General features: G+C 43.6%; 3 protein-coding genes across 11 annotated transcripts in view; 2 read left to right on the forward strand and 1 right to left on the reverse strand.

Moving 5' to 3' along the window:
- The first annotated feature begins 3258 nt into the window (after positions 1-3258).
- Positions 3259-79230, forward strand: APBB1IP (amyloid beta precursor protein binding family B member 1 interacting protein). Of its 2 annotated transcripts, none has more exons than XM_027560074.1 (15): positions 3259-3554; positions 3875-3991; positions 41817-41888; positions 43978-44065; positions 46185-46471; positions 48060-48137; positions 52407-52566; positions 54810-54931; positions 61216-61302; positions 62804-62947; positions 64949-65059; positions 69854-69952; positions 70708-70822; positions 76669-76772; positions 78414-78923. In XM_027560074.1, the coding sequence occupies exons 3-15, from the start codon at positions 41817-41819 to the stop codon at positions 78921-78923; spliced, it is 1977 nt and encodes a 658-aa protein (XP_027415875.1). In that variant the 5' UTR covers positions 3259-3554; positions 3875-3991. The 2 variants fall into 2 exon arrangements, with proteins under 2 accessions (XP_027415875.1, XP_027415874.1); XM_027560073.1 differs by having other exon boundaries at positions 3262-3554; positions 3779-3991; positions 78414-79230.
- A 1942-nt stretch (positions 79231-81172) lies between these two features.
- LOC113903626 (UPF0061 protein azo1574-like) lies at positions 81173-114222 on the reverse strand. 5 transcript variants are annotated; one of them, XM_027560075.1, is made up of 19 exons: positions 113587-114139; positions 109531-109649; positions 108764-108892; positions 107100-107164; positions 106956-107012; positions 106748-106846; positions 106065-106132; positions 105063-105150; positions 102372-102441; positions 99627-99699; positions 97806-97889; positions 96911-97040; positions 95863-95907; positions 95681-95762; positions 95483-95575; positions 92497-92576; positions 91420-91463; positions 87297-87376; positions 81173-81466 (listed from the first exon to the last, which is right to left on the reverse strand). In XM_027560075.1, the coding sequence occupies exons 1-19, from the start codon at positions 113891-113893 to the stop codon at positions 81344-81346; spliced, it is 1836 nt and encodes a 611-aa protein (XP_027415876.1). In that variant the 5' UTR covers positions 113894-114139; the 3' UTR covers positions 81173-81343. The 5 variants fall into 5 exon arrangements, 4 of the variants coding, with proteins under 4 accessions (XP_027415876.1, XP_027415880.1, XP_027415877.1 ...); XM_027560079.1 differs by lacking the exon at positions 113587-114139 and adding an exon at positions 111522-111814; XR_003514212.1 differs by lacking the exon at positions 81173-81466 and adding an exon at positions 92025-92307 and having other exon boundaries at positions 87344-87376; positions 113587-114222.
- The window catches only part of PDSS1 (decaprenyl diphosphate synthase subunit 1), a 46628-nt gene continuing 16643 nt past the window's right edge, over positions 114195-144179 (forward strand). For all 4 annotated transcript variants that reach the window (XM_027560096.1, XM_027560094.1, XM_027560095.1 and 1 more), the window contains exons 1-5: positions 114195-114391; positions 120719-120783; positions 121878-121998; positions 124861-124991; positions 141815-141956. In XM_027560096.1, coding sequence (XP_027415897.1) covers positions 114233-114391; positions 120719-120783; positions 121878-121998; positions 124861-124991; positions 141815-141956 — 618 coding nt within the window. In that variant the 5' untranslated portion in view covers positions 114195-114232. The remainder of the gene's footprint in view (positions 114392-120718; positions 120784-121877; positions 121999-124860; positions 124992-141814; positions 141957-144179) is intronic.

A 144179-nucleotide genomic window follows, 5' to 3' on the forward strand; every position in this document is an offset into this window, starting at 1 on the left:
CCCTCTATTGGGGCATTAACTCTGCCCTTGCAGACTTGCCACTGCAACTTTCTCAATAGTAGGCGGTCTATTCTCTCACACTCTATGTACCTTAAGCTCAGAGGGTGAGTTTGCTGTTCTCTGTGCTCCCCATTGCTACCTGCAGACATTCTAGTGGCTCAACTTTTTATTTAAAATAATACAAAAAGCAAACACATGTTTCTCTCGAGGCTCATGCCATTTGGGTAAACTATTCCGTTTACCTCTTCAGAACAGCCATCTCCCCGAATTCCAGTCACTCCTGCTCTCTCACAAGAACCCTGACACTTGACTCCCAATCTTCCTTTAAGATGACCTTAAATCTTGTTGTCATTCTGTTTGTCCAGAAGAGTCATGCATTACACCTGTTTCCCAATTTCTCATCCAGTTGGCGCTCTGGTCCCCTCAAAAGTGTCCCATCTCAACAGTTCTATGTGATCACCCTAACCCTGGGTGACTTAACATTTTGCTACTTTTTGGCATCTTACTTCCTTGACCATCTCAGACACCCAGGCCCTTGGTCACACCCTGGACATTGTCAACATCCATAATCTCACTGCCTCCAGAAGCAAACTTCAAACTGCCTCCCTTCTGACCACAATGACCCATCCTTCCAGCTGGCTTGTTTTGGCCACTCCTATTACAGCTAAATGTTCTCCAAACCTAGGTAACCAGCTCTGCAGGAGGGCCACATGAATGAGCAGACTGCTTCTGCCACCATCACCAATTTCAGACTCAGGCTGCCTGGAAATCCCATTATATTCTTCTAAGCAACTCACTCTTGGATTCTTAGCAATGCCCTTGTTAAACTTTCTCCAGCTCCCTAAATCTATGACCTGCTAACCTCCTATCAACCCCCTCCCCCAGCAGATGATCCTACTTCTTTTTTTACTTTACAAAGAAACTAAAGGCTTCAGATACTATTTTACACAATCTCATGGATGAGAAAACAATCCTGGACATGGTCCCCATGGTCCTAACCTGGCTTGTCCCTACTGATCTTTCTTCAGTAGCCCTGCCTCATACCAGTGCTCCCAGGATGCCAGTCTCACTGGTTTACACTTAATTCCTAATCCCTTCTGCCCCTCTCCCACCCCCAACCCAGCCCATCAGCAATACTGCAGGTTCTGGTTTCATACTGTATCTTGGATCCAAACTCTTCTCATTATCCCCACTGTTCAAATCCTGATCAAAGCTACCACCATCCTTCATCTGGATGGTCCCCACAGCCTCCTAAATGTCCTCTTACTGCTTTTCCTCTTGTCCCATCTGACTGAGCTTCCAATCACGGGCCAGCACGATGGCACACAGCAGAAATCGAATCACTTGCTAAAAACCTTCCAATATCTCCCCGCTACAATTAGAATAAAACCCAACGTCCTCAAGGCTGACTCCCAGCCCTGCTTGGTCTGGCACCTGCCTACCTCTCTGTCCCCAGCCTTTACCACTGCCCGACTCTTTTGCCATATTCCAGTTACCCTGCCTTTTTAACCCTCTCCGTTCCTTCCTCAAGATCTTTTCTTGCTTTCTTCACTATGAATGCTTTTCCAAGTCTCTGAATGGCTGCCCCTTTCCATTATTTTGCAGAGGTGTTCCTTAACCTCTTTTGCCATGAAAGTCACTCTGCTGCTTGGCTCTGCCTCTTCACCCAGTACTGAGACTGTTCAGAACCTCCCACTGGCTGCCCATCACTCAGAGCAAGACCCCTACTAGACCAGAACAGTCCCTTCCTTGCTGTTTTTCTAACATCTTGAGTGCCCTCCTAACCCAAGCTTTTGAATGTGCTTCTCCTTTTGCTTGGAATATTCTCATCCAAAAATCCACATGGACTGCTCTCTCATCCATTTCAGTTCAGTTCAGTTCAGTCGCTCAGTCATGTCCGACTCTTTGCATGAATCACAGCACGCCAGGCCTCCCTGTCCATCACCAACTCCCGGAGTTCACTCAAACTCATGTCCATCAAGTCGGTGATGCCATCCAGCCATCTCATCCTCTGTCATCCCCTTCTCCTCCTGCCTCCAACCCCTCCCAGCATCAGAATCTTTTCCAATGAGTCAACTCTTCGCATGAGGTGGCCAAAGTACTGGAGTTTCAGCTTTAGCATCATTCCTTCCAAAGAAATCCCAGGGCTGATCTCCTTCAGAATGGACTGGTTGGATCTCCTTGCAGTCCAAGGGACATTCAAGAGTCTTCTCCAATACCACAGTTCAAAAGCATCAGTTTTTTGGCGCTCAGCTTTCTTCACAGTCCAACTCTCACATCCATACATGACCACTGGAAAAACCATAGCCTTGACTAGACGGACCTTTGATGGCAAAGTAACGTCTCTGCTTTTGAATATGCTATCTAGGTTGGTCATAACTTTCCTTCCAAGGAGTAAGTGTCTTTTAATTTCATGGCTGCAATCACCATCTGCAGTGATTTTGGAGCCCCCCCCAAAACAGTCTGACACTGTTTCCACTGTTTCCCCATCTATTTCCCATGAAGTGATGGGACCAGATGCCATGATCTTAGTTTTCTAGGTCTGGCTAAAGTGTCACTTAGCTAGATCTTCCTTGATGACACTAATTAATACAGCACCTCCATCCCCACTCTATTCCTCCCCTTTTAATTGCTGTCAAAATGCTGACATTACTTGACATGTTAAATATTAATTTGTATATTGTCTGTTTTCTCCCAACTAGAATGTACCTTCCATGAGAGCAGGAATTACTCTCTACTGTTTTGCTTGTTCTTAGAAGGGTAGGTGGTAAACAGTTTTTCCTTAAGTATTTAATGGCTGAACTATCTGAAATTACCTAATGAATTTATGGGTCTAATTTATGCCATCAGGTCTCTACCACCTTCCTCACAGATCCAGCTGTAGAACGACAGAGGAGGTGACTTCAACCACATTTCCAAATTTGGGTTTAACTGCTGTGTTTTCAGATTTCACCCACTTTCCCTCTGGAGATTAAGTCACCGGGTTCTTTCCAGTTAGTCCTTTGAGATTGCAAATCCTGCGGCTAAGAGTGGCCTGGCGGGTGCGCATCACTGCATATCTGTAGCCCATTCTTAGTATGTGTTAAATTAGATCTTAGATCGCTGGGTCAAAGGGTCACTGCAGATGTAAGTTAAATCTCTGTGGCCGAATCCCCGTGCACAAGGTTTTGGCTATTTTGGATTTCCACAGCTATATGGGAGAGGCCACAGGCTCGCCCGCCAACTGAGTGTCATTATTAGTCTTTAGGGGGTTGCCAACCCGATAATCAAGACACTGCCCCTGCGGAGCGCACCCTTCCCCGCCCCAGCTCTACCACGGAGACCGCCCAACCGCGGGCGGCGCGCGGCCTGCAAGCAGGGCCTTGCACAACTGGCCCGAAAAGAGGAAGCCCCAAAAGGGCTGAAGTCGACACTTACGAACACCGCTGCAAAAGAAACCGGCTTCTGGGGCTTTGGTGGAACCGCCGTTTGGGCCCCAATCCCTTGGCCGGTAATAGAAACACCGAGGCGACAATCCAGAGGACGCCTCCGAGAGGGGAGGGCCCGCGACGCAGGTAGGGGAGGGTGAGAGGAAGGCGCACCTTTCCCCCGGCTTGCAACCCAAGTTGTGGTCTTCTTTGGGGAGGGTGGGGGGAGAGGAGGAGGAAGGGGGAGCTGGGCCGTGGGAGGTGGGGAGGGGGAGGGGTAAGATGCGCGGAGGCACAGAGCCTTCGAGTCGGAAAAAGCGGCCCCGGGGCTTCAGGCGTCTGCATCCGCGTCCGTGGGTGTTTCCCACCAGGCGCCCTCCTCGCACCTCCATGCGGAGCCGCGCGCCGAGCGCCCCACGTCTGCGCGCCGCGAGGGCCGGGCCGGGCTGACACCACTTCCTCCCCAGCCGCCGACCCGAGCCGGGGCGCAGCCCGCGCTCCGCGAAGCCTCCCGGCCGCCGCCCCGAAGCTGCCCCGCGCACGAGTCTCCGCCAAGTGCCCGCGCGCCCCGAGCAGCCGTCGAGGTAAGTGGCGCCGGCCCGCCTGCCCCGGGAGCCCTGGGAGCGGCACCCGGGCCGCCCCGGCCCCCGACTCCCCTCCCCGGGATGTCTCCCGACCAGGGTCGTGCCCGAGGCCGGGCCCGGTGAACGCGCGGCTCCGCTGGGCCCTGGAGGGCGGTGCCCTTCGCCGACCCCTGCCCTTGACCCAGCTCCGCGGGGTTTGGGGCTGGGGTTCGCCTTCCCCGAGTTGGGTTTCGTCAGATTTGACTGATTTCCTGCCCAGAAAATTGCTCCCAAGTCAGACGGGGAACCGGTGTACCCTCTCCTGTCCAGCGGGTCCGGGAGCCGCAGCCTGACCAGTGCTGAAGGGCTTCCAGGGGCATTTCAGGGGGCATTTCCAGGGGGCATTTCCGGGGGCATTTCCGGGCGCCGTGCATTGAGTGCAGGTCATGTGAGAATTTGAGAGTGACGGTCACAAGTCTGTCGCGTCCTAGTGTTTCTTTCCTTGAAAACTTTCAGACGGCTGTTTCTTCTTTTTAAAAATAACTTTGCATTCGAATTATTGTCCTTTTCGCTTTAAAATAGCAGAGAGGAACGAGCTGGACACCAGGCACAGGTGTTGTAATTTTGTTTGGAATGAATATCCAGAGCGTCCTTTTAGAAGCACGAAGCAAATTAACCAGGATGTCGTTATATCCAGGAGGATCTCGGGTAGGGGTCCCCCAGAATACCTCATCCAAGCGCACCCCTTATCTTCCTTCAGGGAAGGTGTATCTCATCGTTCAGACCGTTGTGGAACGCTAAATGTGTTTGTTCCTGGTGCTACTCACTGCAAAGCGGTTCAAAAATAACTTTAAATGCAATTGTTATAGAAAGAAATGGAGTATCAGCAGAAATAACAAACAGAAAAGGCTCAGGGGTTTATTACTGCTCAGGTATAACGTGGTTTAAACAAAGGCCAGAGTACTAACTACTACTGATTTTAAAGTCTAGGCCTCCGAATGGAGGTTTCCAGGCCTTTGCCTCTTTGAGTAAACCTCAGGGTCAATTTTCTCTCTGGCCCGAATACTGAAATACTGGGACAGCCCATGGGCAGCCTTACAGTAACGCTGGCTAGCAAAATTAACAGAGAATCTACTAGGAAATTTCTGTAATGTCTTCATGGTGGTGTTTCCTGTCTGCTCAACGTGTTGTGAAAGGTCTAAGAAATTTAATGTCATCTTCAGATTCTGAGCCACCAGGGAAACAGATGGTAAAGAGTCTGCATGCAAGGTGGGAGACCCAGGTTCGTTCCCTGGGTTGGGAAGATCCCCTGGAGAAGAAAATGGCAACCCACTCCAGTATCCTTGCCTGGAGAATCCCATGGACAGAGGAGCCTGGCAGGCTACAGTCCACGGGGTCGCAAAGAGTAGGACCCGACTGAGCAACTTCACTTTCTTTCCGATTCTTAGTCATTTTCACATTATTACTGATATTTATATCTTTCCCGGATATTTGGGAGACTTGGGTTCTTTTCCAGACCTGCCTTTAGCTAGAGAAAAAATGATGTTAATTAAGTTGCTTTGATCTCTCTAACCTTATCAGTAAAGATTACTGGCCTACCTGATATCTATCATTAAAATAGCAATTGAGGAGTTTCCAGAATTCTTTGAATCTGTCCTGTCTTGAATGCTGACAAAGAATGGCTGATCACTAACAAAAAAGAATGGAGAAAATGATGATAACAGATGTTAGAGTCAAATCTTTTGAGGTCTTTTGTTTCTGAGAAGTTCCTCAAGAAACAGTAGATTTCTGGTCAACATGTAAGAAGGCGCATTTCCATTCTATTGAAAAACTTCAATAGGAAATTGATGACCCCAAGGTTGGGTAGGTCTATATAATCGATTTCAAATTTTTTCAAGTGTTAATTCTCAGGAAATATAACTTTGTAATATGGATTACTTTATGACTCAGTTTCTTTAAATCCTAAGCACTGCTTACTAGGTTTTGTTCCTTGGTGGCTCAGATGGTAAAAAATCTGCCTGCAATGCAGGAGACCCATGTTCGATCCCTGTGATGGGAAGATCTTCTGGTGAAGGGAATGGCAACCCACTCCAGTATTCTTGCCTGGAAAATTTCATGGACCGAGGAGCCTGGCAGGCTATAGTCCGTGGGGTTGCAAAGAGTTGGACATGATCGAGCAACTAACACTTAACACTAAATTTTGTAGTGTCTATTAAATCTTTTGTATTTTTATATCCTGAGAATGTATACCAATCACCTACTATTTTTTGACTTTTTTCAATAACAAATTAAAAGTTCTAGATATCTTCATATTACTATTAGAATGAACTGCTCATAAAATGCATTGCTGGGACTTGATTAAGTGGTCCAATGATTAAGACTTTCCTTTCCAATGCAGGGCATACCAGTTCCATTCCTGGTCAGGTAGCTAAGATCCCACATGCCTTGAAGCCAAAAAACCAAAACATAAAACAGAAGCAGTATTGTAACAAATTCAATACTTTAAAAATGGTTCACATAAAAAGCATTTTAAAAATGCATCGCCGAAAATGCCTATATTTAATATACCACTTCCAGTTTCTTTAAACCATCCCACTTTCACAAACATGATTTTAATTTACTTCTAATCATCTTCAGTGTTAATTATTTTTATGCTCAGTACCTTTTAGTAGTGCAGAACCTTGTAATAAATTGTGTGCCTTAGTCTGTCACACCAAAACATTTACAATTGCACTGCATCCCCATCACCTAGCCAAATTCCTTGCACCATAGTTGGGACTCAAATAACATTTACTAAATGTCCAGTGATATTAGTACCTCTTCTGGGTGGTACCATCAATCCATCCGTCTAAGCCCTGAGACCCAGCTGGCCCCCTACCAACCCTGACGCTTGAGCAGGCAGACCTATAGCATCGCCCCAAGGCACCACACCTGCTCAGCTCCTGTTCTAAAGCTTGAATTCCTGACACCATTTCCAAACATTTTCTAAACATCATCTATGCACTTGAATCACCAAGAATCATATTATAAGAGCTAGTCTTTCTTCTCTGTCAACTCAGTTTCCTCTTTATCACCAACTGGTCATCATAAACAGTTATTATATTTATTTAGCTTATATTTTGTACCAGACCCTGTGTTAACTAATGTGGATGTGTTGTTTCAGTAAGCTTCACATGCTGGGTTTATGGGGCTTCCCCTGTGGCGCTGTTTCCCGCCTGCCAGTGCAGGAACCATAATGAGGCTTGGGTTCTATCTCTGGGTCAGGAAGATCTCTGGAGGAGGGCATGGCAACCCACTCCAGTAGTCTTGCCTGGAGAATTGCATGGACAGAGGAGCCTGGCGGGCTATGGTCCATAGGGTCACAAAGAGTTGGACACGACTGAAGCAACTTAGCGTACCTGCATGCACGCACGTGGGCTTATACCACTGTTAACCCTTTATCGTTGAGGAAATGAAAGTGCAGAGAGGTTAAGAAGCTTACCCAGGGAGTGAGAAGCAGAGCTGACCTTTGAACTGAGTCAGTATGACACCAGCACTGAGGCGCTATACCAAGGGCAAGGGCTTAAATGGTGAAAAAGAACAGGAGGCCTTTCCTCAGTGAAGTTCGAGTTTACTAGGGGAGACATAAATGGGCAATTACAGCCCCACACACGACCAAGGCCTTGTGCTGTGGGAGCACCCATCAGATTCCTACACCACACGGGGGTCAGGGAGGATGAAGTGAAGGTAGGCCCAGCAAAGAACATGCCTTTTTAGAGTGGGAAAACATGTCTTTCGAAAAAATAATCTTCTTTAGCAGCAACCATTTGATTTAATTTTTGGCTGTGTTGCACAGTATGTGGGGTCTTAGTTCCCAGACCAGGGATTGAACCCATACCCTCTGCATTGGAACCATGGAGTCTTAACCACTAGACCACCAGGGAAGTCCCCATGTGGTTTCATTTTTAGCTTTATTATATTTCCAATCCTCTTGATAATGGGCTGTGTTAATTAAATCAATGAATAGTGAGTAGCTTTTTTTTTTCCTACTTCTGCTGGGGATCCTTCTGATTTGATCTCATATCACAGACTCATCAGTGAAATGGCTGCAGGCTGGGAGTGGGGATAAATGCTAAATCACACAATAGTTATGTTTGCGCAAACTGGCCAGAAGATTTATGTCCATAGATCATATCAAACTGGAGGGAAAATACAGAGTGATAGAACAAGCAAACATTAGATTTATTTTCCCTTTTTCACTATGAAATATTCCATAAATACAGTAGATGATGTAAGATACATACGTGAGTGTGTGAAAGTCCCTTAGTTGTGTCCGACTCTCTGCAACCCCATGCACTATACAGTCTGTGGAATTCTCCAGGCCAGAATACTGGAGTGGGTAGCCTTCCCTTTCTCCAGGGGATCTTCCCAACCCAGGGATTGAACCCAGGTCTCCTGCATAGCAGGTGGATTCTTCACCAGCTGAGCCACAAGGCAAGCCCATACATATTATTACAGCAAATAATAATAAAACCAACATCAGGATACATATCATCTAGCTTAAGAAGTAAAATAATATTAGTACCTCTGACTTCCTCTCAATAGCATTACCCTTTTTTCTTGATGGACTTCCCTGGTGGCTCAGATGGTAAAGCGTCTGCCTACAATGTGGGAGACCTGGGTTCAATCCCTGGGTTGGGAAGATCTCCTGGAGAAGGAAATGGCAACCCACTTCAGTATTCTTGCCTGGTAGGCTACAGTCCATGGGGTTGCAGAGTTGGACACAACTGAGTGACTTCACTTCACTTTTTCTTGATAGAGGTCATCATTATTCTGACTGTGCTGATTATTTGAAAAGGATTTAGAAAGCAGGTAAATACATTTACAAAGATATCAAACTGGGAATTAGAGTATATTGGTACTTGGGAAACTGAAATTATTTTTTAATATTTATTTATTATTAGTTTATTCATTTGGTTGCACTGGGTCTCACTTGCCACATCCGGGATCTACTTCCCTGACCAGGTGTGTAACTTGGGCTCCCTGCATTTCGAGCACAGAATTTTAGCCACTGGACCTCCAGGGAAGTCCCCTGGGAAACTGAAATTAGAATCTTCACTGACTCAAAGCGTGGTCATAAATAGAGTGTCCTATAAAGTAAAGAGAACTTATTTTAATTTAAATAGCATGAAAACAAAGTGGATTACAAATGTTGAAGAGGAAGTACCATGGAAGTAGTAGAATCTTAGTTATTAATGAAGTAACCAAGATATCAGAGGATAACTGTAACTTTTAAGTATGGTAAAGCATACGTAAGTTAGGAACTGCTAATTTCCATATGACTTCAATTTCTACTTTAAATAGAATTCAGTCATCCAAAAAAATATTTGCCAAGCACTATTCCAGGTGAGTTGGACTGTGAAGAAGGCTGAGCACCGAAAAATTGATGCTTTTGAACTGTGGTGTTGGAGAAGACTCTTGAGAGTCCCTTGGACTGCAAGGAGATCCAACCAGTCCATTCTGAAGGAGATCAGCCCTGGGATTTCTTTGGAAGGAATGATGCTAAAGCTGAAACTCTAATACTTTGGCCACCTCATGCGAAGAGTTGACTCATTGGAAAAGACTCTGATGCTGGGAGGGATTGGGGGCAGGAGGAGAAGGGGATGACAGAGGATGAGATGGCTGGATGGCATCACTGACTCGATGGACGTGAGTCTGAGTGAACTCCGGGAGTTGGTGATGGATAGGGAGGCCTGGCGTGCTGCGATTCATGCAAAGAGTCGGACACGACTGAGTGACTGAACTGAACTGAACTGAACTGATTCCAGGTGAATGAAAGAGACAGAGATCTCTGCGTTTGGGGAGCTGTATTCCAGTTAGGAGACGCAGATAATCATCAGTAAGCATCAAAAATAAGTAAATAATATTGGTGAGTGAAGAGTCCCATTTAAAAAGATAAAGTTGAACGAAATAAAATTGCGGGGTTAAATAAGATGGTCAGGCTTGGCCTCATTGGGAAGACCTGAGCCAGGGTTTGAAGGAGCTGACTGTCTGAGGGAACAGTGTTCTGAGCAGAGGGAACAGCTAGTGCTGAGGCCATAAGGCACAGGTAAGCCTGGTGCCTTCGAGGGAAAAGGCACCTGTGTGGCCTGGAGGGAGAGGGTAATAGGAGGTGTGGTTGGAGACATAGGGGGAAGGTGAAGAGATGGCAGATCACGTAGGGTCTTGTAACCCATCATGAAAACATTGGCTTTTACATTGAGTTAAACTGAGGGGCCGTTACAGGATTCTGAGAAGAGGAATAATGTGATCTCACTTACATGTCAAAGGCTCACTGTGATTGCTTGACAAAAAGCTGGATAAAGTCAGAAATCTATTAAGAAGCTTTGGGAATCGGCATATATTTTAATGGCAGAGCCAACAGGATTTCCTGGCAAAGTGGATGTGGGATTTCAGAGAAAGAGGAACCAAAGATGTCTCCAAAGTTCTTGACCCAAACAATGAGAAGGATGGAAGTGGCATCAACCACGTGGGCAGTTTAGAGGGAAAGCTGTGACAAGTTGAGTTTTGGGGAGGGAGGCTTCAGAGGGAGGGGACATATGTATACATATAGTTGACTCATGTTGTGGTACAGCAGAAACTACAACATTGTAAAGGAATTACACTCCAATTAAAAATAAATTGAAAAATCTGGAAAAAGAAAGTTTTGGACATGGATATGAAATGTCAACTTGTTATCACTATGTGCTTATTACATAAAAGGCTACAGTCATTCAGCCTAAGTAACTTTTGGGGAAGGTACTATCATTAATTCTCATTGTACAGATTAGAAATGACAGTTTAGAGAGTGTTAAGAATTTTACCCAAGATTACATTTTAAGAACTGGGATGTAAAACTAGGTCTTTAGGATCCTAATGCTTTAAACTCTTCTTTTGAAACTTGCTGAAAGAATTGACCAGCAATCTTTATCATATAAATGAAATAAGAATATAGTCAGCTAATCAGTAACATTTCATGCCCTTGAAACTCAAGACAGTGAGAGTTCTTTTTAATAAAGGAGAGAGCGGGAAATGAATATTGAAAAGCCCCATACTTATACATGAATTCACAACCAGTGACATGGGCCTTGTAAAAGGTTTCTGTGCTTGTGAGGGTTTTGGGAATTTATTTATTTATTTGGCTGTGTTGGGTCTTAGTTGCGGCACATTGACTCTTCACTGGAGCATGCAGGCTTCTCTCTAGTTGTGGCTCGTGGGCTTAGTTGCCCTGTGCCCTGTGGGATCTTAGTTTTCGGACCAGGGATTGAACCCACGTCTCCTGCTCTGAAAGGTGGATTTTTAACCACTGGACCATCAGGGAAGTCACCTCTAAGATTATGAGTTTAACATCAGGATTCTGAGGAAGGGAAGATAACGGCCCTTTGCACAAAGGAGGTTTTTGTGCCCCAAGGTTAAGATACTTATATTTTCAAAATCTAAAACCAGATGGATTTTAAATGGATGCACGAGTTAGAGCAGGGCCAAGACTTCACTAGCAGCTGTTGAAGAGTGGTAGGTAACATTGCCCTGACATTGGAAGTGGCTTCTAGGAAGTAACTACTGAGGTCAAGATAGCTGACATTTCATTTGTTTTGGCTACAGTAGGTGTCAGGGCAGTATAATTGTGACATAGTAGCACTTAGTGGAATTCTGCTTACTTCATTGTCTGCATCACAGTTCATGTCGTAGACTTATTTTTTCCCCCACAAGCGAAAGTTTGTTTTTCAGTTAAGTGCATTATTAGAATTTCGTCTCAAAAAGAAAAGGATGAACAAATCAGTTATTGACAGAAAAAAATACCACAAAATCTTTTTCAGGCAGTTTACAGAATGATCTCAATTCAGTGAGCTAACTAAATGAATTTGTCTAAAGCTACTGTATTTATGGTATTAATGAACTCTTTCATCTCTGCTGCTAACATAAAATTCCCAGTTGATGGGTCAATGAACTGATGAAGTTTGGGATGTGGCATTAAAAAAATCATTTATTTTATTATTTTTTAAGGGGAATGACTCCCTTCTAGTTAAATTCCTAGATGATATGGCTTAGCAAGTCAAGACTGTTTCTTAGCAGATTAAGACTATTTGTTGACTGACATGGTACTTAAATTTCTGCCATTGTATGTGGCAAACAGAAATGAAGTGGCTTGGGCCCGGGACGTGGGTAAGTGCAGTGCGATGCTGTGAGCAAGCGGCTCCCAAGATTGCCATAGAAGAGAAAGGCTGAAACGTCCAGGGAGCTCACTGCCCTGACCATCAGAGCAGAAAAGTGCCCCTCATTCGAGATTCACAGAAGGGAGCTCTGTGCTTACATGCACACTCAAGTTGAATAACACTCTGCTGAACACGCTGACACTGGAACTTTTTCTCCAGTCTTATATCTGTTGAGGGCTGATCATGTGCCAGACAGAGTAGAAGGTGTAAAACAAAATAAGATATGGCACCAAAGCTCCAGAAGCTTCTGGCCTACTGGGAGACCCAGGCCTGCAAATAAACACATTCCAGTTTGTGATGAGCATAAGACGGTGATGGGAGTGACTGTAGGGAAGACATAGTATGGGGGGAACCAAAGGCATTTTGAAGGATAAAGATATTTCCAGGAGGCCCAGTGGAAGAAAGCTATCTCAGGCACTACATGCATGAAATTGTTCGGCAGAGCTGGAGCATACAGGGCAGGGGGAAGGGAAACGGGGAGATTTGGGTTTAAATCTTAGTGCGTAGTACTCAGATCACATTTATATGGTACAATCCCCACAGTCTACCACCTTTGAGTCAAAATGCTTAGCACTTGTAAAGACAGAAAACTCTGGTTCTCTGGAGCCCTGTCCAACACGAGTATAATGCAAGCGACATAGATTATTTTTATTCATTTATTTATTTTGCCACGCCATGCGGCATGAAGGATCTTAGTTCCCTGATCAGGGATTGAACCCATGCCCCCTGCAGTGAAAGTGCGGCATCCTAACCGTTGGACTGCCAGGAAAGTCCCCACATAAATAACTTTACATTTTCAAGAAGCCACACTAGAAACAGTCAAAGAGAAACACAGGGTGTTAATTTAGTAACCTATTTTATTTAGTATGTATGTATCCAAAATGACCATTTAATGAATTAATATTAATTATACTAAATTACAGTAAATGTAAGTCATATTGAAATTGTGGATGAATTCTTTTTCTTTCTTCATACGAAATCCAGCGTGTCTTACACTTAGAGCACATTTCAGTTTGGACGAGCCACAATTCAAGTGCTCAGTGGCCACCTGTGGCTAGTGGCTACTGAACTGGACGGTGCAGCTCTAGGTAATTGCACAAATACTGTATCCTAACTAAGTGTTGACGGTTCGGCTGTTGGGAGGATACTAGATGCCTTATGAAGAAAACTAAGGGCAAAAAGAAACAAAAAGCATTTTCTGTTACTGTGGGGTGTGTCCTTGGAACCAGATTTTAATGCATAGCTCAGCCTACACCCAAAATGCTTCATTAGCCCTCTAAGCAAAAAAAACAACAACAAATTGCCATGGCTTACTTTTTATTCTTTATCGTCCCCTCTGCCCACCCTCCCATCCTCACCCTTATTTTTTTGGATTCTTCTTAAAAGTAACAGGCACTGGAGAAAGAGTGGAAGTAAAACGTAGAGCAGGATACCCTAAACCCACATCCGGCAAATAAGATCGGTTGCCCTAGGCAACGGTGGTTGTCAACTCTTTTTTTTTTTTCTCTTTAGCTTTCATCTGCTAGCTCACAAGCATAACACACCCTCACAACAGCAGCTCTCTGTGATGGTCTTCAACTCCAAAAATACACCTCCCTTCCAGGGTGGAGAAGGCAATGGCAGCCCCACTCCAGTACCCTTGCCTGGAAAATCCCATGGACGGGGGAGCCTGGTGGGCTACCGTCCATGGGGTCGCAAAGAGTCGGACACGACTGAGCGACTTCACTTCCAGCGTGGAAGGTAGTGATAAGATTTGGATTGTGGAGTTGTAAAAGTGCCATGGGTACAGTTTGAAAAAGCTTTAGGGAGATTCCAGATGCAGTTCCTCTATAGTTCCGAATGGTTAAGAATCTCTGTCCTAGGGATTTCCCTGGTGGTCTAGTGAGGAATTAAGAACTCACATGCTGTGTGGCGTGGCCAAAAAAAAATAAAATAACAATCTCTGTCCTAGAAACACAACTTACAGATGTCCTTTCCAGTAGCTTGGTATTTTAAAACTGTGCCTAGTCTATGGGAAAATGGCAGTTCGGGTACACAAAAATGCAACAGGCAGAAGTAAGCAAGTCCTGCTTGGGACTTGGGAACCGGTACGTGGTGTGTGAGTAAGTGACGGACACTTGTTTCCACCTGTGGTTTTAGATCCCCTGGAGAAGGAAATGGCACCCCACTCCAGTATTCTTGCCTAGGGAAACCCCATGGACAGAGGAGCCTGGCGGGCTACAGTCCATAGGGTCGCAGAGTCGGACTCAACAGTACACAGTAGTTTTTAGCACATGGTGGTTTTAGAGGGAGATACAGTAACAAAAATGATGATGGTGGGGATAATAATAATGGCTTAGTATAGTATATCAGACACTATACCAAAGACTCAGGTTAAATCACTTAGCCAGGATCACCCAACAGCTGAATACATTTACTGAGTACGTGATGTGTGTCACAGGCTTGGATGAAAATACAAGATTTTCTGCCTAACCTCAGTGTGGTGTGAAAGACAGTCACGAACTCAGTTGCATTCAAACTGGACAAATAGATACTGTAATAGCACCATTAGCAAAATAGCTGCCAAATTCTACCTCTTAATGATCACCGTCAGTCTGTGTCTTCAGAAGGCTGTGTGGCATGATTGTGAACATGAGCTTTCAACTGAGACCTGGGCACAGTCCAGTCCTCCACTCACGTGAGCTTGTGCAAATTACTTTCTCCAGCCCTAAGTTGTATAACCTATAAAATTAGAATAATGTCACTACATCCTAAGATTGCTTTGAGAGTTAAATAAGATCCTATATGCGTCTGATCTATAGTAATTGTCCCATATTTATAACTCCTACTATTCTTTTTTAAAGGTGCTAATACATGAACTGTTATCCACTGGGTTCCAATAGTTGAACTGTTATCCAACCATAGCACTGTGTCAGCTACTGGGAGAGCTGAGTCAAAATGCTTAGGCACTTGTAAAAACAGAAGACTGTGGTTCTTTGGAGCCCTGTCCAATACAAATATAATACAAATAAAATGCTGCCCCTCTCAGCATAGCTGAAAAGATTTTTTGAAATCTTGGTTGTTGATTCATACTTTTATTGAAAGGCTAGAATAACATAAGAAGGTGGTATGACTTACTTGGCAGCTGAACAGCCTCTTTCTTGACTATGAGGCTGACAGGTTCTATAGATGGATGTGGTGACTGACAGAAGGCAGCTTTCCTGTTTGGTTTGGATAAAGATCATGTGTGTAAGTTTCAGCCCTCCTTGGGGGCTATTTGCTGAGGTCAGCAATATGCTGGCCTCCACTTATGCTGAAAGTGGAGCTCCTAAGAATTCTTCGTGCATTTCACTGAATGTGGGCATTTCTTTTCTCAACCCCTTCTAATGGATGGAAGGATGGATGAATAGTTGGCTGATTGAACTGGGATCTCATGTCTGTTACAGAGCCCCACACTGCTTTATTTGTTTTTGTTTTCCTGGCTCAAGTCCCACCTTAAGAACCTGTGAGCCAGTTCTCCCATAGTGTATAGGGCAAGGGTTCTTGCTGATTTTAGACCCAGGGCAGTTGTAGTTTCTCTTTGTTCCTTGTGACAGAGGAGTCAAATGGCCCATAGCATCGGTCCTTAATTACTCCAGTTTGTCCATGGACTTCCATCTTTGCTGACCCCGAGTTTGGGCCGTTTTCCTCGGCTCTGTGTTTGACAGCCCTCCTCCAGACCCACAATGGACCACTGCTTCCCTTGCTCTAGTGGTTCTCTATACAGTCCCTTCTCCTTAACATCTTCCAGAAATTCCTCAAGGTTTTTCATCTAGCAGCGGCATCCTTCCTTGCTTTCCAGACTGCTCTGGAGTCATTTCACTTGAATCGTAGGAAAGGATGTGTATTCACTGCCCACTGATCAGAAGTTATCAGTGCATTTATTTTTTTAAGAATGATTTTATTTATCTTTGGCTGTGCTGGTCTTCATTGCTATGTGGGCTTTTCCTCTAGCTGCAGAGAGCAGGGGCTCCTCTCTAGTTGCAGGGGGGTGGGGGCGGGTTTCTCACTGCAGTGGCTTCTCTTGTGGAGCATGGGCTCCAGGGCACACCGGCTTCAGTAGTTCTAGAGCTACTGGGCTCTAGAGCACAGCCTCTGTAGTTGTAGTGCGTGGACTTAGTTGTGGGATCTTCTCGGATTAGGGGTAGAAACTGTGTCTCCTGCATTGGCAGGTGGATTCTTCGCTACTGAGCCACCAGGGAAGCCCCTATCAGTGTATTTAAGTGATTTGAATTACGTAGATCATGAAACAGTTACCACAATAAGTTTGATGAATATCCATCATCTCATATAGATATAAAATCTAAGTAATATTTTTTTTCCTTGTGTTGAGAACTCTTAGGATTTACTCTCTTAACATCCTTCATATATAACATACAGCAGTGTTAACTATATGCATCATGATGTACTGCTGCTGCTGCTGCTGCTAAGTCACTTCAGTCGTGTCCGACTCTGTGTGACCCCATAGATGACAGCCCACCAGGCTCCCCCGTCCCTGGGATTCTCCAGGCAAGAACACTGGAGTGGGTTGCCATTTCCTTCTACAATGCATGAAAGTGAAAAGTGAAAGTGAAGTCGCTCAGTCGTGTCCGACTCTAGCGACCCCATGGACTGCAGCCTTCCAGGCTCCTCCGTCCATGGGATTTTCCAGGCAAGAGTACTGGAGTGGGGTGCCATTGCCTTCTCCGATCATGATATACACTACATCCCTAATGCTCATTTATCCTATAAGCAGAAGTTCATAACTTTTGATCACCTTCTTCCAATCCCCATGCCACCCCCAGTGACCACACATCTAATATCTTTTTCTATGAATTTCTTTGTTTTGAAGTATAGTTGACCTTCAACCACTGTGTTAGTTCCTGGTGCACAACGTAGTGATTTGATCTTTCTATTCATTACAAAATGACCACCACAATTTTTGCCGTTTTCTCATTATTATTTTTGGATAAATACTGATATTTTGGCTCTTTTTTAATGCACTGAATATTGACATAAATAGTCATTTACCGCGTGTTCCTTTGCATGACACTTTTCTGCTCACAGCCTCCATTTCTTCACTTGCAGACGGGACTAACATATTTTGCAGAGCAGGTGCAACAAGCCAGAATCTAGCGTAAGAGCATAGTACCATGCTGGAGTTGTAGAAGGTACTCTGGAGTGGTAGCTGCACTGATCATTTGCTCCACTATCAACAGCTGTGTAACAGACTACCCCAAACTCAGTGCTGCGTGACAGACAGTTTTATTGTGATCACGGATTGTGTGGGTCAGGACTCGCCACCACAGGGCTAGCTGGCCTCAGCTCTGAGTGATGTCTGTGACCTCAGCTGGGGATACTTGAACAGCTGGAGGTGGTGCAAACTGCTGGAGACTGGGCTTACCTGGAGGATTTTTCACTCACCAGCCTGGCCCCTGAGCTGGGCCAGGACTGGTAACCAGAGTGTCTCCTGTAGCCCCTCCAGGTGGCTCTGGCTTCTCACAGGGTGACAGCTGGGCTTGCACAGGGAGTGTATGGGGGGAGTTCTAAGTGACTTTGTGGATGGCCTCTCCTGGCCTGCCCTGCACACAGAGCGTCACTTCCCTGATACTGCATCCGTCATAGCAGTCAGAGACTGCTCAGAGTCAAGGGGAGGGGACAGAGACCCCACATCAAAGAACAGGATGCCTTGTTTAAAACCATCATTGTCATTGCCATCTTTACACTGTGAATCTGCTTCTTATGAGTAAGGAAAGGAAGTGCTTCCAAGTCCCATAGCAATTGAGAGAACATTTTCCTCAAGAGGTTACATGTTGCCTAGGAAAGGAACATTCAGTTCAGTTCAGTCGCTCAGTCGTGTCCGACTCTTCGAGACCCCATGAATCGCAGCACGCCAGGCCTCCCTGTCCATCACCAACTCCCGGAGTTCACTCAGACTCACGTCCATCGAGTCAGTGATGCCATCCAGCCATCTCATCCTCTGTCGTCCCCTTCTCCTCCTGCCCCCAATCCCTCCCAGCATCAGAGTCTTTTCCAATGAGTCAACTCTTCGCATGAGGTGGCCAAAGTACTGGAGTTTCAGCTTTAGCATCATTCCTTCCAAAGAAATCCCAGGGCTGATCTCCTTCAGAATGGACTGGTTGGATCTCCTTGCAGTCCAAGGGACTCTCAAGAGTCTTCTCCAACGCCACAGTTCAAAAGCATCAGTTCTTCTGCGCTCAGCCCTCTTTATAGTCTACCTCTCACATCCATACATGACCACAGGAAAAACCATAGCCTTGACTAGACGGACCTTTGTTGGCAAAGTAATGTCTCTGCTTTTGAATATGCTATCTAGGTAGTGATAAAAATAAGCTGGATTTTCCAGTATCTAACCAGGTTCTTTTTCGTTCCATACTGTTGTTTTTTTTAAATCTTTTTTTTTCAGCCATGCCACAAAGCTTAGTTCCCCAACCAGGGATCGCGCCTGGGCCCTTGGGCAGTGATAGTGCAGTCTAAACCACTGACCGCCAGGGAATTCCCTCATTCCGTACCTTTAAACAGTAAATAGACAGTTTCTTATGTGTTTTTAACACAGAAATAATACAGGGCATGGCACGTGGCAAGTGCCTTCTTTCCTTGCATTTGACGTAAAGCACAAGCCATTTTTGTCTTGGCTAAAACTTTTAATTCTCATAATCTTCATACACCCTGTACTTGCCTATAACATTTTTATTTGTTTTTAATTGGAGATAATTATAATATTGTGTTGGTTTCTGCCATACATCAACATGAATCAGCCATTGGTATATACATGTCTCCTCCCTCTTGAACCTCCCTCCCACCTCCCATACTTTTTTTACCATCTATTTGTAAACCAGTGGTTCTCAAACTTTAGCATGCAAACAAATCACGTGGGCAGCTTTTTAAAATACAGAGTGTTAGTCCTCACCCCCTGGAGAAGGCAATGGCACCCCACTCCAGTACTCTTGCCTGGAAAATCCCATGGACGGAGGACCCTGGAAGGCTGCAGTCCATGAGGTCGCTAAGAGTCAGACACGACTGAGCGACTTCGCTTTGACTTTTCACTTTCATGCATTGGAGAAGGAAATGGCAACCCACTCCAGTATTCTTGCCTGGAGAATCCCAGGGACGGGGGAGCCTGGTGGGCTGCCATCTATGGGGTCGCACAGAGTCGGACACGACTGAAGCGACTTAGCAGCAGCAGTCCTCACCCCCAGAGTTTCTGATTCAATAATTTTTGGAGTGGGGCTGAAGAATTTGCATTTCCAAGTATCTGGGTGATGCTGTGGCTATTGGTCTGAGACTCACACTTTGAGAACTACTGTTGCGAAAAAAGGGGCTTCCCTGATGGCTCAGCCATAAAGAATCCACCTGCAGTGAAGGAGACCTGGGTTCGGTCCCTGATTCAGGAAGATCCCCTGGAGGAGGAAATGGGAACAGACTCCAGTATTCTTGCCTGAAAAATCCCACGGACAGAGGAGCTTGGAGGGCTACAGTCTGCAGGGTCGCAAGGAGTCAGACACGACTGAGAGACTAAGAGGGCAGCAGGCAGGCTGCAAAGAAAGTGCAGATCCAAATCCAAAAAGATGAGCTTGGGCCTCACTAGATTTCCCAACTCTGTGAACCCACCATGTGCTTCCAGAGTCTGGCATTCTTCTCATAGGATATACGTACTGACTCAAAAGGGCAATGGTGATGTGATCACTCTTAGCACTTTCTGAGCATCTCACATGTATGAGGCATTCGGTGTTATTTAATCTTTACAAAAATTCAGTGAAATATCTTTGTTTAATAGGTTGAGAAACCAACACTGTTAAGGCCAAGTTTCTCAACATTTTACCACAATGAGGGCAGGGCTGAACCCCAGATCTTACCACAGTGAAGGTGGGGCTGAACCCCAGGTCTTCCAGAATCCAAAGTGCTGGCCCATGCTCTTAGCTGCTGTGCATCCCACCATCGTCTCAGGCTGCAGAGAACAACTTCTCTGCACAGTGAGTGATCTCTCTTCTCTGATCCCTTATTATTTTATATCTTTCATATTATTGTTTGTGTGTGCTCAGCCGCTCAGTTGTGTTTGACTATTTGTGGCTCTGTGGACTATAGCCCACCAGGCTCCTCTGTCCACGGGATTCTCTAGGCAAGAGACTGGAGTGGGTTGCCATCTTGTACTTCGGGGATCTTCCCTACCCAGGGATTGAACCTGCGTCTCCTGTGGCTCTTCCATTGCAGGCGAATTCTCTACTCCTGGGGGGAGCCCTTAAATTATTGTTACATGGTGTTAAATTATTTTCACATCTGCCATCCTGTCTAGACTGAACTTTATTCATCCATTCACCAGATATTCAAGGTATGGATTCTAGCATTACCATAAATTCTGGCAGAAAGCTTGCATCCCATTATTGCTTCTTGAGATAATGAATGAATTAGGAAGTAAAGAATCATGGTCTAAAACTATGACCTATCACTGTGTACTTCAATGAGTTCATGCGAAAATAAACAAGTGGTCTCTAGGTATATCTGTCTTTGTATCACCCATTTCTCTAGGTCATCCCAACCTAAGAGAATGAGTAAGAAATATGGTTATTATAACAGCACCTACTTAATGGCCCCATAAAGCAGACCTGTGTTCTTGGTTTCCTGTAGGAAAACAAAAGATAGTCTGTTTACTTTTCGTTTTTTACCTGTTTTGTATATCGTGGTGTGTATATGTTCATCCCAAACTTCCAATTTATCTCTCTCCTAGTCCCTGCCCTGCTATCCGCTTTGGTAACCAAAAGTTTATTTTTTATGTCTGTAAGTCTGTTTCTGTTTTGTGTCATTTTTTTCGACTCCACAGATAAGTGCTATTATATGATATTTGTCTTTGTCTGACTTAATTCACTTCATATGATCATCTCTAGGTCCATCCATATTGCAGCAAATGGCATTATTTCATTCTCTTTTGGCTGAGTAATACTCCATCATGTGTATGTGTGTATATAGATACCTACATAGATACATACATACATACCACATCTTTTTTATCCATTCATCTGTCAATAGACATTTAGGTTGCTTCCGTATCTTGGCTATTGTAAATAGTGCAGTTGGGGTTGTGCATGTACATTTTTAAATTAGAATGATCTCTGGATGTATACCCGGGAGTGGGATTGCAGCATCATACAGTAACTCTAGGTTTATTTTTTTAAGGAGCCTCCATACTGATATCTGAGGGCTTCCCAGGTGGGGCTAGTGGTAAAGAACCCAGCTGCCAGTGCAGGAGACGCAGAAGACGTGTGTTCAATCCCTGGGTTGGGAAGATCTCCTGGAGAGGGCATGGCAACCCTCTCCAGTATTCTTGCCTGGAGAATCCCCAAAGCCTGGTGGGCTACAGTCCATAGGGTTGCATAGAGGCAGACACTACTGAAGCGACTTAACATGCATGTACATACTGATAACCACAGAGGCTGCACCAACTCATATTCCCACCAATAGTGAAGGAGGGTTCCTTTTTCTCCATACCCTCTATAGTATTTATTATTTGTGGACTTTTTAATGATGGCCATCCTGACTATTTGGATTTGTAGTTTTGATTTTCATTTCCCTGGTGACTCAGATGGTAAAGAATCTGCTTGCAATGCAGGAGACCTGGGCTTGATCCCTGGGTTGGGAAGATCCCCTGGAGAAAGGAATGGCTACCCACTTCAGTATTCTTGCCTGGAGAATTCCATGGACAGAGGAACTTGGCAGGCTACAGTCTATGGGACTGCAAAGCATTGGACACGACTGAGCGACTAACGGTTTCTCTTTCACTTTTTGTCTTGTTGGTGATATTGAGCATCTTTTCACAAGCCTGTTGGCCATCTTTGTGTCTTCTTTGGAGAAATGTCTATTTAGGTCCTACTGTATAGCACAGGGAACTATATTCAATACTCTGTAATAACCTATATGGGAAAGAATCTGAAAAATAATTTGTATATGTATAACTGAACCAGTTTGCTGTACACTTAAGACTCACACAACATTGTAAATGAACAATACTCCAACTAAAAAAAAGAATCTTTAAAGAGGCTATTGTAAAAAGAAAAAAAAAAAGATATGTATATATTTTAAAACACTCTCCCTTTTCTTTCCATTCATGACTTTCCCACCCCTGCCAGTCACAACCAAGAATGCCTGTGGAGCCAGTTGGTTTTCTTGGTGGGGAAAGGATGGGCTGAGCATTAGGCTCCTGGTCAGGAGACTGTTGGCTGGAACAGTGTGACGTGCACTGCTCACTGTCACCCTTCTCTCCACAACCATGATCAGAATATCCGATCAGCCCGTATTCTTGAGCATTGGAGCATCCAATATGATTTGGTGGAGATCTTGAGGGGGCCTGCTTTTCTTTGAGGGGTGGCATTTAAGCTGAGTCTCAAGCACCAAAGCTACTGCATTCACCTAAAATCTCTCTCCTTAAACCCTAAGCTGCTAATAAGACTCTAAATAATGGATCTAAGGCAGTGATTCAAAGTGGCACTTACTTTAAGTAAAGTAATTAGTGATTCCATACTATTGCAGCTAACTAATTTTCTGATCTAGGATAAGTTGCTTAAACTTTGTAAAATAGGAAAAATAATACCAGCTTCTAAAGGATTATTATCGGCATGTCTTCAGCCTTCCAGGCCTTTCAGAGGCTAAAGAAGGCTTCAGTTCCAGTTGCTTATGTACTGGGGCTACAGTTACTGAGTGCACAGAGCTCAGCCAGGCCTGTTGTACAGACTGTACAGCTACGGCTAAGTCACTTCAGTCGTGTCCGACTCTGTGCGACCCCATAGACGGCAGCCCCCCAGGCTCCCCCATCCCCGTACATGCATTCATTTATAGACTCCCACCTGGACCCCACGAGGCAGCTAGTTATCACACCTTTCGAAGATGAGAAAACTAAAGTGCCGAGAAGTTTAAGTAACTTGCCCAAGGTTACCCAGCCAATAAGTCACAGTGCTGGGTTTTGTCTCGGAGTTCTAGACTCTGCTCTGTCCCTGGGGAAGGGTCTTGTCTGCCCCAGCTGGCTCGTGGTCCCCCAGCCTCGGCCGTGGGTGGGCCCACGTGTCTCAAGGCAAATGTGAGCAAAATAGGAGCGCCCCACCACCACACACACACTGCACCCCAACTACTTATGGAAGCTGATTTGGGAGAAAAATACTGTTAATAGATGTTTTTTGCTTTTTTTTTTTTTTAAAGGATGAATCATCGTGAATGTGTGGGAGTAAAAATTCAGCTCCTATCTTGAAAATAGTTCTAACTTCAGTTCTAACTTCAAAATAGAGTAAAAAACATTTTCAGTGCATCTTTGAGGAAAAAGAGAGAGAATTTACTAATTTTAAAATTTAGTAAAAATTTACTTATTTACTAAAATTTTAGTAAAATACATTAGAATTTACCAAAAGGTTTTAGTAAAATTTATAGAAAAAGAATTAGAACTGGGTTTCCGCTGAAAACTCTTAAATGCACCTCAGATTTTTCTGATATATTTTCCATGGCACGTGGTATATCGTGTTTTGGACACACGCGCTCACAGAAATGGCCACAAGTACTTGAAAATAGAGAGGAGGCCAGGGCATGCATGGTGGGGACACACACTGCTTGAGCTCATTAATGCAGAGTTTACCACCCTTGACTGTTATTTTTACCAACAGCCCCAGTCCTTTGGGGGTTTTGGTACCAGGTGCAGAATACTGACCAGGACCCAAAACCAGAGATTTTCTTACCCCACAGAAAGGCAACAAGAATTAATTGATATTTCCAGTTTTATCCTTAAGCCTTGCTGCAAATAATTTTTCAGCAAAGGAAAACATCTGGCTCGTAACATTATTTCTTGAAAAGAAGGACAAATAATCCATTTCCAGCAATACAGAAGTGGTTAAATGATGGCACAGCACATCTGTGGGGGACTTCTTGGGGGTCTGGTGGTTAGGACTTCATACTTCCATTGCAGGGGCCATGGGTTTGAGCCCTGGTTGGGGAACTAAGATCCCACATGCTGTGTGGTGTAGCCGAAAGAAAAAAATAAGTAGATAAAAATAAAATTTCAGTTTAAAAGAAAGATGTTTGGAGCCGTGAAATTGGAAGAACTGTGAGTGACAGGAACGCACGTTATAATTGCTACTGACTGAATGGACTCACCTTCTCAGATAGGTTGTCTTGTCTTCTCTCTCTTCCCCACTCCCTTCTGAAGGGGCTCCATTTGGTTTCCACCTGCAACGCTTCTCCAGAGATAACCAGTGACTTTTATGTGGTTAAAGCCAAAGGTCATTGTTCACTTCTCATCTTGAGAACATTCAGCATCCTTATCCTATTTCATTGATCAGTTCCTTAACAGTTTCTTTTTGGAGGTGGAAGACACTGCATCAAATGTTCAGGGACATTTTAGGACATAACAGCATACAGTTGCTTATAGAATTTCATATTGTTTCTTCTTGGTATTACAAATAAAATGTGAACCTTTACCTCTTCATATTGAGAATCTTAAGATTCTAAGACAGGCTGAGCGTGCCAGACACTTAGCCAAGCCTGTTCCTTTCAACCTTTAGAGTTCACAGTGCAATTTTTAGGCTCATCCAAAAAAGTCAGTCCATCCTAAAGGAAATCAGTCCTGAATATTCATTGGATGGACTGACAATACTTTGGCCACCTGATGTGAAGAACTAACTCATGTGTAAAGACCCTGATGCTGGGAAAGTTTGAAGGCAGGCGGAGAAGGGGACGACAGAGGATGAGATAGTTGGATGGCATCACCGACTTAACAGACATGAGTTTGAGTAAACTCTGGGAGTTGGTGATGGACAGGGAGGCCTGGCATGCTGCAGTCCATGGGGTCGCAAAGAGTCAGACACAACCGAGGGACTGAAATGAAAAAAGTCATGAATTTTAAAAATATTTATTTGCTTAAATACAAAGATTTATTTTTCTTTATTGTCTTAAATATTTTTGGAAGCGAAACAGCTTTTGGATTCCAATTACAAGTGTTTAGTAGGTAGGCCTTTGGTACCTAAATGATAATTCTTCATGATACATAAATCTGTGAAATCCATCTCTTTTGAGTTTGAAAATTACAGTCTGAGCACTCTAGTAATTCCTGCTGCCATGAATTGTATGTCCTGGTCTATGAATGTCAGTCTTCACCAGACCTTAACTTTACATTTCAGTGCTGCATCACTGAATTTTTTTTTAAGCTTTTTATATATTTTTAATTTTAATTTTATTTATTTATTTTTTGGTTGTGCAGCATGCAGGATCTTAGTTTCCCAACCAGAGATTGAACCCAGTGCAATGGAAACATGGATTCTTTTTTTTTTTTAATTTATTTTTTATTTGGAGGAAAATTGCTTTACAATGTTGTGTTGGTTTCTGCCCTACGACAGTGCAGATCAGCTTTCCTTCCCTCCCGCATCCCACCCTTCTAGGCCATCACAGCGCGCCAAGCTGAGCTCCCTATGTTGTATAGCAGCTTCTCACCAGCTGTCGATTTCACAGGTGGTGGGGTACGTATGTTGATGCTGCTTTCTCTGTCGCCCTTTTTCCTTCCCCCACTGTATCCACAAGTCTGTTTTCTGTATCTGCATCTGCATTCCTTCCCTGCAAATAGGTTCATTAATACTATTTTTCTAGATTCCATATATATGCATTAATATACGATGTTGGTTTTCCTCTTTCTGACTTAACTTCACTCTGTATAACAGGTTCTAGCTTCATCCACCTCACTAGAACAGACTCAAATTGCTACAGTCATCAAGACAGAATGATACTGACACAAAAACAGAAATAAAGACCGGTGGAACAAGATAGAAAGCCCAGAGATAAACCCACACACATATGGGCATCTTATCTTTGACAAAGGAGACAAGAATATACAGTGGAGAAAAAACAGCCTTTTCAATAAGTCGTGCTGGGAAAACTGGACAGCTACATGTGAAAGAATGAAACCAGAACACTTCCTAACACCATACACAAAAATAAACCCAAAATGGAAGTGTGGATTCTTAAGCACTGGACCACCAGGGGAATCCCTGATAGCTTTTTAAATCAAGTGTGTCTTCTACTACCAATGCAGATAACAAATAAAATGACGATAAGATAAAAAGACACCTTTTCTGTTCCACTCAGTTGACACGTGTGTGGTTAAGGAATACTATGTCATAGCTGATTCCTACTGGTGGTAGCCAGATTTCATATTCGACGATATGAATCATGGCTTCAGAAGTATTTGAATGTCAAAATATGTTTTTGAGTTGAGGAAATAAGTTGCCTTTAGTTTTTCTTTTGGTTTCAGTGATTTTTTTTTTATGGTGTATAGCAACCTGTGGGTCTATTTTGCTATAAGAAATGACTCACAAAGCTGGCCAACAGTCTTAGAGTGTTGTTGTGGCAGATTCAGCCCTGAGGAGCTGTTTCCTGCTTTCTAAGCAAAGCCTGGAACATGTGCTCTGCTGGGCACTATTCCATGCATCTCAGGGGACATTGGTCCTTTTTACTCCACTTATGGCCTAGGTCATGACTCTTCATTCTTAGGAATCTTTAGGAAATATCCCCGCTGCCCTCCTGCAAATTAAAAAGCCATCTGACACTAATATTCTCATGCTTGGATATTTAAGAATTTCAGCAATCGCTCAGGGAAATCCTCCTTGCACTAGAACACATTGGTCTTCACTGCCACAGCAAAAATGAGAAATTGAAGCCAAAGTGTTTTGACCTCTTTCCCTTCATCCTTTTCCGCTTTCAACTAGGAGTTGGAAGAAGGGAATATTACTGTTTTAAAATCATGCATCAAAATCTTGTGATTGCCAGATAATTTGTTTCCACCTGTTTGTTGCGCACAGTGTTAAGACCCAGGCGGCCCCTCCCTTTCTATCTATCCTAAGGGGTGGATGTCAGGACCATGGCCTGACAGGGACCCTAGCTTAGCATAGCTGAGCAGGGAGATGCTATGATAGCACCCACAGTCATGTCTATGAAGACAAAACCCCATTCTGGAGTCTTTAGAAGCTCTGATGTGAAAGAGCCTCCCTTTGAGCTGAGATGTTACTGCGTGAAATCCTATTTCAGTTTGGTTTCCTATACTGCGTGTGCCTTTTTCTCCTCTTACATTTTCCTGGTGCCTGTGACCATGTGTCATCTCTAGGCAGACGTGCTGCGAGTGTCCAGGTGTACTTTGCACCTACGTTTTTCTTTCACTACGACTCCCATGCTGTGACTTTTTGACTATGTGGCTTGTTTTCTGCATAAGGCAGGAGCAAGCAGCACGATGGAAGAGACAGGACTTGAGTTTGAGTCCTGTCCTGTGTGATCTTGGGCCTGTCACTCAAACAGCTCTTCATCTATGAAGATGGGAGTAGTAGGGTTATCCACCCCTGCAGGGTTTTATGATAATTAGATGAGATAACAAATCAGCTCTGCTCAGGATAGATATTTTTTTTCTTTTGTATTGTCTTTGCCAGCATCTCACATTTCATTCTCTCCCTGTTCCTCTTTCTTTCTTTTCTTTTTTTGCTTGGCTTTTTTTTTTTTTTAAAGGGGTACCATTTTATTTATTTATTTTGTTTGTTTTTTTATTGCTCTGGGTCTTTGTTGCTGCGCACAGGCTTTCTCTAGTTGCAGTGAGCTGGGGCCACTCGTCATTGCAGTGCATGGCTTCTCATTGCACTGGTTTCTCTTGTGCAGCACAGGCTCTAGGCACACGGGCTTCAGTAGCTGCAGTACTTGGGCTCAGTAGCTGTGGCACATGGGCTTTAGTTGCTCCGAACCTTCCCAGACCAGGAATCAAACCTGCATCCCCTGACTTGGCAGGCGGATTCTTCTCCTCTGTACCACCAGGGAAGTCCCTGCTTTGCTTTTTTAAATTCAGATCCACCGGACTTAGAAGATTTTGGTTCTTTCCCTCCTCCTCAGCTTTTTCTCTTGAAAAGTTTCAATACTTCAACAACAACAAAAAAGTAAGAATAAGTGCAACAGACAGCCGTATTCCCATCACCCAGATTCACTCATTGTTTACATTTTACAGTGTGTGCTTTATGTTTTTCACCATTTATCTCTTAAGAGCAAAGACCTTCTCAAACACAAACCACAGTTATCACACCCAGGAAATTTCATTGACTTAATAATTTTCTGATACAGTTCATATTCACATATCTGATACAGTTCATATTCACATTTTCCAAATTATCCCAATAACATCTTTTTTTTTCCCCCAAAGAGTCTAGACAAGTCATTTTGTTTGTTCTACAGAAAGTCCCTCAATGGAGATTTGTTGGATTGACCCCTCCAGACTAGACTCCAGTGAAATACTCTGGTGTGTTAGTGTAGAGGTGATGCCACGTCTGGGGGGCATTACCACAGGGGCAGTGATGTCAGGTTGTCCCATCAGTGGTGATCCTAAGTCTTTGATTATTTGGTTGAAAGTGTGTCCACCAGATTTTTCCATTTAAAGGTATCCCCTTTGAAAGCATTAAAGAATACTCTTGTGTCACTTACTATTTCCAAATTCTGTTGAACGTTTTGGGGTCTTATTCATGCATCTCACCTCTCACCTACCTGGAGCTTGACTTAGCAAAGCATCATCTTTTTTCTTTCCTTTCCTTCTCTTTTTTTCTCTCTTTTCTTGACTGTGCCTCAAGGCTTATGGGATCTTAGTTCCCCAGACCTGGTCCATTGGCAGTGAAAGTTCAGAGTCCTAACCGCTGGACCCCCAGGGAATTCCCTCCTGTTCACTCTTACCACCCACTACGGTGGCTGTAGAAACGTTTTCCTTCTCTTTTCTTTATTAAAATGTTTTTGGCCACACTGTGTGGCATTTGGGAGGTTAGTTCCTTGACCAGGGATTGAACCTCACTCCCTGCAGCGGACGCACAGAGTCTTAATAACTGGACCATCATGTAAGTCCCCATTTCCCTTTTCTTATCTGTCTCCCCCTCTCATCGTTTCGCCTCCACTGCTTCCGCTTGAAGCCATTCATCCATTCAGGGAAGACTTTTGTAGGTCTTCTGTGACCAAGACAGGCACTATGTTTGGCGTTAGGAACGCAGAAGTAATCCTTGCCCTCGTGAAACTTAAATGAATGTATTGCATTTTACTTTTTTTTTCATTCATTCATGTGACAAGTATTCACTCAGTGTCTATCGTGTTTCTGCATTGCTCAGCTTCCTGGGAACCCATCAAGAAACAAAAACAGTCAAATCCCTGCCCTCATGGAGCTTACATCCTAGTTGATAAGTGGAAAGAGAATGTAAACAGGGAGAAGTGGGCTTGTGGTAAAGAGTTGATTTTGAAAGAGGTCGGGGAACACTGAGGGAACATTTAAGCAACCACCTAAAGGCTGTGGGGAGTAAGCCATTTAGGTCAGCAGGAAACAGGTGTTCAGATAAAGAGAAAAACATGTGCAGATGCAGGCAGGGTCCTTAAAGCAGCTGGGGGGCTCCCAGGAGCAGAAGAAATAAAGAAGATAAAATCAGAGACTCGAGGGATGGGGCGGGGCCAAGTAGTAGTTGAATATGTGAAATAAGAGAGAAGTTTGGGCTGGAGATGCACACTGGTTTTCGGCAGCTTGTATGCAGAGTTTTAAGCCACAAGATGGTGTGAGATCAGCCCGGAGTGAGTGTAGAGAGGCCAGAGGGAAGACCAGGAGATCTGGGAAATGAGGGGCTGATGGGAGAGGCTGAAAGGAGAAGCCAGTGAGGTTCCTGAATCTTACACATTTTGAGGACATTCCCTTCAAAAAAAAAAAAAGAGTACAAAATGATGAATAAAATTTAAAATAGTAAATATTTAGAGTGAGAAAGGAATCACAACAAATGGCTAATTTTTTAAAGTACTTACCACAAATCTAAAAAAAAAAAAAATGATACAAATGAACTTACTTACAAAACAGAAATAGACTCACAGACATAGGAAACAAACCTATGGTGGAATCTAGAAAAATGGTACTGCTGCTGATGCTGCTGAGTTGCTTCAGTCGTGTCCGACTCTGTGCGACCCCATCGATGGCAGCCTATCAGGCTCCCCTGTCCCTGGGATTCTCCAGGCAAGAACACTGGAGTGGGTTGCCTTTCCTTCTCCAATGCAGGAAAGTGAAAGTGAAGCTGCTCAGTTGTGTCCAACTCTTCGCGACCCCATGGACTGCAGCCTACCTGGCTCCTCCATCCATGGGATTTTCCAGGCAAGAGTACTGGAGTGGGGTGCCATTGCCTTCTCCGAGAAAAATGGTACAGATGAACCTATTTGCAGGGCAGGAATACAGACACAGATGTAGGGAAGGGACATGTGGTCACAGGGCAGAAAGGGGAGGGTGGGAGGAATTGGGAAATCAGGGTTGACATTTATATGCTGCTATGTGTAAAACAGGGGCTTCCCAGGTGGCTTGGCGGTAAAGAATCCTGCCAAGCAGGAGATGCAGGAGACTCAGGTTCAATCCCTGGGTCGGGAAGATCATCTGAAGGAGGAAATGGCAACCCACTTCAGTATTCTTGCCTGGAGAATTCCATGGACAGTGAAGCCTGGCGGGTTAGAGTTAATGGGGTTGCAGAGTCAGACACGACTGAGTGACTGATCATGATGGGTAAAATAGATAGCTAGTGGGAGCCTGCTATAAAGCACAGGAAGCTCAGCTCTGTGCCCTGTAGTGACCTAGATGGGTGGGATGGCGCTGGGGCGGAGTAGGAGGGGCTGTATATATATGTATACATATGGCTGATTCATTTCATTTTAAAGCACTTATACTCCAACTGTAAAAAATTTTAATTAAATATATCAAAATTTAAAAAAATAAAGAAACCATGGTTACCAAAGGGGAAAGGGAAGGGGAGGATGAATCAGAAGTTTGGGATTAACAGATACACACTACTATATATAAAATAGACAAACAGCAAGGACCTACCATATAGCACAGGGAACAATATTAAATACCTTAACCTATAATGGAAAATAACCTGAAAAATAATACATATATATGTGCATTATATGTAATATGATGTATATATACTATACATATATATGTATAAGCTGAATCACTGCTGTACACCTGAAATATTACAGTAAATCAACTGTATTTCAGTTTTAAAATAACGTGTGTGTGTGTGTTAAGTCGTTCAGTCGTGTCCGACTCTTTTCGACCCTGTGGACTGTAGCCCACCAGGCTCCTTTGTTCATGGGATTCTCCAGGCAAGAATACTGGAGTGGGTTGCCATTTCCTTCTCCATTAAAAGAACATACATGCCACAAATATCATAGTATCCCCAAAGCACGTTTTTATTATTACTAACTGCCTGACGTATGTCTTCCTGCATTTTAGACTGCATATTCTCTGATCAGCTCTCCATATGGGGATGGATTTGAAATACAATCTTCTGTAGTGGAAATAGCTAATTTAGTCTTTCCTCCAGCTTGGTTACTCAACATTAATTGTGTTACTGGTAATTTAGAAAAAGTTTTGCTTCAGTCGCTTAACTCTCCATTGTCAGGCCTCATCTGTAACTTGCTCTGTGGTTTCTTCCACTGGAGGTGCTTCTTGCCCAGCAGCAAGATCTCAGAGAACTGAGTCACTTGCTTTTGCTAGATATAACGTGGTACCCATGGCTCCCAGTGGCTCAAGAAGCAGCTGGTCCAGTTTAACTGGGACCCGGACCACACAGCTCCTGCCCCCTCCCAGCTGCTAAGCTGGTCCTGCTGGTGAGGTCAGGTGGCCATGGAGCCTGGGTCAAGGTGACTGCAGGCAAGTAACAGAGCAGAACAGTGTTTGCTTCAGAGATTCTCCTTGGAATAGAGGATGGCATCCACAGTCTGTGAGATTTACCTTAGGTCCAGCTCTTGCTGGAGTCCAGGTGAAGTGGAAGTGATGCTGGCAGCCCACTAGCCCCACTCCAAGCCCTGAGACCACTACCACTCTCTCAGCAAGAAAGCAGTGTTCCATGCTGTGGCTTGGGGGCCAGAAGAGAAGTACAGTCTTAGAAAGAGCCTGTAAGTGAGGATCCCTGAAACTTAAAAAAAAAAGTTTACTTATTTGGCTGCGTCAGTCTCAGTTGCGGCACGTGGGACCTTCACTGTGGCACACAGGCCCAGCTATGGCTCATGGGCTTGGTTGCTCTGCAGCATGAGGGATCCTAGTTCCCAGACCAGGGATTGAATCCGAGTTGCCTCTATTGCAAGGTGGATTCTAAGCCACTGGACCACCAGAAGTCCCTGGAATCCCTGAAACTTAACTTTTACTAACTTCAAGTTCAGTTGGTCTCTGTTAGGAGGAAAAGCAGGAAGGAAAGCTTTCATGGAAGCCAAGTGAAAAAAGTATTTCCAAAACAAGGTGATCGGTGAATGGTGTTAAATGCTGCTTAAGAGGCTGAGAATTAACTATTGGACTTAGAAATGTGATGGTTGTTGGTGATCTTGACACAGTTTGGTGACAGGGTAGAAACAAAAGTTCATGGTAAAGAAGATGCCTGCAATGCGGGAGACCGGGGTTTGATCCCTGGGAAGATCCCCTGCAGAAGGGAGTGGCTACCCACTCCTGTATTCTTGCCTGGAGAAGTCCATGGACAGAGAAGCCTGGCAGGCCCCAGTCCATGGTGTTGCAAAGAGTCAGATATGACTGACTGAGCAACTAACACACTTCATTTCGTCAGTTTGAGATGCTAGAACAAAAATACCATAGACTGGGCAGCTTAAGCAACAGACATTTATGTCTCATCCATTCTGGAAGCTGAAAAGTCAGAGACCAAGGTGTGAGCAGATCCCGTGTCTGGTGAGGGTCTTCTTCCTGGTTTGCAATGGCCGTCTTCTTGCTGCGTCTTCACATGGCAGAGAGAGAGAGAGAAGCAAGCTCTCTTGTGTCTCTTCATTTATCTGGCTGCACCAGGTCTTAGCTGTGGCGTGTAAGATCTAGTTCCCTGACCAGGGATTGAACCCAGGCCCCTTGCATTGGGAGCAAAGAGTCTTAGCCACTGGACTACCAGGGAAGTCCCTCAAATCTCTTCTTATACAAGCAGTAATCTCAACATGAAGGCTCCACTCTCATGACCTAATTTCCTCCCAGAGGCTCTGTCTACAGATACCGTCACATTGGATATTAGGGTTGCAACAAATGAATTTGGGGGCAGGGACAGGGGGTACGTGGGACACAAACATTCAGCCATAGCGGGGTAAATTCAAGAGAAAACAGGGACAAGTAGGAAACAGTCAATACATATAACTATCTGTAGGCGTTGTGTTATGAAAATTAGTTCCCATTATTCTTACTTACAAATGAGTGAATAATACATTTTTCTATTTTTATCTCTTCAAGAAGCCCTAAATTATGTTGTCACTTTTGTTTGATGCCACAGTAGATTCTAAATACGAAAGCAGTTCCCCATACTTTATGTAAATGCTCAAATTAGAATAAAAAGGGAACTTAAGAAAATCTCAAGATCTCTTTTCAGCCCAAGTATATACAAGTGACACTAGTCTACTTCTTGTCTTCTAAAGATATAGAAAAGTCAGTAGATGCAAGTGAGAATTTGCATTCATATAAGCTGCCCTTCCCCCATGTCACATGTGGTTAACTTTTGATGCTGTTGAATATTTTTGGGTCTCTTTCTGCCGTCTCACTTTTCACCTCCCTGGAGCTTGACTTAGCAGAGTACATTATTACTCTGCCCACTCCACCCTGCATTCACTCAAAACTAAAACAATTTGGAAAGAAGTCCATTTAAAAATCATACTTTTGGTGCTTCCCTGGTGGTGCAGTGACTGAGACACCACACTCCCAACACAGGGGGCCTGCGTTCAATCCCTGGTCAGGAGCTGGAGCCCACGTGCCCCAACTAAGAGTTTGCATGCCACCAGTGAGACCCAGTGCAGCCAAATAAATACATACAAATATTTAAAAAACATATCTTTTAAAAAATACAGTAATCCATTTCATGTTATGTACATGTGTATGTCTACACTGTCAACAAATTCTAAGACTTTTTCAAATACCCCTTTGGTGTTTTTTTAATTATTAAATAAAATATGTCATTTCATGATCACTCTTCCATTTACAAATGTTTTTTCCATCAAACTTCTGCCATCACAATACTGCCTACCAAAGAATCCTGTTGTCTTGGCTGTTCCTTTTGCATGGTCATACATACACACACTTAACGACACCCCTATGAATTTCCTTTGTGATTGATTGTTGTATTGGTCTGCATTGTTCATATGACCATAGTGATTATCCTGTTAACTTCATAACAATTTGTTAGCCTAGTTCTCAAAATTTTCACTGACTTCCACCCACGAATGGATAAAGAAGATGTGGTACATATATATAATGGACTATTACTCAGACATAAAAAGGAATGGGATTGGATCATTTGTAGTGATGTGGATGAACCTAGAGTCTATCATACAGAGTAAAGTAAGTCAGAAAGAACAACAAATATTGTATGTTAAGGCAGATATGGAATCTAGAAAAATGGTACACGTGAACCTATTTGCAGGACAAGGATGGAAATGCAGATATAGAGAACTGAAATGTGGACACAGGGAAGGGGAAGGGAAAAGTGGGACGAACTGTGAGAGAAGCATTGATACACACACACACACACAGAGCCATGTGTGAAATAGCTAGCCAGTGGGACGCCGCTGTATACCACAGAGAGCTCAATTCGGTGCTCTATGATGACCTAGAGGGGTGGGAAGTGGGGGTTGGGAGGGAGACTCCAGAGGAAGGGGTATATGTATACATGTAGCTGACTCATGATGTTGTACAGCAGAAAAACAACATTTTAAAGCAATTATACTCCAATAAAAACATTTTTTTCACTGACCTCAAGTATACTGTGCAAAGCCAGTTAAGTTGACCCAAGACATTTCTTATGGTTCTTTGTTGAGTATTATTTGATCCTGTGTGTAATTTTAGAGATGTTTCTGCTTCCTGTTTTATGCTACACAGAAGTTTTACCTCCCTCCTCCCCCACACATTGCGAGAACCTTTAACCACGGGCTGCGTTGTTCCATGAACCACTTCCTCTTGAGGAGGGCTTTCATTGCATTTTGAAAAAAAACTACACAGCAGGAATTGGGTAAAATGCAATATTGTCTGTTATTTTCCAGTTGTACATACACTGGCTACCTCACGATCTCCACCAGCATTTGAGGACCTGGATTCTGCACTACATATTCCATACCAAGTGTGATTCCTATCACCAACAGATTTTTTAAAAATTATCTCCTCTTTTGTATCTGTAGTTGTCATATGTGGGCTGGGGCTTCCCTGGTGGCTCAGTGATAAATAATCCATGGACCAAATGGTTCGATCCCTGGGTTAGGAAGATCCCCTGGAGAAGACATGGCAACCCGCTCCAGTATTCTTGCCTGGGAAATCCCATGGACAGAGGATCCAGGCAGGCTACAGTCCATGGAGTCACAAAAGAGTCAGACAGACTGAATGGCTAAACAGCAACAATGTGTGGGCTGATTTTTTTTCCCTGGAAAAAATAAACACAGCCAGTTGGGGTTTTTTTAATTTAAAAATAATAAAAATATCAAAGCAAATTGATACTGAAAGAACCTCAGATTTTCCAACTTTCTTTCTCATGAATTCTGTTAATAGTTATAGTTTAATTCTGGCAATCTAGCTATAGACTCAGACACCACTTCACTTGCACAATAGTGCATGATACACGATAGTACGCGGTACACAATAGTGCTACAACCAGGGTGAATCTTGAGGACAAATATTTCTGTCCACTTACATGAGATGTCTAGAGTAGCCAGATGCATAAACAGAGAAAGTAGGGTGATGGATCCTAGGATTCGGGGCTGGGGGTGGGAGGGATGGGGAGTTACTATTTAATGGGTATGAAATTTCAGTTGAGGAAGATGAAAAGGTTCTGGAAATGAATGGTGGTCATGGTTGCACACCAATATGAATGTCACAGAAATCCTACGAATTACATGTTAATCTCTTCATTTTACAGATGAGGAAACTAACCCAGGGAGGTTTAAAAACCTTATCCAGGTTGTTGTTGTTGGCATCTGGATTTACTGATAGGGTTGCCAAGTGCAATGGACAGCAAGTCTCTCCACGAGGTATGCTGACATCCATGAAAGTTGGATTCCAAATGATCAGTAGGGTTATATGAAGGATGAGTGGACAGAGGAGGATGCTACTTGAAGGGAATAGTGTGTACCAAAACAGAATGTTTAAAATCCTGTTCAGACAGTGTCAAGAGTTGAACCCTGAAGAGTAGGTTGGGGCAAATTACGAAGGACTTAAAGATGTGGCGAGACTTGAACTCTCCCTGCTTCATCGTGATCAGCCACAGAACAGGAGATTGAAACATTCAGATCCCCACTTCAAATTTGAAATGATAGTGATGGGACTTGATGAGGAATTCTGGAGGCTTGATGAGCTGATGAGAGTCTCAACACTGAGGATGAAGGAAAGGAAAGCTCTCTGCAGGAACCACCGACGGGATTTTTTTTTTTTTTGACTGATGGGGGTGGAAAAATGGGAAGAGTCTGGGGACTGTGCCAGGGTTTCTAAATTAGACTAATAGATGGATAATGACCAATAGTCAAGCTAGGGCATATAGGAGGAGAACGCACCAGAGGGGGAAGAATGATGGAAAAGCTTGTGGAATATTGAATGGGCTGCTTTAGGTGAGTCACTCAGGTCCAAAATCATGGCTGGAATTGCTCATCCAAGTGGCAATGAAACCCGTGTCCAAATTGAGTTAAATAGACAAGGTTGACTTTGCCATAGATATAAACAGATGTCCTATTAAGCAATATATAGATATATATTTTCATAATATATGTTATATAAGTTGTATATAAGTATATTATATAACATGCAACATAAGTATATATTAGAATGCTGTCGGGATACACTTCTTCCTGCACTCTGGGGATCTGACTGACATCTGACACTAAGGCATCCGCCATAATGATATGGTATATGTATACACTGTGAAACAGTCATCACAAGTTGCATTAACACCTCCTTAGAGTCACCATGTTTTCTCTTACAGGCAGATTTTTTTAAATACGCATATTTAAAGCTTTTATAGGAAATGTATATATGTGGAGAAGAAAAACTATCTGTAGATAAAAACAGGCTCAGAAGTTTGAGCCTTAGGGAAAGACAGAGCATTAGGGAAAATCCCACCGTCATTCAGGGACTCTAAGGCAGAATTTCGGCCTGAATGTACAGCCTCAACCACCCCATCCCACTCCTATCCAACTCTCTGCGCCCTCCAAAAAAAAAACAAACCAGCAAAATCTATCTGATAAAGAATGATTCCAAATGTTTTTAATCAACAATGTGTTGTTCCTCCCCAATACACAAAAGGAGTTCAGAGATGACATACTCACACAAAAGGAGTTCAGAGATGACATACTCACAAAAAGATGTTAGTTCCACCCAGTCGCTATGTGCACGTTGCTTGTTTCAGAATCCATTGCTTCACTGAGGCTCCTCCACCCTTTCTCTTTGGGCTGTTAACCCATACAACACTTTGAGTGCTCAGGGCTGGGTGTTTCTTTTCTCTCTTTCTGTCTGTTTACTCTTGATTTTGACCTTCAGGAAATAATGCACATATAAATAGACACAGCCCTATTTTCTTGTCCGTGTGTGTGTGTGTGTGTGTGTGTGTGTGTGTGTGTGTGTATGGACACTGTATGTATCCATGGAACTCTGATTCTGTTCATTCCAAAAGCAAGGTTTTCTTGTAGGGAAGATAAATATGTAATCTGGTTTGAATTTACACATTAATACACATTTACGTTATTAATAGCTCTTAACTAAATGTTTCAGGATTTTCACCAAGAATAACAACGCTTTTATTTTATTTTATTTTTTTAAATGAGTTAACTTGTCCTAATTTTTATTTTTAATCAGAGGATAATCACTTTACAATATTGTGATGGTTTCTGCCATACATCAACCTGAATCAGCCATAGATACATATGAACCCTCCTTCCTGAACCACCCTCCCACCTCCCTCCCGATTCCAGCCCTCTAGTTTGTCACAAATCACCAGCTTTGGGTTCTCTGCATCATACAGCAAATTCAAAAAAAAAAAAAAAAAACCGTGTACTGCAGTGTTCATTGCAGTTATGTTCATAGCTTTAAAAAAATGTCTATGGATTTCTTTCATTCTTTTCATTCTATGTATTTCCTAGCATTTATAATAGTTAGGGCATGGAAGCAACCTAAATGTCCATCAACAGATGAATGGATAAAGAAGTTGTGTATTATTCAGCTCTAAAAAGGAATGCATTTAAGTCCATTTTAATTGACTTTTTTACTCTTGGAAAGAGTCTTAAAATTAGAGAAAAGTTCCTCATAGATAAATAAGATTTGACAAAGACTTTTCACCTTTTCTTTACCTATCAACCTATCATTGTTGTTTGAGTTTTGGAAAAAGTCTTACAATTAAGGAAAGTTCCAAGCACCAGACAGACATTTTCACAAAACTCCCCTATCTCCCATATATCCTCCTGAAGTACCATTTATCTTTCTGAAATGTTATTTGTTTTCCGATAAGTGCCCCTCTTCCCCAAGTCACCTGTTTTTCAGAAGATGCCTTTATCTCCTGCTGCTGCTGCTAAGTCACTTCAGTCGTGTCCGACTCTGTGCGACCCCAAAGACGGCAGCCCAACAGGCTCCTCCGTCCCTGGGATTCTCCAGGCAAGAACACTGGAGTGGGCTGCCAGTTCCTTCTCCAAACAACGCTTTTAAACTGTGATCCCTTCAGCAACCTGCTGCTGCTGCTGCTGCTAAGTTGCTTCAGTTGTGTCCAACTCTGTGCGACCCCATAGACGGCAGCCCACCAGGCTCCGCCTTCCCTGGGATTCTCCAGGCAAGAGTACTGGAGTGGGTTGCCATTTCCTTCTCCAAGTAGGGACATAAGTCAACTTCAGCAACCTACTTTGCTTAAAACAAGATTTACAGAATAATTTTGATGTTAACTCCTTTAAGTAATTCAGTATCAACAGACTCTAGGGAAAAGGAATGAGAGGGCAGGGGGAGGATTTTTCTACTTTGATGAACATCGGGGGAGTCAGCAGAGGTCACAAGTATGTGCTGCTGTTTCAAGTTATTTCCACATTAGGTGTATGATTCACTCTGGCATGTCCTCAACCTGTTTTGGTTTTTTAAATTTTTAATTTAATTTTTATTGTGTATTGGAGTATAGTTGATTTACAATGTTGTGTTAGTTTCAGGTGTACAAGAAAGTGATTCAGTTATACATATATTCATTCTTTTTCAGATTCTTTTCCCATATAGGTGATTACAGAATATGAGTAGAGTTTCTGTGCTCCACAGTAGGTTCTTGTTGGTTATCTATTCTATATATAGTGGTGTGTGTATGCCTCAACCCATTCTGTATCAGTGGTGTATACAGTCTGAAAATCTAAGGTGTTTGGGCTCAATGGATATTCTGACCCATCGATGCCACGTCTTAGCCACTGGGCCACCAGGGAAGTCCACAGGGTGGATGTCTGGCAGATATGCACTGATGGACTCCAGATGGTTTTTACAGCACTCATTCGTTCTGATTTCTCAGTGTCAGTGCCGTTCTAGCTGTTTACTGTTAATATCAACCTGGCTTACAGATCAGTTCCTAGAACAAGGTTAAGTGCTAGATATGTCTTCATCATTGTCATCATTACATCTCTGTACTTTCAAGAACTGGTTTTTTTAATCATTTAGGTCAGTTTTAAATAAGCAGAGTCAGTATGACAGAGGTCTTTTAGCTACATATAAAGAGACAGAGGGTTTAGTTAAATCCTGATTAATTAAAGCTATTAAATATGAAAAGGTATTATTGCTTAAGTATTAGTTTGAGGTTATAGTAAAGGGAGAACTATAAGTTTTCATGATAATTTAGTCATGGAAAGATAAACTCACCTTGACTTTGCCTATTTTAGCCAAATATTTTTTATTGACGTATAGTTGCTGTTGGTATTATGTAAGTTACAGGTATATAGTATAGTGATTCACGATTTTTAAAGGTTATACCTCATCTATAGCTATTATAAAACAGTGGCTATATTCTCGTGTCGTGCAATACATCCTTGCAGTTTACTTCATACCAGATTGTTTGCACCTCTTACCCTGCACCCCTATGTTGCCCCTCCCCTCCTCTCTCTCCCCACTGGTAACCACTAATTTGTTCTCAATACCTGTGAATCTGCTTCTTTTTTTGTTTTATCTACTAATTTATTGTCTTTTTTTAGATTCTACAGATAAGTGATATCATACAGTATTTGTCTTTCTCTGCCTGACTTATTTCACTTAGCATAATGCCCACCAAGTCATCTGTGTTGCTGCAAATGGCAAGATTTCACTCCTTGTTATGGCTGAGTAATATTCCACTGTGTACGTTTACCACATCTTCTTTATCCATTCATCTATTGATAGACACTTAGGTTGCTTCTGTATCTTGGCAATTCAAGTAATTTATTTTAAATACAAATACACACAAGTGTGTGTGCAGAGATAATATTATTATGGTTATGTGAGAAAAAAAACCTTTAATGTTACATATATGATATTTACGTAAAAAAGATCAGTCATGAGTTGGTCATTGTTAAAGCTGGACAATGGGTACATGAAGATAATTACATTATTTTCTCAACTTTTGTATGTATTTAAGTTTCATATAAAATAATGGATACAAACACATGCATACACACACATACATATTGTTTGGTTTAAGTAATCCATGCTGATCTCATCCATTCACCAGACTTCTTAGCTTGAACTGTAATGAGCACTAATTTTCTAGTGTTTTAGAGCATTTGTGACCCTTAGAAATTATCTGCAACAAAGTCCTTATCTTACAGATGAAGCAGTTGAGTCTTTATTGCCAAACAACACATTACTAATTAAGCCTTGTGACCGTGCCTCCTAATGTCCTAATCCAGCCTCACCAACAATGTCAGGACCAAAGCAATTAGTTATACCTCCCAGGGCGTCCCTCCTCACACTTTACGGAAGCACTTTTTCTCCCGTGGCCACTTCCTTCGCTTGGTTTAGGTAGAGAAAGGTTATAATGTAAAATACGTTTTATTTCCATCTCTTATCACTTGATCATGTGGCCGTTTTAGTTCTAACTGTGTGGCACCCTAATATTTCCAAATAAATGTGCTGAAAACTGCTGTTTCAGATAAAAACTTGTAAAGCAAGGAATTTTTTGGTAAATTTGCTCTCTCACACCTGACATCATTTTTGTGTTCGTTTTCAAGTGGAAATGAAGTTCTTTGTGGCTCTGGTGCCATCGCCCACGACCTGAGGCATTCTCTTTTTCCAATCAGGGTGTCCTACCTGGTTGTGAATTCCTGAATGTCACCCACTTGTCCAGTTGGCCCCAAGGAGACTAGTTCTGTCTGGGAAAACAGTCCCATTGATACTCTGAGACAGTCCCTGGAGTTCGGCTCAATCTTGGACCAAGCAAATTGCAGAGAGGTCAGGCATGGACGTGCAGGCTGAAGTGAACCTTCCTCTCCACAAGCTTTTCTTCTTGACTTACTTGCCCATTGATGGGCCTTTTGGAGGAAAAAAAGAGATGGGACAATTATCCCCAAGGACCAGGCTTTTATTAGACTGTTTATTTCTGGATTTCTTCCTTTTTCAGATGGGTGAGTCAAACGAAGATATAGACCAAATGTTCAGCAATTTGCTGGGAGAGATGGATCTCCTGACTCAGGTAAATTCTCCTTCTTAACTTTCAAATTAGGGGGAAAAAAAACACAGTGTTACTGAATTTGATTCTAATATGACAAGAGAGCTATCTTTCTAACGACTGGAAATTGACAATGTTACATAGTCCTGCTCTAACTGTAGTTGGGGAAAAAAATAAAGCTTTTTTCCTGATTATACCCTTCTGAGTTCAGTTAACTGAATACATGGATCACACACACATTCTGTTATGGCAGTTCTCATGCTCATGGTATCCCAATACTTAGGAATGCCAATGGAGGAATTTTCCCCAAGCAAACCCTCTGCAACCACCACCCTCACTGAACAATTTCCCTGGCAGTTACCTTTATGTAAAGGCTAATCAGCTCATGACTTTCTGCATAAAGCACTAAAATAAGAATCATCCAATATTCCTAAATAAGAAAGACAGGGATCCCAAAGTTTTCTACAAAATAAATGAAGACTAATCTATTTTTTATGTTTATTTTAGAAAAATAAATCAATACTAGTTAGCATCTACTTTATATTCTATATGAAATTCAAGGAAGTTCAGACTCTATGAAGGAAGAGACAAAAGATGAGACAACAGGCTTAGAGAAAAGGGGTGCTGACTAAAAACCAGAGGGATGGTAGCCACATTTCTGTAGATACGAGGACTTTTTTCCACCTGTGAAGGGGGAGGGTTTGTTGAACGTCTGCTTGTCTCTGTCCACTCACTTCTGCTCCATAGAGGAATGACTATCCTGTTTGGTCAGTTTGGGATTTTCATAGTTGAGTATTGTTGGTATAACCTCCAGAGTAAGATGGGGACCCCTCAGAGTGTCTTGGATCTGCCTTTACTGAGAGCCTTTCTGAGTTTTGATCTTCACTGTGCTCGAGTGAGCCCAGTCACAGGGTTTGCTTGGCTAAAAGTGATTAAAGGAGTTTCTTCCTAAAACTATTCCTTGCTCTTCTTTCCCTCTCTATTTTACTCAAAGCCTGTTACATCACACATTCATAGATACACATTTTGATAGAGAACTATTTCTAATTTCTTTAAGTAGCCTGATATATTCCTGAGAAAAAATGAGTTGGCTCCTCTAATTGCAATGTTATACTTCCTAATCATAGTGTTTAAAAAGCAACTAGTTAATGAGCATTTGTGTGTGTGTGTGCACTTCCTTTCTCTATTTTCTGTGCTCCGGTATCTGCCCCATAGTTTCTCTATCAACCTTCCCTTTTCTTGGCAATTTTTGCAAGCTTATTCTGGTTTTTAGAATGAATTCTGGGGTTGCAGTCACTCTTCCCTACATTTTATCCTTGATTCTAACTTTCTTTGGTTCATTTTTTTAAGCTTCTTGATTAATGGTCTTTTTTTTTCTACTTATAACTGATAGTATCTCATTAATTTATTCTCAAAAGTATAATGATTGCTTCTTTCAGAAATTTAAAACGTGAACAAGGATTTACTACATCAAATTAACATAAAAAATACACTTACTGTCATGAAAACATTCATGAGTAGGAACAGGTGAAATCACTTCTCAAACTACGGATGTAAAAATATTTTTAAATATTAGCTTTTAAATCATACAAGAAGTCACTTTTTCACTTAAAAAATAATGTTACTTACAAAATTAGTAACTTACTGTGTCTTCATTTCTTTTTAACGAGTTTTATTAAATAAGAGCAACAGCATTAACATTTTACTGTATAATAAAAGATTGCATCCTGAACAGTTCTTTTCTTCAAGTGACTAAATATTCCTTTCTTTGATGTCATAACTTAAGTCTTAATGAATTATATATATAGTGTATGTGTCACAAATGCACCATTACCAGAAGTTTTTTCTGTTGTTTATAAAAGCAAACAACTTCATTCTCATCAGTCTCAGTTGATCTGTTTTGTTTCAAAGTGTACTTTCTAGAATAATTTTTAACTTATCGTTTTCTGTAGGGAAAAAAATCACCTAAAATGTGCAAATAATACAGTTTTTAGAGAACATGTTTAGAGAGAACATGGGTAAACAGTAGACGATTCTTAACTTAATGAACAATTTGCCCTGCAAAAATGTGAGTATCCTGAATAACTTTGGGGCTGGGGCTCTGTTTTCACAGAGTTTAGGAGTCGACATTCTCCCTCCTCCAGATCCTAAACCGCCGAGAGCTGAATTTAACTACAGTGTGGGGTTTAAGGATTTAAATGGTAAGCACCATCATTTGTTTTCTTGAGTGATTTGAAATCATAGCAATGACTAAAATCTGTCAGAGTGTAATTCGCAGCACTAGAAAACTAGGAATACACTTCCTTAGTTCTACATATATTCTTTCTGAGATTTTAAAAATTGATTTCACTTAATTTTATGAAGAAGTTGTATGCAAAACAACACTGGCTTAGGAGGAAATAAACCCTTGTTACATAGTTAGGAGATCCAGCCTTCAGTCCAGGTGCTGTACATGGAGCCATTGTTGTTCAGTGACTAAGTCATGTCCAACTCAGCGACCCCATGGACTGCAGCATGCCAGGCTCCTCAGTTTCCACTATCACCTGGAGTTGGCTCAAATTCATGTCCATCGGGTTGGTGTCCATGAGATCTAACCATCTCATCCTTTTCCACCCGCCTTTCCTTTTGCCTTCAGTCTTTCCCAGCATCAGAGTCTTTTCCAGTGATTCAGCTCTTTGCATCAGGTGGCCAAGGTATCAGAGCTTCAGCAACAGTCCTTCCAGTGAATATTCAGGGTTAAACCATTAGCATTAATGTAATAATATGCTGCATGGTGTTCATGCTGATGATGTTGGGCAATAAATGATTTCCCCATGCTTTCTGATCCTTTGTTCCTGAGAAGGCTGTATTTCCCCCATTCCCATTTCCTCAATCTCGTTCACGTTGCACACAGCAGCTAGATTTGTCTTCCTCATCGTCGCTTCCACCCTGCTCACCCTGTGTTCATCACACTCACCATCCGGTGACTGCCTGATCAGCCAAGTGCGGTCCCAGCTCGATTCACGGCCATGGCTCCCTGGGTGCATGTGGTCTCATTAGTTTTCAGTATCCCATGTCTGATCACCACAGTAATCTCACACGTGGAAGAAATTCCAGCGAAACCATCCCCCCTCCCGCTCACTCTGAAAATCTGGGTCTGCTGTTTCCTTTAAGAGTTAACTCCCAGGACTTCCCTGTGGTGGAGTGGTTGAGACTCCTCCGTGCTCCCAATGCAGTAGGCCCAGGTTTGATCCCTGGTCAGGATCCCACAAACCATGTGGTGCAGTCAAAAAAACAAAACAATCCTTAACTACTAGTATTAATGTATAGAAAGTCTTGAAAACAACAAGAGAAAATTCTTTAAAAAAAGAGAGAATTAACTTCCAACTCACAATCTTATGAAGTCTTCACCAGTTAATCCCAATTTTTCAAAAACATTTTTTTCACTCCTTAATGCCCTTTGTGCTTTGTTTCCTGCTGTTTATCATTAGTTGCTCTTTTGAGATGTGAGAGTTCCTACAGTTGGATGGTGTGCCCACAGAAACTCTATCCTCACCCCAAATCTCAAGGCATATTAAATAAATCCCAGTTGGTGGAGACCGACTCTCTTCCAAGTATATTCATTAGTGTTGCTCTGTTTGCTGCTGTCCAAAGACCTGGGAGAATTTTCCATCCATTTCCAGCCTCCCCCCTCCCCTACTTTGTAAAACTCTAAGATCTTGCACCAGAATGCACAAGAATTTCCTCCATAGGCATCCAGTCAGCACTTAGATTTGACTTTATAGGTGGCCTGTGAGGATGCTCAATGTAGGGAAGGCATTTGCCTCCCTTTCTTTTTTTTTTTTTTTTTTGGAAGGAAAGGATATTTTTAGCTTTATTGAGGTTTAACTGATGAATAAAACTGTATGATACCTAAAGTGTACAACGTGAGGATTTGCTGTGCATATACATTGTGAAAAGATTTGCCCTATCAAGACAATTAACCTATCCATCACCTCACATATTTACTTCTTATTTTAGTGAGAATGTTTAAGTTCTACTCTTTCAGCAGATTTCAATTATACCACACAGTGTTAGCAACTAGAGTCATCGTGGTATACTTAGATCCTCAGACCTTATTTGCCTTATAAATGTTCATATTCTTTCACCAACCTCATCCTATTTCCCCAACCCCAGTCCCTGGCAACCTGTACTCAAATTTAATCTTTTTTAAAAAATTAATTTATTTTTTAATTGAAGGGTAATTGCTTTACAGAAAAACTGACTCTTTACAATGACTTTCATTTAGTTTTTCCAGGTACACATCATTATCTTGCTCATGAATGTGATTTTCCCTATCAGAGTCCTTAAATGCACTGGAAGACCAAGATTTAGATGCTCTCATGGCAGATCTGGTAGCAGACATAAGTGAAGCTGAGCAGAGGACAATCCAGGCCCAGAAAGAGTCCCCTCAGAAGCAGCCTCCTTCAGCATCCCTGTGTGTGCCAAGTTTCAGTGATACAGCCTCTCTTGGTTACGGAGCAAATGTTGCTGCACCGAGTCAATATGATGATGACTTACCACCTCCACCAGCTGATCCAATGTTAGACCTTCCTCTGCCACCACCCCCTCCAGGACCCATCTCTCAGGTAAGTCCATGGGATCAGGACTCTTGACCTCTGCCACCCATGATCTCTGACTTTCTTCAAAGTGACAGTTCCATTCATAAATGTGTATGCCCAGAGCTCTAAGATTCAAAAAACAAGGATCCCAGATGTGTTCACTGCAGTCAGACATAAAATGGCCATGAAGGACACGTTGGTGAGTATAAGGAACTTACTACGGCCATATTCAGGAAGTAGTACAGTTTGGCTAAAGTCTACATTTGTACGTGGCTTTTCCTGATGATACTCACCTCTGGGGGTCATACATGATTAACCTGGTATGAGCTGTGGAAATGATTTACACATTGCTGTGTCCCTGGTCCTTGCCCAGTACATAAAGAATAGAAGGCATTCCTTACATATTTCTAAATTGAACTAAATGGAATTTTGCTGAATTTGACAGCCTTGTTCATTGGCAAAGATATCACTTGTAAGGTCAAAGTTGGAAGGGGTGTTATGGGCAAGCAGGTGGTAAGTGATATTAATAGATTTCTGGGAAGTTCATATTGTCATTATTTGGGATGTCAGTTTATGTCCCTCATCAACGCAAAAAGGGTGCTTTAAGGATTTTGCCTAGGGTAAGCCACTTTTAAAATATTTCAGAGAAATAACCTAGCTCTATTTCCTGTGGCTCTCACATTTATTGTACTGTATGCTGATCAGTACTTATAAATACAACACTAGTAACCCTGAAAATCCCTACAATATCTTTTGGATGAATAAATATGAAATATAAACAAATATCAAATACTACTCATTGCTGTATTGTGTGATTCTTGTATAAAAATTATTTGAAAATTGGTGATCCATTTAGATCAGGGGCTTTTTTTTCCCTCCAGTTTATTGAGATATAATTGATGTATAATATTAGAGAAGTTTCAAAGGGCCTGGTTGAGTCCAAAAAACTTTTCAGAGAGAATTTTGTACATTTATATTATTTACAGCAAGATACAGTAACATAGGGCTTCCCCAGTGGCTCGGCAGTAAAGAATCTGCCTGCAAGTCAGGAGCCACAGGAGACATGGGTTCCATCCCTGGGTTAGGAAGATCCCCTGGAGGAGGGCATGGCAACCCACTCCATTATTCTTGCCTGGAGAATCCCACGGACAGTGGAGCCTGGTGGGCTGCGTCCATAGCATCGCAAAGAGTTGGACATGACTGAAGAGACTTAGCATGCACATATGCAATAACAAAAGACTTCCCTGGTGGCTCAGTGGTAAAGAATCCAGCTGCCAGTATAGGAGATGCAGGTTCGATCCCTGGGCTGGGAATATTCCCTGAAGGACATGGCAACCCACTCCAGTATTCTTGCCTGGGAAATCCCACAGACAGAGGAGCCTGGTGGGCTACAGTCCTTGGGATCACAAAGAGTCAGACACAACTTAGCAGCTGAGCACAAGCACGACTATACAAGTTTAAGTTACACAACATGATGAGTCTTAACCACTGGACAGCCAGGCAAGTACCAATACAGGCTTTTATCAACAGAAAGTGACTAAGACACTGGCGATGTTGGGAATACTTACTCGCTTGTATGATTAATGGACTGTGTTGACGTCATAACATTTTACAGGAAGAAGAAGAAGCTCAAGCCAAGGCTGATAAAATAAAACTGGCATTGGAAAAACTGAAGGAGGCCAAGGTCAAGAAGGTAAACTACGAATCACTTTTACACGGGGCAGTCAAATTAACAACTTCTTCATATGCTTAAGGGTAAAAAAGTTTTACATTCAAGTGGTACTTTCCAATGAGTTGTATTTTTTTTAGCTTAAGGACAAAGATAAATTATTCTTTCCATGACATCAATTGCTCATTTGTGATTGATAAATAGGGAACCTATGTTAGTGTCAATGTGGATGTTTCCAGGTTTCTACCCCCAGGGCTCCCTCCCCTGAGGATGCCCTCTGGGTTCTGCTCACTCTTGGGTAATAGCAGGTGGCATCCTCTTCTGGGCCCATCTCAATTTGGTTAGAGTTCAGCTTCCACTGGCATCACCTCATTCCCACAGTTGCTTTTGTGCATGTCATATACCCCCTGGGGCAGCCCCTAGACTGCCCTGGGTGTCTGAGTTCTCCCCTGAAGTTCCAAATGTTATTCTGGCTGGTGCTGTGCGTTCAAAGTTGCATAGGTTTTGAGTGACCTGCCCCAACCCTGTGGTCCCAATAAGCGTGTAATTTATTGTGCATTTTCTGTAGCTTTTTCCAGAGACGCATTTACTGTATTGTATCAGAAACACACATATTTAACCTCAGTAAAAGCATCTGCCTAATAATAAAGTGTTAATAATAGTTAATTTGGTAAATTAAGAGAAAGATAAAGTCTCACCTCGACCCCTGAGGCATATGCTATGACTGAGACTCATTAAGAGCTTTTTAATTACAGTTGGGTGAATTATTCTTTTCATAGAGGGTGTTCGATTTTATGTTCCTGCAGCCTCTCTCATGGTTCTTTGAATGAAGGAGTTCAACACATGCTGATTGACATTTAATAAATATTCCTTCATTACCCCGGGATCCAGACAGTCAAGGTTCATCTGTGAGAATGTTTCCAGATCAGCCTGGTTCCTTCCATTTCAAGCATGCATGCACCTTCTTACTATTTCCCTTCCTGTTCTCTATGTGTAATTACATTCTGTGGTCGGTTACTGAGCTGATGCCTCTGTGAATCCCTGGTTAAATCCAGCTTCCCTTCTGCTCAGCCCGGGCTCTCAGTGCTGCCAGAGCTTGCCACTCCAGTCTCTGTCTCACGAACCTAGAGAACTGCTTCCACCTTGTCCTCTCCCTGAAAACCTCCAATACCTCCCTCCTCTTCCTCGTGATGTTGCCACCCATTGCGGAGAAGTAGAAGCGACCCAAAGAAAGGTTCTACCAGCTCCTAACACAATGGCCTCCTGCCCGCCTGCACCTCCGGCCGCTGGTCCATAGTCTTGTCCCGTGGATGGCCTGTCGTGTTTCTAAAACCGGCTCCTTCGTGTGCTTAACCGGAGATGAAGAGGACAGGGACGAGCGAGCAGTATTTCCTGCTGGAGACCAGAAGCTAGAGAAAGTTGCCATAATTCAGTTGAGGTGAATTGTAGCGGCAGCGAAAAGCAGCACCTGCCTCTAGTCAACAAAGTGTACGTGAAACAGAAGCCGCTCTGATCGGGGGGAGAGAAAAGAAAATTAAGAAGCCAAGGTGTTTATTTTTTTCTCACTTGAGGTACTCGAGACTTATTTCTAAAAAGAAAAGGCTGTGTGGCACAGATAATTAAAAAAAAATAACTGAGTCATACTCATCTGTTAATAAAGTTAGTAAGGTATACTAACACATAATCTACAGCATGTTTTATAAAGGCTGGAAATCAAGTTGACCTGAAGTACTCTGTCCTCAAATATTCTGCTGGGTGTTGTCATCTTTTTGGATCAGGAATGATATACGTAGTTTGTGGTGCAACGTTTTTAGAACTGGAAAGAGTATCAGACTCACTCATTGACTGTATTTGTTTCTTTGTGGTTAAGAGTCTGCCTACCAATGCAGGAGAAGCCAGAGGTGTCGGTTTGATCCCTGGGTGAGAAAGATCCCCTGGAGGAGAGAATGGCAGCCCACTCCAGTATTCTTCCCTGGAAAATCCCATGGTCTTTACTACAATGGGTCAGAAAGGGGAAGTCTTTTCATTCTGGAATCAATTTGCCCTATATGATATGGTATTGATGTGAAATGGGGTCGCAAGGAGTCGGACATGACTGAGCGACTGAACTAAACTGATAGATGTGAGAAGTACTCAGCTTGCTACATCACGTAACCGTGCTTTAGGGTGTCATGTGCTGATACAGAACTACCCTTCAGCTTGGAAATGGGAAGAGGGCTGAAGAAGAGTCAACATGGTTTCTTTTCACTAAACGTCACCTGCCTTCTCTTGGTTTTTTCCCTAAGTTTCATGATTGTGGACATTTGTAACTACATGTGCGTTAAATTTAGTTTGCAGTTTCTGCCAAAAGAAAAAACCAAGCCCTTTCCATCACTGCATCATTGTCAAACTATGTGTGCGGTTTGGTTTTTTTCTCTCTTTAAAAACAAAAGATAACACCAAGCTATGTTTTGTTTTTTCAAGAATTCCTAAGCGAGAAAAAATGTGGTCAAAAGTTATTGATTTTCCCATCGGGAACATTGTCCTCTAAATCCTAACATTGGTAGGGTTTCTTAGGACCCGTAGCTACTTTATAGCAATAATCCTCAGCAGAGAGCAATGGGTATGCCTTCTATGGAAAATAAGCCATGGTCATTCTGATATTTGAGGAATTTCTGTTTTTCCAGGCACCCCTCCAAGCGTGATTTCTCAGGTCAGATGAATGTTTTGTGTGGGGTTTTTTGGCCATGTGGTGTGGCATATGGGATCTTACTTCCCCGACCAGGGATTGAACCCTGTATCCTGCAGTGGAAGGGTGGAGTCTTAAGCATTGAACTGTCAGGAAAATCCCCAGATGAATGTCTGTGACACTGTGGTATTTATTTGAGCCTGTTGTGTTTAATACATCAAAAGATGAACAGACAACAGAAACAAAGTGTCCAGCTAGAAGTTCCTGGGCTACAGGTTTCAAAGGGAAAAAAGTATTCTTTGGCCAAGCCTGGAATAAAAGCCTGATTCAAAAAGCCTCAGGAGGAGGAAACGCACTTAACTGCCCCAGTGTTTGCATTTGAGTCTCAGGAGTGCAAGTGGGGGAAGGGGAGATACTAGGTGTGCTTCTTCATGTGGTCTTTGCTGCTCCTCACCCAGATTCTTATCACCACCCACACCCTTGGTTGCTCTCAGTAACTCTGCACAGCAGTCCGCAGGCACTGTGTGCCTGTCACCATTCACTGCACAGTGTCTTCAGGATCCGACTGCGTGGGTCCAGCGAGGCAGTTTACCTGCTGCTCAGAATGTGGCCCAAACTTTAGGGGAGGAAGAAATGTTGCCAGTTGTATGACTTCTCTTTCCATCCCTTCGAAATACTTTTTATTTATTTATTTTTAAAATGTGTTTATTTGTTTGGCTGCACCGGATGTTGGTTGCCGCACACAGGATCTTCAGTCTTTGCTGAGGCATGGGGGCATCTTTAGCTGTGGCATGAGAACTCCTGTTGTGGCACATGGGATCTGGTTCCCCATCCAGGGATCAAACCTGTGCCCCCTGCATTGGAAGCGTGGAGACCCAGCCACTGGCCCAGCAGCAAAGTCCCAATACTTTTTAAATAAAGATGCACTTCCTATACGACTAACCAGGACCAACCTTAGACAAACAATAGGCAGAACTTGTCTCTATCCCACACTTCTCTTTTCAAGCTAGAACAGAAATTTAAGCAAGAGTGTCTGGGGGTTCTGGGTGACGATGTTGCTTCAGGAATGCTCTGCTGGTGGTGTGTGGAGTAGCTTCAAGCACTGCAGGCTGTAGGTTGGATGGGGATGGTCTGGAAAGGGAAGGACAATCCCAGGTGGCAGAGATAGACTCTGAATCAGGGAGGACCAGTGATTTTGGTGGGCTTCCCTGGTGGCTCAGACAGTAAAGAATCTGCCTGCAATGCAGGAGACCCAGGTTCAGTCCTTGGATCAGGAAGATTCCCTGGAGAAGGGCATGGCAACCCACCCCAGTATTTTTGCCTGAAGAATTCCATGGACAGAGGAGCCTGGTGGGCTACAGTCCACGGGGTCACAGAGCCCAGATCTCCTTCATCAGAATGGAGAGTCTCTGAGGACTGGGCAAGGACTTCGCTTATTGTGTATTATTTCTGGTTTTGTGAATTGGTTTCTCCAGCACCTGTCTGTATTCCTGGCACATGAATGAGTCTGTGGGATACCTTCTTACCTAAATATGCAGAAGCAATAGAAGTGGAAACCTGAACCTTTCTCAGTGGCCTTCTCCAGTTGCTGGAATTTACTAGCTGTCCTGTGGCTTTATCCTCAGCTTGTTGTCAAGATACTTATGAATGATAACAGCTCGAAGTCACTGATGGTGGATGAGCGGCAGTTAGCCCGAGATGTTCTCGACAACCTTTTTGAGAAAACCCACTGTGACTGTAACGTGGATTGGTGTCTTTATGAAATATATCCAGAGCTGCAAATCGGTAAGTCCCAGTCCTAACGGCAGGCTGTATTCCAGAAACCTGTGGTTTGCTTTATTATATTATGGGTTTTGATCTAATTATGAAGAAGAGTTTTGTTCAAGGCTGTGAAGACCACCCCACCCATCACTTTCCTTATTTTGGATTCAGTGCTTGTCTCTTGCTTGATGTGTGGTGAAGAGACTCAGATGGAAGCAGGTGGCCAGACCCGGGGGAGGGTGTGCATTATTGCAGCTACTTCTCTAGCAGATCCAAAAGGAAAGTGAGTGACAAGATGATGCTTCTTACTGTTTAGCCAGCTGAGCTGATGGGCCTGGGTGCTGATCAGCCAATGTCTCTTTAAAGTTTGCTTCTTTAAACTCTAAGGCAGTCATCCCCCACCTTTTTGATGCCAGGGGCCAGTTTCATGCAAGTCAGTTTTCCCATAGACCTGGTCGGGATAGTATTGGGATATTTCAAACGTGTTACATTTACTGAGTTCACTGAACAGGAGCAGTTAGGTCTCTGGCAGCAGTACGAGCAATGGGGAGCAGCTGTAAATGCAGATGAAGCCACTTCATGCACTCGCCCGCCGCTCACCTGCTGCTCAGGTGGGTTCCTAACAGGCCATGGACCAGTACCAGCCTGTGGCCCAGGAGCTGGTGACCCCTGCTCTTGGGTAACTCTGCCCCGAGGCCTCATGTCCCTGTCCACTTTTCTTCCTCCACGGCTCACTCACGTAGTATCTGATACTTTGTCTAGTGGAAGAGGCTCAGCCCCAAAGAGCAAAGGACAGTTGATAGAATTTGATGAACTAAAAAAGCAGTTCAAGAAAGATTCTGTTACTTCTCATTCTTAATCCACTCACAGAACAGTTGTCTCCCGGGAGAGTTGGGATATGGAAGAGCTGGGATACAGAATTGTTGGGATACAGGGTTGCCTGTTTTAGAAGCTTTGGAGATATGTCTTACTGGAGGAAATGATCTACAAGGAAATAATCCTCCAAGTTTTCTTCAGTTCTCAGAGTCAGATAGAGAAAAGACAGGAAGGAAGGTTTAGGGTTGGTTTCGATATTCGTATAATACATTGTGTTTTATATGTATTTTATATGTGTTTAGGGAGCAATGTTTTGTGGGGCCCCCAACCTCTAGGATCTAATTGATGATGATCTGAGGTGGAGCTAATGTATTAATAATAATAGAAATAAAGTGCACAATAAATGTAATACCCTTGAATCATCCTGAAACCATCCTCCATCTCCGATGGGTGGAAAAATTGTCTTCCATGAAACTGGTCCCTGATGCCAGAAAGGTTGAGGACCTTTGTATAAGTGCTTATTAGTTATCTCACCAGAGAAGGCAATGGCACCCCACTCCAGTACTCTTGCCTGGAAAATCCCATGGGCGGCGGAGCCTGGTAGACTGCAGTCCATGGGGTTGCGAAGAGTTGGACACGACTTCACTTTCACTTTTCACTTTCATGCATTGGAGAAGGAAATGGCAACCCACTCCAGTGTTCTTGCCTGGAGAATCCCAGGGACGGGGGAGCCTGATAGGCTGCCGTCTATGGGGTCGCACAGAGTCAGACACGACTGAAGTGACTTAGCAGCAGCAGCAGCAGCAGTTATCTCACAATTTGATTCAAAGTTATTTACCCAATTACTGCCTAATTGTCCTCCTTCCAGACAGGGTGGAGGGCTATTTAAAATAGTAAAAAACCCTAATACAAAAAAGGAGCAATGGCTGACCGCTACCACTATATTATAGGCTTATCTACCATGTTTTTTTATGGGAAATAAGTTGAAGACCTGAGACTGAAGAATAGACATAACAGAGATGTTACAGTATGACATCATGTAAGAATTGCTGCTGCTGCTAAGTCACTTCAGTCGTGTCCAACTCTGTGCGACCCCATAGACGGCAGCCCACCAGGCTCCCCCATCCCTGGGATTCTCCAGGCAAGAACACTGGAGTGGGTTGCCATTTCCTTCTCCAATGCATGAAAGTGAAAAGTGAAAGTGAAGTCGCTCAGTTGTGTCTGACTCTGTGTGACCCCATGGACTGCAGCCTACCAGGCTCCTCCATCCATGGGATTTTCCAGGCAAACGTACTGGAGTGGGGTGCCATTGCCTTCTCTAATGTAAGAATTAGGAATTTCTAAAACCAATGAGAAGTATGAAGCATTGTGTTAGCTCAGTACCAACTTATTTCTTTGTTGGAAACCCTGCTGTCTTGGGTCTGAAAAAATGCTTTCTCTTGTTACATCAGAAAGGTTTTTTGAAGACCATGAAAATGTTGTTGAAATCTTATCAGACTGGACAAGAGACACAGAAAATAAACTGTTATTTTTGGAGAAAGAGGAAAAGTATGCTGTATTTAAAAACCCCCAGGTAAGATAATTTGTATATTGTTAAACCATATAAAATATTCATTCTGTAATGTCAGCTGTGTCCTCACAAGATACCTCACAAAATTTCACATTATTCATTATCTCACAAAATATCACAAATGTATTCCTTTCAAAGAAATACAAACTCAACGCTTAGGGGTCAGGACAGGGGCCCCTTGTGCCACGTGGGCCTGCCTCTCTGGGGTGAAGTAGGTTGGGGCAGTACAACCTTACTGTCCTAATTAGAGCAACTTTGTTGATGAAGCAGCTGAGTCTGTCTCAGTTTCTCAGGCCAGTTGGCGTTGGGAAAGTGCCTCTTCCCAGTTAACTGTGGTCACAGGGTGGTCTGCTCCTCCTAAAAAAATGCCAGGTGTTCAAATGAACACATGAACCTCAGCTGTAACCCAAAGAGTTTTCTTTTCCCAGCTGTGCCTACATGTAGCCCCCACTGTGCGAAGACCAGTGGGGCCCAAAAAAAAATCAGAAGTGTGAGGCCTGGGGTCTGTGTCTGGAGAGGGTGACCCACCTTGGTATTAACATTAGCCGACCTTCTTGCCAGGAGCCCCGAAGAATGTCTTTTTCAGAGAACGTGTTGTGAAAACAAATTAAGGCCACCTGCTTGCTGTATTGCTGTTCATTTCTTTTTATAAACATCTTTTATGTTTCTGACTTCAAAATTAATATCAATTTATTGGAAAAAAACTGAAAAGTAGAAGAAAGGAAATTTAAGTATTCCCACAGTTCAGTGATCATCACTATTGATACTTCAGGCAATTTTCGTTCCATTGTTCTGTTTCTTAACCGAAATTTGGTAGTGGTGGTGGTTTATTTAGTTGCATAAGTAAGAAGCAGAGACAGAACCACAATGGCATGCTTCCCCCTGGGTGCAGAAGGGCACCAACCGCCATGGGGGAAAATGACCTCATGGTCTCTCCCCTCCTTTCCAGCCTTTCTCTCCTGCCAAGGTTCATCTCTGACCATCTGGGACCAGGCCCAGCTGGAAGGAGAGTCATACAGGCATCACATTTACAACTTACAGAAGGGGCTTTTATTTTATTTTTTATTGATTGATTTTACTTATTTGGCTACCCTGGGCCTTAGTTGCAGCACTAAGGATCTTAGTTGCAGCAAGATCTTTAGTTGTGGCATGCAGGCTTTCAGTTGCAGCATATGCACTATCCCTGACCAGGGATCAAACCCGGGCCTCCTGCTTTGGAAGGGTGGAATCTTAACTTCTCGAGCACCAGGGAAGTCCCTGGGAGGGGCTTCTCCTTTAAAACAAAGTCTTCTCTCGACTTCAGTGCCCAGAGCCCCTGCCCAGCCATCATGGGCGTGTGTATCAGTCAGGGTTGTGAACACAACCTGAGGGTCCCAGTGGCTTCTAGCAGCAGGTATCTCCTCTCTCCAGGGCCTGCAGGTCAGCAGGTCCTCTGTCCCTGGCTCTACAGTGTGAGTCAGATCACGAGAGTTCCACATGCCTCTTACTGTCCTTAGACCAGCAGCCACCTGTGAAACACTCTCCTCCTGGTGAAGGGCAAGCGTGCTGGAGAAGCCGTGGAAAAACACCCTGCCAACTCTCAGGCCCTCTGCTCCCATGGACCCACATCCTGTTCTCCCACCCACATTCTGCTGGCCCACGCAAGTCACGTGGCCAAAGCGAGCATAAGGTGGCCAGGATGTGCGCTCCAGCCATCCCGGGGGGTGGGCACTGCACAGTCGCCAGGTGACAGGCATCACTGAATTCTGACACAGGATGGAAGAGAGCTTGGGGTGATGGGCTGGGCTGCATCAGCTGCGCCCCAGTTCTAGCCAGGCTGGTTGTTCAGCAGTGCCCCAAAGATAACCCAGTATAATTTTTAAAATTTTGTTAAATTTTTTTAATTTTTTTAAATTTTGTTAATTTATAACATTGTGTTAGATTCAAGTGTACAGGAAAGTGATTTGGTCATACACACACACACACATATATATTCTTTTTCAGATAATTTTCCATTACAGGTAATACAAGATACTGCGTAGCATTACCGAGCTATACAGTAGGTCCTTGTTGTTCTCCTCTTTTATATATAGCAGTGTGTGTATGTTAATCCCAGGCTACGACTTTCTCTCTCCCCTTGCCCCCACTCTCCCCTTGGTAACCATAAACTGGTTTTCTGTGTCCGTGAATCTGTTAATATTTCTGTTTTGTAGATAAGTTCACTTGTATCATTATTTTAGATTCCACATATAAATAATACATGATATTTCTTTCTCGTCTGATTTATGTAATATGATCATCTCTGGGTCCATCCATGTTGCTGCAAATGGCATTATTTCATTCTTTTATGGCTTAGTGGTATTCCATTGTATGTATATACCACATCTTCTTTATCTGTTCATCTGTCCATGGACATTTAGTTTGCTTCAAAGAGCCCCAGTGTTTAACCACCTCTGGGCCTTTGTCCACGCTGTTCCTCCTGCCCTGAATGCTCTATTTCTTTCTTTTCCTCTATCTGAATATAAACATCTTTCAAGTTACAACTTACACCTCCTCTGTGAAGTCTTCCTTGATCATCTCAGCCCACAGTAATTTCCTCCTCTCTGCAAACCTACAGAACTTGGCTCATTTTTAATTTGTGCAGTCTTATACAGCTCCCCCATCTATAGATATATAGCCATCTACTTACATTTATCTTCTCAGTGTGATAAAATGATTCTTAAAACAGGGATATTTTACATGTGAAAAGTACAAATATTTACTCATGGATTGGTAAGTGTTTGCTTGATTTATTCATTATCCCAACAAGGTGATTTTAAACAATGGATTTGCCGTTTCTTTCCTATCCTGCTGCTCTCAAAGCCTGCATTTTCAGAAGCTGTGAGAAAGAGGGGCGGACTGCAGCTGAAAGTCTCATTTCCCATTTTAAAGTTCATTTTTCAGCTCAGATTGTCCCTAACAGATAATGGATTAACTATTAAGTTCTGCCACTTGCTACAGAGCCCCCCAAATTCTCACCCAAGAGCAGTCAGTCCTTGTAAGGATTGCCCTGCATGATCTCCAGCTTGGAATTTCATTAAAGCCAAAGCATAGTATAGTACTACCACCTGGAAGGGGAAAAGGTATTCAGAAGCTGAAAAAGTGAGAGGGGTCTCAGAAAAGATTATGGCTTCACAATACCCTAATAAAATGAGACCCTTCGTAGTTCATAATGGAAAAGGAAATGGTAATCCACTCCAGTATCCTTGCCTGGAAAATCTCATGGACAGAGGAGCCTGGTGGGCTGCAGCCCATGGGGTCGCAAAGAGTCGGGCACGACTGAGCTACTAACACTTACTATAGTTTAGAAAGGCTCTTTCCCTGTCTGTCCTGCAGAGGGCGAAACATGCTCTCCTTTTCTCAAATGATGACGACCCACACACGCTCTGCAGTCTTCCTCTTGTTCCTCTCCCTTCTTTCAATGCATACATGATCACATTTTTCCAGGGCCCTAAAGCAAGTGTCCTTGCTAGCACCACACTCTGTATTCATTGTCAGGGCTAAGTTATCACGTTTTTTTTAATTTTGGTGACATACACATAACACGGGGTTTACCATTTTAGTCACTTTTTGGTGTGCAGTTCAGTGGTGGTAAGTCCATCCACTCTGCCACACTGGATTCTTTCCTGTGGTGTTGAGAGCAGTTTAATACTGAGAAAGATCATGACAAATTCAAAGCTCTGGCACTAATTGTTCTTGGGCAGTCACTTATCTGTTTCCTTATCTGTGAAATAGCAGTCACACCTACATTGTGGGGTTGCTGTGAGGATGAAATGAAAAGTGTACCTGTAAAGTCTTAGTATAGAGTTGGGGCAGGTGGTATATGCTCCATATTACATTAATCACAGTCTGCAAGCCAAATACATAAAATTAGAATAATTTCCAAACCCTATAGAATAACCAGTACTTTGGCCACCTCATGCGAAGAGTTGACTCATTGGAAAAGACTCTGATGCTGGGAGGGATTGAGGGCAGGAGGAGAAGGGGACGGCAGAGGATGAGATGGCTGGATGGCATCACTGACTCGATGGACGTGAGTCTGAGTGAACTCCGGGAGTTGGTGATGGACAGGGAAGCCTGGTGTGCTGCGATTCATGGGGTCTCAAAGAATCGGACATGACTGAGCGACTGAACTGAACTGAACTGATAGAATAACCACGCTAATTCACAATATGCTATCTTTTGAAATAATACATAAAAGTTTGTCTTTAAAAATGCATTAAAAGATAATTCAAGGATATCAACCTTGAACATTGCCTGGAAGGACTGATGCTGAAGCTGAAGCTCCAATACTTTGGCCACCTGATGAGAAGAGCCTACTGATTGGAAAAGATCCTGATGCTGGGAAAGATTGAGGGCAGGAGGAGAAGGGGGCGACAGAGGAGTGAGATGGTTGGATGGCATCACCGACTCGATGGACATGAGTTTGAGCAAACTTGGGGAGATAGTGAAGGACAGGGAAGCCAATTCATGGGATCACAAACAGTCGAAAATGACTGAGTGACTGAACAACACAGAAAGATAATTCAGTAAGATTTATGGAAGGAGTTGTACCTGGCTTATTTCCTCTGGTAACAATTTGTCATCGTGGTACATTGTATTTCTAGGAGATCTCCTAATTCTGCAAAGTTTGCTTTGCAGTTTGCTTCCTCTTTATTTTCAAACTTCAATGTAAGTAGAAATCATCCAGGAAGTGTGCTGGAATGCAGATTCTCAGGTCCCCTGAGAGTCCACTTCAGTAGGTTGGGGGCCCTGGGAACATGAATTTAACAGAGCACTGGGGTGGTCTGGGGGTCACACTTGGGGAAGCACTCTCATCATGTAAATAAACATTTGTATCTAGACTCAGGAGGCTCCTTAACTTAGTTACTACCCTCCAGGGTTATATGCTGTAGTTTTAATACATTTTTTTTCAGGCATTATTTTATAAACTGTTTCCACCTGCTGTTGCTGCTGCTGCTAAGTCGCTTCAGTCGTGTCCGACTCTGTGCGACCCCATGGACTGCAGCCCACCAGGCTCCCCCGTCCCTGGGATTCTCCAGGCAAGAACATTGGAGTGGGTTGCCATTTCCTTCTCCAGTGCATGAAAGTGAAAAGTGAAAGGGAAGTTGCTCAGTTGTATCCAACTCTTCACGACCCCATGGACTGCAGCCCATCAGGCTCACCCCCCCATGGGCTTTTCCAGACAAGAGTACTGGAGTGGGGTGCCATTGCCTTCTCCCTTGTTTCCACCTAGAAGTCCTTAAATGCTTTAACTATGGTAATGGTTCCGCCTGACATAGTCCACAAGCAGATGTTCCAAAGGGATAATCATGGGAAAGGCGAGGACCCTGCCTCCTCCCTGAGTCAGGAGCTGCTGGAATTAGAGTAGGTTTGGTCTCTCTGCCCTTGAACTGCACTGACCTTCAGTTTCAGGGGTAACTGTGGTGGTAAGAGCCCACACATAAGATACATTTAGCTCTGGTGTTCATTCGCACTGCAGTACCCTAGCTGTTTAACCTGGCTGAGCTTCAGTGTCCGAACCTGTAAAGTGGAGGGGACTGTCACTTACCTCGCAGCTTTGTCATTAGGATTGGAGGTGGTGTTTGCGAAGCACCTGACTGAAGATATGCCATATAGTAGGTGCTCCCCCCAAATCGTGAGTGCTTCTAAATGGTGGTCTTCCTTGCATTTGCTAAGCTGGTTCTCTTTCCAGAGATGTCCTTTCTGCTTCTCTCTGTCTCTGCAAGTTGCCAAGTAGCAAAGTCTGTGTTTTGACTGACTCATGCAGTTTTTAAAAATTAAAATTGGTTGCCCACACTGATAAAAGTCCAGATTTCACACTTCTCTGGAGAAGCCAGAGTCTCTAGTCCTCAGGGACCCTACATGGTGACCAAGGACCTGGGATCTGGGATGCTCCACTATCCTCCAGTTCTGGGCTTTTCCAAGGGCCCTGGGGTCTCCAGGCTTCCAGCATTTGACATGGAATTCTAGACCATGGTTAAATTAAATGACAGTTGTATCCTTTGCTAGTGTTTTCTCTCTTGTGCTTGTTTCCTCATTGATTATACACCGTGCAGGGAAGGGTAGGTGTTACTTCTGGCCAGTGGGGCAGTGCTCAGCACTTGGTAAGCCCCTCAGTAAGCACTTGGTCGACAGAGACCATATACTGTGGTCCTCAGTTTACCTCCTCCACGTATGTGTCCCTCTCCAGCAAGACTGTGGGTTCTGTGCAGTGGCTACCATGGTGATGAACCCTTACTGATCCTATCTTTTACTATTTTATTTAGAATTTTTACCTGGATAACAAAGGAAAAAAAGAAAACAAGGAAACAAATGAGAAAATGAATGCGAAGAACAAGGAATCCTTGCTTGAGGTAAGATTAATTTTGCAGAGCAGTAGAAAAGAGAGGAATATTAGCTGTATCTTTTTAAACTATTTGCTTCTTAGAATAATGGACGATTGAGAGACACACTGACATTTTAACTTGGGGTTTTAAGATCAAATTATTACTAAATTATAGCTATTTAGATCATTAAACTGGTTCTTGGAGTTGGTTGTTCAAAAGTATTGTTTTAGACAATATAGTTTACTCTTCATGAAGTTGGATTGGTAAGTCTTGACTAAAAGACAATAATCCACATGAAACTCGTCTCTAACATTCCATAGATGTCATTGCTTACATGCTCTTAACAGAAGTCAGGCGTGGCTTCTTTGCAGTGAATTCTCCGGTGCCCCTCCAGCAGGCAGGTGTGGTGGAAAGTTGAGATGGCAGTTGGAGATCTGATCCAAGTTTGGTTCTGCCTGTTGAGATTCATGTGTTATTGGGCGAGTTCAAGAACGTTGGTTTCCTGTATCGTATTGCATTATTACAAAGATTTAGCAAGAGAGTGGAAGCACCATGTGTAAAGTATGGGGCACATGTCTGAGTATCACTCAAGGCTGTATTGCTGAAGTTCATTTGATTCTTTTGAAACTTCAGAATGACTTTTCACATTGCAACTTTGCTAAAAATTGAGGCCCTGGTCCCCGCCTATAATGCAAATACCTGCCAGGCCACAGGTCACAAACGGGCATGGGAGCCCCAGATTTTTGTTGCCCCAACAACATGATGACCTTTTGAATTAGGAGATTTGTGGCTTCTCTTGAAAAGTCAGAAGACCTGGTGACACCTGGGCCCACATTCCCACCCAGAGCCAGTTCACTGATGGCTCATCATGAGGAAAAAACTGTATAACTATGTGGGGTGATAGATGTTAACTGCACTTATGATGGTGATCATTTTGCAATATATACATACATCAAATCATTATGTCATATACCTAAATCTAATGCAATTTTCTATGTCAGCTGTATCTCCATTTAAAAGTATGCCAAAAATAAAATACTAATTTATACATATTTTATGTACAGAATTAATGATAAAAAATTTTCTATTTACTAGCAGTGAAATCATAACTTTTCCACTTACAGGTAAAGGAATAAGTTATATATTTATCTACCTACAGTATCAGAAATAGATTTTATGTAATACTTCCACAATATGTACCAAGATTGTACTCACTACCTTCCTTATGAAGTTGGGGCTGTCAGCACTCTTATTTTGCAAGTAAAGGCACTGAGGTTGAGTCACTTGCTCGGAATCACAGAGCTAAGTGGTCAAGGAGCCTAGAAGTCGAACTCTGGAGCTGAAATTCAATCACCATGTTCTTCCTGTCTTTTGGCAAATAGTATGCAGTGTCAATATATGCATTCAATTAGAGCTGTAGACAAAATGATTTTTAGTTTGCAGGCTAGCTTGCCACAGTTTATTTCAATGTGAACAAAATGTATGTTTATCTCTGATGGGTTTTATATCATTGGAATCTCAATTTCAGGAGAGTTTCTGTGGAACATCCGTCATTGTGCCAGAACTCGAGGGAGCTCTGTATTTGAAAGAAGATGGGAAGAAATCCTGGAAAAGGCGCTATTTTCTTTTACGAGCTTCTGGAATTTATTATGTCCCCAAAGGAAAGACTAAGGTCAGAAAGAAAAAAAAAATATGCTTATAAAAAAGGCATTTCATGAAAGTGAAAGTCACTCAGTCGTGTCCAACTCTTTGCAACCCCATGGACTATACGATCCATGGAATTCTCCAGGCCAGAATACTGGAGTGGGTACCCTTTCCCAATACTGGAGTGGGTAGCCTTTCCCTTCTCCAGGGGATCTTCCCAACCCAGGGATCAAACCCAGGTCTCCTGCATTGCAGGCAGATTCTTTTCCAGCTGAGCCGCAAGGGAAGCCCAAGAATACTGGAGTGGGTGGCCTATCCCATCTCCAGTGGATCTTCCCAATGCAGGAATTGAACTGGGGTCTCCTGCACTGAAGGTGGATTGTTTAACAGCTGAGCTACCAGGGAAAAACTAAAGAAATCCTCAGGTGGAAATTTCAGTACTCTGCCTTTTGCTGCGAGATTCATATGATGACAGTGTTTATTCAAATAAATATACTTTTAGGATAGAGTTTCAGAAATCCTTCTGAATCTTTCAGTTGCTTTCTTTTAAAGGTAAAGAAATCTATCTACTTTAAAAATCAGGTCTCAGAAATTATGACCAAAGCATTTCTCTAAAGATTAATTCATTTTTTAACATATTGATTTCAGAGGACTTTTTCCCCTCCCTTTTTACTCTATTGTTCTGTAGGCATAAGAGTAAGACTTCTTTTACCTGGAATCATACATCTGGGTATAGCCAAATTGGGGGACAGTTTAGCAAGATCTAGGCAAATGTAAAAGGGAATGCCCCTTCAAAGGCCGGCTCCATGTTTAGCAATCTATCCCACAGAGTATTTTTAAGTATTTTTTGTAATAGCAAGATATTAAAATAACCTCTGGTCCTCTATAGTAGGATGATTGAATAAATAATTACATCTCTACAGTGTAATGTTATGCAGCTATACAATGCGATATTGCCTTTCATACATCCTGACATAGACTCCAAGATATAATGTTAAGAAAAAGAATAAATTCATGAAAAAATATTAAGAGTAAGATCTCATATATTTTTAAAATTTTATATGTGAATATGTCTACACATACATAGGCATATAAATATATTCCCAAAAACATTTGGAAGAATCTCTTCTCTGGAGAAGAGAAATGAAATGAGAAGAGAAGAGTGAAGGAAGATTTTCATTTTTCTTTTAAATATATATTTATATTTATCTTTAAATAGAAGTATATATATATTTTTAAATTATGAAGAATGCTTTATTTTTCTAATTAAAAATACTAAAACTTTGAAAATCCAGAAGAAAAGCTCTCACAAGAAAAAAATGTACTGCCATATATAAAAGAATAATTGTGCATTGAGATGTAGTAATTCTGCCCTTTATTTTTTATTGATTAAAAAAGAGAAGGTGAGGGGGGAAGTAATAGGACAGATTTGTAGTTGATGTGTCACCAATATGTAGATTAGAGGTCTCACGATGTGTGTTATACGTAAGGAGAGGATTCTGTTTCCATAGCAACACTGCCAACCCTAAAGAGATGGCATGCAAGGAATCTTTTCTCCTCAAGAAGAGATGCATGAAGTGTGTGCTGATTTTCTGAGCATCAAATACCACTCATTGTTCATCCACGAGGGACTTTTGTCCTAAATGCTCAGTCAGAAATCCATCAGTGACTTAGAATGGCAAAAGCCAAAATAAAACGTCTGACAAGGTGCTCAGTCACTGTGTCTGGACCACATCAATACAGTAATGATGTCTCCAGGTCAGCCAGTCGTCTCTAGGGGTCCATGTGAGGAGCTAGGACAGCAGTGTAATCTTTTGCTCCACCTGTGGCACGCTGTTCTGCCTTAGATGTGCTCTTTCACTTCTTAAAATGTAGGCCTGGCTTTTAGAAGACTACATGGTAAATGCTTAAGTAACACCTGAAATTCTGTATTTTTCTACTAAAATGTAACCCTTCATTGTGCCGTGAACAACCTTGGGAAAACATTACCTGTCAGCTAGGTTGAGGTTATTTTTTCCTTCTCTTTCAGACATCTCGAGATCTGGCCTGTTTTATACAGTTTGAAAATGTCAACATTTACTATGGGATTCAGTGTAAAATGAAATACAAAGCACCCACTGACTACTGCTTTGTTCTAAAGGTAGGTTTTAAGTCCTTACCTTAGATCTGTAAGCAGTTTGAATCAGTTATTTCCTTTTTAGAAATGTTCAGTGTTATATAGTTAACTACAAGTATAACATAAGAAGCTTTTTGTTGTAAACCAAAGTAGGAAAGGAGAAAGCATTTCTACCCTATTCAGATCATTTTCCCCAAAGTCTGTTATTGAGTCTAAAACTTTCAAGTTAGCCTGTCTGGATTTCTTCTCATCTTATGAGAATAAAAGCTCTACATTTTGGACAGATTTTATTTTTAATTTTATTGACAAAATGATTGATTGTTCAGTTCTTTATCAGGTCCTTATTCCATTGTAAGATATTTTGAGAAATGAGAAAGTTGACAAGACTTCCTAGAAAAATATAGAAAATAGAAAAAAAATCTTTTTCTAAAAATAGTATTAGTGGGTCTTGAAACTTTTTAAAGTGCACATTATCAAAAGACAGTATGTATTATCAGATGTCTGGTAAGGTTGACATTAGCACCATATTTTGGAAGGTTGGGCAGAAGTAACTTTTCTCTGCCAAATGTAACAACTGACTCCTAGAAATGGACTCAAGGAATATATGGAGCTCCTCTGGCCATGTCATTGCCTCCAACACCACAAATTCCCCTTCACAAGTTCACACCAGAAAAACTCAGGTTATCTCATTCCATTCGGCTCGGGTGCAAGGCTGTGTGCAGAATTTGTTTTTTTCCTGCAAATATACTTTATTATTTTTTATTAAATTATAAACATTGCTGTGCAATGTTAATTTATATAAATTACAGGCGTACAATATAGTGATTCACCATTTTTAAAGGTTATACTCCACTTACAGTAATAAAATCCTGGCATAGAAAGGGCCATGAGAACAGCAGCAAACACATTATACATCGCATCTGCAATGCAGTGATTTAAGCACTTTTCATATGTTAATGAATAGATGAATTCATTTAATCCTTTATCAGCCTTCTGTGGTAAGAACCCAGTTCTCCCTAGTTTGATTTCTGTATTTATTTTTGGCTGTGCTGGGTCTTCCTTGCCACACACGGGCTTTCTCTAGTTGCGGAGAGCGAAGGCTACTCTCTAGTTATGGCGCACGGGCTTTCTCTAGTTGCGGAGAGCGAAGGCTACTCTCTAGTTATGGCGCACGGGCTTCTCGTGTGGTGACTTGTCGTGTTGCAGCTCCCAGGTTCTAGAGCACACAGGCTCAGTAGTTCTGGTGCACAGGCTTAGCTGCTCCATGGCATGTGGGATCCTTCTGGACCAGGGATCGAACCTGTGTCTCCTGCAATGGCAGATGGATTCTTTACCACTGAGCCACCAGGCAAGCCTCTCTCCGTAGTTTGTAGATGTGGAATCTGGGCACAGAGACTCTCAGCCAGGAACTAGCTGAACCAGGATGAGAAGCCAAGGCGGGGAGGGCGGTGTGAGGAGGCTATTCTCTCAGACACTGTTAGCTGGCACACAAAATCTCTTCTCAGCCTCCCCTAACCCCAGCCCCAGCTGCTCTTGAACTGTGTTTTCACTGTGTTGCTGTCAGCCCTCGGGGCCCTCGTTTGCAACCCTGAGACTCAGAACTTAAGAACGCAGAGACCCTCCTTTGCACATGGGCATCCCGATGCCTGCACAGCATAAGAATGTCTTCTGGCTCTAAGCATCAACAGTCAGGGCTTCTCTGCTGGTGATGAAATACGCTTCAGAGCAGACAAATATAATGAAAGTTGTCAGAAGGGCCCATAAACCCATGGCCAGAGGCTGTAACAGAGATTTTCAGCAAGAGAAAGCAGAGATCTCGGACCTAGAGGGCTCCAGGCTGAGGATTTAGACCCAGTGAGCCGGGTGGGAATGTGGTTTCTAGTGCTGACTCACAAACTTGGGACTAGGTCCCAGGATCATGTGTTGAACTATCTGGCCTGGGACGTGGGCACCCTGGGCTGCACTGAGAATGGCGATGCTGAGACCCAGCAGAGGGCCTCCCACAGACGGGGCCAAGGGCTCTGAGGTGGAGAAAAATGCAGGTCTGATGATTCGAGAACAAACAAGAATCAGAATAAACAAACAACCCACCAGGAACATGCATTTCCCTTTTCTCAAATGATGATGACAGATTCTGTTCTAAAGCCAGGTTCCTTATGGGCAGTCGCCCTGCTCGTTTTGCGCTTAGGCACACTTCTCACTTCCTTCCCAAAATGCTGGGAATTTTTATGCATTTGCTAAGTAGAAGGGTCAGTCATCCTTTGGAGAACTTACTTTTTTTTTTACAAACATTTTGGTCATTCATTTCCCTTTCTGTCCACTCTGGAGGGCAGAAGAAACTCTGGATATGCACATATTTCATGAGGTGAGCAGATTGACAGAATTCAGAGCATATGCACATACATTGCAGAAAGGGTTCAGGATTAGAGTAGCATGTTAAGAGATCGTGTGAGTCCACAGACACCCACAGGCTGAGAAGTTCAACCCAGGAGCTTCTTACTCAGGATGAACCTGTGGATTACGACCATCCATGGAGGGTGCTGCCAGGAACATGGGAGTTTGAGTCCTGGCTCTGTTTCCTGGCACAGTGTCAAGACTCTCTAAGCTTCACTGCCCTCTGCTAAGAAGTGGAAATAACACTTCCCGTGCAGATTAAACCATCTCTGCCCGTAAGACTATTAGTGCAATGTTGACAGACATAACCAGTGAGCAAGAATTGGAGTCATTCTTATTGCACTCTAGTACCAGTTAAACATGTCTGTTGACCAGCATTTCTCAAACTTGAGACTGCATGGGGCTCACCTGGAGAGCTGTTAAGACAGATGGTTGGGCCCCCAGAGCTTCTGATTCTGTGTGTCTAGGATCTGGCCCAGGAGTTTGCACGTCCACCAAGCTTCCAGGTTCTTATCTGCCTCTTCCTTCCACATCTGTCACCTTTTCAAAGAACCCTTCTCTGTTTTCCAACTTTTGCTTCAGACTTTACCATGTCATTGAGTGATCATGCATTTGTTTACATACATCTCCCTCACCAACACCCCAGCCACCACTTCCTAAGTACGATGTGAACCACTCTTCCTCATCTCTGCCTAACCACCCAGAGGTATCTACTGGACGCACGAGCCCTTGGTTCTCATTAGGGTTCTGCCTCTCAGTGTGACCTTGGATACATAGCTTAACCTCTCTGGTCTCCCACTGTTTCGAGGATCCGTAAGATCCCTTTGGACAAGGGTCTGCAGCTGCCCTGACCTTTGTGTGCTGCATGGCATGTCTGCGGGAGCTTCTCCCTTTCTGTGGTCAGGAGCAACCAAACCAATGGCAGAAGAGGCTGGCCAGTGGCATGGAACTGGCATTTTTCCTTAAACTTCTTTGCAAATATTTTCGGGCCAGAAGCTCAAGGGAGTAAACGCCTTGGCAGGGTCCCAAGACATGACAGAGGATTAAGCCCAGGGACTTGCTGAGTGATGTCCTGGGAGCCTGTGGGGTTCCTGCCTTGATGGGGGAGCCAGAAGGGAGCCTTGAGCCCACCGGGCAGCTCGTCTTAGAATCATAAAATCTGAGGCTTACAAGTGATCTTTGAGGTCATCTTCAAGATCACCTGATGTTTAATTCTCCTGTATCCAATCCTGGTATGCTTGTGATATGAGGAAGTTGGTGAGATGCACCCCACTCATGTTGGGGAGAATGAACCAAAGTCTGTACATCAACCTCTTCATCACAGGAGGAGCGGTGGTTAGAACTCAAGGTCAAGTATTCTTGCCTGTGTTTCGTGCTCAGTAGCCTCTGTGTTTAAAGGAAGAACCACAGTTTACTCTGGATGAACACACTTAAGAGATTGTTGATAGTGCTGTTTAAGTGGATCCCTCTACCCAGACAGTTGCTTCCTGCCTTTCACTCCAAGCACAAATGATTCACAGTCTGCTCCTGGGAACCCAGCTTTCCTGTCACATGACATGCATGTACACACACACACACAAACAAATTTTAATACGCCAAGCCCAAGGTCACAAAAACCAACTTTTTTAATTCCTCCAGGGGAAAAAAAAATAGCTGTTTTCTAAGAACAATTATAAACATCAGATTGCTGGAGACACCCATGTTTTGCCCCTCTTACACAAGGGCCAGACCAGAAAGTTCTGTTCTGGTTCAGTTGGAAAGTTTGGTTGGAAGTCAGGGAGCTGTGTTTCTGGTGCTGAAAGACAAGAACATTCTGTATGACCTTGGACCTTGAACACTCCATCCCCTTTGCACCTGCCCATCACTGCTCTCTTTGACCGGGAGCTCCTGGAAGGCCCGGGTGACCCCCTAGTGCAGCACCCAGCTCACTGCCACTTAAAGTTAGACAGAAATATTCCTTCTCTGGGCCATCCATGTGGGGAAGAGATGACAGAAGACAGGGCAAAACCCTGAATTCCTCGTAGCAGAAATAACCCTAGGCCTGCATGAGCGTCACAAAAGCATTGATTCCTTGACATGAGAATTACAGCACGTAAGTTCCCTTATCTGATAAATGGAGAAGTGATTTGGATTTCTTGTAGGGCTAGAAGCATGAAAGATGTGAAGGTTTCCAGATGTTAAAAAAGCAGGAATGGACATGACTGTTGATAATATAGTAAAAAGTGCTTGTGATAAATCATGTCAATTCTTTACAAATTTAGCCTCTATAAAAAGTACCCCTATTCCTAATTCTAAAATTGCTGCCAGTGATTTTGGCCACCATCTCAGGAAATTTCAGACGCTGTGAGAATTTTCTAAACATTTTTTGAAAGGTGCTAATTTGTGAAGAGTTTACAAATGGTCTTTGGAATGACTCTTTTCCAGCATCCCCAGATTCAGAAGGAGTCCCAGTATATCAAGTATCTGTGCTGTGATGATGCCAGAGCGCTAAGCCAGTGGGTCACGGGAATCAGGATCGCCAAGGTGAGAGAATGGGTGGGCCCACCCGACCTTGAATTTGCCAGCTAGCCTGGCAAATTGACGTGGGTCCAATCTTTGTGTTACTCGGAAACAGCTGATTCATTCTTTTTTTTTTTGGCTGCACAAGATCTTAGTTGTGGCCTGTGGGATCTAGTTCCCTGACCGGGGATCAAACCCAGGCCCCCTGAACTGGGAGCTCAGAGTCTTAACCGCTAGACCACGAGGAAAGTCCCAGCACCTGATCCATTCTCACTAAGTCAGTGTCATTAATGGATCAATGCCACCACTATCACCTCGTTTGTTTGCCCATTGGTTTTTTATTGAGTTAAGTGGGAGTGGTTGACACATGGACCTTTCCCATGACCTGAGAAGCAGGGATTTATTTTCACATGAGCCATTGCAGATATTGATTTCTGGAGAGCTTTGCAAGTGTTATGCGTAATAAAGAAACATGAGATACAAACAATGGCAAAATTACATAGAGACATGTGTCATCACATTGCAGAGCTAAAGCTCCCTTCGCGTGGGGAGGTACAAATATTACCTGATTTTGCTAATCTGGAATATTATTTCACATATGAAAACATGGTTTGTAGATTTTTCTTTTTAATGGAAATACTTCTACTACAAGTATATCAGGAAAGGAGTAAAACAAATAGTCACGAGGTCCTCTTTTCCCTGAATTTGTAGATTGCAGTGGAGTGCAGAGTTTGGGATAAATGGATTGCTCTGTTGCTTCTTTTGTGTTCTCTCTCTAGTATGGCAAGACGCTCTATGATAACTATCAGCGGGCCATGGCCAGGGCAGGGCTTGCCTCTCGGTGGACCAACCTGGGCACAGTCAACGCAGCGCCACCAGCCCCGCCTTCCACAGGTACCACGCGGGGGGGAGATTCTGACACCCGTTCCAAGCTCAGAGCTTGTGCTCAACTGGAAGATACGCAGTTGGATGCCAGAATCCCAGGACAAAGACCAGACCTGGATGCATTATTATGCCATTCTCTCCCACTTTCTCTCCTGCTCTACTGTGTCCTTCTCATCAACACCGATCCCTTCTTCAAAGAAACAAATTTAAAACCCTCCTATGACTCTAAATCCCCCTCCTGCTCCATCGGACAAGTAGACTATTCTAAAGAGTGGACTGTATTTGCTGTCTCTGTTATTCTACTTCCTGTTCACTCCCCAGGGCTTCCCAGGTGGCTCAGTGGTAAAGAATCTGCCTGCCAATGCAGGAGACCTGGGTTCAGTCACTGGGCTGGGAAGATCCTGTGGAGAAGGAAATGGCAACCCACTCCAGTATTCTTGCCAGGGAAATCCTCTGGATAGAGGAGGCTGGCAGGCTACAGTCCATGGGGTCGCAAAAGAGTGAGACACGACTTAGTGTGGAAACAGCAATGACTGTTCACTCTTCATAACCATTTCAGTCAGGCTCCTGCCTCTAGTACATCATGGAAAATGCTCTTGCTAAATCAAACTACTATAGACTCCTCTTTTTTTTTTTAATTTAAACTTCCCAGCTATCCCCCCACAGCATGGGGATCTCAGTTCCCCTACCAGGGATCAAACCCCAGCCCCCTGCATTGGCCGTGTAGAGTCTTAACTTCTGGACCACCAAGGAAATCCCATAAACCCTTCCTTCTAGCTGACCTTTCAGCAACCCCAACACAACTGACCACTCCTCCTGGAGCCAACCCCTTTTCTGGGGTATTACTCCAAGTCCCACACCCGACCTTAACTTCTCTAGCCACCCTTTTTCAACGCGCTCTTTATTAGAGCAGGTTTATTCTTCTTCTACCCCAACTTAAATTACTCAAGGCCGAGTCAATCCTAACCCTACTCTCATACTATCTCCCTAAGTGATCTGATCTACCCCCCAGCACTGTCTACACGTTGACCCCTGTAACTACATAAATCCAATCCAGGCTTCTCTGTTGACCTTCAAACCCATGTATCCAACTGTCTGCTCAGTGGCTTCATCTGAATGCACCCCAGACCTCAAACTCAACATCTGTAAAACTGAGCCCATCCTCTTCCTCTCCCGACTTGCTCCCCCGTGATTGTTCTGTTCCCACAAATAACATCATCATCTGCCCAATTACTCCTGCAGGAAACATGCAAGAAAAGCTCATTGTTGTCAATCGTGTCTGACTCTTTGCAACCCCATGGACTACAGCATGCCATGCTTCCCTGTCCTTCACTGTCTCCCACAGTTTGCTCAAATTTATGTCCATTGAATCGGTGATGCTATATAATCATCTTGTCCTCTGTCCTCCCCTTCTCCTCCTGCTTTCAATCTTTCCCAGCATCAGGGTCTTTTCCAGTGAGTCTGCTCTTCACATCAGGTGGCCAAAGTATTGGAGCTTCAGCTTCAGCATCAGTCCTTCCAATGAATATTCAGGGTTAACTTCCCAAAGGAGTGATTGGTCTCCTTGCAGTCCAAAGGACACTCAAGAGTCTTTTCCAGCACCACAATTTGAAAGCATCAATTCTTCGGCATTCAGCTTTCTTTATAGTCCAGCTCTCACATCCGTACATGACTACTGGAAAAACCATAGCTTTTGACTAAGAAAAGCTCATTCACCTTCAAATCCAGTCACTCCTCAATCTTGTTGATTCTACCTTCTGAGTATTGGTCAAATCTGTCCGTGCCTGTCTGTCTCTATTGCCATCAAATCCAGACTGCCACCATCTTCACGTGGCCCCACAGGCTGGTGCTCCAGTCCTCCCGACGCTTTCTGCTGCTCTCAGATAAGTCCCCGGTCCCCAGCAAGGCCACCAGAACCTGCATGAAATGAGCCTCGCACATTTCACCTCTTTCCCCACCTGTCTTCCTGTTCCTGTCACAAAACCCATCTGTTGTTTTTTTTCCCAATTTCTCAAAGCCCCAAGCACCCTCCTTTCTTAGGGACTTCACAGATGCTCTTCCTTGTTTATGAGGCTCTTTTCTTTCCCTGGAGAAGGAAATGGCAACCCACTCCAGTATTCTTGCCTGGAGAATCCCATGGACAAAGGAGCCTGCTGGGCTACAGTCCACGGGGTCGCAAAGAGTCGGATGCGACTGATCGACTTCACTTTCACTTTCTTTAACTAGATCTCTTTTTTTTTTTTCATGTTTATTATTTATTATTCATTTGGCTATACCAGGTCTTTAGTTGTATCCTGTGGAATCTTTTCCCATACATACTCCAGGCCAGAATACTGGAGTGGGTAGCTGTTCCCTTCTCCAGTAGATCTTCCCAACCCAGGGATCCAACCCAGGTCTTCTGCACTGCAGGCAGATTCTTTACCAGCTGAGCCACAAGGAAAGCCCAAGAATATGAGAGTGGGTAGCCTTTCCCTTCTCCAGGAGATCTTCCTGACCCAGGAATGAAACCAGGGTCTCCTAAGTGGGATCTTTCAGTGGCCGCATGTGAACTCTTCCCAAGTGGCACTACTAGTAAAGAACCCACCTGCCAATGCAGGAGACATAAGAGATGTGGGTTCGATTCCTGGGTTGGGAAGATCCCCTGGGGGAGGGTATCACAATCTATTCCAGTATTCTTGCCTGGAAAATCCCATGGAAAGAGGAGCCTGGCATGCTATAGTCCATGGGGTTGCAAAGAGTCAGACACGACTGAAGTGACCCAGCACACAGGTGAACTCTTAGCTTCAGCATGTGGGATCTAGTTCTCTGACCAGGAATCGAACCTGCCTCCTCAGCACTGGGCACACAGAGTCTTAGCCACTGCAAGTCCCTGTGGTGCTCTTTCTTTCCTGCAGCTAATTTCTGCCCATTTTTAGATCTCAAATAAATTGTCCTTTGTAGGCCAGTCATAATTAATAATCTGTGTAACTGTTCGTTTACTGTCTGTTACCTCCTCTAGAAACTGAAGGAAACCATGCTGTCAGGGACTGTTTCTGTATGGTCAGTTCAGTCACTCAGTCGTGTCTGACTCTTTGTGACCCCATGGACTGCAGCACGCCAGGCTTCCTGTCTATCACCAACTCCCGGAGCTTGCTCAGACTCATGTCCATTGAGTTGGTGATGCCATCCAACCATCTCATCCTCTGTTGTCCCCTTTTCCTCCTACCTTCAACCTTTCCCAGCATCAGGGTCTTTTCCATTGAGTGGGTTCTTTGCATCAGGTGGCCAAAGTATTGGAGTTTCACCTTCAGCATCAGTCCTTCCAGTGAATATTCAGGACTGATCTCCTTGCAGTCCAGGGGACTCTCAAGTCTTCTCCAACACCACAGTTCAAAAGCGTCAATTCTTAGGCGCTCAGCTTTCTTTATAGTCCAACTCTCACATCCATAAAGACCACTGGAAAAACCATAGCTTTGACTAGACGGACCTTTGTCGGCAAAGTAATGTCTCTGCTTTTTAATTTGGTGTCTAGGTTGGTCATAGCTTTTCCTCCAAGGAGCAAGCGTCTTTTAATTTCATGGCTGCAGTCACCATCTGCAGTGATTTTGGAGCCCCCCAAAATAAAGTCTGTCCCTGTTTCCATTGTCATGAAGTGATAGGACCGGGTGCCATGATCTTAGCTTTTTGAATGTTGAGCTTAAAGCCAGCTTGGTAAGTTTTCCCAGAAGGAAGGAGAATGCTTGGCAGACAATAGGCTAGAATTTGAACATGGTTGGGATGACAATAAATTAATACCTTGTAGGGTTTCTCTGAAAGTGAAGTAATATAAACACTCAATACTAAATGTTCGATACATGTTCAATCCATTTTCCTAAATGAATTGCTTAAATCCAATTTTTGTAGAACACTATCACAGCAGTCAGATGAGATGTCCATTGATCAAAAAAAGGGATCTTTCCCGTAATGGAAAATCCGTTAGTAGACAGTAAATTAACCCATGTTGGTTCTGCTGTAGAGTTTTATCAGAAATAAGCCCTACAGAGAACAAATGTGCTGAGATGTTAAACCATACTGGGAGTGTTCCTGCTTATTATTTTTTTGGAACCTCTTGAGAGTAAGTAGATTGACTATCGTGTCCCTTGGCCCATTAAATCTTCCCTTTGTATTTCCTAAAAAATAAAAAGTAAAATGAGGCCATTTTCTTACTTACAACAGTGCAGTTATCAAATTGTGGAAATTTAACTTTTCATGTTGATAGACAGTATTTTTAGGTAAACCACAGCCTGTATTTCGTTTTGCCAGATGTCTCAGTGGTGCCACTACAGCGGTGCTCTTTCCTAGCATGGGTTCCCTCCAGAATTGCATTTCGACATCATATTTCTTTCTTCCTCTTTCATTTGGCACATTTCCTCATCCTTTCTTTGTCTGCCGGGACATTAACTTTTCTTAAAGAATAAAGGCCATTTATTTTATAGAATGTCCCTCAGTTTGGATGTGTCTGATGTTTCCTAATAACTCATCTCAAGTGACGCGTTTGGGGCAGGACTGAGCTGCTGGGTCCTTTTCGGGGTGCTGCCTTTGGAAGCCTGTGGTGTCTGTGGCCCCCTGGGAACATTCACTCTGGCCGCTTAGCTAAGGCGCTGTCCAGCTTCTCTCCTGTGCAGCTTTTTCGTGTTGTATTTAATAATTTGTGCAGATACTTGGAGACAGCAGAAGTGTCTGAGTCCGTATCAAACTTTCCCTTCTTCCCCTTTTCCTGAAGTGCTTAATGACCTTCTTTGAGTTGTTCTGTAGATTTATGGGCTTTTCAAAATATTGGGAAAATATGTGAAGAAGGAAGCACACAGTCATTTCATAAATGTTTGACAGAAGAGCTGGTCCTGAGCAGAGAGCTAAGGCAAGCTCAGATGCGCTCAAATGGGAGACCTCATGTCTCAGGCTAGGAGGCAGTTCAGCTGTGGGAGGAGCAGCCACCTGCAACCCCCCCATCCCCACCCCACCTGCCCCCCACCCCACCCCAGGATGCCTCTTAGGAGCCGGAGATCAACACACAGCTGCTTCTCTCTGACTGACTCTCTTAGAACTGTGAAACCTCAGCTAGGCACACTTGTGCGAAAGTGCAAATAAAAAAGACAGGAAAAGAAGCACATACCAGAACTTTCTGGGGAAAATAAACCTAATGGTAGGGTATATTCAAGGTTTGTACATTTTGCTCAGTCCCCTCTGTCTACTGTTTTTGTGCCCAAAGTATTTTTTTGTTGAGGATAACGTTCAAAAGTTGTTTCTGTACACAGCATGGTGCAAACCAAGATACATCCATTTCAGGAAAAATCACCCACAGGAAGAATTCTTTTAGAAGGGAGGTTTTTGAAATTTATTCCTCAGTTACCAAAAGGATTTTAAAAGCAGAACATACTATTGTTTGGGACCCCAGTTAATCCAGATTCTGTGGCTTGTAGAAAGCATTCACTTCCCTGCATGTTTTGCTGAACCTTATGAAGTATTGTGATAGAAGCTCAGATTTTTTTGTAAACCCTGTGTACCTGTGAATCCTTTCACTTTGGAGACAAACTGCTTTATCTTTTCAGATTAACTCTCAAGAATGTTGCAAATACCTCACCGACTATTCTTATTTTTAGTGAAGTATAGTTGATTTACAATATTGTATTAGTTTCAGGTGTACAGCAAAGGGATTCAGTTTTCTGTTCAGATTATTTTCCATTATAGGTTATTATAATGCGAGACACTGAATATAGTTCCCTATGTTATACAGTAACTCCTTGTTGCTCACCTATTTTATGTACAATAGTTTGTATCTATTGATTCCATACTCCTAACTTTCCCTCCCCCATTATCTACTCTTCTCTGCCTCTTAGGAGTTAAAACAGGCACCACCCAAGCCAATGGTCAGCTCCCCCAGGCAACACAGTCTATGAATACTGCTCTCGGAGAAGACTGGAGACAGCTTGAAACCACCAAGGTAAGACTGGGGGTACCTGACCCACTTCTATCAGACTGTCTCTTGTAGGCCCATATTCTACACTGTGTTCAAGTAACTGCTTCTTTAAAAAAGAAAAAATACAGTTCCAACAATTCAAGTCACTATAATTTGATTTAGACAATTGCTCCATATATATATTATCTTAAAATTACATAGGCTAGAAAGGAAAATTAAAACCAACACAGCTTCAGGAAAATGTAAGAATCTTTTTTAATAGTGAGGATTGGTAACTATTTTTAGTTTAGCTACACTTATTTTGACTGAAGTGATTTTTGTTTGTTTAATTCAAGTGGTTTTAGCCCTCTCTGAAAGTGGCACCTACATTTTAAACCCTTGGGATTTTAAATTATTGTTTTCTGAATAACTTAGAGCAGTGTGATAGTCAGAAGCCCTTTATTAAATGCTAACTGGGCCCCAAACCACTGATAAGGCTCCACTGTAAAATATGCATTTTGTATTTTTCTGTTAATGTTCTACGTACATCTTCAGGCTAATGGAGAATAAAACACATTTGAAAATAATAGCCAAATTTGTATAACATTCTCCATAACTGGTTTTTTTTTTTTTTCAGTAGAGGAGATATAATGAAGAGTTATTTAAATCTAAAATTTTAGCTACAAGTTATAATTTAGTTACTAGTCCAGTTGTTAACATCTCAATTGACTATACAAGTTGCACTGAATATGTATCTTATATGTGACTCAAACCAACTATAAATGTACCTTCAGAAGTTTCCCACCTCACTCTCCCCTTTTACTTTGTCCCATCAGCCAGTGGTGGAAACAAGTCATATAGTTATTGAGCTGCTTATAATTTTTGAAAAAAAATTAAGTCTTTAAAAGGGCCACCTGGGAAGGAAGCCCTTGTGTATGTGTGGTAGAGGAGCAAAGGAATTTCAGACGCCCGCTCCTGCCGACTGCATTTCACAACCAGCTCAACTCAGACCAAGAAAAATGTATCTGTGTACGCCTACAACCCTAGCAGGGCTTCTCTAGGCACAGTGGTAAAGAATCAACTGCCAAGCAGGAGGCTTGAGTTGGATCCATCCTTGGGTGGGGAAGATCCCCTGGAGAAGGGCATGGCAACCCACTCCAGTATCCTTGCCTGGGAAATCCCAATGACAGAAGAGCCTGGAAGGCTACAGTCCAGGGGGTCCCAAAAGAGCTGGACAGGACTTAGCAACTGAAAAAACAAGGGTAAAGACTGAGGTAACCCCAAACTAAACTCTGTACCACTAGAGCTCTAAGACACTGGCAACCTTGTATCGAGCAGTTCCTAGAAGATACGTTATTAGTATTATAATAAATACCTGTGGAATAGGGCAAAGTCTTCCATGTAGGGAATACAAGGTAGATCAGCACCAGGTGATAACGTTTTATTATTGATGATCCTGTTGAAGGGCATTTGGAGTCGTTCTGTGGCCCAGAGCACAGAGGGACGTGCTCACAGAGCTCAGGAACGACCTGGAGTCTCAAGACTGAGAGATTGGGGGCCACCCCTGGCGGGGGTTGGGGGGCGGGACAGATGCTTCCTAAATCCGCAGACTCAGCTGTCCAGGTAAATGTCACATCCGCACGGCCCTGTGGTCACAAGCATAACGCTGTTGTCGCTTTGTTGAAGGACAAGAAGCCCGGCCCCGGCCTCGGCAGCCACGACCCCGGAGCGCCCAGGGCCCAGCCCCTTCCCAAGTCCAGCTTGCCCCCGCCCCCTCCTCCCGTGCGCCGGTCCTCGGACGTGGGCGGTGGCAGCCCGGGGACGCCCCCCAAGGCCAAGGGCGCGGCCGCTCGCTTCCCCGCCCCGCCCGACGACTTCCTGCCGCCGCCCCCGCCGCCGCCGCCGCCCCTGCAGGATGACGAACTCCCCCCGCCACCCCCCGACTTTAACGACGCGCCCCCGGACTTCGTGCCTCCTCCGCCGCCGTCTTTTGCGGAGGATCTGCCGCCGCCGCCGCCACCCCCACCCGCCCTCGCCCCCGAATCCGTGAGGACGCCCCCGGTTGTCGTCAAAAGGCCGCCGCCTCCGCCAAAGAGGCAGGAAAACCCAGGACCACCGGGCGGGGGAGGCGGGGAGCAAGATTTCATGTCGGATCTCATGAAAGCTTTGCAGAAGAAGAGAGGCAACGTGTCCTAAAGGGAAGCTTAGAAATACTTTTGGGTGATGGGCGTAACATTGTTAACCTGAAGTGCATTTTTGCTAGTTTGTTTCCATGACATCATGTTCATTTTAGATACAGTATTGACGTATTCAGACTGGAAATGCAAATGTAAACTTCTCCCAGTTGCTCAAGTACATTAGTAATCCTTAACCTGCACAGAATTGAGACTATCTACGTCAATGTACGTTCTTTTCTGTGTATTTACATCTCGATAGATTTTTGTCTTCCGTTTTTGTTCTGAACCATCAAATTAATAAAAGTTTAAAATGTTTTATCTGAAAATTGTATTTCTAGAAATATCAGTATAAATCTAGTGCAATATCAATCCTATTTTATAATATATACTTGACCTTTTACAAATCCTAGGCCTTCTAAAGTCTTGTTGATCTTCGAAATATGTTCCATCTCTGCCTCAGTAACCTCCAGGATTTTCAGAAAAGTCGAAAGAGGAGAAAGAAAAAACCAGGAGACGTAGAGTGAATTTAGTTTCTTTGAGATTTCATTGTTTGGTTGGACATACCCTAAGTCCTGGACATACCCTAACTTGGTTTTGGTCTTCTAGTGGCTGAATAACATAGTAATTGGTTGAAGGGGAAGCTTTTTAGATAGTTTTTGGATTCTCTGTTATACTGTTATTTGCTATAAGTTGTTATGATGCTATAAATTACTATAAAAATTTAGAGACAGGAATAGACAATCATTCTTCAATGTGGAATGTTTTCCCTCAGATAAACTTAATGCTATTTTAATAACCAATTTATCCTAAGTTCCTGTTACCCTTATCTCCTCTTTCTAATTGGCTGAGAATCCTTTTAGATTTTTTTAGTTTTATTTCCATGGTTCTGTTTTATTTTCTTTTTAAACGTAAAACACCTCAAAATCTTCTTAAAGTGGGTAGAAAATAATAATTAATGTGTTATTTTCTACTTAAGGAAGATGATTAACCTGATATTTTACTATTTGGATAAAAGTAAGCTCTAAATTGACATTTAAGACAAAAAGCAAATTCAGCTTTTCAGACCAAAATATTTAATCATTAAACCTGGTAAGGTGCACTCAGTTTTTCCTAAACACTGGGACCAATGGCCATGGAAAGGAAGGGCTCAGAGAGCAGGACCAGGGGACTGAGAAAGGGAGAGGGAGAGAGGTGTTTATTACGGGCTTCAGTGGAGACCCCCAAACCATCAATTCAAACATACAGAAATATAAAAATGCAAACTTTAAAATGTTCTTGAGTTTTAGTATTAGATGATATATATTTTTTAAAAACTACAGAAGAGAATTAGCTGATTTTGTGGTCAAAATATTGAGGCAGTTTTAGTGGACCAAAAGGTTGAATGCTCTGTTTCTCTCTATCCCTGCCTTTGTTACAGGATGTAAATGAAAACACTTGGAAGTAGATGGTCCAGACAGCCCTTGCTTTGCATAGTTCTGCCTGCACAAGTTGCAATTAGCACAATTTAGTTAAATAACACTAGACCCCCAACATGGTTCGTATATGCTGCCATAGCGTTTTAACCAGTAATTAGTTTTAACTAGTAAGTAATTATATGGAGTACAAACTTTGCTGTTAGGTTTTCAACCCACAAATCACTATAAAAGTAACAGATATGCATCATGATCAGTGACCAGTTAAATCCCTTCTTTCAACGCCTGTTAGGGATTGATCACTGAATATTTGTTATTCAGTTTATGTACAGACAGAAAAGTGTCTTAAGGTGATAAGGTATTATACATATGTGTCAAGTCATTAATGTTTGGAGATACAGAAATATTCATAGATTAAGTGAAACTATGTTAGAATTCCTTTAAAATACTTGGGGATATGTAAATTCTACTTCAATGAAAACAATAACTAGAAATGGAAAGTGTGTAAGGGTATAAATGAAGCAAGACTGATCATGCATTGATAATAAATTGGTTGAATTTATTGGTAGATTGGTAAAATTGGTAAGATTGGTAAAATCAGGTTCATTAAACTATTCTATTTTGGTAAATGACTGAAATTACCATAATAGACGAAAAAAGCTTGAGGAGTACGATTAAATTATATTATTTGATATAACTCAAATTTCTAGGTACATGGTGTTAGGTTGCTAGTTTTAGAAAAAACTTATAAATTCATTAAAAGACTGTCATATGTTTTTTTTAGTTATTGAAAATAACTCAGGTGGCTTATTATTTATTAAATTTATTAATTAAAACAAAAACGATCACAAAGATGTTCCAGAGAATAGGCCAAGTTTATTTGGTTAAAAAAATATTTGTATACATTACCATTATTATAGAGTGCAATATTGTCAAGAAAATGTAGGTGGTCATTAAGAACTTATCAAATAGATTGTTCTATCCTGGGTTTGATGACAGAAGTATTCCTTAATTGATTTGCCCCAAATTAAGATGAGCAGCTAACCCTGAGATCTCTGGCCCAGGAAGGAGTTGGGGAGGAATAGCCTGCTCTCTCAGCTGCAGAATGCTTCTGGAAAGGATGGCGGAGAACTTGCTGGAGGAGGTGGACCTGGGAAACAATTTAAACTAGATAAATACAGATTCTCTTACTTAGGACCCTTATGAATTTTCTAAATTTTCAAAACAACTAGGTAAATTTTAAATGTATATGAAGCTGCTTAAACATTTTCTGTTTCATTACAACTATGGCTGTTACTTACGATTTCTGTTGTTCCACAGAAAGTTCCTTAGGTACTAGTTTTTTTGCTAAAACAGGAGAGTGAATATGTACAGTGTCACGAAGAATACGTATACATCCTGATCATTTCTTAATTCCTTCACAGCATTAAGAGAATTATAATTTTCTAAAACATTTATAAAAATAAGAGGATGTCAGTGATTTACACTATTTCCAGATCAAGGGTATGGATTCCAACTGACGCTGCTTCCTCATTTGCAATTTTGCCCTGTGACGTAAACTGAGGCATCAAAGAACTCACCTCTTTCAACAATAAATTCTGGGATCGAAATGTGTATTTTCATTTAGTTATAAAATAATTAAGTCATGGGGATATACAGAATGGTGACTATAGTTAATAATACTGTACTGTATATTTGAAAGTTGCTTAGAGAATCTCAAAAAAAAAAAAGAATAGCTCTCAAAAGTCCTCATCACAAGAAAAAAAAAATGTAGCTATGTATGGCGATGGATGTCAACTAGACTTACTGTGGTAAGCATTTCACAAAATACACAAGTATCAAATCATTATGCTGTACACCTGAAATTAATAAAATGTTACATGCCAACTATACCTCAATTTAAAAAGTATGGATAACATATATTAAACCTATCTAATCTCACCTGCTAGTTTAAAAGCTCCCAGAATGTGGTCCACTGGAGAAGGGAATGGCAAACCACTTCAGTATTCTTGCCTTGAGAACCCCATGAACAGTATGAAAAGGCAAAATGATAGGATACTGAAAGAGGAACTTCCCCAGGTCAGTAGGTGTGCAATATGCTACTGGAGATCAGTGGAGAAATAACTCCAGCAAGAATGAAGGGATGGAGCCAAAGCAAAAACAATACCCAGCTGTGGATGTGACTGGTGATAGAAGCAAGGTCCGATGCTGTAAAGAGCAATATTGCATAGGAACCTGAATGTTAGGTCCATGAATCAAGGCAAATTGGAAGTGGTCAAACAGGAGATGGCAAGAGTGAATTTCGACATTCTAGGAATCAGTGAACTAAAATGGACTGGAATGGGTGAATTTAACTCAGATGACCATTATATCTACTACTGCAGGCAGGAATCCCTCAGAATAAAAGGAGTAGCCATCATGGTCAACAAAAGAGTCCAAAATGCAGTACTTGGATGCAATCTCAAAAATGACAGAATGGTCTCTGTACGTTTCCAAGGCAAACCATTCAATATCACAGTAATCCAAGTCTATGTATGCCCCCACCAGTAACGCTGAAGAAGCTGAAATTGAACTGTTCTATGAAGACCTACAAGACCTTTTAGAACTAACACCCAAAAAAGATGTCCTTTTCATTATAGGGGACTGGAATGCAAAAGTAGGAAGTCAAGAAACACCTGGAGTAACAGGCAAATTTGGCCTTGGAGTACAGAATGAAGCAGGGCAAAGACTAATAGAGTTTTGCCAAGAAAATGCACTGGTCATAACAAACACCATCTTCCAACAACACAAGAGAAGACTCTACACATGGACATCACCAGATGGTCAACACCGAAATCAGATTGATTATATTCTTTGCAGCCAAAGATGGAGAAGCTCTATACAGTCAACAAAAATAAGACCAGGAGCTGACTGTGGCTCAGATCATGAACTCCTTATTGCCAAATTCAGACTTAAATTGAAGAAAGTAGGGAAAACCACTAGATCATTCAGGTATGACCTAAATCAAATCCCTTATGATTATACAGTGGAAGTGAGAAATAGATTTAAGGGCCTAGATCTGATAGACAGAGTGCCTGATGAACTATGGAATGAGGTTCGTGACACGGTACAGGAGACAGGGGTCAAGACCATCCCCATGGAAAAGAAATGCAAAAAAGCAAAATGGCTGTCTGGGGAGACCTTACAAATAGCTGTGAAAAGAAGAGAAGCGAAAAGCAAAAGAGAAAAGGAAAGATATAAGCATCTGAATGCAGAGTTCCAAAGAATAGCAAGAAGAGATAAGAAAGCCTTCCTCAGCGATCAATGCAAAGAAATAGAGGAAAACAACAGAATGGGAAAGACTAGAGATCTCTTCAAGAATATCAGAGATACCAAGGGAATATTTCATGCAAAGATGGGCTCGATAAAGGACAGAAATGGTATGGACCTAAAAGAAGCAGAAGATATTAAGAAGAGGTGGCAAGAATACACAGAAGAACTGTACAAAAAGGATCTTCACGACCCAGATAATCATGATGGTGTGATCACTGACCTAGAACCAGATATCCTGGAATGTGAAGTCAAGTGGGCCTTAGAAAGCATCACTACGAACAAAGCTAGTGGAGGTGATGGAATTCCAGTTGAGCTATTTCAAATCCTGAAAGATGATGCTGTGAAAGTGCTGCACTCAATATGCTAGCAAATCTGGAAAACTCAGCAGTGGCCACAGGACTGGAAAAGGTCCGTTTTCATTCCAATCCCAAAGAAAGGCAATGCCAAAGAATGCTCAAACTACCGCACAATTGCACTCATCTCACACGTTAGTAAAGTAATGTTCAAAATTCTCCAAGCCAGGCTTCAGCAATATGTGAACTGTGAACTTCCTGATGTTCAAGCTGGTTTTAGAAAACGCAGAGGAACCAGAGATCAAATTGCCAACATCTGCTGGATCGTTGAAAAAGCAAGAGAGTTCCAGAAAAACATCTATTTCTGCTTTATTGACTATGCCAAAGCCTTTGACTGTGTGGATCACAATAAACTGTGGAAAATTCTGAAAGAGATGGGAATACCAGACCACCTGACCTGCCTCTTGAGAAATTTGTATGCAGGTCAGGAAGCAACAGTTAGAACTGGACATGGGGCAACAGACTGGTTCCAAATAGGAAAAGGAGTACGTCAAGGCTGGATATTGTCACCCTGCTTATTTAACTTACATGCAGAGTACATCATGAGAAACGCTGGACTGGAAGAAACACAAGCTGGAATCAAGATTTCCGGGAGAAATATCAATAACCTCAGATATGCAGATGACACCACCCTTACGGCAGAAAGTGAAGAGGAACTCAAAAGCCTCTTGATGAAAGTGAAAGTGGAGAGTGAACAAGTTGGCTTAAAGCTCAACATTCAGAAAACGAAGATCATGGCATCCCGTCCCATCACTTCATGGGAAATAGACGCAGAAACAGTGGAAACAGTGTCAGACTATTTTTTTAGGCTCCAAAATCACTGCAGATGGTGACTGCAGCCATGAAATTAAAAGATGCTTACTCCTTGGAAGGAAAGTTATGACCAACCTGGATAGCATATTCAAAAGCAGAGACATTACTTTGCCAACAAAGGTTCGTCTAGTCAAGGCTATGGTTTTTCCTGTGGTCATGTATGGATCTGAGAGTTGGACTGTGAGGAAGGCTGAGCACCGAGGAACTGATGCTTTTGAACTGTGGTGTTAGAGAAGACTCTTGAGAGTCCCTTGGACTGCAAGAAGATCCAACCAGTCCATTCTGAAGGAGATCAGCCCTGGGATTTCTTTGGAAGGAATGATGCTAAAGCTGAAACTCCAGTACTTGGGCCACCTCATGCGAAGAGTTGACTCATTGGAAAAGACTCTGATGCTAGGAGGGATGAGGGCAGGAGGAGAAGGGGATGACAGAGGATGAGATGGCTGGATGGCATCACTGACTTGATGGACGTGAGTCTGGGTGAACTCCGGGAGTTGGTGATGGACAGAGAGGCCTGGTGTGCTGCGATTTATGGGGTCGCAAAGAGTCGGACACGACTGAGCAACTGAAGTGAACTGAACTGAATATATGTTTATACTTTTCCACAGCACCTTGCAGAGAGTGGATTCTCAAGAAATGTTTGATGCAGAAAGGTAAACACAAGAGGTATGTGTCAAGGGTTATAGGTCTAAAGGTTTGACAGAATCTTCTTCTTTTCCTGCAATGAGAATTTAACCCTTGGTTAACTTTCTGGGTCTGTTTCCTAATAACCTGCTAAGTGGTTTGTCCACTGTATCACCTTACAACATGGCTCGTGACTGACAACACTTGGCCTGGGAGAACTGTAAACACCTGAGAGAACGCCGGGCTTCCTTGAGTGTGAGGACGTGTGGGATAAGGCAGGTCTCTGCGGGGATATTGGAAACTATGCCCATGGAGTTATAGGAGCCACTGGTTTATGTGGAACATGCGACTTTTCAGCCAGGGCCACCCCTGCGTCTTCCCAGCATGGATCGTGTCCTCCTGCACCCGAGCTTTACCACTGTCCCTGCCTGCCTGTGGGGACACTGCGAGAACTGCAAAGAGGAGCCTGCTGGTGCCTGCTGGTAAGCTGTGCTTCTGTCCTATGTCTTTCTGAATCAAGTAGGGCCAAGAGCAGCCTGTAATAATCTTAGGACGCTGAATGTTTACTTGAGCCTAGGAAGACACCTCCCCTCCCACGGTGGACACTGCATCCTTACTTAAATATAATTTTGAGGAGAGAGAGAAAAGAGGGAGTGAACAAAAGAGAGGGAAGGAAGGCAAAACAAGTCAACAAAACACCTTATTAAACACTGTTTAGTTCCCCAGCTTAGACTGATTTATCTAAAGATAATACCGACAACTCCTTTCTCTTTGTTTCTCCCTAATACTCTAAGAAGGTTACACTTTAAAATATTTTATTTTCTAAGATGAAAACCTGTATTTTGTCAGGCTAATTGAACTACTGAAATGAAAAGTTAATGCAAGCTCCACATCAGAAATGGCAAGAACAGTTCTGTCATGCCGGCTCTGGTGAGTTGTGGTGGCTACCCAGTACGCTGTGATGAAGATTCTGAGGCTGTGACCCATGTGGGCAGGAGAGGGCCGTGACCATCACCAGTGTCTGCAGGCCCAAAGAGCGACAGCACGAGTGCCAGGCCCATTCCTCTTCCAAAAAATACATTGTGTGTGATGCATTTTTAAACAATTAGGAAATATTTAAGACACAGAAGGTATACAGAATGATAAACACCTGTGTGCCCTCTACTCAGCTTCAGAAATAAAATGCTTCCCGTATGGCTCAAGCCCTGAGTATCCTTCCCTAACCCAAACTTCCTCCTTGTTGCTAAGCAACCACCGACCAAAGGTGACGTTATGATCTCTCTTCATTTTTGTTACTTCTATTATATATGCATGTATCACTAAAAACGTATGATTTTACATGTGTTACATGAAATTGGGGTGGTGACACATTATATGCATTCCTTGGGTTATTTTGCTAATATTATATGTGAGATTCATCCAAGCTGAAGAGTGTAGATGGTACCTTCATCTTCATGGATGTCAAGGCTCATTTCAGTGGACCCAGGTCACTAGAGCCATGGAAGCCTGGTGAAAACAAAACCTAACTCCCTTTGGAGAGATGCTCAAATCAGGCTTCACCAGATTTCTGAGACTAAAATCCAAAACCCCCAACGTGAACAGTGACTAGCAGACCCAGACCCTCAGGAGTTCAAATAATGTAGGTATGTGATATCAAATGAATATTAAAATTTTTAAACACATTAAAGAATAAATTTTGAAATACAAGAAAATGCTCCACTGAAAACAGAAAGAGAGACCAGGCAATGAGAATCCTGGGAAGCTAGTGCTAGCAATGACGTGGTTAGTAAGTCTGCAAAGAAAAAAAAATAAGTGTGTTTAAAAGATGATACATTTAAAAATGAAAAAAAATAAGTCCAGAAAAGTCAACGACCTTACCTCTGAAAAATCATTCCTTTCTGCTTTTTGCACTGCGGATTCTGCCATCCAGTTCTTCAGCACATATCTAGGATTAACAGCTTAAACAAAGAGGGAGAGGTGCATCGTGGAACAATGATTACTAAGTCCACACAGGCCACAAGAAATTACCACTGAAATGAGATAACCTTTAAGAACTTTGCTGGAAGGCCCAAATGAGAACAATGATCAGTGTCAGTCAATTCTGATTGTTTACAAATAATGCACAGTATTCTGACCTTGTGGCACAGAAAAACCTTTGTTTAGCATTATGAACAATATTATGGTTTATCTTCTCAGTGCTTCATCGATTTGGTTCTTCACCATGTTCAGTTCACTAAGCATTTTATACAGTGCAGAGAAAGTAGCAAATTCATCCTGTAGCCCACATGAAGAAAGGAAAAAATTTGTTGCTTTTAACATCTTCAAACAGAATTAAGGTCTGACTCTAAGACTGTTTAATGCTGATGTTGCCAATGACAAACAGGATGGGTTACATGCAAGCAAAACTCTCTGTAAATTTATATTTTTTACAGTAACCATGCATTTTTCATACTAAAAAGTATTATAATACTGGGACACTGCAGAAACTATGTCTTTATTTGAGGTGAACCTTTTCCAAAATAAGTTATCAAGTGGGTGGAGAGGAGGCAAGTTTTTCCCCAGTGGCATAATGGGAATTCAGAGAGGACTCCTGATATCACCATTTTGTGATTCTCAACAGCATTCTTCTGAGTTACTTGAATGGATAGAACATACAAATTCCATTTCAACTTGGTTTTAAATATCTGCCAAGACATGACAGATAATCTAAATTGGAAAACAACTTCTGAAACAGAACTTCCCTGTGACCCAAGTAATCCTATTTCTCTAGGAATGTAGTCTTTGGAAACAAATTTAAACATTCAAAAGCATTATTTATATTATGGAAAATTAGAAGCAACATGCTGCTGCTGCTGCTAAGTCACTTCAGTCGTGTCCGAACCTCAGCCACCCCATGGACTGCAGCCTTCCAGGATCCTCCATCCATGGGATTTTCCAGGCAAGAGTACTGGAGTGGGCTGCCATTGCCTTCTCTGAGAAGCAACATAGATACCTATTAATAGGTAACTAAGTGAAACAACAAACTGCCAACATCCCTGGATCATCAAAAAAGCAAGAGAGTTCCAGAGAAACATCTATTTCTGCTTTATTGACTACGCCAAAGCCTTTGACTGTGTGGATCACAACAAACTGTGGAAAATTCTGAAAGAGATGGGAATACCAGACCACCTGACCTGCCTCTTGAGAAACCTGTATGCAGATCAGGAAGCAACAGTTAGAACTGGACATGGAACAACAGACTGGTTCCAAAAAGGAAGAGGACTTCGTCAAGGCTATATATTGTCACCCTGCTTATTTAACTTATATGCAAAGTACATCATGAGAAATTCCGGGCTGGAGGAAGCACAAGCTGGACTCAAGATTGCCAGGAGAAATATCAATAACCTCAGATATACACATGACACTACCCCTATGGCAGAAAGTGAAGAAGAAGTGAAAGAGGAGAATGAAAAAGTTGCCTTAAAAAGTTCAACATTCAGAAAACTAAGACCATGGCATCTTAGACTGGTCCCATCACTTCATGGCAAGTAGATGGGGAAACAGTGGCTGACTTTATTTTTCTGGGCTCCAAAATCACTGCAGATGGTGACTGCAGCCATGAAATTAAAAGACACTTACTCCTTGGAAGGAAAGTTATGACCAACCTAGACAGCATATTAAAAAGCAGAGACATTACTTTGTCAACAAAGGTCCGTCTAGTCCAGGCTATGGTTTTTCTAGTGGTCATGTATGGATGTGAGAATTGGACTATAAAGAAAGCTGAGCATCAAAGAATTGATGCTTTTGAACTGTGGTGTTGGAGAAGACTCTTGAGAGTCCCTTGGACTGTAAGGAGATCCAACCAGTCCATCCTGAAGGAGATCAGTCCTGGGTGTTCATTGGTAGGACTGATGGTGAAACTGAAACTCCATTACTTTGGCCACCTGATGTGAAGAGCTGACTCATTTGAAAAGACCCTGATGCTGGGAAAGATTGAGGGCAGGAGGAAAAGGGGACGACAGAGGATGAGATGGTTAGATGGCATCACTGACTCAATGGACATGGGTTTGGGTGGACTCCGGGAGTTAGTGATGGACAGGGAGGCCTGGTGTGCTGTGGTTCATGGGGTCTCAAAGAGTTGGACACGACTGAGCGACTGAACTGAACTGAAGTGAAACAATACACATCCTTTCAAAGATACATTATGCAGTCACTAAAAATGTTACATTATAAAGGGTGAAGTAAGAAAAATGTATATTTTTAGTTAAAAAAGATCTAAAATTATACCATAATATGATTACTACAATATTTTCTCATAATCAATACACACAGAAAAAGAGAGACCAGAAGGAAATGCATCAAAGAGTGAATAGCAGTTGTGCTTGAGTGATGGAAGTGTTTTTATTCTTTCTACAAATTTGCATTTTCCAAATTTTAAAGAATACATAAAAACATAAAGAATTCATAGAGAACCCTTTTAAAATAAGAACACATACATACAATAAATATATACAGTCCATAGATGAAAAGGAAATTGGCATGCAAAGAAAATTGTGGAAGCAGTCAGCTTAGGCAGAGGGAGTAGTTATCTTGTAGTTATCTTAAAAGTAGTTATCTTAAATTAGCTCACCCAATTTAAAGTCTGACAATCTTAACACTATAGAAACCTGGCAATGGAATACTGTTAAAATATACTAGGACTTGCAGCTGCAAACAGAAGTAGCTTGGATCAAATTATACACATACAAACTATCTGAAATCAGAAAATTGTAGATCTGCTTATAGAATTCTTTGAAGAGCTACCTAATTCCATACATTTGTAAAATCTGGTCTGGAACTTGACCATTGCTCATTGTGGAAATTAAAAGTACACTGTTCAACACTTAATTATTTCTTTTACTCAAAGCTGCAGCCTTGAATTCACTTAAATATCTTTCATTTTACCATCTCATCCATCCTGTCATGACCAAACAAATCCAAATCCTAAAGTCAGTCAGTTCAGTCGCTCAGTCGTGTTTGACTCTTTGTGACCTCATGAACCACAGCACGCCAGGCCTCCCTGTCAGGCATATTTTCTTCTTTCAATTTCTTTTTTTCTCTTAATTGCTGAGAGTATCCATACTGAGCTTCCCTATAAATTCTGTATGACTGCATCAATGTACATAAGTGCCTGGCAACTGAACCCATGCTGAGCCCCAAATAGGTTATTCACTTCCTTGTAAAAACTCTGCTTGCTTTTATTTCTACAATGATGTCCTGAGTCAAGAAGCAATCTCATCCACTAACTTAATGTGGGATATTAGCATCCCCTTATTTCATCCACATGGATCAGCCGCCCTGATGATACCAACTTACTAGCTCTCCTCTCCAGGACTGGAGTCCTTCTGTCTTAACTTATTTGATCCTTTAGAGCCCACAGTGCAGAAAGAACTAACTTCCATTTTTTTCTTCCATTTCTTTTACCAAGCATGATGTTGCATGGTAAACTGAAAGCAGTATATAAAGGTGATTTTTTTTTTTTAGCTCCGTCATTTAGTGGATGTGTATTAAGGCCCAGGCACTGTAACAAGATAACTTACAAATATTATTACTCACGATTACAACATTCCTACAAAATATTCCCCCTTTAAAAATAGCTGAGAGCATTGAAACTTTATATTATACAGCAAAAAAAGTGGCAAGATGAGAGTCATCTGTCAGATTCTAAAACTCATGTTCTTTCTGCCATAAACCACATCATTTTCCTTGTCTCTCCACCATCTTTGAAGACCATATTATTTAAACATCAATCGGCAAATGTATTGAAAGCAGGGGTATCATACTCAAACTAAGTCACCTGCTCAAACCAGAAAGGCTTCTATTTGACACTTCAGCTCTATGAAAATACACTCATCTAAAGTTACTGTAGTTAAAAGCAAAACAACAAATTCAGTTCCCTCAAGTAATTACTTCCCAGGTTCCAAAGCTTATCACTTTTATATAAGAATCTTTAAAGATGAAAAAAATCAAAAGGATTACTTACCTGTCATTCTTTTTCTTCTTTCAGAATCTGAGTCACTGATGTTACTAAAAAATGAACAGAACAAAGGACGGAATTAATCACTGTCTCCCCAAATCATATCATTTTTCCAAAAGGGTGAATATTATTTCACAAGACAAATATTGAAAAGAAAAAGTTTTAATTACACTGAATCAGTACCTGAAAGGAAGACAGAAAATACTGTTTGATTAAACAATACATAAAATAATGCCTTATTTAGTTATTTGTGCTGTGCTGTGCTTAGTCACTCAGTTGTATCCTACTCTGCAACCTCATGGTCTTGTAGCCTGCCAGGCTCCTCTCTCTATGGGATTCTCCAGGCAAGAACACTGGAGTGGGTTGCCATTCCCTTCTCCAGGGGATCTTCCCAACCCAGGGAATGAACCCAGGCCTCCCACATTGCCCACAAATTTTTTGCTGTATGAGCCACCAGGGAAGCCGATTTAGTTATTTGAGATAAGCCCAAAAGTTTTATTTTTACCAATTAAAAAAAATAATTTTGTCTTAAAAAAAGAATTTAAACTCCCTGGCACCTATTTTTATCTTAAACACAGTTTTCTGAAAATAACTTGTTCTTTGTTACTCACGGTCAGCTTTATGAAAACCCTCAGCTGTCATTAAACTGTGAAAGGCTATTTGCTTCTGTGCATGCTGTGGTCTCCCTCTTCAACTTTTTCGTGTGCCACCTACAACTGCATACTCTTTGCTGTTTGTTGCTTCCGATTCATTGTGATGGTTATGAAGCAGAGCAACTTCTGACAATTGTAGAAGATGTGAGGACAGTTACGAGACACTGGATGAAATCCTGGTGGGCTCTCTCCAGAGCTTCAAGGCTTTGAGGGGGTTGGTCCTTGGGCGGTGTTAGCAGAGCTGAGGTGAACAGAGGGGGTGCTCTCAGTGTGGGTGAGATGTTAGCAGACACGCCTCATCCAGAGCAGACTTCCCGGGAGTTAGAAGGAAGTGTTGGAAAATGGAAAGGAAGTGAGGAATCTGATGGGTTGATGATGCTAAAGTAACACATTACATGCTCTTTCAAGAAGTAAGATTAGGTTACTTTACCTCTTGAGTCTCGAAAGGTACTGGGACACCCAGGCAGGAAAGAGTTTGTGCTTTGAGATCATTTTCAGTGCCCAGAATTCCTAGAGAAAATACAGTAATAGACTGCTTATTTTAACTGTATGTTCCTTAAATTGTACGTTCCAATATTAATAATTTATAACATCCAGATTTCTTTTGAGGTTCTCTATTTCAAGCAGAAGCAGTAAAAAGGAACAGTGTTTTCCTTTTCTTTATATAACATTCAACTCAAATTCTAATTCATGGAAATCCATGTCATGGAATGATTTAAAAGAAATAAAAAAATATACAGAGTTCTTATAAATAGACATTACACGTGAATACTTATCAAAACCCTTCCTTTAAATAGGGAACTTGCTTAATGCTTAACTTGCTTAATTTATTATTTACTTTCAAAATTTAATCTGTAACTTTTATTTATCTATCAATTCATTATGTCAGCTATGTGTTAGGAACTATGTTAGTTGGGAAGCATATAAAAATTAATAAGACATAGCCTCTGCTTTTAAAAAGGAAAATGTGTAAACAGATACTTCAGTGCCATTTTAGAAGTGTTACAGAAATATACATAATGGTTAAGGGAACAGAAATAAGCAATTAGCTCTAGCTAAGTGTTATGGGGTTGAAAAAATTTCAAATTCAGAAGACACAGAAATGAACTATTAAATAAAGGCGTTATGATCTACTCTCCTAGATTTTCCCAATATTCAGTAATTTAAATATTAACACTTGTCAAGAACTTGTTCAGATCACGTTAACATTACTTTGTGTCAGTTTTCTACACATTATATGATAATTAGTTCTGATAGGCAAATCATTTCTAATTTTAAAATTATATCCAAGATGCTTAATAGTTAATATTTTACTGTATAAGTAGACATTCTTTTATTCAAATCACTTCTAAAAACATAATTTATGGCTATTTCACACCTGTGAGTACTATATATATATATATATATATATACACACATAATTTTATGTGTGTATATATGTATATATTTCTTTGGTTAACACAGAAAAGATCATAAAATATAATGAAGAAACAAATTTTTAAAAATATGGCTATGTTTTTATCTGAAAATAATAAAAACAATGATCAATATAAAAGATTCACACCCTATAAGTAGATCTAATTTATAAAAATCTATAATAAGTAGGAGTCTTCTGGTTAGTTCAGTTCAGTTCAGTTGCTCAGTTGTGTCCAACTCTTTGTGACGCTATGGACAGCAAGACGCCAGGCTTCCCTGTCCATCACCAACTCCCGGAGTTTACTCAAACTCATGTCCATCATGTCGGTGATGCCATCCAACCATCTCATCCTCTGTCGTCCCCTTCTCCTCCTGCCTTCAATCTTTCCCAGCATCAGGGTCTTTTCCAATGAGTCGGTTCTTCGCATCCAAGTATTGGAGTTTCAGCTTCCGCATCAGTCCTGCCAATGAATATTCAGGACTGATTTCCTTTAGGATGGACTGGTTGGATCTCCTTGCGGTCCAGAGGACTCTCAAGAGTCTTCTCCAACATCACAGTTCAAAAACATCAATTCTTCGGTGCTCAGCTTTCTTTACAGTCCAACTCTCACATCCATACATGACTACTGGAAAAACCATAGCTTTGACTAGACAGACCTTTGTCAGCAAAGTAATATCTCTGCTTTTTAATATGCTGTCTAGGTTGGTCATAACTTTTCTTCCAAGGGGCAAGTGTCTTTTAATTTCATGGCTACAGTCACCATCTATAGTGATTTTGGAGCCCAAGAAAATAAAGTCTGTCGCTGTTTCCATTGTTTCCCCATCTATTTGCCATGAAGTGATGGGACTGGATGCCATGATCTTAGTTTTCTGAATGTTGAGTTTTAAGCCAGCTTTTTCACTCTCCTCTTTCACTTTTCATCAAGAGGCTCTTTAGTTCTTCACTTTCTGCCATAAGGGTGGTGTCATCTGCATATCTGAGGTTACTGATATTTCTCCCGGCAATCTTGATTTCAGCTTGTGCTTCATCCAGCCCGGCATTTTGCATGATATACTCTGCATTTAAGTTAAATAAGCAGGGTGACAATATACAGCCTTGTATATTGTACTCCTTTCCCAATTTGGAACCAGTCTGTTGTCCCATGTCCAGTTCTAACTGTTGCTTCTTGACCTGCATACAGATTTCTCAGGAGGCAGGTCACGTGGTCTGGTATTCCCGTCTCTTGAAGAATTTTTCAGTTTGTTGTGATCCACCCAGTCAAAGGCTTTGGCGTAGTCAATAAAGCAAAAGTAGATGTTTTTCTGGAACTCTCTTGCTTTTTCGATGATCCAGCAGATGTTGGCAATCTGATCTCTGGTTCCTTTGCCTTTTCTAAATCTAGCTTGAACATCTGGAAGTTCTTGGTTTGTGTACTGTTGAAGCCTTGCTTGGAGAATTTTGAGCATTACTTCTAGTTAATATCCATATCCACAATAGCCAGAAAATGGAAATGATCCAAATGTCCATCAACTAGTAACTGGATAAACAGAACGTGGTCTATCCTTATAAGGGAGTTATAAAGTAATAAACAGAAAATAATATTTTAAGATATACTTAAGAGATCTTAAAAGTAATAAAGAGGAAAGAACCACTGATATAGGTTATGACATGGGTGAACCTCAAAAATAAGCCAGATACTAAAGATTACATATCATATGATTCCATTTACAGAGAATGTCTAGAAAGGAAATCTTAAGAGACAGAAAGAAGATTAGTAGTTGCTTGAGAACAGAAGCAGAAAAAAGGGATTCACTGCAAATGGGCACAAAGGATCTTTTAGAGTGATGGAATTGCTCTAAAACTGAACTGTGGCATAGCTGCAAAAAATCTGCACATTATTTAAAAATCACTGAATTGTACACTTAAAATGAATGGGATTTTAGGGTATGTAAATTATGCCTTATCAAACCTGTTAAAGAAAAGTGAGTTAAGAAAAAAGCCAAAAGGCATGAATAAATACCTGAGGAATGACTAGTTCCTGTAATTGGCTTTGAGTGATCTCACTGAGCTGCCGAAATGTCATTGTAAAGTCAGCTTCTGTCTTTTCCATGAGCTAATGAAAATAATTACATTTAGCAACCTCAGTCATTCCAAGAATATACAGTGTATTCAGTCAAATGTTAATCAGGAAAAAAAGATAAAACGATAATAAACTCACATGTAAGAGAAATGCAATTAAATCATCATCACCCTCGCTTTTTCCAAGTAATCCCAATTTGGCTTTGAACAGTTCTCTAAATCTAAAAGGGAAAACGCCAATTCGTTATTAAAATTCTCACTATTTTAAGAATTGCCCTCAAACCAAGCAGGATGCTTTAATATGTGTTCAAACAAACGAACCTTGTATAGTAAAGAACGGGATACTCCTTAAGGATCTGAGTGGCACTGTAGGGAGAAGAAAGGAGAGCATAGGTAAACCTGAATTTAATATTCACATTCTTGAGTTACATTTTATGTGAACAAAGTGAACCTTCTCATATATTAAATAATGTTCGATATGTCTACTGATTCTATTTTAGTAATTTAATTATATATCATATCTTAGAGAAAATTGTCCATATAAATTTACTGTCTCAAAGATTTGAAGACAGTACAGGTCAAATCATGTCACTCCTGAAATATCACTATATACAATTAGCTTAGAGGATAAATGCTGATATGTCTCCATAATACCAAAAGAATCTGGTGTATTTTAAAACTTATCTTAAACCCCAAACAATGCATTAGATACCTCACTCAGTACAATGACATTTTATTTGCCTGAATGGGATGGAAGGGAAAATAACACACAAATAGATGTTTAGTGAGGGAAAATATCTGAAAAACTTGTTCTCTTTTAACAGTAGAGAAAGTGGCAGAGAAGGGAAGATAACTGTGGGGGTTGGGAAATGTAATAGTTTCCAAATCAAAGTGGGTGGGGTGGGGGAGGAATGAGTGAGCTGCTCAAATCATTAAAAGGTAAGGAAAGTAGGGGGAAAGTTAAAGATAATGCACAACATAAAACAGAAGGAATAAAATATATCAATTATTATAATCAATGTGAATAGCCTATATATGTCTGTTAAATAAAAAGCCCGACTACTTAGAAATTCAGAAAAACAGTAATAAATAACCTTTGGATCAAAGAAGAAATAAACTATGATTTCACAACACCTAAAAAACAATAAATAGGAGAACATTTTATCCTTATAAGTATGGAAAAAGGCCAACAATGTACCCTCCCCCCCCCAAAAAAAAAATATATATATATAAACATACATATAGTTTGGAAGCCTTCATTATTAAATATTAAAGATTGTTTTTAAAATGTTTCTTGGTTTTAAAAAAGTGATCACTATACAGATATATTTTCACACTGATTTAATTAGTAGATTTTAGGTTTACTCACAGTTGCTTTTGCCTAGGATTCAATAATGGGTTTAGTGCTTGTAACAACTTGTTTAAATTAAACATCCCAATATTGGCCTGATTTCCTATTTTATATCTTCTTTCATCATCAGATGTGTTTGGTACAAAATCTGTTTAGAACAAAAAACAACCGTTTTACAATGATGACAATTATAATAGTTCTTTCTTCATTTTTAAGTTTACATTTAAACTTAATGAATTTATATTTATTAGATAAAAACATTTCTGACATTTAAACATTTAACTCAAGAGTAATGTAAATACTTAATACCCATGCTCATGAAAATCTTTTAAAATATGAATATTTGCCTAATAAAGGCACACATTTCTAACCTACAAGAATTTCTGGGTTATCACATGTACTTCACACTCCATCTCAATAGCATGTTCCCCAACCCTGATCCTATAACAGATTAGTAAGGGGGAGGTTAAATTACTTGACCAAGGGCACAGATTAAGGATCGATCAGATGCCAGAGTTCAGACTCATGTCTGTCTGACAATGAAGGCCCTTCCTCCCTTCATGGCATCTTCTCTTAATAAGTAATTTTTTGGCTTTCTGGGTTTTTTTGCCACTCCTAGGGGCTTGCGGGATCTTAGTTCCCAGACCAGGGATTGAACCTGTGCCCTTGGCAGTGAAAGCTCAGAGTCCTAATCTCTGCACCACCCATGGATGGGAGTTCCCATCTTTGAGGACTCAATATTATCTCCCTGTGGCACCTGGAAGATTGAGTAGCACATAACACAACTGTTTAATCAATGAACCCAATTCTTTCTACTACCTCAGCCTTGTGTTAGCCATAATGGTTTATCTAAAATAAACCAGTGATAATTTTTTTTAGTGAAATAAAGAATATATATATAAATCATACATACCTGGATTATAGGCCTCCATAAAACCAAATGGACCATAGTCAATTGTAATGGATAACAAACTGAAGTTATCAGTATTACAAACACCTAACAACAACAACAAAATGCCAAAAGCATGATAATAAAATAATAAAGCATTTTTAACTGTATAAAACTATACAGAATAGGAGAGGTCATGAAGATGCATCTGTTTTAGAAATGAAACAAAATCAGTTTATCAATTGAAAGTTTAACTGGTGAAGTCAAGTAGCTTAATATATATTAAAACTGTATTTTAAAATTAAATTTAGCCTTTTGTTGTATACTTCCCCTCCCCAAAGATTTCAAATACTACAGGAATAAAAGCCCCAAGAAATAAAAGTTCCTCTCATTTGTCCTGAATTTCTAGCATTTATTTGAAAATATATGTAGTTTGGAATGCAACTGAGACTACTAAAGTAACATTAAGTTTCAAAAGTTGTAAGAGTGGGGGAAAGGTAAAAATATCCATATTGGTACATATCCATGTACCCCATAACTAACAGTCCTTAGCTGCAGACCACCAGCAGAGTGGGGAGGGAGTGTGACCTCCTAGGGGAGGGGGTCATGGCAGAGTGCGGGGAAGGAGGGAGGCTGGGCGTGCATACACCAGCCTAATGTAGGAGAATTGGATGTGGTGGCAGCAGTGTCCACGGTAGACGGTTTCACCCTTTATCAGAGCAGGATGACTCAGCTTGTCAAAGTGTTCAGTATATATATACTCTCTAATCCAGCCATTCCACTTTCAGGAGTTTATCCTCAGAAACTCACCTTCAGATACAGCTGCACTGTGGTCACTGCAGCATAATTCGTAAAAGCAAAAACTCTGAAACACCTCCCTGCTCACCACCCCAACCCATCCCAAGTGAGACATAGTGAGTATGTAATTAAGGCAGAGTTCAAGAGGTTTTGCAACGTGAGAATCCTCTTTGGTATTTAGCCAGAGATCTTAGTATATATATGATTTGCTTTTGGCACCCCACTCCAGTACTCTTGCCTGGAAAATCCCATGGACGGAGGAGCCTGGTGGGCTGCAGTCCATGGGGTTGCTAAGAGTCGGGCACGACTGAGCAACTTCACTTTAACTTTTCACTTTCCTGCATTGGAGAAGGAAATGACAACCCACTCCAGTGTTCTTGCCTGGAGACTCCCAGGGACAGGGGAGCCTGGTGGGCTGCCGTCTATGGGGTTGCACAGAGTCAGACACGACTGAAGCAACTTAGCATAGCATAGCATTCTCAGTTCAGGCAGATATTCCTTCCAGTGTAACCCCACACAGTGAATGGCTTACAACACACACAAGCCAGCCCTGTTTTTATAGATGTATGAATACCATCCAAAAAAAGTCTAGAAGAATTGAGATGAAATCATTACTAATGATCCTGGAAGATCAAGAATATCCTGGAAGACAGAACTCACAGGCACTTCTGTATATTTTAAATTCTTTACCATAAGCGCAGATAGTGCTTTTATGATTAAGGTTTTTTTCTTTTTTTTTTTTTTTTAAAAAAAGCTTTTAAAAGACCTAATATAATATATACTCACAAGGGTAAAAAGCTTTACAGGTAACAATACCCCTATCAAATCAAGGATGCTTATTCTATTTTGTGTATCTGTTCCATTCAAAATCATTTTAAACATGAGAGAATTGTTTCTCTTTTGCTAAAAACAAATTCATATATTATAAATGTTATTCCTGCTCACTGGTGGGAATATTTAAAATACACACAAAAAAGAAGTCTTCTGGCTTCAACAGATTGATTCTACTTTCTTATCAGAAGACTGAAACATCAGTAGATAACTTACCATGAGCAAAACCAACAGACATCCACAAGGCAATGAGCTGTGCCGTCTCAAACACCACAATAGAAAAGAAATCCTAAAATAAAATTTAGAAAATTTTCATACTCCTCAGTAGTGTCTATGCTTTTAGGATCTTTGTTTCCAACACGGAAAGATCCCCTCAAAGGTGGGCCAAAAGATGATTAAAGGGATGGAAATTAGTACGTGTAAGAAAACAACGGAAGAACATAGAATTATTGACCCAGAAATAACATATAAAAGGCTCAGGCACAGTATTATGATCAGATTTTCTCCATGCACAGTAAGAAAAGGAAAAACATTAGAATTCAGCATAAAGTTTTATGCTGAGTTAAATGTAAACATGGAGCTAAATGTAAACAAAATGAGTTATTAAAATTTGAAATAAGTCACCAAGAAAAATAATGGAATTTCTTTGTAGCTGTTAAAAGAAAAAGATTATGCAGATCAAAAATTTCCATATGAATAGATCAAATTCCATATGAATAGAAAATCTCATTTGCATATGATGTATGTATTTTTTTTTTACAGCCACTACTATAGAAATATCTATATATCAAATGTGTGAGAAAAGAATATATGTGACAAGTTACAAAAAACAACATATGTAGTCAGGATGTAGTCACACTTCAGATCAGTCGCTCAGTCGTGTCCGACTCTTTGCGACCCCATGAATCCCAGCACGCCAGGCCTCCCTGTCCATCACCAACTCCCTGAGTTCACTCAGACTCATGTCCATCGAGTCAGTGATGCCATCCAGCCATCTCATCCTCTGTCGTCCCCTTCTCCTCTTGCCCCCAATCCCTCCCAGCATCAGAGTCTTTTCCAATGAGTCAACTCTTCACATGAGGTGGCCAAAGTACTGGAGTTTCAGCTTGAGCATCATTCCTTCCAAGGAAATCCCAGGGCTGATCTCCTTCAGAATGGACTGGTTGGATCTCCTTGCAGTCCAAGGGACTCTCAAGAGTCTTCTCCAACACCACAGTTCAAAAGCATCAATTCTTCGGCTCTCAGCCTTCTTCACAGTCCAACTCAGATCCATACATGATCACAGGAAAAACCATAGCCTTGACTAGACGGACCTTTGTTGGCAAAGTAATGTCTCTGCTTTTGAATATGCTATCTAGGTTGGTCATAACTTTCCTTCCAAGGAGTAAGCATCTTTTAATTTCATGGCTGCAGTCACCATCTGCAGTGATTTTGGAGCCCAGAAAAATAAAGTCTGACACTGTTTCCCCATCTATTTCCCATGAAGTGATGGGACGGGATGCCATGATCTTCGTTTTCTGAATGTTGAGCTTTAAGCCAACTTGTTCACTCTCCACTTTCACTTTCATCAAGAGGCTTTTGAGTTCCTCTTCACTTTCTGCCATAAGGGTGGTGTCATCTGCATATCTGAGGTTATTGAGATTTCTCCTGGCAATCTTGATTCCAGCTTGTGTTTCTTCCAGTCCAGAGTTTCTCATGATGTACTCTGCATATAAGTTAAATAAGCAGGGTGACAATATATAGCCTTGACGTACTCCTTTTCCTATTTGGAACCAGTCTTTTGTTCCATGTGCAGTTCTAACTGTTGCTTCCTGATCTGCATACAAATTTCTTAAGAGGCAGGTCAGGTAGTCTGGTATTCCCTTCTCTTACAGAATTTCCCACAGTTTATTGTGATCCACACAGTTAAAAGCTTTGGCATAGTCAATAAAGCAGAAGTAGATGTTTTTCTGGAACTCTCTTGCTTTTTCGATGATCCAGCGGATGTTGGCAATTTGATCTCTGGTTCCTCTGCGTTTTCTAAAACCAGCTTGAACATCAGGAAGTTCATGGTTCACATATTGCTGAAGCCTGGCTTGGAGAATTTTAAGCATTACTTTACTAGCGTATGAGATGAGTGCAATTGTGCGGTAGTTTGAGCATTCTTTGGCATTGCCTTTCTTTGGGATTGGAATGAAAACTGACCTTTTCCAGTCCTGTGGCCACTGCTGAGTTTTCCAGATTTGCTGGCATATTGAGTGCAACACTTTCACAGCATCATCTTTCAGAATTTGGAATAGCTCAACTGGAATGCCATCACCTCCACTAGCCTTGTTCATAGTGATGCTTTCTAAGGCCCACTTGACTTCACATTCCAGGATGTCTGGCTCTAAGTCAGTGATCACACCATCGTGATTATCTGGGTCGTGAAGATCTTTTTTGTACAGTTCTTCTGTGTATTCTTGCCATCTCTTCTTAATATCTTCTGCTTCTGTTAGGCCATACCATTTCTGTCCTTTATCGAGCCCATCTTTGCATGAAATATTCCTTTGGTATCTCTGATATTCTTGAAGAGATCTCTTGTCTTTCCCATTCTGTTGTTTTCCTCTATTTCTTTGCATTGATCGCTGAAGAAGGCTTTCTTATCTCTTCTTGCTATTCTTTGGAACTCTGCATTCAGATGTTTATATCTTTCCTTTTCTCCTTTGCTTTTCGCTTCTCTTCTTTTCACAGCTATTTGTAAGGCCTCCCCAGACAGCCATTTTGCTTTTTTGCATTTCTCTTCCATGGGGATGGTCTTACAACTTCCTTATCCAAGTCTTGTTTTCAAGGTAGTTCATCATCTTTTCCTTTCACAATATGTTCAAAGTGCTCTACGTTTTCCTTTTTAACTTTAGTTTTTTAAGCACTAGGTTGTAACCTTGATGGTGGCCAGCCAATAGAGAAAAAGAGTATTGCCCTTTGTTTTAAAAACAAACTTACCACATATCTGTTAGGTTCCTTGACATCTACTAAGGGGAAGTACTCCTGTATGATGAAGTCTAATAACATCCTAGAGATAAGGGGAGATAGCCATCAGTGTTCCTCAGAATACAGTATCGAATATCAATCATCTCAGCCCACTCCCAACATTCATGAATTCATTAGAATGCATGCTTATCATTTTAAAAATTAAATAAGATTTTATGCCCAGCCACAGAGAAATATTTCCTCAATGCCAATCACAACTGGAAATACGTTTCTAAGATCATATTAGATGCCATCTTATGATGCAACTCAGATCGGTTCAGCAAACATCTATGGAGAACCTCCAAGTGCTAGGAAAAATGACAAAAGCCAAACCCAGACATTAAAGAGCAGAGTCTACTGGGGAGAAAAACATCCAAAGAAATAATGACCTCACTGTCTAATACATGCAATCATAGAAATATATAAAAAGGACAAAGATAACAGAGCAGGGAATGATTATTTATGTACAAAAGGTCGTGTAAGGCTTCACAAATAAGGTTTCAAAGAAATTGGTCAGTGTTTGAAGTTAAAATATTAAAGTTGTGTATCATGTTCCATTCTGTACTTTAACTGACTACTCTGCTTAGTTGACTACTAGTGTTTCTTGCACTGGATGAGAGAGAATCCTGAAAAAAAGCTGGGGACTGCAGATATGATTTGGGAATTATTAAAACCCATTCAAAACAATAGGAGTGAAAAAAAACAAAACAATAGGAGTGGATTAGAGTTTATTTAGAGTGGATTAGAGACCTGCTTCAGGCACTTGGGAAACAAAACGGAATATATACATGGTTGTGGTAGCCAACATAGGCATTTTCAGGATAAACTGGTCACCAGTATACATCAAATGTCAGAGAGAGTAAGTGAGATATAATTGAAGTATGAACACCAGATGGAACAATTTCAGTGATCTGGTAAATCTGAGTGGAATGACCACCCCCCAGAAAAATGAAAAGTTAGAAACAGCGCCCTTTGAGAGGAGACTCCTCTCTCAATAAGCTTGGATGACCCTCAGTTCAGTGTTGTTGTTCAGTCACTAAGTCTAGTCTGACTCTTGAGACCCCATGGACTGAGGCATGCCAGGCTCCCCTGTCCTTCACTGTCTCTTGGGATTTGCTCAAATTCATGTCCACCAGGTCAGTGCTGCTATCTAACCATCTCCTCCTCTACTGTCCCCTTCTTTTGCCTTCAATCTTTCCCAGCATCAGGTTCTTTTCCAATGAGTCAGTTCTTTGCATCAGGTGGCCAGAGTATTGGAGCTTCGGCTTCAGCAGCAGTCCTTCCAACGAATATTCAGGACTGATTTCCTTTAGGATTGACATGGTTTGATCTCTTTGCAGTCCAAAGGGCTGTCAAGAGTCTTCTCCAGCACCACTGAGTCCAGTAAACACTTGCTAAAGAGACTTGGGAGAAGAGTCATGACAATGGTGATGACTTCTCTGCTTTTCTCTCTCCCCATACTCTTCGTGGACCAGGAATTTGGACTTACTAAGCTGATAACTTCCCTGATAGCTCAGTTGGTAAAGAATCCGCCTGCAATGGAGGAGACCCTGGTTTTCGATTTCTGGGTTGGAAAAATTCGCTGGAGAGGGGATAGGATACCCACTCCAGTATTCTTGGGCTTCCCTTGTGGATCAGCTGGTAAAGAATCTGCCTGCAATGCAAGAGCCCTGGATTCAATACTTGGATTGGGAAGATCCCCTGAAGAAGGGAAAGGCTACCCACTCCAGTATTCTGGCCTGGAGAATTCCATGGACTCTACAGTCCATGGGGTCGCAAAGAGTTGGACACAACTAAGCAACTTTCACTTTCACTTCACTTTCAAGCTGATAACTACAGTGAGGATTCATGATCCAAATGATTCTAGTTTGTCCAAGAGAATTTTCTTATATTATTTCTAGTGGCTTTTTAAAACTGTATGATCTTAACAAATGGAAACAGAATTCCTCTTAAAGGAGGAAATGTTTTTGTTTGAAGAAACATCCTGCTAAGTCAGCTTTGAGGAAGACAGAATTTTGTGAGTGCTGATTCCGTAGGCCCCAAGACATTGGAGTTTGGTGGAAGCTACGCTGCGTGACACAAGGGGGAGAGCTTTTGATGTTTTGAGGGCATTGTTCCTCTGCCTTACCTGAAGAAATCTTCAGTAAGATTTGTTCATAAATGCTGTGTGCAGTTTCAGTCTACCGTTTGTTTGCTCTCGCCCTGTTGAAGGGACTGGGTCAACCCAGTATGTAACAGGCATCACACACATGTCAAAACTGGAGCCCGGGAAAGAAGACACATGAGCCAGAGCACTCATCCTGGGAACCCCTGATGTTGGAGGAGAGCTCTGGAACCTCGTGAGGCTGCAGAATTCAGGAGTTCGAGTTGCTTCCACCTGGTGTCTGGGTGGCACAGAGGCCCTCAGTTCCAACTGGGTTTCATACTAGATAAAAACACTTCTTGAGAAGAGAGTCTACTGAGTCTAAACACATCTTTTTCAGCCTCCTAGAAACCCACACGATAGTAGACACACACGTATCTAATAGATGTTAAAAATATCTATTAATTGAAATTTGAAGTCTTACAAGAAAACCAAAAATATTTTAACTTCACAGCACATAAACAAGCATTTCTTTCCACTGTCTTCTACCATTAAAAAAAAAACAAAAGTGGTTTTCTAACCTTAGTAAATCCAGTTCACCAGAATGAGTCAAAATTTCTAATGATCCAATTCTAAACCAGGATTTTGCAACACGCAGCACTACTGCGCCTGGAAAAGAAACATTTATTTTAGCATAAACTATTTTAAACTGTGCAAATACAGCATAACATGCTCTTCTTAAAAATGAAATTATTTTAATAAAAAATAGAGTGATTGAATTTATCAGAAAAACAATTAATTTACATCCTACAAAGGGCCAAGGCTTTTATCTCTTTCTTTACCTAATAAAGCAAGTAATGCTGTCAGCCGTTCTCAATAGCTCTGCTTTATAACTAGTTAAATATGTTTATTATTGGTTTTCAGGTCTCCTCCCTCGCCAGAGATTTAGAGACAAGGTTTCCCTTGCTCTTTCTGTTTTTACTGCTCTATGGCACTTTCTGATTTTTTACTTCTGACCTACTAAGAGCTGATGGGAAAAGTAACCAAACTTACTGGAAGTAAACAGGAAGTAAGAGCAATTGGGGGTTGGGGGCGTCTTCTGGGAAGGAAGTGTATGAATGTTGGTGCACTGGCTTTGTGACGTTCTGGGATGTTTTGTATTGGTTGTCCATGAATTTCCCATGTTCACTTCCCAGATGTTTTGCTATTTCAAAAGGATGGCTTAGTGATATAAGCATATGAGAAAGGATATTCTATGATAATATCATAACGCTGAACTTACATCATGACGATCCACAGCTCAAGTTTTTGATCTTTTGTTATTTAGTATTTTAAAGTCTTTACTGAATTTGTTACAATATTGCTTTCTATATTTTGGCTTTTTGGCTGCAAGCCATGTGGGATCCTAGCTCCCCAACTAGGGATTGAACCTGCACCCCTTGCACTGGAAAGCGAAGTCTTAACCACTAAATCATCAGGAAGTCCCCACAGGCCATGTTTTACGAAGACTGCTGAGATGCCCAATATCTGTTATTCCCGAAGAAGTTAGTGATTTTATGTAAGCATTCTAAGAACTGTCTTACCTCGTTCTTTTGCAAGGTTTCCATTGTAGAATTGATCTCTCCATACCACATCATCACTCACAACCAGACTGAAAGGTAAGAGAACCATCCAAGTTATACTTTTAACTGCTAGCAAGCTATCAAGTTATAAGCTATACCTATTTATGTATGGATGTGAGAACAGGACCATAAAGAAAGCTGAGTGCTGAAGAATTGATCCCTTTGAACTGTGATGTTGGAGAAGACTCTTGAGAGTCCCTTGGACTGTAAGGAGATCCAACCAGTCCATCCTAAAGGAAATCAGTCCTGAATATTCATTGGAAGGACTGATGTTGAAGCTGAAACTCCAATACTTTGGCCACCTGATGCAAAGAGCTGACTCATTGGAAAAGACCCTGATGCTGGGAAAGGTTGAAGGCAGGAGGAGACGGGGATGACAGAGAATGAGATGGTTGGATGGCATCACTGACAATGGACATGAGTTTGAGCAAGCTCTGGGAGTTGGTGATGGACAGGGAAGCCTGGCGTGCTGCAGTCCATGGGGTCGCAAAGAGTCAGACACGACTGAGCGTCTGAACTGAACTGAAAACTGTAAGAAATAATGAGAAGTCACGCTCTTGGGGGTTTATCTGCTCACTTCACTGATGTGTTTCTGAAGGTAATGTGACGCAGTGCTGAAAGTTAGCTTACAGGAAAGGAATTACCTTGCAGCTCTGCTGGTGGGAATTCCGAGATAATGCATAGCTTCACTACACAGAAATTCTCTCAGAGAGGAACGAAGGATGGCTCTGCCATCGCCATTTCTATGGGTAAAACGATAAAAAAGATTTTCAGTTATAATTCAGATAACATTAATTTTTACTTAGATGACTAAAATTTAAAAAAGAAAAAAAAAACAAAACCAAAATGTACCGGGAATATGGGGTCTTTCCTGAGCCTTTTAATTGCAGCTCCCATTTTTCACCTTGCCTTAGGGAAAAAAAAAAAAAACTAAATATTAGAAGATTTGTGTTAATATTTAGCAGAAAAGCTATTCTACAAGAAAACATGCAGTACCTGTTCATGTAAATTCCAATAAGATGGGCTCTTCCATCCCCAAGCTGATCTGCCCATATCCCAAACTAAAAGGGAAAAGAGAAAATTATTCATGTTTATTAAACTTTAAAGTGTTTATTGTAATCTTATATTCAAAGTTACTTTGTCAAATGATACTGGAACAGTGCATTTTTAAGATTATAATAATCAACAACCTGAATAAAGGTGAAAATAAAATTCAATCCATAAGTCAAATTCATTTTAAAATTATAAATTTAAGACATATAATTAATTTCTTCATCATTTTATAGCTGAGCTCAAGCTTGTTTGGTAGAATACTGACAACTGACCTATTTAATTCCAGAACATGAACTAGTAATAATTGTCAGTAGAAAATTTGCCTGTACTATACATATACAATATAAAACCAGGAACATACTGTACCTGGAAAAAATTGCTTTTGAATGGACATGATTAACTGTTTCCAGACTTTTGCATTAAGATTTGTTTGTGGTTGTTCAGCTCCCAGCTATGCCACTTACTAGCTGTGGAAATTTGTTTGGGTTACTTAATCTCAGTGAGACTGACTTTTCACTTACATAAAATGGGAAAACCCTTGCCAGATTGTTGTAAGAATGAATATTAATATATGAAAAATGTCTTGCACTATGTCCAACGCACCCAAGTGCTCAAAAAATGGTAATTATTATTATTGCTAATGGTTACTTGCTAAGTTAAAGATCACTCTATTTTCTTAAATTAATCAAACTCACAAGAAAGTCACAGCAATTTCAACAATTGGTTCTGTGTCCTCCTTTTTTTTTTTTTAAATCAGTCAGATTGCACACCTTGAACTTGCTTCAACATCTTGCTTTACTTCTAGAAGACAACATTAGATATAAAGCAACATCTTTGCTTTATTTCCAATTGCTTTTGCATGTACAACATCCCCAATTAATCCCGATTTAATTTCTACCAGTTTCTATTAAAAGCAGTTCTAAAACTTTGCTTTACAGCGATTCTGGCAAAATTGTATTCTATTTGTCCTTCTGAGGCTTTTATACTGATGCATCATGCAACCTGACTTCACTTAAATCTCTTGCCAAGAGCTCCACAGAATGAGTTTTTTTGCAGTAATTCACACAGCTATTATATTGTGCTGCCTCAGTTTCCTCAGTTTTATCAGAGAAACTTAGGAAATCACATCAGCTAATAGATTAAACATTTCATGACACATTGCTCTAGAAACATCTTGGTGAAGTTTCAACATACTAATATTAGATAAATTAATGCAAGGAGAAGGAAATGGCAACCCAGTCCAGTATTCTTGCTGGGAGAATCCCATGGACAGAGAAGCCTGATGGGCTATAGTTCATGGGCTTGCAGAGAGTCGGATACGACTGAAGTGACTTAGCATGCACACATTTCTATAATGGGATAGCATTTCCACCAGCTGCTTATATTTGCATAAGGAAGTGATACTGGTACTATTTTTTGTAATTAATTAATTTGGCTGTGCCAGGTCTTAGGCCCTTGGGATATTCAATGTGTTGTGGCTGCGGAATCTTTTAGTTGTGGTGTGTGGGATCTAGTTCCCTAAGAAGGCTTCGATCCCAGGCCCCCTGCCTTGGGAGTGCTGAGTCTTAGCCACTGCACCACCAGGAGAGTCCTGGTACTATTCTTACCTGGTGGCCGCCATATCTGTGAGCCAATGGAATGGATCCAAATACTATCTTTCCACCACTTACAAGCTGGATAAAATCATCTGTTTCTGAGACAGATAAATCAAGGTCCAAAATATCTTCTAGCACTTCCTGAGGCAGGGAAAAAAAAAAAAAAAAAAAAACTTCTTGCAAACTTAAGTAATCCTTTAATAGTTTTTGACAAAATAAACTTTATGGAAGAAGGAAAATTAAAAGAATAAACTTCTTACAAAATTAGACTAATATCTTCCCAGAAGAGATGTACCATACTTTTTAGGATTATTTATGCTACTTGGGAAAATTAGTTCTATTAGATAGTTCTAAAATTTTTGTGGATTTCTTATTATGCATGGTAAAATAATATTCTTCCTAGCACATATTTTTTCAAGGAAGTAGAAAAAAGTAAATGTCCTTTTTTTTAAATTTCAAATTCATTTATATCTTGAGAGAACAATTTAGAATTTGTTATTAGAGCCCCTTTCTAAGAATTTAATTCATTTACCTCTTTTTTTTTTTTTTTCCCACAAAAGTGTGTTTTCCTTGTAAGATAATTTTAAAATGAAACTAAGTACCAGTCCCAGGAATAAGTATTCAAAAGTGATTTCTAAGAATGACATTTTCCAAGTTATAAAGTTTAAACACAAATCATTTATCAATAGACTAACAAGTTAACTCCAAAAACTGTTACTAATTTTTAGACAAAATTATAGTGAGTTAAGTATTTGTGTTGTGAAAAAGTAAAGCCTAACCTTTGAAACTGCTACAAGACGTACTCTTGATTGGAAAGGAGTGGGGAAGGCAATTGAAAAAACACAGTTTTTCACTTTACGCACATAATTTTCTTTAACAGGATCAGTTGGCAACACAGCTGACAAAAAAAAAAAAAAAAAGACCTTCTTAATGTTCTCATTTGTTGCATATACAGCATTAATAATCCTTAGAAAGGCTACAGTTCTTCAAGAAAATCGACTTGAACTACTATTTTGTTCACACTTTGCTATTTAAAGCTATCCCATTATTTTCAACCATTTTCTGATTCCAGTCTCAGTGAGAAACTTCAAAACATTTGATACATGCCTGTTCACAATGCTAGAAATTTAACAATTGCCTCTAAAGAGTTATGTTTCATAAGGTCCATACACTAAACTTGGAGAAGGCAATGGCACCCAACTCCAGTACTCTTGCCTGGAAAATCCCATGGATGGAGGAGCCTGGTAGGCTGCAGTCCATGGGGTCACTAAGAGTTGGATATGACTGAGCGACTCCACTTTCACTTTTCACTTTTATGCACTGGAGAAGGAAATGGCAACCCACTCCAGTGTTCTTGCCTGGAGAATCCCAGGGATGGGGGAGCCTGGTGGGCTGCTGTCTATGGGGTCGCACAGAGTCGGACACGACTGAAGTGACTTAGCAGCAGCATACATTAAACTACATATTTTAAAAGCTGTAGAGGAAAAGGGAGAGCTTTGAACATGCTTACTTTTAAGTATAATTCTTAAAACCTTAATGTTCTCCTAATCTAAACCAATTAAAACAAAAATATAAAAGAGACTAGGTGTATTACTAAGATATAAGAAACACAAAAATCTATGTTTCTGGATAAAGATATCATCAAGTTACCACTGTCACCAAATTATTTACCAAACATAATGGAAATCCAATCAAAATCCTAGTAGAATTTCTTTTTTGAAGAAACAAAGTGTAAATATAGGAAAATAAAGACTTTTTTTTAAACTAAGAGAGATAGGAGCTTCCTTATCATTTTCAAACTTATAAAAATATTGCTATCCCCAAAATAGATGCAAAAATCAATGGGACACCAAAAGCACAGTAAAAGTAATGTAAGAGTTCCCTGTATAATGAAAATGATTCTTTTGAATCTGTGGAGAAAGGTGGCATCAGGTTGATTTGCTAAACTGTTTGGAATAACTCCTATTATTCCACCCAAGCCTAGGTGAACTAAGTATCAGTTATAATAGAAACAAGAGAATTCTTATATCTCCTCCATGGGAGTGAAAAACAGGCAAATGTGGGTCAGATTTAGGTCTTCATAGTTTTCCCTAAGTACATGGGGAATAAGGCAGCATCATGGGAAATTATCCACCAACAAAACCTCTGATTACTAGATGATCCAATAGCTTGTTTTCTTCTCTCTAGGAGAGCCACTGTGTGGAAACAGACTAAATTATATAATAAAGGCATTTTCTTTTACGGTGCTATACAATTTCAGTAGAGCATGGCAAGTATATGATGTTTAACTGATATTTGTGATTTTGTAGATGGACTCATACTTTGGCAAGGTAGTTCATCAGCTAATACCTGTGATCACTGACCATGGAACAAAAAAAGACTTTCACAGGCAGTCAGTCCTCACCCTTATTACATTCAGCCAACTCATCAGTCCGAGTCCAAGACCCCAGCAAAAATTCCAAATATATGTTAACGCTTTATCTTAATGTTTTGGAGAAACTGGTAATAGAAGTTAGGGTATCGTTTCAATTCTTCAGAATTCAGTGGGGCCTCAGAATATGCAATGTACAAAAATGGCTAACCTTTCAGTGCAATCATGTTTGAAACGCTTCTCTCAGTAAATGTTCTTATCACAGTTATATTGATAATTTTATCAGTTATTGAATAACCTCAAAATAAGGTACTTCTATGCAGTACTATGAAACAATATATGGTTAACACATATATAGTATATGTATAATCCTTCCTTGGCTGTAAAGCCTAGTCCTACCTAGTGTTATCAACAGTATCTTCATGATGGAAATGTTGCCAATTCTGCAATATCAAGATAACTTTGAAAACGTTTTTAGCAATCCATTTATTCCATTTTTATCAGTATTGCTAGTTGTTTCTTTTAAGGGTAGTGAAAAAGACTACACAAAAGGAGCCTGTTCTTTGGCAGTTAATTGCTTGGCATAGACTGTGTGTTAACTTCCTAGACTCATGCTTGACTTCAGTTCAGTTCAATTCAGTCGCTCAGTTTGTCCGACTCTCTGTGACCCCATGAATCGCAGCACGCCAGGCCTCCCTGTCCATCACCAGATGCCATGATCTTCATTTTCTGAATGTTGAGCTTTAAGCCAACTTTTTCACTCTCCTCTTTCATTTTCATCAAGAGGCTTTTTAGTTCCTCTTCACTTTCTGCTGTAAGGGTGGTGTCATCTGCATATCTGAGGTTATTGGTATTTCTCCCAACAATTTTGATTCCAGCTTGTGCTTCTTCCAGCCCAGCATTTCTCATGATGTACTCTGCATAGAAAGTAAATAAACAGGGTGACAATATACAGCCTTGACGTACTCCTTTTCCTATTTGGAACCAGTCTGTTGTTCCATGTCCAGTTCTAACTGTTGCTTCCTGACCTGCATATAGGTTTCTCAAGAGCCAGGTCAGGTGGTCTGGTATTCCCATCTCTTTCTGCTTGACTTAGTTGGGTCAAAAGAACTACTTTGTATACTCTGGGTGTCCAGTTGGTGGGTTATTGTTCATCAGAAGTTTAGTTATAATGTTGGTGCTGCTGCTGCTGCTAACTCACTTCAGTCGTGTCCGACTCTTTGCGACCCCATAGACGGCGGCCCACCAGGCTACCCCGTCCCTGGGATTCTCCAGGCAAGAACACTGGAGTGGGTTGCCATTTCCTTCTCCAGTGCATGAAAGGGAAAAGTGAAAGAGGCCTTGACTAATTTCAGCTGCTTTCCCTACTGAGCCTCGCCATTACTACACCTTTGTAACAGCCAGGTTGTTGTTTTAATCTGGCAAACAATGTCTCAATGAAAACAGCTTAACAGAATCATGCAGAATCCTGTTCTACCAACTATGTGAGCTTGGGCAAGACACTTAATTCCTCTCTGTCTCCCTATCTAGAAAAAAAGGGCTATTTTTTGTCCCTATTTGATGTCACAGGATTGTTACAAGTTCAAGGGTTTACTGCAACTCTATTTTGGCAAATTCTACCTGTTGGTTATTTCTTAATATGTAAACCTAGGTCAAGATAAGCCACCAGGTACATAGTAACAACCTTAATCTAAAGCACCTGACACATCTCTTACATAATTTTCAAGATTGGAGTGGGAGAACACCTGGATTAAATGGACATTAAAAAATTTTTTTTATTCTTTTATTCAGTTGAAGAAACACTTTGAAGATAAATCTAAAAATACTGTGCTCAGCTATTTGGGTACTTATGTTTTTTTAAGTGCAAAATGCATGGGTAAGAAGAATAAGAAAAAAATATCAGAGAATCACAGTTGTCTGCTTGCTGGTCTACTTCCTCATAGGAGAGTTATTTTTTGTTTCTTTTTGAGGAGGACAGAGCAAGTTTCCATTTCTGTATCCCTGATGCTTACACTGTCTGATCAGCTTTGTGCATTTATGTGCTTGTGTTGAATGATTAATTGTATCACAACTTCTGTTATAAAGGCTCAGACGGTAAAGAATCTGCCTATGCGGGAGACCTGGGTTCGATCCCTGGGTGGGGAAGATCCTCAGGAGACGAGAATGGCTACCCACTCCAGTATTCTTGCCTGGAGAATTCCATGGACAGAAGAACCTGGAGGTCTACAGTCCAAAGACGCCCTGTTGGTACCATGACAAGAATAGATGTGGATATAGGATTAAGGAAAGGACTTTCTAACCCTTCTCGGTATTAGTCTTGTCCACTCTCCAGTATCCCCTGGGCTGTTTACAAGTAGCTTCAACATTATCAAATAGGAAATAACTCCACACAGCTCAGTACACCCACGCGCGGGGCTCACACATCCAGATGTGAGCAAGACCGCCAAACTAGACCACGATATACCTATGAGGTTTTCAGAGGAGAGAGTCCAGAAGTCGAGAGACGAGACTAATCTAGCTCCTCTTTCACAATAGCCCTGCTCGGGGTTTGACCTGTTTCTGGAAAGGTGCAAAAGGTTGGCATTTCCCTGAAGGCTAGGTCGCCATAAGGAGCCGACAACGGCGTGGCAGGTGACGCCCAAGAGAAGCAGCGGCGGAAACTGGAGCCTCCAAATTAGGCAGCAAAACGGGAACTTGATCCTCTGCGTCCAATTTTCGCCTAAAAACGGAGAAGGAAAGTTAAGGACTGTTCGTCGGGCGCCCCGCAGCATTTCCAGGTGACAGCTGGTTTCCGCCAGGGGTAGATTGTGGCGGTGACTGCCGGAGGCACGAGCTGGATCGGGAGAGGCCGCTTCCCGGGAGGAAGATCCCGCTGGCTTCTCCCGGCCCAGCGGCCGGCGGAGGTACGAAGGGTCCAGCCGTCGCAAGGTAACCTTTGTGGCCGTCCCTCCAGCTCTCCAGCTAGAAGGTCCTCCATCAGGAGAGGGAAAAGGCGGGGCGTGCGACGCCAAGCTCTTCCGGTTCCGGACTTCCGGCTCCGGGTCCCGGGAGGCGGGGCCGCCGGGCCAGAGGCGGAGCCGCCCCCCTGCCGCGACTTTCAGACTCGGACCATGGCCTCGTGCTGGTGGCCGTGGCGGTGGCGGCGCGGCTGCTCTTGGAGGCCGGCGGCGCGGAGCCCCGGGCCCAACTCCGCCGGCCGCGCGGCACTGTATGCGCCGCGGGCTGCCGCCGTCGCCGCCGCTGCCACTGTCGCCGTCGCCCGCGCGCAGGTGAGGCTGGGGAGCGCACGCCGCGGCCGGACTCAGAGGTCACGGCGCCAATGACAGCGGGGCCGCGGAATGAATGGGGAGCAAGCTGCACGCGCGACGGGCGGGGACCGTGGGGCCGCGCTGGGATGCCACCCTGGGCTGGCGGAGCTCCGAGGATGGGACCGAGCCGAGGGTTGGGCGCCTGGCGGCCGCCTGAATTAACACTGCCCCACGCTGGTCTGTAGAGCGATGTCCTGGGACCGGGGAGCATCTTGGGTGTCAGGAAGGGACGACGAGGAGCCGGATCCTGGGCAGCGCAGGTGTAGCCCAGTTTTCTCCTGGAGTCTGTGTAACGCGTGGAGAGCGCCTGCAGGTGTTTCCTTTCGAGTTAACAGTCAAGGCTTCGGGGGCAACCGAACTTAATTGGGATTTCAGGGCAAAAGGTGCTCTGAGCGCTCAGACATGCGGAGGGCCGGGGTAGCCTAGGAATAGGTCTCGTGGAGAACGCAGGGATGATGCTCAGAGTGAACCGGAGATCGGTTGTGCGGTAGTTGCTTCGGAGGGAGGGCACAACTAACTGGACGGGCTGGAAGAAGAGGCCCAAGGATGCCGCAGAAGTGGAGAAACCTTGATGTTTAAGTCTGACTTCTTGAAGTAGAGTCAGAATCTGAGTACTAAACTTTGGTGTTCTCTCCTGCTGCCTTTGGACTCCATCTCTTTCTCCCTTTGTGGTCAGTTTAGCTCCTGTGTATTGACAAGTTTCTGTGGCTCTGTGAATCCTTTTCTGCACTCTAGTGATTAACTTGCTGTAGGCTAAGCTCATATTGGATAGTACAACCACGCAAGATCGATGGGCTCGCTGTCTTTTGGAGACGTCTCCCGTCACATAGCTATTGTTATGTGTTTGCCTCTCATATGCAAAACTCATTTTTTTTTAAAAAGTTTATTTGAATTTAGGGCTTTCTTCTCAGATTTGGTACACTTCCGTGTACCCATCAAATACCATTTCCCAGTATGAAATATGTAGCATTTCTAAGTGTCTGCTTTTGGATACATATGGGTACATAAATCACAACTTACTCAGAACAGACACTTGAAGAGAGAAAGGCAGTTGGGCTGGTCTACAGAAGAGACAGTAAAGAGAGAATATGGGGAATAGAGAGACTGTGGGATCCGTGTAGGTGCTGTCCTAGCCAGGCTTCAGATATTCCTAGTACTGCAAATGAGGATGTGATTTGCAGAGAGGGATGCACCCACCACTGATGACATTGATTCTTCCTTGCCGCTCCTGTTTTTAAAAAAACCCATGCCTGTTAAGCAATTAACTTAGGTACATAAAGGGTGCCTGGAGAGAATTGTTGGAGGAGCTTTGCTGATAATCCCAGTACCGTATCTCTCTCTCTTTTATTAATTTTATTTATTTATTGGCTGTGTTGGGTCTTGCTGCGTGGGCTTTTCTCTAACTGCAGCGAGCAGGGCCACTCTCCAGTTGCAGTGCACTGGCTTCTCTAGTTGCGGAGCGCGGGCTCTAGGGCGTGAAGGTGTCAGTAATTGTGCCACGTGGGCTCGGTAGTTGGTCTCCCAGGCTGTAGAGCACAGGCTCAATAATTGTAGCACACAGGCTTTGTTGCTCCCCAGCATGTGGGATCTTTTGGGACCAGGGATCGAACTCGTGTCTCCTGCATTGGCAGGCAAATTCTTTAACTCTCAGCCAGCAGGGAAACCCAATCCCGTATATTTCTGATTTCTGTGTCAGTGGTATTTTTCACTGTAAATTAATACGGGAGCCTTCTGGTGTCTGCCTTAGGAGAGAGTGTGTTTTGGCTAGTTCAAGTCTCATAGGGCCTCATGGTCCTTGGGGACAAAGAGCAGCAACAGTAAAGCCACGCCCGGCTCTCCCAGCAAAGCTCCACTCTTACTGATGTTTGTACGTTCTCTCGACCTCTTCACTGAGAGTGTTCATGTATCTTGTGATAGTACAGAAACCAGGCTGTGTCCGATTGTGCCAAATCACTAGTCGGTATGTCTTGATTCTTACTCAGCATTTTCTCTCTCTCTCTTTTTTTAAAGTAGCTTCGTGGGAGGCAAGTTGAGCTTCAGGGGAGAGTATGAGATGGAAGATAGAAAATCAGATTTGGGAGATGGTTGATGTTCGCACTAGTCGTGGCCCCTAGGTGGCCCTGGTTCCACAACACCCTTTGAATACAGCTCTTCTGTGTATCTCTAACCTCACTTCAAAAAACCTCACCCCAAGATACTTCTAAAGCAGAAGATAGCTTGGCTGAATACATCCTGTAAATCTTCACAGCCGAGAGCTTTACCTGTAATCGCTCAATTAGTCCCAGCGTCTTTGGCATACATTTTATCAGAAAGCTGTCTCAAGATAACTACTAGGAAATGTTGGGATTTGAGCCAAGACCCACCCTCTAACCTTTAAACAAGCTACACGTTGCCCAGTAATTAAGAGCCGTCTATGCTAGCTGTGTAATTTTAACTCTTCACTGCACTTAGAGCTTAGATTTCAAATTGAATAAGTATTATAATAAATACTAAATTCATGTGAATTATTTATGTGTGAAGGCTGAAGAAGTAGGTTAAGTGTCACGTTAGGTTGAATTCAAAGGAGGATTGTCAGTTTTTTTCTTAGGACATTGTAATGCCTGGGACGTCATTAATGGATATGTAATGCCATGGAGAAGATACAACTCTGGGCCACCTTCTTCGGCCACTACCTGCCAGGCAAAGTCAGCATTTATTGTCATTTTATTTATTTTTTTTTAAATAGTGGGCCATTTAAAAAATTATTTATTTGACTGCCTTGGGTCTTAGTTGCAACACATGGGATCCTTCCTTGCAGCATAGGAAGGATGCCTTGCTTCAAGGCATGTTGGATCCTGGTTCCCTGATGAGGGATTGAACCCATGTACCCTGCATTGCAAGGTGGATTCTCCCCTACTTGTCCACCAAGGAAGTCCCTATTGTCATTTTAATACATCTAAAGCAGTATGTGTTCACTAGAGAAAATTCAGAAAATATGAATTAAAAACAAAAAGCAGAAAAACTCCCATGATCTGATTTATTTCAAAACAACCATTTTTAATACCCCCCTTATGTGATTCCAAACCCGGGATTTTATTTGTATAGTTATACAAATTTTTAGTGGAATCACATAGTGCGCACTCTTCTGTAGGTGCTTTTCTCTATCGATGTGTTGTAAACATATCTGTATGATCAGTTTTTCAGACTTTTCTGAATTTCAAGTTCCCTGGCTGTATAACACGTAGTTGTCAGAGTCAAGCCCACACTGTAGAACTTTATTGTAAAGTCTTGGTTGTAAGACCAATACAGTGGATTCGTTTTCTTTTTGCTAGTGCTAAATCTGTCCTTGGTCAAAATGTTTTCTTTAAATATCCTATAATGGCCTTCCTACATCAGATTAGTAGTTTTTGAAATGCCTGTGTCCCTGAATTCTTCAAGTTTGCCTGCTGTATCTCTGGGTCACCAGGGCCTGTCACATTTCCTGACCCATGATAGTGCACAGCAATTGTCACCACAACCTCTGAGTCTTCTAGAGGCCATCTTCTGTTGTTCTTGATCTCTGATTAAGTTAATATTATCAAAGTGTGCTGCTGAGCTTGTTTGTTAATACTACTTTTGAAGAAGTACCATTTCCAAGTATATTCAGGAACAGTGGCTTGACACAGGCGGTGTTTGTGTAACTAAATTTCTTAACACTGAAATCCTCTTTCACTGTCTGGGCAGGTGCTTTGGGGATCTTGATTATTGTCTTAAACCAATTTAAGATTTTAAGAGTGTAAGCCACACTAATCCTTACTACTCTCTGTCCAGTGTTAGTTAAATGGAAGGGACTTTCAGATCTGGAAAGATAGGTATAAATGTGGAGCAGTCTTTGGGGGAAGGCATAGATAATAGATGTTTTCTATTTCCTGCTTTTTTTCATATTTATATTTTCTGTAATGACAGATACTGCTTTTGTAATATGGAGGGGAAACTTTCTTACCATTTTCTCTGGTTTGCAGTCTCTAAATGGACAACTAAAAGATTAGTTCAGTCAGTTCAGTTCAGTCACTCAGTCGTGTCCGACTCTTTGCGACCCCATGAATTGCAGCATGCCAAGCCTCCCTGTCCATCACCAACTCCCGGAGTTCACTCAGACTCACGTCCTTCGAGTCAGTGATGCCATCCAGCCATCTCATCCTCTGTTCCCTTCTCCTCCTGCCCCCAAACCCTCCCAGCATCAGAGTCTTTTCCAATGAGTCAACTCTTTGCATGAGGTGGCCAAAGTACTGGAGTTTCAGCTTTAGCATCATTCCTTCCAAAGAAATCCCAGGGCTGATCTCCTTTAGAATGGACTGGTTGGATCTCCTTGCAGTCCAAGGGACTCTCAGGAGTCTTCTCCAACACCACAGTTCAAAAGCATCAATTCTTCGGCGCTCAGCTTTCTTCACAGTCCAACTCTCACATCCATACATGACCACAGGAAAAACCATAGCCTTGACTAGACAGACCTTTGTTGGCCAAGTAATGTCTCTGCTTTTGAATATGCTATCTAGGTTGGTCATAACTTCCAAGGAGTAAGAGTCTTTTAATTTCATGGCTGAAGTCACCATCTGCAGAGATTTTGGAGCCCCCCCAAAAAAAGTCTGACACTGTTTCCACTGTTTCCCCATCTATTTCCCATGAAGTGATGGGACCAGATGCCATGATCTTTGTTTTCTGAATGTTGAGCTTTAAGCCAACTTTTTCACTCTCTTCTTTCATTTTCATCAAGAGGCTTTTTAGTTCCTCTTCACTTTCTGCCATAAGGGTGGTGTCATCTGCATAAATGAGGTTATTGATATTTCTCCCAGCAATCTTGATTCCAGCTTGTGCTTCTTCCAGCCCAGCGTTTCTCATGATGTACTCTGCGTAGAAGTTAAATAAGCAGGGTGACAATATACAGCCTTGACGTACTCCTTTTCCTATTTGGAACCAGTCTGTTGTTCTATGTCCAGTTCTAACTGTTGCTTCCTGACCTGCATACAAATTTCTCAAGAGCCAGGTCAGGTGGTCTGGTATTCCCATCTCTTACAGAATTTTCCACAGTTTATTGTGATCCACACAGTTAAAGGCTTTGGCATAGTCAACAAAGCAGAAATAGGTGTTTTTCTGGAACCGTCTTGCTTTTTCGATGATCCAGTGGATGTTGGCAATTTGATCTCTGGTTCCTCTGCCTTTTCTAAAACCAGTTGAACATCTGGAAGTTCACGGTTCATGTATTGCTGAAGCCTGGCTTGGAGAATTTTGAGCATTACTTTACTAGCATGTGAGATGAGTGCAATTGTGCAGCAGTTTGAGCATTCTTTGGCATTGCCTTTCTTTGGGATTGGAATGAAAACGGACCTTTTCCAGTCCTGTGGCCACTGCTGAGTTTTCCAAATTTGCTGGCATATTGAGTGCAGCACTTTCACAGCATCATCTTTCAGGATTTGAAATAGCTCAACTGGAATTCCATCACCTCCACTAGCTTTGTTCGTAGTGATGCTTTCTAAGGCCCACTTGACTTCACATTCCAGGATATCTGGTTCTAGGTCAGTGATCACACCATCATGATTATCTGGGTCGTGAAGATCCTTTTGGTACAGTTCTTCTGTGTATTCTTGCCATCTCTTCTTAATATCTTCTGCTTCTGTTAGGTCCATACCATTTCTGTCCTTTATCGAGCCCATCTTTGCATGAAATATTCCCTTGGTATCTCTGATATTCTTGAAGAGATCTCTAGTCTTTCCCATTCTGTTGTTTTCCTCTGTTTCTTTACACTGATCGCTGAGGAAGGTTTTCTTATCTCTCCTTGCTATTCTTTGGAACTCTGCATTCAGATGTTTATATCTTTCCTTTTCTCCTTTGCTTTTCGCTTCTCTTCTTTTCACAGCTATTTGTAAGGCCTCCCCAGATAGTCATTTTGCTTTTTTGCATTTCTTTTCCATGGGGATGGTCTTGATCCCTGTCTCCTGTACAATGTCATGAACCTCAGTCCATAGTTCATCAGGCACTCTTTCAGATCTAGTCCCTTAAATCTATTTCTCATTTCCACTGTATAATCATAAGGGATTTGATTTAGGTCATACCTGAATGGTCTAGTGGTTTTCTCTACTCTCTTCAATTTAAGTCTGAATTTGGCAATAAGGAGTTCATGATCTGAGCCACAGTCAGCTCCCAGTCTTGTTTTTGCTGACTGTAAAAGATAAAAGATTACTATTTTTTATAAATTATGGGAATTCTTATGTAGTGTTATAAAAGTTTTTCATGAATATTCTTTTAGAAGTTTCTTAATATTTTATTTTATAGATGTCCTATTGTAATCTTATGAAGAGTTTAACATCTGCCTTTCGAAATATGTATGGTGTATCACGGTAAGTTTATTATCCATATTGCAGCTAAAATTATTAGTTATATATATTGCCGGTAAATGTCTATTCTAAATTGCGGTGGGCTATTCAATTCAGGAAATTGACTGTGCTATTTAAGTGCCATAATACCTGCTTTGTGTGATCTTGGTCTTCTTAAAAAAAAAAAAAACAGTCGTCCATTGGTGGGGGCGGGGGAGGGGACATTGGTTCTAGGGTACTCTCACCTCAGATACCAAAATTAGGGATGCTCAAGTCCTTTATATAAAATGGCATAATATTTGCATATAACCTACACACATCATCCCTTATACTTTGTCATTTTTAGATGATTATAATACCTAATATAAATGCTAGCCAAATAGTTGCCTAAGCATGGTAAATTCAAATTTTGCTTTTTGAAACTTTCTGGAATTAAATATACACACACACATATATATTTTCAAAATGAGGTGGTTTGAATCCAGAGATGTGGAACCCATAGACAGAGAGGCCCAACTGTATAATAAAATTTAAACTTGGACTTCTCTGGTAGCTCAGGGTAAAGAATCCGCCTGATTCGATCCCTGATTGGGGAAGATCCCATACGCCTCAGAGCAACTAAGCCATGCACCACAAGTTCTGAGCCCGCGCTCTAGAGCCCAGAAGCGGAAACCAGTGAGCCTTTGTGCTGCAGCTGCTGAGCCCGTGCACCCTAGAGCTCATGCTCTGCAGGTAGAGAGGCCACTGCACTGCCAACCTGATACATTGCACCTGGAGAAAAGCCCTCACAGCAACTGAAGACCCAGCATAGCCAAAAAAAAAAAAAAAATCTGACCTTTAAAAAAAATTTTAAAGTCAGAACACAGTGAACATGGTTTATATTTCTTTTCATTTTGTGGCTCCCTAGGTCCTGGTTATGAAAATTGGTGTAGTGTTGAGCAGGATCAGAATTTTATATGATCTTTGAAATTATAATGACCTTTTTGCATTCATGCTTAATTCCCAGCAAGTGTCTAGGCTTCAATTTGCCATCCTCCAGGTCTGTGTAATTCTTACTTTAAAATGAAGTAACTCGGTAAAACAGTGCCCAGTCTTCCATTGTGTGCATTTCTGCTTAGGTTCCATCACACGACGCCAGTAGCTTGCTGCTTCAGTGAAACACTGAGCGGTGAGAAGTACACCGACCCTTTTAAGATTGGCTGGAGAGACTTGAAAGGTCTCTATGAGGACATCAGGAAGGTAAGAGATTTTTGACGATACTGTGAAGTTAGGTTGATTTCTTTGAATTATGAAAAAACAGTGCAGGTTTTCCCATGTGTGCCATGCCATTGCAGACCTGATTCCCAAATGTCTGGTTTTAAATGTTTCTTGAGCCGTGAGTATGGGGCAGTGTGGAAGATGCGATACAAGTCACTGCCCGGAGGCGGGCGATGGCAGGAATGGGAAACTGAAAAAAGAGAAGGTTCCAGCCACAAGTGCATGTGCACAGAGTCCTCTGACTCTTCCCCCCAGATCGGCCCCCTGCACCCGGCCTGGTGCGGCTCTGAAGCCTCCAGTGCCTCCTGCCACTGTCCTTCTCTCCAGTTCTGAATATCAGTGCTGGGATGCCCCCTACAGGACTTTCTTCATCAGGCATTCTGTTGCCCAAATTTTCAGTGGCCCCCAGCCTCACGTGGATTCTCCTCTGCTGCCCAAGATGCTCATGTTCCCCTGGTCAGCTTCCTTCCCCTTTCAAGGTTCTGCATTTTCCCTCGCCAGCCCCCGCCCCACTCTGCTATCCGCATGGCACCAGCACTTCCTGTCCGAGGAGCCATGCAGAAGCTGTGGAGGAGGAGCTCCCTGAACGCCTGCCCCGGCCGTTGCAGTGCCTGCCTCCTCCAGCGTTGGCCCTGTGTCTGGTTAAGTCCCACGCCCTTTGCCTCTCCCCTGGGGCCCTAGGTTCTTCTCCCCCAATTCCCTGTTCTCCGTGAAGGTCTGCAGACTTGCCCTCTTGATTCTCCTCTGGATCCATTTCAGATGCTCCAGCTTCTTCCTGTTCATCATTTAAAGGACCATCCCCTCACCCTCTGTCCTCCCGGTTCCGCTCCAGTATTGCCAGCCTCTCTCTCTCTGTTCTGCCCCCTCATCACGGCTCCACCACCGCCCTTTGCCTTCCTATCAGCCTCTCACCTGAAACTGCCTTTGCCCCCTTCTACTAAATCCGACAGGCACTGCTGGCTTGAATCTTCCAGACCCTCTGAACATTGGACCCTGTTGCCCACAGCCCTTCCTTGAAGCCCAGCCCTTGGCTTCTGCACTGCCCTTGTGTTTCTCAGGCCATGCTTCAGTCGGCTTCCTGGGCCCCTCTCCGTCCCCTCCAGCTGTTCCTTGGGGTTGTTTGCTCCTCTTCTTGCTCTGTCTTCAGTTTCCCCGTTTCCGTGCTAAAGACTCCCACGTACTGGCTCTGGCCCAGACTGAATGTTCTCTCCTAAACTCTTGCCTGCTCCCTGGGCAGCTCTATGGAGTGTCCATCGCTGTTTCACACTGGCAGATCTGAAGCTCCGCTTTTTCCTACAAATTGTTTTTTCTCTTGTTTATCCTGTTGATGCAAAGTTATCACCCAGGACCTTGGGGAGGATCCTTGACTTGGCACTCTCCTTCTCCTCCATACCCTCCTCATCTCATCTCTCTCTCTCTCTCTCCTGAAAGTTGTTTTTATTTATTTTTGGTTGTGTGGGATCTTTGTTGCTGCACGAGAGTTTTTCTCTCGTTGCGGCAAGCAGAGGGGCTCCTCTCTAGCTGTAGTGCCCAGGCTACTCTTTGTGGTGATTTCTCTTGCAGAGCCCGGGTGCTAGGTGCACAGGATCCAGTAGCTGTGGTTTTCAGGCTTCGTTGCTCCGAGGCATGTGGGATCTTCCCGGACCAGGGATCAAACCGGTGTCCTTGCATTGGCAGGCAGGTTCTTATCCACTGGACCCTCAGGGAAGTCCCTCCTCGGAATCTGGCCTTCATTCTCCAGCCCTGGGTTTCTGTCACCCCACTGCCCCGGCTCTTGCCTCAGCCTGAGCCAGAGGTGCCTCCTGTGTGCTCCCGGGCAGCAGCTCTCAGCTCCAGGACAGGAGTCCTCACCCTGCCACACTACACTGCAGTCCTGTTTCCCTTCCCCTGCCTAGACTCTGAGCTCCGTGTAGACGAGAGGCTGTCCCATTTATCTCTGAAACCTCTGCGTTTATTATCATCCTTGGCACCGACGGGGGAGTGCCGGGCCTGCTGGATCGTGTGCGCTTGAGCCCTGTGAAGGGCTGCTGGGCCCGTCTGTTGCTCCTGGGACACAAGCTCTGATTCTTCCCAGCAAGTCCCTGAGAGAGACAGGACACACAAGTGCCCATCCCCAGGACAGCTCTCCCTCCTCTTCAGGAAGCAAAAATCCTCCTGAGCTTCTGTTCGCCAGGCATAGCTTGTCTCCTCCGTGAACTGCTCAAATTTCCTCGTCCACACTGATCTCTCCATTCTTTGACCCTTAATGCATTTAACATACGGCCATTGTTCAAGTTGCCACTGTATCACTCACTGAATATTTCATATTTTAAAAAATTTTGCTTCCCTAATGCCATCGTAAGCTCCTTGCAATCATGCATAGCGTGTGGTACACTTTCCCTGTGAACCTTTGGCTTGTGTGGCTGAGAAACACCTAAGCCAGACGCTGACGCTGCCCTTCTCTCTCCTCATCTCGTCTGCCACCCCCCCCCCACCTTCTGCTTCCCCTGCACCCTGCCTCTTTGTCCTCCTGCCTCCACCCTCCAGGCTGCAAGCAGCCCTGTTTCCCTCCCTCTCCAGCTGTCACCAGCCATCTGGCGATCCCCCTCCTCCGCGGTCGCACAGGGTCTCCGCCAGCGGGAGGCCCACCCAGCACTTAGGCCCCTGGCGGGGGTGGCCAGGCGCTGCCTGAGGCCCAGCCGCAGGAGCCAGCTTTGTGGCCACATGGTGTCGGCACCTCTTCCTACCAAGTGTTGGATTTCCCCGTTGAAATGAATGCACTAAAATCAAAGCTGTGTGAAAGAAATTCCACTGACGTTTTGTGTAGTTATGCCACCCTGTTGATGCAGAGAAACTTTGTTTCAGGAGCTCTTCATATCTACAGCAGAACTCAGGGAAATGTCTGAATACCATTTTGATGGAAAAGGAAAAGCCTTTCGACCAATTATTGTGGTGCTAATGGCCCGAGCCTGTAACATTCATCACAATAACGCCCGGTGAGTTACTTACGTTCTCTCCTCTGTTTTCTATTCGGCAAACCTTCCTTCCCAAGGTTACCGTTTACTTTCTTGGTACTTGTGTCTGCGAACTTACTTTGTGGTGAGTAATTTCCAGCTTTGTGTTCCCAAGGTCACCCTGGAGTCTAGTCTGGGCATCTTCCTTTTCCACGCTTTTTAATATCCACGGGAGAGCAACTTCAGCAGCAAATAAACATTTTAGAAAGAATTTTCAAAGCTACATTGAGTTTTCTCATGCAGAAGTAAAGAATGCCAGCACGTATGCCTACTTGTAACTGTCGTACACACGGGGCCATTATTCCGAAGGTTGATGCTTATGAAGTCATGAGTTAGGCCCAGATTCTGGCCACCACACCCCCTGCAGGCCCGGACTTCCTGTGGCCTTAAGAAACATGCCAAAGAAAATTTTTCTTAAGGCATTTTGACTTTTGGTCCTCAACTTCTGTGTTGCAAATATATGTAAAATTTTCAACTATTAAAACAACTGCCATGTTTTAACTTTAAAAGAAACGTTGAAACGACAGAGGACTTACCCATTGCCACTATTCTTAAAACTCTGCCATGTTACTGGAGTCTCTTCACTGTGTTTATTTTTACATCAGGCAGTCTACGGATGGACACTGCAGTGGACCATACTGTGCTGGCACGTCTTCCTGGTGTTGAATGTTTGCATTCTCCTCCCTTTTATCTGTAGATAGCTCAAGAAAAGATGTAGCCCTTAGGGAGGGCCTCGGGTTTGCCACACTGGGAAAGACCGAAGGCAGGAGAAGAGGGTGACGGACCATGAGTGGTTGGATGTTATCACGCAGACTTTGCCCAAGTTCAGTGGACGTGAACTTGGGCAAACTTTGGGAGATGGTGAGGGACAGGGAGGCCTGGCATGATGCAGTCCATAGCATCGCAAAGAGTCGAGCAAGACTTGGCACCTGAACAACAGCAGCAAAGCTTTGCCAGCACCAAATGTAAGGACGTTGTAAGAGTGGGCGTCAGGTGTCGCTTCCTGGCACATGCTCAGCTACTTGTGCCCTCTGTGTCAGCTCCAGGGCACGACGCTGTGCCTCCCGTTTGCCCTGAGACTTTCTAAGTGCTCACAGGAGAGTCTGGACAAACAGTGGGGTCTCTGGGGGTAGCTGTTTGCCCATCATCAGGACCACTTCACCTAGAAGGCAGAGCAGCAGAAATATTCCCTCTGAACCAAACTTGAAATACCTCTCATGAGGTCTGGAACTAGGTTCCTCAGCCTTGCCTCTGCTGACTTTGGGAGCCAGGTAGTCCCTTGCTATGGGGACTGTTCTGGGTCTTGTAGGGCTTTTGGCAGCTATTCCTGGCCTCCATCCAGTAGATGCCAGTGGTACCCCTTCCCCAGTCGATGACAACCAAAAAATGTCTCCAGACATTGCCAGGTGTCCCCTGAGGAGTAGAATTATCCCTGGCTGAGAACCTCTGGTGTAGAGATAGTGTTTATATCTTTAATTCCTCAGATTTAACACCTGGTACAGCTCATCACCCTCAGAGATGACATGGGAAGGAAAATATTCTGCGTTGCTTGCTTTAAATCCTGTCAGCTGTTATCCCCATTGTCAGAGCCTTCAGTTGATGTCATTGAAACTATAGAAATTGTTGGTTTGCAGGAATAAATAGGAGACTATGATACAGAAAAGGCATTGCTGGTTTAAAAAGTAAGTTCCATTCTGCCCTCCCTGGGGATGTCCTGGCTCCAGCTTCATTCTTCTCGTGGTGGGAGCAAGGCTGACTGAAGACTGAGCACAGAGCTGTGTCCAGCATTGAGACGTGCCTCATGACTGGTGTGCATTCTTGGCACAGTAGCCTAGCACGATTACCCTCTGAGCCCCAACTTCTTGGGAATACTCACTGCCTAAGGGCCCTTGTGGATCAGGCACTTGGTGGCCCGGGTGTCTTCCCTCTTACAGGAGCGGGTTGGGAGCGGGGGGAGAGCTTCAGGCACTTGGTGGCCCGGGTGTCTTCCCTCTTACAGGAGCGGGTTGGGAGCAGGGGGAGAGCTTCAGGCACTTGGTGGCCCGGGTGTCTTCCCTCTTACAGGAGCGGGTTGGGAGCGGGGGGAGAGCTTCAGGCACTTGGTGGCCCGGGTGTCTTCCCTCTTACAGGAGCGGGTTGGGAGCGGGGGGAGAGCTTCAGGCACTTGGTGGCCCGGGTGTCTTCCCTCTTACAGGAGCGGGTTGGGAGCGGGGGGAGAGCTTCAGGCACTTGGTGGCCCGGGTGTCTTCCCTCTTACAGGAGCGGGTTGGGAGCGGGGGGAGAGCTTCAGGCACTTGGTGGCCCGGGTGTCTTCCCTCTTACAGGAGCGGGTTGGGAGCGGGGGGAGAGCTTCAGGCACTTGGTGGCCCGGGTGTCTTCCCTCTTACAGGAGCGGGTTGGGAGCGGGGGGAGAGCTTCAGGCACTTGGTGGCCCGGGTGTCTTCCCTCTTACAGGAGCGGGTTGGGAGCGGGGGGAGAGCTTCAGGCACTTGGTGGCCCGGGTGTCTTCCCTCTTACAGGAGCGGGTTGGGAGCGGGGGGAGAGCTTCAGGCACTTGGTGGCCCGGGTGTCTTCCCTCTTACAGGAGCGGGTTGGGAGCGGGGGGAGAGCTTCAGGCACTTGGTGGCCCGGGTGTCTTCCCTCTTACAGGAGCGGGTTGGGAGCGGGGGGAGAGCTTCAGGCACTTGGTGGCCCGGGTGTCTTCCCTCTTACAGGAGCGGGTTGGGAGCGGGGGGAGAGCTTCAGGCACTTGGTGGCCCGGGTGTCTTCCCTCTTACAGGAGCGGGTTGGGAGCGGGGGGAGAGCTTCAGGCACTTGGTGGCCCGGGTGTCTTCCCTCTTACAGGAGCGGGTTGGGAGCCGGGGGAGAGCTTCAGGCACTTGGTGGCCCGGGTGTCTTCCCTCTTACAGGAGCGGGTTGGGAGCGGGGGGAGAGCTTCAGGCACTTGGTGGCCCGGGTGTCTTCCCTCTTACAGGAGCGGGTTGGGAGCGGGGGGAGAGCTTCAGGCACTTGGTGGCCCGGGTGTCTTCCCTCTTACAGGAGCGGGTTGGGAGCGGGGGGAGAGCTTCAGGCACTTGGTGGCCCGGGTGTCTTCCCTCTTACAGGAGCGGGTTGGGAGCGGGGGGAGAGCTTCAGGCACTTGGTGGCCCGGGTGTCTTCCCTCTTACAGGAGCGGGTTGGGAGCGGGGGGAGAGCTTCAGGCACTTGGTGGCCCGGGTGTCTTCCCTCTTACAGGAGCGGGTTGGGAGCGGGGGGAGAGCTTCAGGCACTTGGTGGCCCGGGTGTCTTCCCTCTTACAGGAGCGGGTTGGGAGCGGGGGGAGAGCTTCAGGCACTTGGTGGCCCGGGTGTCTTCCCTCTTACAGGAGCGGGTTGGGAGCGGGGGGAGAGCTTCAGGCACTTGGTGGCCCGGGTGTCTTCCCTCTTACAGGAGCGGGTTGGGAGCGGGGGGAGAGCTTCAGGCACTTGGTGGCCCGGGTGTCTTCCCTCTTACAGGAGCGGGTTGGGAGCGGGGGGAGAGCTTCAGGCACTTGGTGGCCCGGGTGTCTTCCCTCTTACAGGAGCGGGTTGGGAGCGGGGGGAGAGCTTCAGGCACTTGGTGGCCCGGGTGCCTTCCCTCTTACAGGAGCGGGTTGGGAGCGGGGGGAGAGCTTCAGGCACTTGGTGGCCCGGGTGTCTTCCCTCTTACAGGAGCGGGTTGGGAGCGGGGGGAGAGCTTCAGGCACTTGGTGGCCCGGGTGTCTTCCCTCTTACAGGAGCGGGTTGGGAGCGGGGGGAGAGCTTCAGGCACTTGGTGGCCCGGGTGTCTTCCCTCTTACAGGAGCGGGTTGGGAGCGGGGGGAGAGCTTCAGGCACTTGGTGGCCCGGGTGTCTTCCCTCTTACAGGAGCGGGTTGGGAGCGGGGGGAGAGCTTCAGGCACTTGGTGGCCCGGGTGCCTTCCCTCTTACAGGAGCGGGTTGGGAGCGGGGGGAGAGCTTCAGGCACTTGGTGGCCCGGGTGTCTTCCCTCTTACAGGAGCGGGTTGGGAGCGGGGGGAGAGCTTCAGGCACTTGGTGGCCCGGGTGTCTTCCCTCTTACAGGAGCGGGTTGGGAGCGGGGGGAGAGCTTCAGGCACTTGGTGGCCCGGGTGTCTTCCCTCTTACAGGAGCGGGTTGGGAGCGGGGGGAGAGCTTCAGGCACTTGGTGGCCCGGGTGTCTTCCCTCTTACAGGAGCGGGTTGGGAGCGGGGGGAGAGCTTCAGGCACTTGGTGGCCCGGGTGTCTTCCCTCTTACAGGAGCGGGTTGGGAGCGGGGGGAGAGCTTCAGGCACTTGGTGGCCCGGGTGTCTTCCCTCTTACAGGAGCGGGTTGGGAGCGGGGGGAGAGCTTCAGGCACTTGGTGGCCCGGGTGTCTTCCCTCTTACAGGAGCGGGTTGGGAGCGGGGGGAGAGCTTCAGGCACTTGGTGGCCCGGGTGCCTTCCCTCTTACAGGAGCGGGTTGGGAGCGGGGGGTAGAGCTTCAGGCACTTGGTGGCCCGGGTGCCTTCCCTCTTACAGGAGCGGGTTGGGAGCGGGGGGAGAGCTTCAGGCACTTGGTGGCCCGGGTGCCTTCCCTCTTACAGGAGCGGGTTGGGAGCGGGGGGAGAGCTTCAGGCACTTGGTGGCCCGGGTGCCTTCCCTCTTACAGGAGCGGGTTGGGAGCGGGGGGAGAGCTTCAGGCACTTGGTGGCCCGGGTGCCTTCCCTCTTACAGGAGCGGGTTGGGAGCGGGGGGAGAGCTTCAGGCACTTGGTGGCCCGGGTGCCTTCCCTCTTACAGGAGCGGGTTGGGAGCGGGGGGAGAGCTTCAGGCACTTGGTGGCCCGGGTGCCTTCCCTCTTACAGGAGCGGGTTGGGAGCGGGGGGAGAGCTTCAGGCACTTGGTGGCCCGGGTGCCTTCCCTCTTACAGGAGCGGGTTGGGAGCGGGGGGAGAGCTTCAGGCACTTGGTGGCCCGGGTGCCTTCCCTCTTACAGGAGCGGGTTGGGAGCGGGGGGAGAGCTTCAGGCACTTGGTGGCCCGGGTGCCTTCCCTCTTACAGGAGCGGGTTGGGAGCGGGGGGAGAGCTTCAGGCACTTGGTGGCCCGGGTGCCTTCCCTCTTACAGGAGCGGGTTGGGAGCGGGGGGAGAGCTTCAGGCACTTGGTGGCCCGGGTGCCTTCCCTCTTACAGGAGCGGGTTGGGAGCGGGGGGAGAGCTTCAGGCACTTGGTGGCCCGGGTGCCTTCCCTCTTACAGGAGCGGGTTGGGAGCGGGGGGAGAGCTTCAGGCACTTGGTGGCCCGGGTGCCTTCCCTCTTACAGGAGCGGGTTGGGAGCGGGGGGAGAGCTTCAGGCACTTGGTGGCCCGGGTGCCTTCCCTCTTACAGGAGCGGGTTGGGAGCGGGGGGAGAGCTTCAGGCACTTGGTGGCCCGGGTGCCTTCCCTCTTACAGGAGCGGGTTGGGAGCGGGGGGAGAGCTTCAGGCACTTGGTGGCCCGGGTGCCTTCCCTCTTACAGGAGCGGGTTGGGAGCGGGGGGAGAGCTTCAGGCACTTGGTGGCCCGGGTGCCTTCCCTCTTACAGGAGCGGGTTGGGAGCGGGGGGAGAGCTTCAGGCACTTGGTGGCCCGGGTGCCTTCCCTCTTACAGGAGCGGGTTGGGAGCGGGGGGAGAGCTTCAGGCACTTGGTGGCCCGGGTGCCTTCCCTCTTACAGGAGCGGGTTGGGAGCGGGGGGAGAGCTTCAGGCACTTGGTGGCCCGGGTGCCTTCCCTCTTACAGGAGCGGGTTGGGAGCGGGGGGAGAGCTTCAGGCACTTGGTGGCCCGGGTGCCTTCCCTCTTACAGGAGCGGGTTGGGAGCGGGGGGAGAGCTTCAGGCACTTGGTGGCCCGGGTGCCTTCCCTCTTACAGGAGCGGGTTGGGAGCGGGGGGAGAGCTTCAGGCACTTGGTGGCCCGGGTGCCTTCCCTCTTACAGGAGCGGGTTGGGAGCGGGGGGAGAGCTTCAGGCACTTGGTGGCCCGGGTGCCTTCCCTCTTACAGGAGCGGGTTGGGAGCGGGGGGAGAGCTTCAGGCACTTGGTGGCCCGGGTGCCTTCCCTCTTACAGGAGCGGGTTGGGAGCGGGGGGAGAGCTTCAGGCACTTGGTGGCCCGGGTGCCTTCCCTCTTACAGAGCGGGTTGGGAGCGGGGGGAGAGCTTCAGGCACTTGGTGGCCCGGGTGCCTTCCCTCTTACAGAGCGGGTTGGGAGCGGGGGGAGAGCTTCAGGCACTTGGTGGCCCGGGTGCCTTCCCTCTTACAGGAGCGGGTTGGGAGCGGGGGGAGAGCTTCAGGCACTTGGTGGCCCGGGTGCCTTCCCTCTTACAGGAGCGGGTTGGGAGCGGGGGGAGAGCTTCAGGCACTTGGTGGCCCGGGTGCCTTCCCTCTTACAGGAGCGGGTTGGGAGCGGGGGGAGAGCTTCAGGCACTTGGTGGCCCGGGTGCCTTCCCTCTTACAGGAGCGGGTTGGGAGCGGGGGGAGAGCTTCAGGCACTTGGTGGCCCGGGTGCCTTCCCTCTTACAGGAGCGGGTTGGGAGCGGGGGGCGAGCTTCAGGCACTTGGTGGCCCGGGTGCCTTCCCTCTTACAGGAGCGGGTTGGGAGCGGGGGGAGAGCTTCAGGCACTTGGTGGCCCGGGTGCCTTCCCTCTTACAGGAGCGGGTTGGGAGCGGGGGGAGAGCTTCAGGCACTTGGTGGCCCGGGTGCCTTCCCTCTTACAGGAGCGGGTTGGGAGCCGGGGGAGAGCTTCAGGCACTTGGTGGCCCGGGTGCCTTCCCTCTTACAGGAGCGGGTTGGGAGCGGGGGGAGAGCTTCAGGCACTTGGTGGCCCGGGTGCCTTCCCTCTTACAGGAGCGGGTTGGGAGCGGGGGGAGAGCTTCAGGCACTTGGTGGCCCGGGTGCCTTCCCTCTTACAGGAGCGGGTTGGGAGCGGGGGGAGAGCTTCAGGCACTTGGTGGCCCGGGTGCCTTCCCTCTTACAGGAGCGGGTTGGGAGCGGGGGGAGAGCTTCAGGCACTTGGTGGCCCGGGTGCCTTCCCTCTTACAGGAGCGGGTTGGGAGCGGGGGGAGAGCTTCAGGCACTTGGTGGCCCGGGTGCCTTCCCTCTTACAGGAGCGGGTTGGGAGCGGGGGGAGAGCTTCAGGCACTTGGTGGCCCGGGTGCCTTCCCTCTTACAGGAGCGGGTTGGGAGCGGGAGGAGAGCTTCAGGCACTTGGTGGCCCGGGTGCCTTCCCTCTTACAGGAGCGGGTTGGGAGCGGGGGGAGAGCTTCAGGCACTTGGTGGCCCGGGTGCCTTCCCTCTTACAGGAGCGGGTTGGGAGCGGGGGGAGAGCTTCAGGCACTTGGTGGCCCGGGTGCCTTCCCTCTTACAGAGCGGGTTGGGAGCGGGGGGAGAGCTTCAGGCACTTGGTGGCCCGGGTGCCTTCCCTCTTACAGAGCGGGTTGGGAGCGGGGGGAGAGCTTCAGGCACTTGGTGGCCCGGGTGCCTTCCCTCTTACAGGAGCGGGTTGGGAGCGGGGGGAGAGCTTCAGGCACTTGGTGGCCCGGGTGCCTTCCCTCTTACAGGAGCGGGTTGGGAGCGGGGGGAGAGCTTCAGGCACTTGGTGGCCCGGGTGCCTTCCCTCTTACAGGAGCGGGTTGGGAGCGGGGGGAGAGCTTCAGGCACTTGGTGGCCCGGGTGCCTTCCCTCTTACAGGAGCGGGTTGGGAGCGGGGGGAGAGCTTCAGGCACTTGGTGGCCCGGGTGCCTTCCCTCTTACAGGAGCGGGTTGGGAGCGGGGGGAGAGCTTCAGGCACTTGGTGGCCCGGGTGCCTTCCCTCTTACAGGAGCGGGTTGGGAGCGGGGGGAGAGCTTCAGGCACTTGGTGGCCCGGGTGCCTTCCCTCTTACAGGAGCGGGTTGGGAGCGGGGGGAGAGCTTCAGGCACTTAATGGACCGGGTGCCTTCCCTCTTACAGGAGCGGGTTGGGAGCGGGGGGGAGAGCTTCAGGCACTTAATGGACCGGGTGCCTTCCCTCTTACAGGAGCGGGTTGTGGGCGGGGGGAGAGCTTCAGGCACTTGGTGGCCCGGGTGCCTTCCCTCTTACAGGAGCGGGTTGGGAGCGGGGGGAGAGCTTCAGGCACTTGGTGGCCCGGGTGCCTTCCCTCTTACAGGAGCGGGTTGGGAGCGGGGGGAGAGCTTCAGGCACTTGGTGGCCCGGGTGCCTTCCCTCTTACAGGAGCGGGTTGGGAGCGGGGGGAGAGCTTCAGGCACTTGGTGGCCCGGGTGTCTTCCCTCTTACAGGAGCGGGTTGGGAGCGGGGGGGAGAGCTTCAGGCACTTGGTGGCCCGGGTGTCTTCCCTCTTACAGGAGCGGGTTGGGAGCGGGGGGAGAGCTTCAGGCACTTGGTGGCCCGGGTGTCTTCCCTCTTACAGGAGCGGGTTGGGAGCGGGGGGAGAGCTTCAGGCACTTGGTGGCCCGGGTGTCTTCCCTCTTACAGGAGCGGGTTGGGAGCGGGGGGAGAGCTTCAGGCACTTGGTGGCCCGGGTGTCTTCCCTCTTACAGGAGCGGGTTGGGAGCGGGGGGAGAGCTTCAGGCACTTGGTGGCCCGGGTGTCTTCCCTCTTACAGGAGCGGTTTGGGAGCAGGGGGAGAGCTTCTGGAGAGCAGGGGCCGTCTGTGCTTTTCCTGTAAGAGGTTTATGAGAACAGTGTGAGCGAAGGTGACTGACGATCCCAGGAGGGCCCCACGGGCCTATTTGCAGCAGAGGCCCCAGAACCTGTTCCCCTCTTCAACTACCTCCTCGTCAGTGTCGTCAGGATTGCTTCATCATTTGACAGTCGAAGTTGAGTGTCAGACATTTTCCTCCTGCTTCTGTGTATTAAATAAGTTAAGGGTAATCCTGGAGGGGACTTTAGAAAACAGAACAGAAACCGTAAGAAATAGGGGGAAAACTACCTTCTGTTGCTTTATTTTTTTTCCTTCATTAAGCTTTTTCACTTGTCCATTATATGTTCCCTACTAGATTATTGGGAATTCTTAACCTGAGGTCTGTGGAAGTTGTTGGGGAATCTGTGAGCCCCTTGGAATCGTATGCAAAATTGTTCATACCTTTTCATTTTTCTAGGGAATGGTATCAGTTCAGCTCAGTTGCTCAGTTGTGTCCGACTCTTTGTGACCTCATGGACTGCAGCATGCCAGGCCTCCGTGTCCATCACTAACTCCCGGAGCCTGCTCAAACTCATGTCCATAGAGTCAGTGATGCCATCCAACCATCTCATCCTCTGTTGTCCCCTTCTCCTCCTGCCTTCAGTCTTTCCCAGCATCAGGGTCTTTTCCAAGGAATCAGTTCTTCACGTCAGGTGGCCCAAGTATTGGAGCCTCAGCTTCAGCGTCAGTCCTTCCAAAGTATATTTAGAACTGATTTCCTTTAGGATAGACTGGTTTGATCTTCTTGCAGTCCAAGGAACTCTCAAGAGTCTTCTCCAACACCACAGTTCAAAAACATCAATTCTTCAGTGTTCAGCTTTCTTTATGGTCCAATTCTCACATCCATACATGACTACTGGAAAAACCATAGCTTTGACTAGACGGACCTTTGTCGGCAAAGTAATGTCTTTACTTTTTAATGTGCTGTCTAGGTTGCCCATAACTTTTCTTCCAAGGAGCAAGCGTCTTTTCATTTCATAGGTGCAGTCACCATCTGCAGTGATTTTGGAGCCCAAGAAAATAAAGTCTGTCACTGTTTCCACTGTTGCCCTGTCTATTGCCATGAAGTGATAGGATCGGATGCCATGATATTCATTTTTTGAATGTTGAGTATCAAGCCAGCTTTTTCACTCTCCTCTTTCACTTTCATAAAGGGGCTCTTTAGTTCTTCACTTTCTGCCATAGGGTGGTGTCATCTGCATATCTGAGGTTATTGATATTTCTGCCTCCAGTCTTGATTCCAACTTGTGCTTCAACCAACCCAGCATTTCACGTGATGTACTCTGAATATAAGTTAAACAGGGTGACGTTCTCCTTGACGTACTCCTTTCCCGATTTGGAACCAGTCTGTTCCAAGTCTGGTTCTAACTGTTGCTTCTTGACCTGCATACAGATTTCTCAGGCAGGTCAGGTGGTCTGGTATTCCCATCTCTTGAAGAATTTTCCACCGTTTGTTGTGATCCACACAGTCAAAGGCTTTGGCGTAGTCAGTAAAGCAGAAGTAGACGTTTTTCTGGAACTGTTTTGCTTTTTCTGATCCAGCAGATGTTGGCAATTTGATCTCTGGTCCCTCTGCCTTTTCTAAGGGAAAGGCATACATGGCTTATATTGTCAAAGGGTGATATGGCCCCAGAGGCTTAAGACTTAATCTTCAGTTTTCTTCTGTGTATCCTGGTAACCACAGCACCTGGCCAGGTAAAGTAGAATGCACGTAGCAGATAATGAGACTTGAGAGTCCAGAACACAGAGTTGTGGTGGATTCCGAGCCATGTGCCCAGAGCCCGCCTTAAATGAAGGACCTTCTGGCCACACTGCTGAACCCGTGTTGCTGGAGGAAAGCCTTTGCTTCTTGGGCTCCTCAAGGGCTGTGCCGGCAGCCGAGAGTCCTCTCACCTGAGCCCGTCCACATGCAGGGACTGGTAGATGAAGGGCCATTCTAGCGCCACGACACACGGTGAAATGGCAGCAGCTTCGGACAGGCCTGCCTCGAAGAAACCCCTCCCCGCCTCACGTGTTCATCCCAGGGGTCCTGAGCAGACATCCTGTGCTCCGAACCTGAGAGTCTGCTTCCTGGAGCACCGTGCCCTCAGAAGGGTTCAGTAAAACCCAGCTAGCTACCTGTAAGTCAGAGCTCACTTTATCAGAGAATCCAGTTGAAAAACGAGCTCTGTAAGAAAGAAGATTTCTGTGAAATGCTCTGCTTACCGACCATAGCACGATTAGTGTCTCTTCTCCAATGAGCCAAACCTGTCCTGTTTAGAGACCTCCTTAAAGGTACCTGTTCTTACCATTGGTGTTGACACCACCTGTTTCTCGTGGAAATCTTGCAGCCCTGGAGAGTGGGTATCGGGACCAGTGAGATAACAGGCCTACTGCAGTTACACTGGGCACAGATCTATTGATTGTGACTGTACAGGCAGTCAAGTGCCCCTGAATCCTATTATTGCACTTTGCAAAGCCAGACATTTGATTAGATAGAACAGATCGGATGATGTGTGTGTGTGTGTGTGTGTGTGTGTGTTTAAATAACGCAGTCTTCACATTAGTTAACAGGTCAAGCTTCCAAATGTGAAAAAGTCTTAAATTCATTGGAAGTAACTTATGATCCTCATGACAGCAAAGGAAATTACAAAAGCTTACTGTAGGAAAGCTGTAACAAAATAGTCATAAGAGCACCAGCTCACTTGAATGATTTCTTGGGTCAGGCCGCTAAAGATTCTAGACCCATTCCTGGTCTAGAATGTGTTGTGAATCATTGAGCCAGGTACTGCCGTGGCTGTTTGTGGGTTAGGAAGTTTGGTGCCCTAGGAAATGTTTTTGTCTTTAAGCCAGGAGATGGCACTTTTCATGTGTCCATACTCATTATTAACATGGATCTACAAGTAAAGTCTGTAACAGAGGACACCTACTGAGGTAGAGAAGGCTTTAGTAACCAGAGGCTTGTCCACTTCATGGGTGAGGTCAAGCTCCAACTGAAAGGAACATCACTGAGATCAGGACGACTGTAGGGCTCGCTCTTCAGGCTCCTGGCCCCCAGGGGAGGCTGAGTCCATCACTGAAGGAATCACCTTCTGCACCTTCATCAGCTGGATCCATTTGCAAAACCCCAGCACTGCATCATTCGATGTCACCGTGGGTCCTGTGGAGAAAGCCATCCTGGACAACTGCAGGTCTGAGATATCACCATGGGGGTCACTCTCCACATGTCTAAGGATTCTAAATGCAGTGCTTCAGAGGCAAGAAAACAGCCAATAGCGTGGGTCCTGCATCATTTACAAGGCAGCTTTGCAGGCATCTATTTTTATCTGGAGATAGATCTGAAATATTCAAGAGCTGCTGCCCTTGGGTGTCAGTTCTTTTCTCCTGATATTAAAACTGTTAATGGATTCATGACTGTAGGGTTAAGTTTAAAACTGCCATTCCCTTCAAAGAAAGACAGTCTTGATACTAGTCTGGTGCGCTTGTTTGAGTTTTCAGAGGTGAGTGGCCAGTGACCAAGGACAGTGACCTGCAAAGCGAGTCAGAGCTCGCAGGCACCTCTGCTGTCCCTGCGATGGAGGGCACCTTTGACGTTCATGCCGGTAGTGTCCCCATTGTGCCAGTGAGGAGTACAGCAAAAGAGCAGATTGCAGGGCCAGAGACCAAGGCCAAGAAACGGGTAGAGGACGAGATGCGGCGAGTGAGAGATGGTGAGGAACCCTTCCATGGCCCCCTCACCCCAAGTTCAGCCTGCACCCTGAGTGCCGCTGCAGATGGGGAGACACTTCAAGGTTGTATCAATAATGTGGAAAAACAAGCTTTTAGACAGAAGCAGCAAAATCAAGTAATTTTAGGAATGAGATCACTGAAAAGGAAACATTTGAGCATCAACAGAAGAGGCTGGCGAAAGCAGGCACTGTGTTAAGCTGAAAAATGGCTCCACAAAAGGCATCCACGTCCTAAGCCTTGGGACCTATAAAGTGCTGCATTTTGTGGCAGGAAAACGGTCTTTGCGGGTGTGCTTTCAGCTAGGATTGTGGAATGGAGGCATCATCCCGGGTTTTCGGACGCGCCCTAAATGCAGTCACTGGTAGCCCTAAAGAGGGGGGCAGAGGAGATCGCCTCACACAGGAGAGGGCATGTGAAGACGAAATGGAGGGGCTTGCAGGGGCGCCTTCCAGCTTGTGGCCACAAGCAAAGGTCACCAGCAGCCAGGAGAACTGGAAGGAGTGAGGAGAGGACCCTGCCCTTGAGGCCCTCCAGGGAGCCTGGCCTTGCCAACACCTTGGTTCCAGTTCAGGGGAACTGTTTCTGGACTTGTGGTCTCCAGAACGGTGGGAGAATTTCTGTCCATTTAAACCAGCACGTTTGTGGTGACCTGTCTCAGAGCCCAGGAAACTAGCATAAATGCCGTTGTTCGCATCGTGTCCTGTCCGTGCGGGGAGTGTGCCTGGCGGGCTGCTCCCTCCCTCTGGAGGTGCCTCTTCGGGATGCGCCAGGACTGGCAGCGCAGGCCCAGCAGGAAAGCGGGACGCTGTCCACGTGTCGCGCTTTGCGGGCCCACCCGGCTCAGTGGCAGATAAGAGACTCTAAAGTGCGTCTGTGCGGATATATTCAGTGTACTGAAAACGTGGCTATATATACTTTCATCAGATAACAGTTCACATCCTGAAGAACTTTAGAGACAGAGACTTTGTTGCCTTTTAAATAGAGAATTTCTTCAGTACCAAACTGATAGTGTCCATTCTTATCCTTTAAAACTCGAGATGACATGAAGTGTCAGAGGAGAGGTCACCCTCCTGTGACTGCGCCCTTCAGAGCAGGGGGCACTGCCTGCCCGCAAGCTGTGAAGACACTTGGAGAGAAGTTGGCACAAGACCTTGCTTGAACTGAGCCGCCGAGTTCAGGTTGCCTTTCAGGCTGGAGAGACTTCTCATGCCTGCAGTTTAGAGGCTTGGCCACAGGGAGGCAGCAGAGACCACGCTTCTGTCAAATTCCTTAGGAGCCGCTTCGTTTTGGGGCTTGCGGTAAGGCAGGTGAATGCCCCCCACTCACAGATCAGCATTTCCCTGACTCTGTGCATCAGACTCAGTGGGTCTGCCACTTCAGAATCCCAGTTCCTGAGCCCCATCATGAGAGATCCCAATTGCTGTGTCTGAGGAACTTTCAGTCTGCGTTTTCAAGACAATTGGTTTTTGACGAGGTGGGCCAGAGATGAGATTTAAGGAATAGTAAGCTAGTGCTAACAAGCAAAGTGAAACGCTTCTCTTTAGAATTGCCAGAAGAGATAAACAGAACATAGTGTACTATTTAGAAGTAGAGCCTCCTGTAACCCACCTGAGAACTCTCTGGTCTTCATACAGTCCCTGTAGTTTTAGGAATAGATGTGCCACTATGCCTGTTAAAGTGAAAACCGCATTTACTATTTAAATTTATCTGCCGCCTCATTTGTTGCAAGTCAGGGTAATCCATTGACAAGGTTTGATTTTCTTTTTGGAGACAACCTCACTCTCAGGGTTTGCTTGTCATTTAAAGACTTGGCGTTATATATCAGCATGAATGGGAGGAAAAAGTGTTTTATTTCAGTCACATGTCAGCTTGGTGAAGCGTACGTGGAGAGGTCATTATTCCATCTATCCCATCTGTGCTTCTAATTCTTCATTCTAATATTTAGAATCTGGTGAGGGGGAACCCCTGATGGTGGTGAGGGGCTGGCTGAGTCATCGCTCGCTCTTGCAGGTGTGGAGTGCAGGGTACAAGAACCTCTGCTTTCTGAGGTTCGGGGCCTCCTTTCTCCTGCTGTCTCGCCTGGCAGGTTTTCCTAGCACCTCTCTCAGGAGCTGGGAAAGTGTGGCCGCTCTTTCACAGCGGGAAGTAGAAACGGTGCCCATTTTTTTGAAGGTATGATTCGGTTCAGTACTTGTAGGATTTCGTTTTCACACAGTGTGAGTCGTTTCCGGAATCTGTAAATTTGACTTCCAGACTATTATGCTGTGCTTGGGTATGCAGTGGCAGCATTTTCCAGATAGAATCTCACACACGTGAAAGCCTACGTGTGCAGGAAAAAGTATATCAGATAAAATGAGGAAGCGTCGAAAATGTGAGGCTCATCCTACATAGGGCTGTGTCATGACGCCACAGAATGTTCTAAGCAAGAATCTTGGTTTCGTCAATTTAGGCATACAAAATGGCATTTTTACATACATGAAGAGTCTATGAAATTTCAAAATATTTCAAGAAATCTTTGTTTTTAAGTATTTAAAAATTACAAAATAAAAGCCACCCCAGTGTCTCAGTGAGCACTGCCACTTTGCTGCAGCTTCTCGGCAGGGCCCCGCCTGCTGCTGCGATAATGGCAGTGGCGCCCGAGGGAGGCTGGATGACTCTCCCAGTTGCCTGAAGGTGACTCTGCTATTAACCAATAGCAAGTACATATTTCATCAGACTGAAATTCATTGAGAAAGTGTTCTAAAAAAAATAGTCTATTTAAAAAATGACCATAAAAGTATACATCTTTTTTTGTGCATTCAACTCAAAAAAAGATAGGATCCAGTAAATGTACCTGGAAAATATTTAAGGTCCAAGCTTCTTCCTGTAGGGTCTGTGAGTGTCTCACTGAGAAATTTGGATCAAGCTCCTGGAAGCCCTTTGAAGCTCCATTTTCTCACTCACTAAAGTGGTCTTACCAGATCATTTGTCCCTCCCTACTATGAAGGAGGCTGTGATCCAGAAGTATTTAGAACAGTTATAAGTGTGACATTAATAAATAATAAGCCACACTTTACAGTTTGTTTCCAAGCTAAAAGCAGCTGGAAGGTTCTGAGGTTTAGTTCTAAAAATCTTAGGTAAGAGTTGCTGGCAAAGTACTATATTTTAAAATTATATATAAGGCAAAACGGGAAGATAGTCTTCAGGCTGATTTAGTAGTTAAATTCTAGCATCTGTACTGTAGCTGTACATCATTTTTCATGGCTTTCTGCTAGAACTGAGGCATTAGAAGGAGCACTGTCTTTTGTAGATTTTCAGGTTAGATTTTTAAAGAAAACATCACATTTCAGGATCCCCTTCACTTTTCTCCTGAGAGAATGTGATATTTGAAAAGTAAGCTAGAGAATAAGTGAAACATTTGGTTAGCATGTGTTTGATCCAGGCTTCTGTTTTTAGGTTCAGAAAATTCAGTTGGTTATTTTCCCAGTTTGATTTTCTCAAAATTCGGTTTTTTTAAATTTCCCTAGAAGATTATGGTGATAATAATCATGATTAAAAAGAAATTGAAGTCCTCTTTTAGCTGTAGAACTCACATCCATGTATCTTCTTGGAGTGCTTTTCCTGTATTTTCTGTTAAATATGGGAAATGAAAGTTTAAATTTCAAATGCACAGGTTAAACATGAATTGGAACTCATACTCCAGTATGAATGAATTATCAATTCATATTGATAACCAGTGTCAGTAGCCAAGTGGAATTATGAATTTCAGCTATCTTGGTTATGGAGGTCTTCGTGCTAAACATGTGGTGGTGGTGATTTAGTCACTAAGTCGTGTCCGACTCTTGTAACCGCATGGAATGTAGCCCGCCAGGCTCCTCTGTCCATGGGATTCTCCAGGCAAGAATACTGGAGTGGGTTGCCATTTCCTTCTCCATACTAAATGTGTAAGATGGTATAAAAAGGTTTGAATAGTGATTGGTGGTTCTTTAACACACGATTCTCTAGGTTGCTTTTCGCCTATCTTCCCCATCAATTTCTGAAATTTAGTTGTAATCTAATTGTAAACTTGATCAACTGACCAAGATCGCTGTTACAAGACATAAAGACAATTGTTATCAGTCCAGTGCCCAGACTTATAAGCTATTTATCCTCCTTTTGTTGTTCATTATACAAATTTTACTTCTTAATGTGGTGTCCCGGAAGCATAATCTTGATTCACAGTATCTCCTGTGTTTTTAAATGTTCTCCAAATGATAGCATTGGCTGTGTAGGGAAGCCGAAGTTTTTATACAGTTTCTTTCAGAGAAATAAAATTCTTTATCCTAGATCCAGTGTCCACTTTTCACAAGATGATTGCTGAGAAGGTTATTAGGCAGCATCTCTGTTAAAAAGCATTGCTTTCTGTTAACTAGAAATGTGCAAGCAAGCCAGCGTGCCATTGCCTTAATTGCAGAAATGATCCATACTGCCAGTCTGGTGCATGATGATATCATTGATGATGCAAGTTCTCGGAGAGGAAAACACACCGTTAATAAGATCTGGGGTGAAAAGAAGGTACGTGCAGCTTTTTGGTTTTTTTCATCTTTCATATTAAATGCCACACTCTTTGGATTGCATTTATTTTTCAGATTTGTCTCAAATGATGAAAATGTGTTTCATCAAATGTGGTCTTCTAGCTTTCAAAATAGTTTCTTGTATATAGCTTTCGTCTATATACAGATGTTTGATTGTAGATAATACCATAGAAAGATAAACTTACTATTTCTATTTAATCACAGTTTTACATAGAATTCGGTTAAGGAAAGCATATTTGTAGTTATCCAAAAAGTGTCTCTTATGAGGAGCCACACCTTTTACTCGGGCTCAGATTACTCAGATTCACCTGAATTCCTTAACCACCACATGTGAGAGTGTCAGGGCAAGTAAATAAAACTAAAAAAAAAAGTATAAATACCCAAGCATGCACGCACGCACGCACACACACACACACACACACGCACACACACACACACACGCACACACGTATTCCCTCTCCATTCCTTCCCATCCCTCACATGTCTGTAGTACCTGGTTCCCACCTGTTTGCCAGTCGTATTCAAAGAAGAAATAACGCCTTAATTACTATGTTTGCATGCCAGTTTTGCTGTAGTATACACAATTCTGTTGTATAATCAAGTCCGCAGTTTGAATTGTAAGCCTCTTATCGCCAATTTTAGATGAAAGGGTTTTGTGTCCTGTGACGTGGCCTGCAGTTTGCTGTGTCCATTTTCAGGGCCACTTGAGCGCTTGGGCAGAGGAGGCTAAGTGAACAAGTTGGCGTTTTCTCCTGCCTGGCCCCTCTCCTGAGTGCCTCTGCTGTTGGGGGCCTCCTGGGTGCAAACGGGAGATCGTGTTTCGACCCTCACTGCCTCTCTCAGCTGCGTGGCTGGTCCGCCCTGCCCGGAGCCACCTCCCCTTCCCTGGCCCTCAGACAAGACCGCGTGTTACCAGTAAAGGTCCATCCACACAGTACTGCCCCGTGAGCCCTGGTTTCCCTGCCTGTGTCTCTAGCGCCGCTTTGCTTTCACCCCTCATCCCAGCCATCCCCAGTCTGGCAGCTTCACTTCCCTTTTGGCCCCAGGGATCCCCAGGGCCGAGAGGAAAGAGGCAGGAGCTGGGAGACCCTGAGCCTTCAGCTGCTCGAGCTGTGGGGTGGAGGTGGATGTTGTGAGCCTGTAAGTCACGATGTGTACAGTGACTTTATCAGTGTGCATTTACAGTTATGTCAGGGTACCTCATACAGTGTATGTTGTATAAAATGATGTTTAGTTGGTAAACAAACTGAACATCACTAATTTTTAAATGCCGGAGAACTAATAGACAATAAAAACTTGGAACTTCTCTGGTGGTCCAGCAGTTAAGACTCCACGCTTCCACTGCAGGGGGCATGGGTTCAATCCCTAGTTGAGGAACTTAGGTCCCACGTGCTGTGTGGAATAAAGACTGAAAATGTGGTTATGTTGCATATTCTAGGGATTAAAATTTCCATGAACTCTATCATTTATAACTACTCTTTAACACTTATGCATATCCTTTAAGTATGCAAATTAGTATACTTGATTATTGCATATAATCCAATCATATGGTTTATAATTAATGGCAAACAGTGCAAACATTTAACTCATCATCTAAAGAAGATTGAAAAAGTATCCATGCATGTTCAGTGAAAAAATGTCTTGTTCTGGAATGATAGGCCGTGTAATAGTGTACTAAGAGCTTTGAACTTGGAGCCAGGGTTCCTTGGTTTAGGTTTCATTGAGCAAAGCACGCGTGGGGCCATGGTGTGTGCCAAGTACTAGCTGGGTGATTCACAATCTGTGCCCTTAGGGGTTTGGCAAATAGGAAAAAAGTGGGAAGAGAGCAGTGCCCGAGGGGCGCTGTGCTCACAGGTCAGACCGAGGGGTCTCAGTGGACCTCCTGCAGGTACCGCCTGAGCTAACCCTGCACACGAGGCACCAGGTGAAGGGGAGGGGCTTTTTGAGCAGAAGAAACAGTAAGTGCAGAGGTGTAGCCACACGGTGTGATGGGAGAACGAATGGTCCAGAACTAAATGAAGGCAGTGGGATGCATTTTGTGGTGGCCAAGGATGAAGCCAGGGCGTCAGGCACTTCCCATCTCCAGGCGTTCGTTTCTTCAGCTCTCAACTGGAGAGACAGACTGGGTAATCTCTGAGAGCCAAGAGATTTCAAACAGGGTCCCAAACGTGTAAAATAATCCCGCTGAGGAAGAGGAAAAACG

The sequence above is a fragment of the Bos indicus x Bos taurus genome, chromosome 13, assembly GCF_003369695.1.
Source record: "Bos indicus x Bos taurus breed Angus x Brahman F1 hybrid chromosome 13, Bos_hybrid_MaternalHap_v2.0, whole genome shotgun sequence".
NCBI lineage: Eukaryota > Metazoa > Chordata > Mammalia > Artiodactyla > Bovidae > Bos > Bos indicus x Bos taurus.

What these genes read in the sequence shown, in the direction of transcription:
- APBB1IP (XM_027560074.1), top strand. Translation starts at nt 41,817, where the DNA reads ATGGGTGAGTCAAACGAAGATATAGACCAAATGTTCAGCAATTTGCTG. An exon ending in CTGTATTTAAAAACCCCCAG is followed by an intron (nt 54,932 to 61,215) that starts GTAAGATAATTT and finishes TATTTTATTTAG; the next exon opens with AATTTTTACCTGGATAACAA. An exon ending in ACCAGCCCCGCCTTCCACAG is followed by an intron (nt 70,823 to 76,668) that starts GTACCACGCGGG and finishes TCTGCCTCTTAG; the next exon opens with GAGTTAAAACAGGCACCACC.
- LOC113903626 (XM_027560075.1), bottom strand. Translation starts at nt 113,893, where the DNA reads ATGCTGCGGGGCGCCCGACGAACAGTCCTTAACTTTCCTTCTCCGTTT. An exon ending in GTCTGTTGGTTTTGCTCATG is followed by an intron (nt 97,890 to 99,626) that starts GTAAGTTATCTA and finishes TGTTGTTGTTAG; the next exon opens with GTGTTTGTAATACTGATAAC. An exon ending in AAAGGAATGATTTTTCAGAG is followed by an intron (nt 81,467 to 87,296) that starts GTAAGGTCGTTG and finishes ATTGTTTCCCAG; the next exon opens with GTCCACCTCCTCCAGCAAGT.